Genomic DNA, 144179 nt, shown 5'->3' with positions numbered 1-144179 from the left:
CTTTCACTTCTTGCTCTCCCTGTGCCCGGGTCGGGGCCAGAACCGCCCAGTTTCTCACTCCCCCCACCCCCGCGCCCGGAGTGGTACCGCCCAGCTTCTTGTTCCCCCCCTGCCCAGACTGGGGTCAGTGGCAGCTCCCTCCCTCCCCTCTCAGCTCCTGCCGGCTGCGGCCCCCCACTCCTGCCCCCACCTCGCGACTCGGCGCTGCAGCGGCACCGCCCCCCCATTGCGGCTCGCACTTCCAGGTTGCCAAATTTCACAACTTCGTCCATCATATAAGATGCACCGGACTATAAGGCACACTTCTGGGTTCAGGAGAAAAATTTAGTCAAAAGGGTGCGCCGTATAGTCGTGAAATTACTGTATGTCAAAGTCTCAATTTCATGTTTCTTCCCCAGAGAAAGAAGACATGAGAAATAAACTTCAGAGCGTAGTATGAAAAACTGTTTTCTGAATTAGCACAAAATCATTTAGAATGCTGAATTTGAAAGCCTGCATGGAGCCAAGTGTATTCCCTCTGGTTTGGTCACAACAATGTAAAAGGGTTGAGATAGTTTGTTTGCAAAATATCTTCTAAAAATATGGATGAAAGAAACTACCAGATAAATGAACTAGACTTTCACATTGAAGTCCTATATTCCAATCCTATTAAATTTGTAAATGAGTGATTTTGGTGGTCTCTGTCTCATTCTCTGTGAACATCTGTCTGTTTCACTAAACTGTTCACATGGTTTAGCATGATTGGCAGCTCTGTCCAGAAGGGACTCAGTGTATGACAGCTTGAGCACTGCAGATCAGGCTGAAGGTGCATTGAAGGTGCATGGAACTCACGAGTGATTTATCAGTACTTTGATGTGCTGCATAAAATCAGAAACATGGAACCTCCAGGAAGATACCTTTTGCTATAGGTGACCACACACTTTTTTTTTTGCAAGGACAAATATTTTAGGAAAAATATATGCAGGAATGTTGATGTTAGAATGTTAACTAATCCTCCAATCAATTTCTGCATATTTTATAAATACCTAGTTTTGTTTGAAGCAATTTGTCTGTGTGGATTATTTTTTGTCAACCATACAACTCAAGTCTCCTGTTCTGAATGCTCTGATGCAAAGGAATCATTCTATTTTAATTCTTAAATAATAATGATAAAAGTACTGCAAAGGAGAAAAGAAGCAAGTAAATGCAAACTTTGGTTTAAAAGTTATTAGCTGTCTAAAGTAAATGAACTTGTACAGAATTGTCAAGTGAAGACCTTATATTTTCTTTTGCTCATTCTCTTTTCCAGGGGAAGAAAGCAAAGGGATCTTTGGGGATTTCGCTCTTTTTTTTGGCCTTCACAAAGATGGATGTTACCCTATATAACTAACCAAGTAACTTGGCAAAAGCAGTATAACAATAAAGCTATATTTAAACAACTCAATTTTCAAGTACAGATACCATTACCACTTTCCTCTTCATACTTTACCCTCCCTGCAAGAGACAGTTTTTTGACCTAAATGCTACACTTTAAAGTAACTTCATAACAATGGGAATTCTGCGTTGTTTACACTCTGCCATCCTTGCAAGAATTTGTTTCCTAGTGCTGATAAGGCTTGAGTGATTTATATTACGGACCTCTGTAAATCTGTCATTTTTTACTATACAAACAATTTAATTTTATTTTAAATAACATTTGCAAACTGTTTTGTTTATTTTTGTGTCAGTTAAATAACAAAATATAAGAGTCTATTTTTTTAGTATCCTCATGGAGCTAGGGAGCATATAGTCACTGTTTTTACAAAAGCACTTAACTGAATTAAGAGGTTAACTCCTGCTGACCTTCAAAATACCACACATATTTATGATGCATTACATTCTAACATGTTGTAGCACATAGATTTCATTTATTTATTTTAAAATAAAAACATTCTTCACAACTGCTTTTCTGAACTAGGATTTTACATCGGTTTATTCCTACAACCCCTTGTAGACAGACAGAACAACAAATATTCTGCAATTTTATCTACAAAAAATATTTTAATTATTTAAATTATTTCTAGAAATCTTTAAAACCCACAAAACTGAGAATATTTCAAAATCAACATAAAATCTTTAATTTTACTGAAAGAGTTTCCACTTCATCAATTTTTACTCCTTTTACTATCCCATTAAAGGAATGTTTTGTTTTCTGTTATGTTTATTCAATTTTCTATGATTTTTATACAACTGCTAGGGACTAGAAATTCAGCTGTCCCCACTTTCCAGCAAACTAGATTTAGCTTTTTTTATATTCAAAATGTAAAATGTAATAACTTGATGCTCATTAAGAAAAGATACTCATCTATTTATGCTATTTATCCTCTTGTTCTAAGGACTCCTAAAGCAGTTTTAATTCAAGGAGGTTTTCCACTTTTTTTAAAAGATTCCAAAGTAAAATTAGTTGCTACAGTGAGGTTTAAAAAAGGTCGTGACCCTTGGTATTTCGTACCTATTTATAAACTCTGGAGTCTTCTGGGTCCTGACATAAAATTTGAAAAATGCCTTATTATTTTACTGCACTGATCAATAATTTTAAAAAGTATTCTTATTACAAAATTCCTTAAAACTGTACAAAATATATCTTCTAACATTTGCTGTGTAACAGTAAGCCATCTCCAGTCTCTTATAATCTCTGATATGTGACTGAACTACTGAATACCACTATAAAAATATTAAATTGAAGTAGGGTGATCTTTGCCACTCTTTATTCAATGTTTGCCTCTTAAAAGAGCAGATTAAAACAGAATACCATACTTTCTGATTTTCCTTTATGGTAGAAGAATTAAGCATAGCAAGTGAAAGGGTTCGTATGACCATAATGTAAGACTAAAAGAAACACTTTTTTCTCTATATTAGTTTTCCCAGCCTCCCAGACGCACAGCTACCAGAAGATTAAAGATTAGAGCTTTTATAAAAAAGCTGCTAAAAAAAAGAGGAACTGTTTCTACTATGCACTTAGTTGCAAAATTTAATTCTTGTATATTTGTTATTAATTATTGAGTTTGGGTTTGCATTTTTTTCCCTTTCATTGGAAGAGACTAGGCTTATAAGAGAAGAAGTATCTAAAATTTCCATTATAGAACAACCTAAAGTGACAGGCAAAGGTTAACAGCTCTGAAAAAGGTCATGAAAGAGTTGAGTGTCAGGAAGAAAATGTAAGGAATAGGCAGTAGAGTGTTGAATAAGATGATGAAGCTAAAGGCTATGGAAGCACCCTTGGTGAGATGTTAAGGCTGACGTTCTTGAAGAGTATGGTAAAGCTTAAAAATTGATATGCACGTCTACAGGCAGCAACTGTAGAGAGTCACAGACCCTTTGACATATTCCAAATAATTTTTTGGGCAATGGCTAATACCGAGCTATCTGGCTGTTTTGGACTAATGAGGATAGGGAGCAGTTGTGTCTTTGTTTTCTTTAAATGTTGTGTATGTTCCCATGTGTTGAATTTTTAATTTTGCATAAATGAATTAATGAAACTCAGATCTGTAAAAGAAAAATGTTTAAAGAAACTACAGAAAACTCAAATCAAATTATTATCATGTAAATAAGAGCTTTGGTAATGTCAAAAATAAGGTATAGAGGCCTTCTTCCTGAGAGTTGTGCAAAGAAACTGGAAAGAGGATAATTAAAAGCATTTCTTTGTAATGTGAATAAAGCTCTCTAAAGTCAAGTTCTCAGTAAATTGATTATCTCTTGCTTTTTGTTAAATTTAATAACTACTTTTGAATTAATTAATTACTATTGTTTTTGAATCATCCTTTGTGTTTTAAATATTTTTTGTATATTTTTTATTCAATTGGATGTATTCCATTATTAAACCTTTTTTAAATTCATTTTGTTTTGTAACAGGTATTTTCCTTTATTCTTTTTGTCATCTGTGCAATTATTAGTGCTTTTCTCATTATTTTACTCCAGTATGCTTTTGTATTGTACACAAAACATATCATTGAAATTTAGTGAGGGAGAATGCAAAATGAGTTATTCATGAACTAAGCTGCCCTTCATCATATCTTTGGATACAAAAAAAGGGAGCATTAATGTAGCACAACAAAAGAAAGAAGTTATGATTTCTTAAATCTCAGTCCTGGAAAGCAGAGCTGTAGATGTAACAGAGGAAATTTTCCAAAACAGTTTTGAATTCTTTTGTTTTAAGACTGTGATTTTAAAAAGACATCTATGTTTTCATGTTATTCCAAAGTACTTTTCATTTTTTTTTTGGGGGGGGGGGGGTTAATACGAATGTTAATGCATTTCTTTGTTAGACCTACCATACTTTATTTCCTGAAAATTCAAATCCTTATCACTTTTGCATAGCTGGGGAATGGATGGCACATATAACATTTGCATAAATAGAACTGGTGTCCTCTCACACAAAATAATTTGCATATTCACGCTTATTTTTAAAATAACATTCTTTGAAATCTTTTATGAAAATATATCCCTGAAAATAAAGTTATTTTGCCATAAAAATTAAAAAATACTGGGTTTTAATTAGACTCAGGCTGCAATAGACTTCAGATTCCTACAGAACCTCCCTGCTATTATTCTGTATGCAGGCAAATTAACGAGAACCAAATAATTTAAATTTGAACTTTATACTGTTACTGCTGAACACAGATACTTGATTTCTTAGATTACTGAAGCATAACCAGAAGCTTTAAACACAAGTTCTGTATAACTCTTTACCTGGTTTAAACATTCCCAGAAACCTGTAAACTTAGCAGACAAAAATAGTACTGAGTAATCAGAAAAGGTCAATATCTTCTTGAGTACGTGACACTAAGACGATATTCTACAGTGTTACCTTTTGTATCCAGGTGTATTTATATTAGAGATCATAAGGGCATTAGAGTACATTTGAGGTCCTATAAATCCCTATGCAGCCATGGTAAACACAGTAAACTTTCCAGAACATTGAAATTACACTGTTAATTTTACTTATTTACACAAGTAGAAACATATTACTGTGTGATTTCTTTATCTGTGCTTCATCCCCGATAATCCCATGACTGTACTCCTCTATGCCACATCCTTTGTCTCCCTTCTCAAGGCTTCTGTTACTGTACCAGGTCTGTATTTCTCTACTGCATTGTGTTAGAGTTTAAATATTTCATTTTATACAGAACAACTGCTTGTTAGCCTCTTATAAAACCATGTTTGCACCACATAAAAATAAACAAAAGTAAAATTATTTAACCTTAAATACCTGGCCAAATAAAGAAATCGTTTTCACAGTGAAACAAATTTGTAAGTTCAAGTAAAGTTCAGACAGACCAAGTCTGACAAACCTGATGTTTAGCAATTTCTGTACAAAGCTTATGGCCTGTTAATGGCCATGGCAACACTTATTATTGGGCTACATGCTCACAGTTTGTTGTGTTTGCAAACAGCTAGTCATATACTGCACATCCTCATTGTTATTCAAACCACACTAGCAAAAGCTGATGTGCTAGTTTTACTCGGAAGCACTTCATTTTTATTCAGGTCTATTATTTTCATGAAGTGCTGCATAAGCCAAATTTTCTTAATCTATAAATACGTAATTATTATTATTATTACTACTATTATTATTATCAGTATCATAATACCTATATAGTCTCTACAGAGACTTCTAACAGGGAGTAATCTGTGACATTTTAGCAATGGTAGTAAAATCTTTAGAAAATGATGTCGAAGTTCATGCATCACAGAACACCAGATCTGAGATACTAAACTTTAGCTTATTTTGCAACAATAAAGAAGTAATTCAGGACTAAACCACACCTTCACTCGTTCACTAAACTCTTAAGGTATATAAAAGTCAATAGAAATAAAATACTTTGAAAAAACCTCACTGAGCTCTGCAGCAGAGGGATGCTGCAGGAGAGATTTATTTGCTGAGTATCTGGTGATCACAGCTAAAAAAAAAAATGGACTTTTTCAGCCAGTGTAAAAGGATTTGCTTGCTAGAATTCCTATCTCTTGAGAGCAACTCAAGGCAGCTCAATATTCTTTGGCTGCCAGTTGTTGCTGATGGCTATTTTCTCTGTCACAGTGAATGTCAGAAGGTGCCTTTAAGAAAGATTTATTTGTGAAAGAGGGCAGTGTTTTTTTCCAATACACAGGTATGTGGGATCCGCTTCCTATTTCTTTCCCTCTTTCTTAGCTGAGACTTTTATCTCTGAATGCAGTTTGAAATAATATAACTGATAGATGCATGCTATTCAGCTGTATTTGTTAACTCATTTAATGTTAAACTCTTTTAAACAAATGCCTATAAAGAGGTGCAAGTTGGGATATTGACAGTAGAGTTTATATTTGATTTGTATTTGTTTTAACTGTTAAATATTAAATTGTCTTTTCTTTTGTTAAATAATGTAATTTTAGTAAATTAATACCTATCCTCCCTTCCACAAAAAACCCTATTTCAGACTACATCTATAAACTGGGCAGTGAAAATTGCTTCTTACATGAGACTCAGTAGCAAATATAATTTTACTAAGATCATTCAAGCCTTCAGATCTCTGTGCTCTTTCAAAAAAGAATATTTGCTCAAGGTTTGTCACTTTGTGCAAAGATGTACTCACTACAAGGCTCCTGAGTGATGTTGCAGGCCTTTTCTACTCATTCTTGGTGAAGCTTCACAATTTATTTAAGGGCAAAGTAGTCAGAAAACCAGAAACTGATTATGACAGTGTAACCTCATTAGACGCTTGGCAATGCAAATCAAAAGTTTCTGTTTCAAGAAATCTTATTTATTATAAATAAAGTCTCAGAAAAAATAAAAGAGAGAAAAAAAAGAAAAAAGTCAGAGCATTCGACAGTTGAAAAGGAAGAAGATAATGAAGATGTCTTCTTTAGGGTTCTGTGAGGGAAGCCTGTGGAACAGTGTCATGGAAGACAGTGCTGGGGACAGGCACTTTGCAACACCCATGGGCCACAGATTGCTCTCCTGGATCTGCAAGGAGAAGGTAACAGGCCTGTGTTTCTGCTTCTCCTCTCCAGAGTGCCCTGCTGCCTGTTGTTGACACTTTTGTTTGCCATTTACGCCTGTAAGACTGAGCACAATAAAGCAACAACTGTTCTATGGGGCTGTGTAAGATGATAAAATATACAGAAGGCATTCGATACCCCTGTGTTAGAAGGAGGTATTTGAAGATCTCAGTGTTAAACTGTTAGATGTAGAGATCTAAAGTGGTACCTCAGGGCTTTATTTTCTTTGATAAAACAGAAAACACCACACTTTCCATTCTAGGAAGAGAAAGATCTAAATCCTTTCTATGGATTTCTATGGTTTCTATGTATGTGAATAATTGCGACAGAAAATGTTCAGCACCATTGCTATCTGTTGTTTTGCATTTAATTTAATGTAGAAAAGACAAAGAAACCCCAGTAGAATTACTTGAAATCAGAATCTGGAACTTCTCACATATGTAGTCTCCAGAAATCCTTATCCTAAGTAAGTTAGCTGCCAGAATCCTGAAAATTAATTCCACTGATGTAGGAAAGCTACTTATCAGAATACAGATAAACAGGGTTGCTTTTGTGAAATTGTATGTGTGAATGAATTTTCCATCTTTCTGTGATAATGGGCACAAATCCTAGATGTTTTTCAGTAAAGTGATCCTACGCCTTTCTCTGTGCATTTTATTTGTTAATCTGGCAATATCTATAGTCCGTGTGATTTTTCTTTGCTCCATTTATTTTGAAATAGATCCTACCCCTTGTACACCTCCAATTTCTACAGAAGTTTACATCTTTCAATTCAGATCCAGATGGCAAGCAGAGTATTAAGAAAAATTTATAAAATCAAATAACATTATTTCATTAAGTCAATGGCTTATCATTGTTTGCAGAATTTTTCCAGAGGAGCAGATGGGAATTTACAATTAATGAAAGTATGAAAAAAACCTTGTGAATTAATATTTTTTAATAATTAAAGATGTAGAATAGATTGTTTCTTCCTGTTATATCAAGAAAAAACATATATGTATAAGAAAAAATAGAAAAGGTCACCAGAAAAGGATCGTGCTGTTGCTAGCATGCTGCATCTAATCACAAACTGGGAGTGATTCTGAAATTAGGAAATTTCTATGTAATAGCACCATGAAAAATAAAGAATCAGCTTGGAATAGTTAGAGTTCCAAGGATGCCTCAGTATTTATTTTCAGCATTTTTTCTTTAGAAGTGTATGTTTTTGTGGCCAAAATAATGATTACCAATTTTATTACTATTATTATTAGTATTAATAGTATTATATTAAAGTGGGAGACTAAACAACAATCTCAATAATATCAGGAAGTGTTTCGAAAATAAATATGTCATTTTATTTTGAAAATTGATATCATTTTGCTCTACTTTTTCTACTACAAAAGAGATTAATTAAGCTAGTTTAGTTCCATCTATGTTCCCCCTCAAATACTCGAAACTGTCCAAAGGACCAGCAGATATTTTGTAATTAGTTCTTGCTATTTTTCTTACTCATTTGCCTTGATACCACTCAAACTACAATCGCAAGTCCATGAGAGTTTTACCATTTACAGTAATTTCACGAATACAAGCCGCAGCAATTTGACCAAAATTTTGGTGGAAACCCAGAAGTGCGGTTAATACTCGGGGGCGGCTAATATGTGAATAATTTTCTGGCATTTACAACCCCAGACGTGCCAGTCACAGCGCCGAGCCAAGCACCTGCCAGTAAAAGCCGGCATTTCGCGATTGTTACAAAGTGTTACTCTGTTGCCCTGGCTCCCTGCAGGCAGCACGAGGGGCGGGGAGAGAGCCGGGAGAACTCTCTTCTTCCCTCCTCTGCCGCAGCCCGGGGGAGAGACGGGGGGGCCTCGAGCCACCATTGCCGCAGTCCGGGGAGGAGGGGGGGAGCCCGCGCCACCATTGCTGTGGCTCGGGGAGGAGCGGGGGGCTCTACCCCTGCCCTCTGCCGCCGTGGTAAGAGCAGGGGATGCTCTGTGCCCAGCCGGCGCCGCGGTGGGAGCGGGGTCGGGGCGAGCGAACCCAGAGGAGGTGACCAGCCCTGAGCGGCACCACCGAGCTGGACCACCTGGCCCCGTCAGCAGCCCCTAGCGGGCCGAGCCTGCACAGCCTTAGTTGAGCCAGCAAACCCCCCCACCATGCCACCGTTCTGTTACTATTTGGCAACTTTGTTGCACGCGGGTCCTCGCTGCAAATGACAGAGTGGCTTATATGCAGGTGTGGTTTATTTATGGACAAAGAACGAAATATTTGCCAACACCCAGAGATGCGGCTTATACTCAGTGCGGCTTGTATTCGTGAATTTACTGTATTTCACCTAGTGTCTCATAATAAAATCCAGTCATTTACAGTGAGTCTCCAAGTCATTAATGTGAATTAGTGGGACTCTATTGCATAGCAACAAAAGTAATGAGTTTATGCCTCAGAGTATTTACAGTTTACTAAACAATTCTTCCTTATTGTACCTTGCATATTAAACATTTCTGTCTCTGAATGGTCTTTATTTTATCCATTTTACATAACAATGAAAAACATATAATTACATCTAGGCATCTGAATTACTGGATAAGAGTTGAATTTTAATTAATTAGAATAAGCATGGTCAATTCCCTTTCCTCGTGATGGTGGGAAAAAGGATCATTCTGAAACTAAGAGACTGTTCCATGACTACATTCTAGCATAACCTTACTATCTTGACAAAATTTCCATTTTAATGTCACTACTATCTGCATAAATACTTCTCTTTCTTGCCATAGAATCCTAGAATGGCTTGCCTTTGAAGAGACCAGGAAGAATTTCTTCACTAAAGAGTTATTCAGCATTGGGATGGGCTACCCAGGGAGGTGGAATCCCTCTGGAGATGTTCAAGAAACAACTGGACATGGCACTAAGTGTTATGGTCTAGTTGACAAGGCAGTGATTGATTAAACATTGGATGTGATGATTATAAAGTTTTTTTCTAACTGAAATGATTATGTGACTCTGAAATCTTAAAGACCATCTAGCTCCAATGCCCTGTCATGAGCATGCACAGCTTTCACAAGACTTAGCTGCATCTAACCTGGTCCTGAATAATTCCAGGGATGGGGCATCCACAACTTCTCTGGTAACCTGTTCCAGACAGTTCCTAGCTCCCCATCTCACAGTAAAGAATTTCTTCCTAATATTTAATCTAAAACTTAGCGTCTTCAGTTTAAAACCATTCCTCGTTATTCCATCACTACACAATTTTATAAAAACTCTCTTTAGCTTTCTTCTACATCCCCCTTTAGGTACTGGAAGGCTGTTATGAGGTTTCCTCTGAAACACTCTCTTCTCCAGGCTGAGCAATCCAAATTCTGTCAGCCTTTCTTCATAAGGAGAGGTGCTTCATCCCTTTGATTATGGGGGTTTCATTCTGCTCTCCAATTCTGTCTTTCAGCTTGTGGGCTGGATACCCCTAGGATGACTGACCTTACTATTAAAGACTGAGGCATAGAAGGAATTATCTCATCCTTTTCTGTATCCTCTGTCATTATATTTTGCCTTGTATGCAATAAAGGATGGATGGAAATTTTCCTTAGCCCTCCTTTTGTTGATGATACATTTCTAAAAACATTTTTGCTGTCTTTTACGAAAGTAACCATTTTTGTATGAGTTTACTAGATGAGCATCACTGATTACTAGGTCAACCTTAAAATTATTATCACGCTAGAAAAAAATAGAAATCAGAGGGATTTTTGTTTATAAAGCAGCTCAAGCATAGCAGAGAAGAAAGCAACATATAGGGATTCATAAAGGTCTCCTAAACTGTTTCAAATCATAAGAATTTGTTATTTCAAATACAGTAATGGGCTACATTTCCTTCCAGAAAAGGGCTGCAGAGTTGTACTCAGAACATACAGATTCCTTCATTTCCATGCACTCCCTAGCTGTCTAGTAACACTCCTACTCTCGGCATAAACTAGCACAATGCAAAATAAAGAATAAAATGAAAGCCAGTGCTAAAACGAAAGTAAATTCAAGGTCCATTTATTGCATTTGAATTACTAGTCATTCAATGATGCAGGAATTAATTTTACTATACCTTTCCTTTTGTTGTCTAATTTTAGCAAGAATTTTTAATAAATATGCTTAATAGGGACCTAAAATATTTATTCACAGATAAATCCTCAACCACTTGCATCAATCCAGTTTATGTCAGTGGTAGATGGAAGCCAGAAGGAAAAACATTTTCTCTTCTGGCTCTGTTCTGCTCTGATGTTTCTATTTCCATCTCTGCAATGTTATCATGACCTTTAATAACCATATTTCTGTTCAATCATATCACCTCTTTGACATCTGGTGTTGCAGGAGTGTTCAATGAGGTGACCAACAACAGAGTCCAGAGCACAGAAAGAATCTCTTGACAAATACCTAATTTCTTTTTTTTTTGCATGTCTCTTGATCACGTTATACCATTCACCTTACTAGGTTCTACTCTTTTGAGAGCATCACTTAATTTATTTATCTTACTCATATTTGCAAGCCAATGAGATTTCTTATATTATCCATACAGTATTTTTAACCTGTCAGAATTTTCATAAAGCAAAAAACTAAATACTGCAGTGACTTATGACATAGAAAAATTCAATAATTTAATCAGGGTAGCAATTTTTTCCTGCAAGTTTTTAAGTTGAATGCAAACAGGCATCTAAACATGAAATTATTTTTAGCAATTTCTATTTATACATGCACTCACAGACAAACAAAGCAGAAAAACACCACCAAACCAAAAACCAAGCAAATCTGCCTTCCATAAGTTTCAGATAGCACAAGTTCACTGTCTAAAAAACCTGGAGATAAGAAACCCATAATCTTAGGTATAGCAGACTTACTATAAAATACTTTGTTTTTATAAGACATTAATCTAATTTAATTGAACAAACATTTAATTTATAGAGAACATGTTAAAAATTAAATTAAGTATTTCTAAGCGGTTCTGCCTTGTCCCTCAGCTTGTTATAAAATTTACCTGTTATATGTGAATTTTCCAAACACATTCTCACCCAGAATTGTTTTTTTGGAAACAAATAATACTACAGAATCAACCAGAGTTACATTAAAAGAAACATAGAAGTGGAACATTCATAAAGGCATAAAGAGTCATTGAGGAACTACACCTTGAAAAAAATGGTATAGAAAGCTCAATTGATTTACTTTTGTTCAGGGACTCATTTTTGTTCAATAAAAGGGATTGCCAGGAAGTTTGACACTCCTAAAAAAGGATGTGCTAGTATTGAAGTTATATACAGACACCATAATGGTTCTTTCTGAGAGATTAAATTCTGCAAACCTTCCAACTGAATGTAATGACGAGTCCATTGACAAGATGACATTCATTTGAGAAGCAGGCAGTACTAGATGGAGAGATAAGTCAGATACTTTCAGCTGACGCAGGCTAAATATGCAGTCATAATCAGTGTTTCAGAACAGTATCTCTAATTTGACGCTGATGCAGAGAAGTTTCTATGCAGCTTTCTAAAAATGGACTTTGTTGTCACATTGGCATGCATGTGTGTAAAACATGCTGTCACCCTCACAACCTCCGGTCCTGACTCTTGATGAAGCTCCACTTATTTTCAAGGCATTTATGAAAAGAAGAGAGAATCACACTTGCAGGTTTGTCCTGAAGTAAAGTGTCAAATTCAATGTGTGTTGTACTGTCTTTTTCAGGAGCATGAACAAGACAAAGCAACCAGCAGAAGAAACTCCAGCTTTTCTGATATTGGCTATGAAACGAACGAATCTTTTGCTGCAGGGGTTTTGTTATCATTCTCTGAAGTTCAGATGAAGGTTTAGGGGTTAAGGGTAGAAAGAAATTTTACTCTTGTCAGTCTAAGGAACCTATGACCATTTATAATGGTTGTATATTCCATGTTTTTCTTTATGGAACAACAGCTACATGAGGCATTTTTTTTTTTTTTTGCATTGGTAGGCAATATTTTGATGAATTCCAGTACCGGATAATTAGAAGGAGAACAACTGTTTAAATGTGAAACATAAATATTACTTGAAAAAACAAGGAGTAGTAAAATTAGATTACTATATTAGAAATTAAGAGCAGCAGATAAACTTCTTTTTAAAATATTTATTTTTATGGTATTTTCAATTATTTAGTTTCTTATTAATGTACTAACAAGTACATTAATCTTCAGCGTATAGTTTAGCAAATAATTGGATGCAAGTGTTGCTAGACAGTCATGGAAAAATTGTGGAAGCTATGACCTCAACAGTTGCATCAAAAACTGATTTTAGCAGTGTACTACATAAAAATGTATCCTACAATTCTTATGTTCAATTAAAAAAATATTAATTTAGAAAATTAAATGCTTACCACTTTTCAAAAACAATGCTAGTTTCGGTTCTCAGAATTAGATCTTTCAAATACTGAATATCATAGCAGAAAATAGCATTTTTTATGCACAGAAATTCCTCAATCTCAGCTCATCTGAAACTTTGGGATTCAATAAAGAATTGTAGCTAAAAGGCAGACCATTTAAGAATTTCAGTAGTTTTCTTGTGATCATCCTGTGACAAATGATGACAACATAAGAAAAGACAGTAAGAAAAAAAAATAAGAATTTTTGGTGAGAGAAAGTGTTGAAACAAATTGTGTTTGCAAATGTGCTTGATTTAATGAAAGATTTTTATTTTTAAAATAAAAATAAATTAAAAAATACATGAGATAATTTTTATTTCTAAAGTCATGACAAAGAACAAACATAAAACAGAAAGCAATCTACTGTGGCTGTAGATTTTTAGTAAATGTGAAGGTATCATTAAAGAAAGGCCAGACTTGACACTTTCAAATGAGTTATTTTTTATTGGAGAAAAATTCCAGAGAACAATCTGTTTCTACACTGATAACATAAACACTCTTCCGGTCGTCTCGTTGCTAGAGAACAAAGCAGACAAATTTACATCACCTTTTTACATCTGTATTTCTCTGTTCCAGACACATGCTACAATTTATAGACTTTCATGTGTATTCTTAATAGGTTAACACTAAGTAGTAGTCTGTCAGATATAGTGTGATAATATGATGATTAACAGTTTTATGTACAAAGGTGTTAGGACTTTCTAAAGGCTAAATATGTTGGCAGGTGCAGTGAAACTATCATTAAAACAAAGATGTGACTTTCTGCCCAACCAGAATTTTGGGGTTGTTCGATTTTCTTAAAGTGAGGACACCAAAACCAGTCAAATTACTTTAAGCTGTAAACAATTAAGCAAAAATTGTAATCCAAAAGTTTCAAACTGAGAAACACAGAATGCTCGGAAATTTTGGTGAAATAAGTAAACTAATTTTAAAGAAATGTGTGCATAGATCTGCCCTCTGGATGCTGAGTCTATTCACTGAGTCCTATTTACTGGTACTGTCCTCAGTTCTACAATATTTTGTCTCCTCTGAGCTGGGCATTCCTAAAAAAAAAATGGTTTCTGTTACTCTGAGAATATGTGCACATGTATACCTTCTTGCTGTGTTTGTCTCCTTTCCTACCTGCCTGGACATACTGAAGATACTCTCAATTAAGCATTCCAATTTGATTTTTCTAAGAAATCATATTCTCTGTATTCCTTAGTATCCAAGAAAAGCAATTACATATGTTCATATATATATATATAAATATAAAACATATGAAATAATTTTAAAAGGAGGAAATAGGAAATATGTTAATCCAGTTGGTAGAAATGGGATAGAAACCCCTTAGAGAAGATGGTTTATACATTCAGGAAAACAAAGGCACAACTACTGATGCTCTAAGTCACTGTATTTGAGAGAATGGTGTTATATTCCCTTTGCTTCAGGATCATGAACTGAAAATGGAAATATTAATTTACAGTGAAACTTATAAGTATATAAAAATATTAATGAAGCCTTAAATACCAATGCATCTTTAAATATTTTTAAATAGAATTGGTATTTGATCTTGCGCAATCGAAATATGACATTTGGGCCAAATTAATTAGTAAGCTCTACTGCTTTTGCTTTCTTTGTTTTCGCAAAGGGTATTTAGTTTGTCAGTGACTCAGAATTTTATCAGAGTTCCTTCTCCTATGATTCCTGACACAAAATTACTGCCCCTTCAGTTTTCATGATGTGAACTAAATTTTATAGACCAAAACCTTTCAACCCAGTTTTGGAGTCTGAATTCAATACAATTTGTGTTCTCAAGGCAGAATCTCAGGTGAAGTAATAGAATGCCACTTCATCCACTCCCTCAGTGGTTCCAACTCGCCGCTGAGAATCTGAAGTTGCAGCTGAAAGAGGCTCAGAAGTATTTATAAAAATAGTCTCAGTGTTAACAGTGATGAATTGCTGTAGCAATTGTAGCATGCTTGCAGATAACAATGTAGTTGCTTTAGCAATTTTTAAGGTACTGCAAACTTTATCAACTCCATACTTTCGGGGTTTGTTTGCAAGAAATATTTACGGGGTTACAAAAAAAGAAGTAACAATCTTCTTTATGGAGTTTGTAACCTAAAAGTGCCTTCGGTACTTATCTGAGGATTTCAACAATGAAAAGAAAAACATGAATGTTGTGCAATAATGTTAGTGTGCAAAGACAGGAGAACATAAGAAGTAGCTTTATCTTGATACCATTTTATCTGAAGAAAAAACTCGTTCCTTTATTATGGAATAGCAAATACTTGAAACAGAAATTAAAAGGCTAGTACTCTTAAATTGGGGCAGAATTTTAATTATCTGAGCGAACACCTCTGTATCTTCTCCTGCAATTGGTGTAGTTAAAATTGGAAGATTAGAATACAATTGGTCAGATCACAAAAATTTCCTATCTGCTACTGATTGCTACCAAAGCAATTTGTATTTCTGAATAGCTCTCTTAGTGTCTTAAAAAGACAGGAAAAAGTGAAGACAAACATTAACTTGAGTATTTTTCTCAAATTTAGGGCAACCTTGTAGGTCTGACCTAATAGATGCAATCAGTTTGATCAAACTCAGTGGCAAATTTTAAGCTGCACCTGTCAAAATCCTATATGATTATGATTAATAATTGACTAATTTAGTTTATGTGTGAAAGTATTCATTAATAGTAGATTTTTTCTGTACAACGCATTCAGAAAAGCATACATTTTCTACAGAGAAAGTGCATATTTTCACAGATGAAGTTAACCTTTTTCAGATAACAGATAAGAAAATAAATCCTTGCTTTCATTGCTTCTGAGGATCACAATTTTATGTGACATGCAGTACCTTTTTTAAAACCAAATTGATTTTCATTAATGATATTTTTAGTGTGTAATTCTTTAGAAATTAAGTCCTGAATTTGGATTCTAGTACTTTTTTCAACAATTAATACCTAGTCTGTCATTTCTGGATCACACTTCTAAAATTTCAGAAATTAGAAACTGTTGGGCTATATTTTGAATAAAAATAAATTGTTAAAAATCAAAATTAAATTAAAAAATTAAAAAAAAATTAAAATAAAAAACATAAACTAGGTTTTCAGCTCTTCCTTCCTATGCTCAGTTTACTTCAGTATACATACCTAGTAACCTAGACCACTTTCATTTAGAAGAGACTTATTCTGCAACTCTTTATATTCATAGTAAGCATTTTAAATTCTTAATGTAACATTTTCATTAGTCCAATCTTAGACAAATTGACATTTTTTCTCTATTAAATATAGGTATTCTCTTCTGGTTCTGCTATTTCCAAAGTCTTTCTGTTTTAGTTCATTTGCCTTCTTAACTTTTTGATTTATCAGACCTTTTTCAGTCTTATCTGTCATCCATGTACTTTTTTTTTAATTCTAATTTTTTGGGACTTGTCTTTCATCAGTACATCGCCAAGAGTCAACAGGTTTTAGTCTGTATAATTAAAGCAGTTCTGTTATCATGTCTTCTGAAGTGGCTTTAAAAACCACTGTACTCATGCTGAAACTTTAGGAAGATTTTCTCTTCATCACTTGCATGGAAAATGTGCGCAAGGATCTCAAAATAAAAAACCGGTTAATCAACAGATCTCAAAACACTGGTACTAATTAACCTTATTTATCAGAGTACTCAAGGTATTCCAAAGATTAATTTTCAAACTGGTTTAAATATTTAAAATATCAAAATCCAAGTCTAATTTAAAATTTAACAAAGTTTAGTGGGATTCTAAATAATGAGTTTGAGAGGTTATTGTTACAAAACATCTCCATTGGCTAGTAAGGTTGCAGGCAACCCAACAAATCCAAAATCCACTGCTAAAATAAACCAAAATCAAAGTTTATGTCTGTATTTCACAGACTCATTTGACAGACCATTACAGAAAAGAATAAGAATTTAGGAATGACAAGAAAATCTCTACAATGGGTAATGTCAGTATTAAAACTTATGAAAAAGATAGATGAAGATGTTGAGGAAGGAGAGAGAAGGTTGTGTATGTAATAGTTTCAGGAGATCCCAGACATCCAACAACCTTATTCATATTTGGAAGAGATGAAAACATAATTTCTGGCAAAAACCAGCACTTAATCATCTTAAGTATTTTAGTCTTAGCTGGGGCTAGAGGAGAGCAAATAAACCATCTTATTGAAGAGAAAGTTGGGAAACAATTTGATCCATGTCTATAGGTACAAACACTTAGAAAATTGTAATGGGAGAGTTTTCAGTCCTTCTGTCTGAAGAATGAGAGGATGCAAGGATCAAAAATCTGTTCCTGGCACTAAGGGTAGTCTGCCACTACAATAATATGTCAGATGAAAAAATTAACAGCATTGTAAGTCTTTTAAAAAGAATTAGTGAACCTTTCAAAATATGTTCTCTAACAGTTGTGTAAAAATTTCATCAGTATTTTTGCACAACAATCATTTCTGGCATTGGAGATTGAGAGCTCTGGAATTAGCATCTTAATTCTTTTTTTTCATGCTTCAATGAACAGAATTGAATGTGTGTGCTACATGCTTATGGCAGTTGTGGTTCATAGTTGAAACAAAAAATCATATTTCAGCAGATCTGCTGCTATCCTCTGAGTCATATATCATTTGTGTGTATGATGCACAATCAGGTTGTTGTCATCTATTCTCCCATTAGATACCGGCCACGATAAAGTCAAGAAAAGAGATCAGTAATCCCATACTGCTCAGAGAATGCTTTTTACATTAATAACTGAGTGATGTGTCTTGCTACCCTCTTCAGAGACATACTGACAGCTAAATTTCAATCTGAGCAGTTTCTTCCCACCACTTCTAAGAAATTTTGAATAAATTCTCTTCTGAACTTGTTCTCTCTGTATTCGTCATCCCTTTTTTCCTCTTCACAGTGCATACATGATTCAGGTCCTAGAATTACCCGCGTCTGTTCTATCCAAAAGATCCTCTGCTATTACAAAAGCTTTAGATCTTTCATCCTTACATATTTTTTGGAATATTGCACAGGGATAAGTTTTAAAGAATCATCATTCATTGCTTTTCAGGTTTATACTTGGTAGAAAATAATTCAATTCTCAAAAGAAAGACAATTAAAAAATATTTATTGGGTCAGTAAATACATTCTGATAACATATTCTACCTCATGATTGGAGATCGTATAAGAAGGAAACAAGCTCTGATGCCACATAGAAACGTACAACGGCATATATGTGGCATTCATAAGAATGACCTTTTACAGAGAAAATATAATTGATTTCCAATATACTGGAACATTTTGTACACAGAAATGACCTACTTCCTATTGGCTTAATTCTTATGAAGTAAAATGATAGCCAGGTAGACCTTCTGGACTTCCAGGCAAAGCAAAACTCACATTGTGCATTGTGAAGTGAAGAATTTTCTTCAAATCAGTTTTGAGCCTTCAAGAAAGAGACATCATGCAGAGTCTTGAAATAAAGATATGAAACCAAAACTATGAGGATAAATTAAAAAAAAATATATACAGCAGGAGAGATCCTGTATAATAATGTTAAACTGTCAGCTTTGTGGAGTACTAAGTCTATAATACACTCAGTTATATTTGCAGTGAAATCCTTTTCTACATATATGACATATTTCAAATAAGCAGAGAGCTATTACACTCCCTTTACCTCTGTGTATGTAGAATATTAGAACATTAATGGAATTTTCAATAAACATATAAGACATTCAAGTCATTCTACACTTATGGTAAGAAAATAACAAGAGAAAGGGAATAATTTATTTACAAAAAGTAGAATAATGATATTTTTTATTATTATTATTATTTCTAAGGACATTTTTTTATTTTTAAAGTTTGGTGAATGCAATTAAAAACCTAGATGCTGAATTGAAAATGAGAGCTGGTTGATAGAATCACATCAAAGTAGTCTTTCTGAACAAAAAAGTTGTATGGTCTACTAGAAATGGAGCTGTTCTATGTAGCAACTCAAAATTGGAAGGTCAGAAAAGAAGCTGACCTAATGCGGAGAACAACAGTGACTTTTGCAAAGTTGATAATGCTCTATGACTGATCTGTAAGAGGCAATTGCTAGTTTGCTGACTACAAGATATAATTAGGAAAATGTAACAGAAGTGATTAAGTAAAACAGTGAGATAAAGCTGCAGTCACCATTGAGACTAGCAGATATGCAGTGTATCCCAGAAAAGAAAATGTTACATTCTAACATTAAAAAAAAAAAAAAAGAAGACTTAGAAATAAACAGCAGAAATAACTAATACTGCAAATCTCTTTTTTTTTTTTTTTTCCCACTTCATATTAGCTGGTGTTCCTTCTCCTCTGGTGCTGTCTTGTCAAAGATTTAAAATCTTTGTTATGAATATCTTTGGATACTTCAGTCTTTCTTACTGCTCATTCTCTTGGAAGATGGAGATATAGAGATGAGGAAATGTGTTTCTCTAAGCAAAATGCTATCCCACAAAAATGGTTTTGTTTCAAATGTTTTAAAATCTAGTAACTTGTTTTGAGTTTCATTGTTTTTTCCTCAATCTGTTAACAACTTCCAGAAAAGTCTTCTAATCTATGATGTTAAGTATTACATCAAAAGAGCAAATTCAGGATGTGTGTACTCATTAAGAACAAGTAATGCAAGTAGCTAAAAAAAGTTTCCTTACATTTTGTAAAGTGGAAAAAAATCCATACTCTCTCACACACAGAATTCATGAAACATACTAACGGACAAGGATATTGACAAAAAGCTTCACAAACACTGCATAGCTATCTCTTCAAATAATTTATAATTTGTCACTATTCCATTATTTTATCTGTTCGACCAAGCATTCTAAAAGTGTTTGATTTTGCAGAATGCAATAAGAATACTATAAAAAGATGATAATGCTGTAATAAAAACAGAAAGAATGTGCTAGAGTCTCTGCTAAATAAAAATGACAAAAGGGCTTTTTCTCACTAAACACACCTAATCAGTGGAGTTTATTAATACAACTACAGCTATCAATTTACTCTTACGCATTTTTTTTCCTTTACTAGATCAAATTGGGAGATTTTTCAAGCTATATAATCAATATGTAAATTAAATTGTAAAGAAACATAAGAAAAAATATTTTATCAGATTTTTCTATATGATCTATCTACAACAGTCTTCGTTCAAAAAGGGAAGAGGAAAAACACACTGGATAATATATATTTTAATTGTATTTTTCCTTTGCAGAGCATTGCTATCATTAACATTATAATGGCAAGCCAGTAAATTGCTATTTTTATTTTGAGACAAGAGGCTAATACTTATTATGAGATACAAGTATTTTAATGGGAAAAGATGATTTGATGTGAATGATAAACAGATCATTTAGTACTGCTAATGCTTCACATTATGTGCTTCATTAATTGAATGTCCTATGTAGCTTACATTTAAGTATACACAATTATGTCAAGCCCATTTATTTGGCTATATGTGCTGGCACAGTATACAGCTATTATTTTTCTAATCTAAAACCCGAATACCATTTACCATACTCTTTGCCTTTCAATTTATACTCAATTAGAACAGTAACTGTATATGGGATTAATGCAGAAAAAATGAGCACGTGTATGACATTTTATCAAGGAAGTTCAAGAACAGTTCACTTAGAGTTTATTTCAAGAACTACTGAAGGTTACTGATGAACACAATATACAAACCATTGATCTAACAGACACACAAACTCATCAGGATGATTATGGGAAATTAATTTACTAACTAGTTTGCAGTCCTTTGGCTATGCAGTACGTTTTCCTAAGTACTCATATTCCTTTTAAGAAAACTATTGTAGTTTCCATTTAAAGCAGTAATTTAAAATAGTGTTATTCAATTATTCAGAATTTAATGTATGTTTCTTCCATGGACCATTTTGCAGACTTGATCTTGAAACCTTAGTTTCTTGTTTACATTATATACCTCTGATATTAAATTTTTACGTATTTTGCAGCTGTGAAACCTGGTACAGGAACAAAGAAGTTGAGTTTTTCAGAAACCAGCAGCTGCTGGTGGGCTTAAGTGGGCTTACAAATATTATAATTTTATGCACAGAATTCTATACCTAAGATTCTCCATAGTTCAGAAATACGTGTTCTTAAAAATACTCAAAGAATGGGAAAATATTTCTATCATGTGCAAGTGATTTTGATGGAAAGCTAACGAGAACCTCTGGTCTTTTCATTTTTTAGAGAAAAACTTGGATGACAAGTTTCTCTTTACATTTTCTTTAGGCTGTTTGGAGGCCCAGTAACTTCACCTTGTGCTCTTACAGGCCCAGTTATCAGCATTTTGATGATGATAGAAATCAGACAGGTATTTTAAATTCTGACAAGGATTCGGTGAACCATGAGGATTTTTTACTATCGGTTGAGGAGACTGAATATAATTAGTTAATGACCCTTTTCAATTTCTGTAAAATATTAAAATATAAACTATTTGGTTGCCAGAAATCTGATAGAATTTATTAATATGGAGAACAGATGAATGTGAAAAGTTTCTTTCCTTGAATTTTAGGGCAGGAAATAGCAGGAGGGAATAAGGAGCCAAACATTTCCATTCTGAACATAGTATTTTGAATGCAGTCACAGATGGCTTGTCTAAAGAGCCCAAGCCTATACAACAGACTTGGGAACAGAACTATGACTTGTCTTACAGTTCACTTCTTATCAAGCTAATTTTCTCTATTTCCAGGATATCACTTTAAGAATTAGAGCCTCTTAGAATTTTAGGGAGGGGTTGTTTTTTTCCTACTTACATTCATTTGCAGAGTTTCTACATGGTTCTGTTGAGTATTCAAAATAGATGCAAGAATAGGTTGGTAGCATAAAACATTTTTTTTTTTTAAAGCCTAAAATCAGGTTACAGTTACCTTTATCTAAACTATACCAATTTTCTCTTTGGTCTCAAACTCAAATTCAAATAATATATTCAAGCATTCAAAGAGAGTCACTATTTCTGAAAATGCACTCAGAATCTAAAAGGGTATTTTCTCTATGATCTTCTGAAATATACAATACAGTGTATTTTCTTATTGACACTGTGGAGACTCTGTTTTTTACTCATGCAATAACTATGTATTTGCTTCTGATTTTTCTCATGCCATATTTTTTTCTCCTGTGATCTTTTCACTGTTCGATTTCTCTTTTTTTTTTTCTCCAAATTACAGTAAAAAACATTCAGACAAGCTTGAAATTAAGCCAGAGAAGCATACCCATTCAAACGAAGACACTAATGCGTTAAATTTTTTAAAAAGTAATGTTGTAGGTAATTAACTGAGACAGATATCAAACCAGGAATACTGCAGGTAATTACTCACTGACCATGCCAGAGGAGGAGTAAGGAATTTCTCTGACTGAAAATGGACATTCTTATGCCATATTAGTCTTCTCTGCCATGAGTGGTTTTCACAAAAAAAATTGTACTATTTTTTTCATCCTCCATCTGTTTCTGCCTCATAATACTAGAGACAGTACCAAAATTATATAAGTTTAACCAGTTTATATTATATCAACTAGGATTGTTTCTTTCTTCTAAAAATGTGATCAAACATTTCAAGTGCTTGGTATCTGAGTTAAACAATTTCCTGGATATGAAGAGGTATCAACATTTTCTTAAAGAGCACTGCATGACTTTGTAATAATGATAGTTTATATATTTCAGATTAATCTCAAGTAAGTTGTCCCAAACTATGTAAAGCAGTTGATCAAAAATACATGTTATAGAAATTATATGTCTTTCTGTATGCTTTAACAAGTAATGAAAATGAATGGATGTAATTCAGTACACAGCAAAGGAAAAAAAACAAAATCACAAACTATTTTGATATTTTATATCATTAGGAATGACAAATTCCTTTCAGTTTGTTTATTATTAGTCTTTATTAATATTCATTGCTTTTGAAATGTCTGGAAAACACTGGAAAAATATCTTTATTCAAAATCACTTTTAATTGAGTAAATCTGTGTATGCTTTGGCAGATGCAGAGAGCATGTATTTATGCAGCATAGCCCTAAGGATCCTTCAGGTTTTTCAGTTAACTGTTAGGCTATCAATAAAAGTAATTTAATTTCAAAGAAATGATACTGCAACATATATTTAAGTAAGTTGAAAAATATGACATGAACAATTAAAAAAATCTATTATATAAGCAAAGAAACATTGCTTAACAAAATAAGTTATTTTTAAAATTAAAATGCTAAGTTCAAACAGCATGAATTATTAATGAAACCTAGTTTCACACTATTTCAAATATTTACTTATTTTTGAAATTATTTTTACCACATAGATGAAATTCTGAATGCTGGTTTTTGTATTTAAACTCAAAGTGCATGTAAGTGAATAAAAAACATTTTTCCTCCTTGTCTCGATATGTATTTGTGTGGTGGATTCATTGAAATATTTTTACAGCTAACATACCATGTCCTTCTCCTTTTTTTGTCAACCTTTTTCAACTCCCTGGCTGGCACTGAGCTTCTCTACATTATGTTCTAAGAATGGACCATATAATTGTTTTCTTCACACATTTTCTTTCACCATTGCTAGTCTGCAGAACTAGTAATTCTATTAATTTTCTTTTTTAATATACTGACTAATATATTGACCAGGATTTTCTGACAGGTAAACTCTTATTCATTTAATACTTTGGCTTTTCTTTTAAACTGGTCTATCTTGGTGACTTGCAAGACTTATCGCAGTGCAGCAAATTCATCAACATCCTTTAAACATTTTGTTTAAACTCAGATTTCCAATTTTGGATGGTATTGACCTCTACTTCACTTCCCAGAAGAATACACCTTGTAAACATGTCTTTATCTGCAAAGATTTCAAAATCAAGGCTGAGAAAAAAGGAGAGACAGTAACTGCTTGCAGAATACCTGTTTTTCAGCCTCATGCATCTTCAATCCCTTCTGCAATTGATTATACCATCTTACCCCACTCATTTATTAGATCAGTAATACCCAAACAATACCAGTTAATTAATTAAAATCAATAAGCCCAACATTCCTAACACTCAGATAAGTCTGTTGGTTATCAGAGCTGAAAGCTATTTTATGGAGTCTTGATATATGTTGATAGCAGTTTAACCATAAAGAGCTAAAGAAAGTATGATACTGGAACACTGTTTACCTGCTATTTGTTTGCTTGTGAAGACTAAGCCCAGAAGTCGAATCATAGATCTGTTCGGAATCAATTATTCAAATTGCTGTCATTGAGGTGACATGTCATTTTGTGTTAAGAGAGGGCAAAATATCATCACAGTTAGATCTTGCCCTATTTTAAATGCAACTCAAGCACTAGTTTTGCACTAAACAGCTCAAACCCCTGAAATGGGACAGGTGGTAGAATGTCTTTTTCTTTTCCCAAGAGTGTTTGCATGGTGAATTACTGATCGTTTTTCAAATTGAAGTAGAAAATTAGTGAATGTAGGTCCCTGTGAAACTTAATGACCTCTGGCGTTTAGTGCTTGCCGAATAAGAGTTTTAAAGGTTTATATTTTGAATATTTTGCTTAAATAGAACTGTCTTCCTAAACACCTCTTTGTGTGCAGCTCCATTGCTTTCTGAAAATGAATGCAATTCCCAGAGCTGGAGAAAATATATTAGCAATTAATAGACTCTCATGTACTACAGAGATGGAGCCTAATATAGATAATTACAGTTTATGTGAGGATTGCACCATTAATCAGCCCCTGTCCTTTTCCTCTTCCATTGATAAAGCATTTTATTTCTAGGGAAAATAAAAATAGATTTTATTGACTATAGACAATGACAATGACAGGCTTTGTTATTTTGGTCTGGTTTGCTGGATGGGTTTTTTTTTTACCGTAATATGTTTCTTGAACTACCACAAATTACACAAACTGTAATAAATTTAGGCTTTCTTGCACATATCCTGCTCTTCTTCTCAGAAATTTAGGTCAGATAAGTACTGATATCTTCCTATAAATATACTCAGGTTACCTGGCCTAAGTACAGGTTACTTGGAACAACCCGAAACCAGAGCACATCCCTAATACTGCTGTACATGTCTTCTTTATGTCAGGGAATTGGGCACTGCATGAACAATTGCTCTAAGAATGAAATTATGTCCAAATCTTTCAGGAAACATTGAGGAGGGGATTCACCAGGAAAAAAATCCCCAAAAAACCCCAACCAAAAAAAAAAAAAAAAAAAAAGCAAACCCCAAAGCCTCCAAAAAACCAAACAACAAACAAAATTAAAAAAAAATCCACAAAAAGAAACATAAAAATCCAAACAAAAAGAAAAAAAAACCCACAAAATAGCAAAATTTGGAAATTCTTAGGTATTAATGTCATTTTTTCCCAAGGATAGCTATTAAAAATATAGAAAAATATGCACATATTAGTTAAAATATTTGTTTAATTTTATCATCAGAAAAAAAGTATATATTATTCTTATTATCTTTATTGGTCAGTCCTTTACTAGTTCTTTATTAGTTTTAGAATCAAATAAATTGCTTTCTGTAATTGATGCATATACTTTTCTTTCTATTTTCTTTCCTATTTTATCTCAACTTTTCAGAATAAGCTAGTGCATACATTTTTCTCTTCTGTTGTTTTGCACAGTGACTTAGCTTTAAAATTCTTTGCAAGTTCCATGAATGGGAATGTGATAAAGAGTTTTATGGAAATGTGGTTTAGTATTTTGAAAATGATGTGGCTTTATTCAAGTCACACAACTTCTATGAAAGTACAAGAAAAGGGATCTGAATAGGATTTGTTTCTCTCCATGTAACAAAATCTACAAGACAATACAAGGATATTTGAAAGGTGAAAAAATCTATCCAAAATTTTCAAAAGTTAGATAAAAGGAGAAAAGCTTTAATGTCTCAATATGAATGAAGTATTACATAGTTATTTTATGGACACTTCCTTTAAGAGCATACCTTAATTATTAAAAAGTAGAAATACTTGGATTTTAATTATATAAAGTTACACAGAAAATTCAGTCTGGGAAACATAAGTTTTGAAAACCAGAGGAAATGAAATAATGAAGAAATAAACTCCTAAAACTCTATGCCACTGTATCAATTTAAATGAAATAATGAAGAAATAAACTCCTAAAACTCCATGCCACTGTATCAATTTATATACTGCTTTGCTTACTGCAGATACAATAACACAGAATACTAAGGGCTTTTACTTTTCGTTTCTCTTTTCTTTATGTAGACAATTTTCACCATAAGCAGTATTGTCATCCATATAGGTAATTTTCAATTCATGCCAAATTATTTCTAATTAGGTTATATAATTTCCCCTAGTAAATGAGACATTAGCAATTCTTTTTATACTCTTTTTTGCCAGTCGTAAAAATGACAATACATACACAGATTTTAACCCAGAATTAAAATAAATATCTTATTAATTCCTTAGAAAAAATGTAGGAATAACCTGTCTGCAGAATGTGGAATTTAACAAAAGATTTAGTTTCACATCAGAATTTTTTCTAGATTCAACTGATATATGCCCACATCAGCTGAAAAGATATAATTACACTCATATATAAATAGTATATGTATGCCTCTATATATTTATCATACAGATCCAGATACAGACCTACATGACCGTGTATATCTGCAAGAGTTTATTTCTTTAACTCATTTCAGTAATAGCACAATTTAAAGAGAAAAAGTTACCTTAACAAGATTTTTTCCCAAATCTTGCATTTGGTTCTTCAATATTGCATTAAAAGTGGGCAGGCTTTCTCAGTACCCTTTTTAAAAATCTTTTCAGGTAGTCAAAGTTAATTTTAAATAACTTTAAATAAGTTCCAGACATTTATTTAACAAGTTTTTACATGCTTAGCTTAGGTACAAGGGAGAGGAAATAAATCAACTTATAACAAAATACTTCGGTCTTTATTCAACACCCCCAGGTCAGTGAAGGGCTCAATTAGGAGTATAGCTAGATTAATTACAGTCAAAAACTTGTTACTGATCATCTCCATTGCCTCCATTTTTTTCATCTTTGATATATGCAGTCTTTGTCAAGAGATGCTGGAAGAAATAAATTCTACTGTGCATGCTCTTCTTTCCTGATATGAAGGTTGAACACCGTAGTTGTGCTTCCTGGCAAAGAGGAATCTCTTTGCTACAGTAAGTAAGCCTGGGAGGCATCATCAGGTCCAATAGCACCCCACTTGTGGGCTGTTTGCAAACAGAAAAATGAATTCTTAAGGATTTACAACACTTCAGGAAAAGCCGAGTCAGAGATACTCCTGTGCTTAGGGCGCTGCTTTGTAAGACATCCCTGATAAAACTGAGCTTGATCTGTTGGTGTTCTGAGCAGAAAGGATACAAGTTTCTTCCTAGTCAAATAGTAGTAGTAGTACAATGTCAAACACAGACTCTAATCCTCTGAAATACCACTGAGGTGATGATTCTGGTTTGCATCAGACTTAAATGTCCTAACGGCTTTGGTTGTCTCAGAGCACAGGCTGAGAAACCCTCTATCTCATAGCAATGCAAAATGTCAGCTAAAAATGGTCACATTCTAAAATGCTTGATAGTGAGGCCGCAGTACATGATAAATGATATGAGATGATAAGGTTCTTCATCAGAGGTCACTGAGGAAGTATTAAGTAACACTGCCTTCCTGTTAAGATTATATTTAATATAGATGTGTCGTGAAAATACCCAACTGTTCTGCTGCTGATGAGATTTTGTCTCAGTGTACACTGAACATGCCAAATAATCATTAGTTGTATTATTTTATATACTTATTTCTAACGAGTAAGCCTACAGTTAGGATTAATAGAATTCCTTTCATGAAGTTCAGAGTTTAGTATACACACATTAGGGTGCCTAGGCACTTATGGAACAGCAATCACATTCCACAAGTAATGAGAACACCTCTTAATTCAGCTGAAGTCAAAGCCACAAGTGAGTAATAAATGTATTTGTTCTCCAGTTAAATCGATTCCATGCAATGCTGCAAGTGCTTATTATGCATTCTGTTTATTCCACAAGGAGGAAAATAATAGTTCTTTTCCTATTCTGCTAAAATACCACAGTACAAGGCATCTTATTTGGTTTCATTTTAACTATACCAATTTCACTTCTAATCAGCTTCTGTGTAAAGCTTACAGTGATCTCAAAGCTGCTGCTGGATTATTGATTTCTATTAGGAAAAACGAAAGAAGCATTAGTTTGCATGTCACGAACACTATTTTGCTACGTAGAACAGCTGTTCTGTTGGGGTTTTTTGTTTTGTTTCTTTTCCAAAAGGGATCAGGATATGCATTTCTTACAAGCATATATATTACTTACTTTGTGATGTGTCTCACTGAGACAAGATTCAGGATCTTACATAATTTTTTTTTTGTCAGTGAAGTTCTTAGCTGATAACGTCCAAAGATAGCATATGCTTCTACCAGAAAGGATATTAATAGGCTTTAGGATTGCTTAGGGAGTCTATATTGCAGTTTCCTTAGACACTAGAATAACTTATCCAAAAAATCCCCGCATTTGTATGCTGTTTCCTCAGAAGCAGATGACAGAAGTAGAACTGATGATAAATTTACTGTGCTGTAAAATCCTGATTCACAGAAACTTTATGGCAATATATGGCAAATGGACTATTGGTTGCAAAGATGCATATGCTGGTTATAATGCAAAATTAAACAAAAGCAAGTAGTGTAGTGGTACTTATTTCTCCTTTACTTCACATTCTACAAATCCTTATCAACAAATTAATGACTTGAATAAATGTGGTGAGAGGAAAGAAAAGAAAGAAACTATAAATTTTAATTTAAAAATAAAGATCCTTGAGTGGATCTGAATAGGCTTAGGGTTATCAAAAATCTTCGACAGAAACACAGAAAAATATTGAAACAAAACTTCAAGAATCGAGTTATAGATACTAAAAAAAATTACATTTTAAAAATCAAGTGCAGACCATTCTACCTAGACATCCTTCCTGCCATTATTTCCTATTTAAAACACTTATCTTGAAATATTATAAACAAGTTTCTACCCTTTCAAAATATTTTGGAAATTGAAATAATCAATAGTTTTCAATATTGTTCTTTTTGCCAAAGCATACTTTATCACCTGCCATGTCTGATACTTGCCATACCAGTGAGAAATTAGTTCTTTGCTCTCCTGCTTTTCAGAAAATAAAAGAAATTATGCAACCAGGTTTACAAGATGATGTGACTTTTGACACTGCTTGAATTAATTCCATTAACATTGTTATGTTAACATGTAGACTTTTATATAACTTTTCCCATTAGAATTTACGTTCAGCAATATTCTTAATATAGTTATTCTTTTGTCAGCTTATATGAACTCCAAATAATTATTGGGAAATTCTTCATTCACTAAACATACTTTTCATTGAAATTCTGTATAAAAAATATTAATTAAAGGTAAGTTAGTCACCTAATTATAAGTTTGCCAACCCTTTTGTATGTATTAGCATGGGTACCTTTGTACAGTCATATTCTCAGATGTTTTAAAGCTGTGCGATTTAATGGAATATATTTAAAATCAGGCCAATTTGCAATGGACAGAGACTTGGTCCGTGAGACGTAATCAAACAAAAGTACTATACCGTTTACATTGGCAGCTCTTGGACAGCAATAATCATTCTTGAGCATATACCCTCCTTTGAACCTCACTCTTTCCCAGAGTGTTATGTATTGCCATAATTTTACTATCTAATGTGGTTTATTATGATAAAAAAAAAAGTAGCACAAAAATAATTTTGGCAATTCAATTGGACTTTAGAAACTAAGGAAGAAAGAAGAAATAAAGAAGAAATAAAGATGAAGATCAAATGTTTAAAAGGAGAAAACAAGAAAAAACCCCCACAGAAATAAAAAGGGATTTATACAAGCTTGATATTCATTCCAAAATTTCTATTAGTTTTCTGCTTATTTTCCCTGCAGATATTCTCAGTGTTTTTCTGTTTACAATCTGTAAGGGAGGAGATTGGCTCAGTCTACTTTTGGTGCTTCTCTTCTTGCCTTTCAAGATTGTTTTGCCTCCTTTCTTTAGCAATTTTCATGTCTTTCTTTACTTTTAGTATAATGTCTTTCAATAAAAAGACCATTCAGGATTTCATTTGTATGGATCACTATTTTGAGTATAAAATCAAAAGAAAACAAACTCAATGATTCACTGGAAGGTAGAAATAAAGACAGGAGAAAGAGGAAGCAAGTGATAGAGAAAAAGGGAGGTGAAGTGAGAGATTTCACATGTGAATGTGCCTGTAACTCAATGTCTAAAACATTTGCTTGGATAATATGAGGAAAGTTGTATTACAGATCCTGCTCATGTTAGTACAAATTAGTTAGATATTGATTGGAATAATAACAGTATTTCCCTGCTATAAGTTTTCTTGCCATACTTGGTTTTTCTTCATTTAGGAGGGAGCATAAATAAAGGGAAAAATCAACCCTGAACCATTTCTTAAAAATTATTATTATTACTATTATTATTCTTACTCTGACTTGTATCTACTGAATTCAATAATGCTCTTCAGCATCTCCATCACTTCATAGGTATGTGTGAAGTAATTGCTATAGTCTTTCTCCATGGGCATTAAGAGATAATTTCTCATTCCTGTCGGTTAAACAAAGTAAGTTAAATAGTATGAAGAGTATCATGAGAAAAATTAATTCTCAGCTTTATGCTTATACCTTCATAAATCTTGTCTCTTTGTTTATGTCTTGTTACTGAGCAAAAGACATAATATTATATCTCTTTGGGAGGTTTTAAGAGCATTTCTACACTAGTCCACCTGATTTCAATGGGCAATGTGCAAGCAAATCTCTTCTGTCAAACTATACACTGTAAACTGTGGTACATAATCAAAACAGTAAAATTATCAGGTCACCATTTGAAGAGTCAGCAATCGCTGGAGTGTTTGAAAGACTTCTGTTTCATTTTAAACAAGAAATAACCCTGTCAGCTACGTGGTAGCCAATGATATTTTAATGACCACTGCAACTAAACCACTGACCACTAAAATACTTTAAACAAAATCTTCAAAAAAGACTACTGACTCCACAGGTCCTTTTAATGAATGCTATAATCATCCTGTAAGTTGCAACTCTTATTATGCAGAGTATTTTATGATGTCATATTCATGAAATAGAAATTTGATGGCGCCATGAAATGCAAACATTTCTCTGACTCATGAAACCCATATTCATTAAATTCTTGCCTTACTCCAGACAACTGATAAGAGATATTAGGAATCAAGATACTTTCAACACAGATGGAGTCAGTGTCTCCGTATACATTAGCAAGTAGTGTACATGACTGGAAATAAGCAAAAGACCTGAAATGCACTATGTATATATTGTAGGAACTTCTGACTTTGATTTATCTATAGGTGGATCCCATAGACATAATCTGTCTTTAAACCTAGAATGCACTAGTTTTGCTCTTTTACTTTGATCTGAAAGGGATCCAGCTCATACACCCTGAAACTGCACCACAGTACAAAGGTAAGTATTGATAGCTTCTGGGAGATTTCCATTAAAGTGTGTGGCTGGTTTTCATTGAATTATCTATGTAGAATCATCCATGCCAGCTGCTACCATGCTTCTGAGCAATATTTATATACTTTTAAGTGTTACTTGATGTAAAGATCTGATTGTGCCTCTCAACTATTTGACCATTGTAACAATAGATTTGTTCCTTTATTTTTTGTCTCTCATGACATGTTTACATCTGAACAGACTCAATCTAAACAAAAAATGGTGAATGCTGAAATGTGTGGTCACAATGAAGGCAATCTATTTTTTTTGCAGCTACTTTGCCTTAGTTTTGTATTCCTAAAAGCATTGGTAGTGAAAACTCCAAACCATGTCTGTTAGTAAAGACTTTGTTTCCTCCATAACTGAGAACCTTAGAAAAAAACTGCCCTTAGCAGGGCAGTCTCCTTAAGAGACTAAAAGAATATGTCAAAGTTGCAAGATGGAATTTTTCATCTTAAGTATGTATCCGTTTTGTTGACTGTTCAAAGTACATTCACCAAATCTTCAAAAGTTACTTTTCTAATGCATTTAATAATCTATGAGGACAGGGTGACTCATACATTGCAAAAACTGACTCTCATAATTTCTTTTTCTTAAGCAGATGTGATGTTACGTAAAGGGTGACAAGTTCATTTGATCCCATGAGAGTATTAAAATTTTCCAAAGCTCACCAAAAAAAAGTCTCTAAGTATTTAATTTCTATTTCCCAGAATCTGTCAGTTACAGTTCAAGTTTCCTTTTTTTTTTTTTTAATAATTTTCAATATAGACTACACTTCTATATGTTGTTGTGAATTTTATTTAATCCTTATCATTTGCAGGAAATACACCAACAGACAACTTTGGAGCTGTATGTCCCAATAAAAGCATTACATAGTGTATGTTTTATTGATGATTGAGTGTGAAAGATAAGAATAGTCAAAAATGTAATGCATAAGGTGCTAATGAACAGACGCGTAACAGAAAGAAGATTTTTATCTCAAAGTCTATGTACAAATCACAGTTATAAACCATAACAGGTATTATATATATAGCATATAACAGATATATAACATAAAACATACAACACCTAATGACAAACATAAACCTGTAAAATTATGTGAAGCAAGAACTATCCAGAAATTATAGATGTCATTAAGGTTAAAAAAATGTAAACAAACCAAAAACAAATTATAGCTCTGAAAATCCTTAACAAAAAAACCAGATTTTTTTCTTTATGATTTCTATAGCCATCCACATGTTTAAAGGAAAATACATTAAAAATCAACTTTGTTTATTACAGTAATTTCACGAATACAAGTCGCACCAATTTGACCAAAAGTTTGGTGGAAACCCGGAAGTGCGGCTAATATTCGAGGGCGGCTAATACATGAACAATATTCTAAAAGCTGCCAACACGGAAGTGAGAGCCCGCGGCAGCCCCAAGCCAAGCTGGAGCCCGGCCGGCCCCGGCAGAGGTGGGAAAGCCTGGCAGAGGCGGGGCCTGCAGTGTGGGGGGCGGGCGGCTGAGCCTGAGCCAGCAGGGCGGGGCACGGGGGGCGGCAGAGCCCGGGCCAGCAGGGCGGGGGAGCCCGGGAGAACTGGGGCTAGCAGTGCAGGGGAGCATGGCAGAAGCAGGAAGCCGGGCGAGTGGGGCTGCCTGGCAGCGGGGGAAGCCCAGCAGAATCGGGGCCAGCAGCGTGGGGGAGCCCGGCGGTGCGGGGGCCGGCAGTGCCGGCCAGGGCGAGGAAACGCGGTGGCGGTGCAGACGGGAGGGGGCGGCCGGCGAGCTTGGCGGCGGCCGCCCCGCTGGCAGAGCCTGGCAGCGGCGGCAGCCCTGCCGGCCAGGCGAGCTAACATGGCGCGGGGCGGCCGGCGTGCCTCGCAGCGGCGGCGGCGGCTGGCCCGCCGGCAGGGCGACTAAACGCAGCAGCGGGGCGGTGCTGACGGGAGAGGGGGGTCAGTGAGTGCGGCAGCGGCTGCAGCACCACCCGGCCGGCCCCGTCGGCAACCATGAGCGGGCCGAGCCTTCCTGGCCCCGCCCCGAGCCAGTAAACCCCGCTATGCCGCGATCCTGTTACTAATTGGCCAATTTGTGAAAGCTGCGCACGGATTCTCGCTACGAACGAAAGTGCGGCTAATATTCGGGGTGCGGCTTATCTATTGACAAAGACAGCAACATTGTCGAGGCACCAGAAGTGCGGCTTATAATCCGTGCGGCTTGTATTCATGAAACTACTGTACTACTCAGAGAGAAAAAACAGAAGACTTGAACTCAGCACCAAATTGTCTTACTCTTGATATCCTGCTTGAAAGAATTTGCAGGGTTTTGCAGTCATTCTGCAAAATTAATTAATCTCTTTTTAAATTATGATCAATTTTATTTGAGAGGAAGATGATGTATAAGAAATACAGTGGTAAGAAAAATATTTTTGGAGGGCTTTTTTCAGAGCATCACCATGTTTTAAAACAATCATATGACATCACTATGACATTAGAATGCATGGTCAAATTTTATATAGGACAAATGTGCATATATGTGGATAATGAATAGATATGCATAATTTGCCCTGTATTACCATTATTCTTGATTAAACTATGATAACCAACAAAATTCAAAGTTATTTCTGTTTCTATAGTATAGATAAATGTATTAAAATTATTAATTATTAGTGGGATAATTTGGATATCATTCATATCAGCTTATCTCCAACTCCAATACATGTACTAAAATACTGTAGTCAAAAACAGTCTTTCCTGTGTTTTCTAATACTGTATTTGCTTAGCCATCAACATTACATAGGACTGTGAGCAATATGGTCAAGAGAGGCAAAGATATGCTTAGTTGTGTGTAGGAATCATATGAGTACCATAACTTGAAAGAATATATGCATACATACATATATACATCTGTGCACACGACACATGTACAAACAAGCATATTAACCAGACAATATTTATAACTGCTGTTTAATATCAATGGCTTCCCACCCTCTCTTGGAGTCCTTAATAGTTAGAGCGGTAGAGAAAGATTGTGATGTCTACCTTAGCTTGCTACTTCTTTATTCCTGGCATTTTCATTCTGTGTTGTCTGTTCCAAAATATGAGGCATCCAGTCTAATATCCATCTGTGAAACAGAAGGTTGTTGTGACTTCGACAGGAAAAGTCTCCTCTGCTCATATCATCACAATTATGGTCCTCCTTCTCTGCATGATATGTTGAGTAGAATCATACAGCTTGGGAGTCTGACTATTCATTGAAGGAGTGGAAATAACAAATTTAAAATATAGATAACATTAGTTGTCATCCTCATATTTTTTGTGTTTTCTCCTACACCATTAACTCTTAATAAATAAAGGTAAAGTAAAAGCATGACTACTGCAAGAGATGAAATAAACACATTGATACAAGTCATAATTCAACATTTCTAAAAAAATTCTGAAAATGAATCTACAAAGAAAATGTAGAAATTGAAATTCAAATGTGATGCAACATAAGCAAAGTCAATTTTTTCCCCTGAAAAAATTATGAGCCTAGTAATCCTTGGAATTTTTGTTCTTAAAATATCTGCAGTGGGGTTTTAATTTGCATAATAGCAGTGTCTCAGCCAAATCTGAATCAGGATCTTGATTTTCATGCATTGTACATAATAATAAGCAACCTTTGTACTGAAAATCTGATAATCTAAAGAGACAAACTGGTAGGAGGAATAAAATTACTTCCATTTTTCTGGTGGGGGTTTTGGCCACCAAGGCATCAAGTAGCTTCACCAAAATCACATGAATAAGTTGGAAAAAGTCTCAGAATCTGAAGTCTCCTCCTTCTGACTCACACCTCCATCCATAAAAAACATTATTTTTTTCTCCAAATATCCATAATTTATATTTTGCATTATGCCTTAAATGTTTCAGTTCCAGCTTCATATGTTAGTGAGTCTCTTTGATATTACTGTTGTAATTCATTCGTGCATGGAGGATAACTGCTATGCATGTCTTTCATAAGTATTTAAAACATATACATCAGAGATAAAGAAAGCAAGGATGCAAAGAAAAAAGAAATAAAACCATCAAATCATTTTTCTGTAACTTCTGGTATAAGCTACAGCACAAATTATTAACTGTGGAAAAGATTTTAGTACAGACAAACACAAAATTGATTTTAATTTCTAAGCATGGATATATCTCTCATAGAAAAATCCTACTATTGAGGTGAAACAAAAACAAAGGAAATTTATCTGTACACCTGGAAGGTGGAAGTTTTCAGGATAATCTCTTTAAATTAAGATCCAGAATTTTAAAATATTTCCTATATTATTTTAAAATATAATATTCTTAGCCAGCCAGAATTGACATAAAAGAAGGACATACATTTTATTTTGCTTGGTAGGCATTGTATTAGTTTCACTGATTATTGTTTTGAAGGTTGTTTATAACTACATATTTATTTAAAACAGAGTTTAAATTGAGAATAAATCAATTAAGCTATGTGCAACAGAAACTATTCCATGAATATAAACTAATATTCTGATTTAACAGAAAACTCAAATCAAGAGATAATCTTAATCCTGGATACCTTGAAAAGGTACACCTGGTGTGAACAGGTTCAGAATAATATTCTTTTGTAAAAAAGTTGTAATTTTTTCAGTCAAATTGTACCATTAAGAAAGTACAACAGCATGTACAGCATTAATAAAGGACAATTTGGTGTGAATTTGTCATGAGAAAATGTTGTGGGCAGAATTAAAAAAAATATGTAAATTCAAACATTTTTGAGAAACAGAAATGTTATCTTTTGGTCAGCTATTATTAAATAAGTATCAAGGAGCTGGAACCTACCTGTTTACTTGGAAAAAAGTGGAAGCAAAGCAGGAAGAACTGAATGAATCCATATTCAGCCTTCAGACCCTCATCTGAGAAAGCTTCTGAACTCATGTGTGTTTATTCTAACTGAATTCTAGTGTGATCTTAAAATTAAGCTCCAATTTAATTCCCAATTCATTTTTAAATGGTAGCTTGACGCAATGAGACCCAAGCCTCATTGTACAGAAGGAAACCTTAACAAGTGAGTAGTGAAATAAAAGCCATATACATGGAAACTAAATGCTCAGAGGGTAGAAAATGAGGTGAATTTGCAGTATGAAAATGTGTGTGTACAGAAAAGGGATGGCTATTGTCATTAAATATAGTATAAATTCTTGCATCTGATTATTAATATATTATGTGATTATCCATGTCAAGTTTCTTTCAACTATGTTACAGTAAGTCAAAGCTAAAATATAAAGAACCTATGGGACAGCCTAAAATATCTATGACTATTGCACCTTTTAGGGATTAGGACCCACAAACCATGGTAACTAGGGAACATAAATTTTTGCATTGCCATCCCTAGCTTTCTTTTTTTTAGATTTCCCCCACTAGTAGTTTGGGATTTCATCACTCTTTAGGAATGACTTTTGTATTTTCAAAAATCTTGTCTGTGCTCCTAGCCTAAAGGATCTATGTGCACCACATTTCACAAAACATAATTAGATAGTAAACATGATCACTTCCACAGCGTGATTCAGAATGCTTTGGTTGTTCTGAAAAATGGCATGCTTCTTAATGAATGTCAATTGTATTTCCTCATGTGAGAGACCACTTAGAAATACAGTTGGGCTTTGCCTCTATAGAATTTCACTTATAGAATTTATATCCTGAAGAGATATAAATTCTCTTAATAAGTTCAATTATTTGTTAAGTTTATACAGCTTAACATATAATTGTGAACTTCTGTTGCTCACTGCTGGAGACAGTTGGAAAAAGAAAAATTTCACATTGTGATTTTTTTCTAAATTAAATTATGAATGCAATAAAGTTCATGTTGCATATATTTACTAAGTGAAAACAATTGCAATTCTCTCTTAATGTATTCTTCCTGTGTTTTGTAACAAACTCTGGTGCTTTGATTCTGCAGTCTGTCAGCCTATAAATGTATGATTTTATTAGAACAGGATATCGCCTCTTCTTTAAATGTATTTTTTGACTGTCTCCTTTTTACTTAATCTATTGTAAGTTAACAGATTTATTTAGCACAGCATTTAATAAAAAATTCACTTGACTTGTCACCTGTAAATATATGTACAAGAGGTTAAAAAAAATATTTCTTGCTTTTCACATAGAAGTAGGCCACAGCTAGGCATGTTTTAAAATGAATTAATTACCATTATGATCTGAAAAATTCTAACATGGCATGTCTACTTCTTTTTTGGCCTTCACTTGTCTTTTTCTCTATATGATTCAGCTGAAAAAAAATTTATTAACTCTTCGACTTTAATTTTATTTAAAATACACATAATGAAATTATAACAGAGCAATAATCATTGAAATCTTACTGGAAGTCATCTATTTAATTTCAGTAACCTCATGTCCTCTTTTTATTCTTTTTGCAGAAGAACAGAGCAACAGCTATATACTGGAACTTTAATTTGCATCTCCATTTTAAAGATTAGCAAAAGATCCTTCTTGGCTCCTCCATTCCTGTAACAGATTCATACTTTTTTAAAATGTACTTCATTCTTATTTTGATCACTGAAGCTAATGAATGTACAAGCTCACAGTCTGGGAGCCTTAGAGGGACTGAACTCTTTAGACAAAAAGCCATGTCTGGGCAGTCTCATTTACATTAATTATTATGTTTTTCCACCACAGTTCCAATTACTGTTTTTTATTGCTTCAGCTTGTTTCAGTGGATTGCTTATGCCCTTACTCTATTTGTTAATGGTCAAGGACATATGGAATAGAACTTCTGCCTGAATTCACCCTCTTCACCTAGCTAAGAAGGTAACTAGAATTATTTTGCTCACAAAATGCAGCTTTGCCACCACCACCAGCAAATCCTAGTTATTACTTAACAATCTTCCCAATATCTGGTGTAGATTCCAACAACACAGTATAGAATGGGACAGGTAACTTAATCGGAGCAAGACTCAGAGAAATTGTTACCGTTTGTGTCACAGATGAGCAAAATTTTACCTAAGTGGGTGTTTGCATGTAAAAACACATTCTCAACTCCACATGACAGGTGTTAGTAACTCATTGGCCAGTTATTTACAGTCCTAACATGAAATTAATACATTTTGTTTGCCTAATTGAAAGTTAATACCATTATACTATCTTTCTAAATTTTGTTGTTTTTTTTTTCTCCGAGAGAAGTTATATGTGATTTTGTATTTCCGAAGACAACATAATTTTTGAGTTTATTGATGGGAACCAGTAAAAATCCGGTTAAGGAAACCCGTGATTTTTTTTTTTTTAATGCTAAATCAATAATCAAGATGTAGTAGTAGTAGTACTACTACTACTACTAGTAGAAGTAGTATTAATCATCATCATCATCATCATGTTATTAGTACATGTTACTGTTGTTAATAATTATAAAAATGTGGAATTTCATTGTCCAGACCATTGTTCTCTACCTTCTGAACAATTTTGATAGACAGGACTTGCATGGCCAAGCATTGGTAACGGGGAGAAAAATTCCTCCATGTCCTGCAGAGCCAATCACTGGTAGGTCCAAAGACAGGTGTGGGTCAATGATTGGCCAATCAGAAATGCTGTTAAGGTCCCTGGAAAAAACATATTTAGGAACTAAAAAAAAAAAAAAAAAAATGTGCACAGTAATTTCACGACTATAAGGTGCACCTTAAAGCCTAAAATTTTGATCAAAACCTGGAAGTGCACCTTATAATCCAGTGCGCCTTCTAAATTGACAAAGTTTGGAAATTTGTCAACCTGGACGTGCGAACCGTGAACCGAGAAGTGAGCAGCGAGAGCTAAGCCACGCGGGGCCGCGCGGCTCTGCAGGGATGGGGCGGAGCTCGGCAGGACTAGCACAATTCCATTACTTATTGGTTACTTTGTTGCACACAGATCCTCACTGAAAAAAAAAAAAAGAGCACCTTATAATCTGGTGTGCCTTATATATGGAAAGATTTTGGATATTTGCCAACATCTGGAAGTGTGCCTTATAATCTGGTGCGCCTTATAGTCATGAAATTACTGTAGATATAATTGTGGCCAGAGAAGATGAGGGGTGAGAATATGTGAGAAGAACAACTCTGCAAACAGCCAGGTCAGTGGAGAAAGAGGGGCAGGAGCTGCTCCAGGCACCGGAGCTGAGATTCCCCTGCAGCCCCTGGTGCAGCCCATGGTGAGGCAGCTGTGCCCCCGCAGCTCAGGGATGAACAGGGGGATGTTGAGATCCACCTGCAGCCCAGGGAGGAGACCCACAGCAGAGCAGGTGGATGCCTGAGAGGAGGGTGTGACCCTGTGGGAGGGTCTGGAGCAGGGTCCTGGGAGGGAACTGCAGAGTCATGGAGAGAGGAGCTCGTGCCAGATCAGGTGTCCTGGTAGGACTTCTGTCCCCCTGGGGACCCATGCAGGCACAGCCTGTCCTGGAAGGACTGCACGCATGGAATGGTGACCCACATGGCAGCAGTTTTTTGCTCAAGAGATGGACTTGTACTGTAGAAGTTCATGGGGAATTGTGTCCTCTGTGGGGGCCCCCATGCTGGAGCAGAGGAAGGACTCCTTTTCCTCAGCAGTAGCTGGAAAATGTGTGATGAATTGATCACAATCCCCATGCCCTGTGTCCCTGCTCTGCTGGGAGAGGAAGGAGAGCTGGTTAGGAGGGAGGGGTGGGTAGAAGACCTTTTGAGTTTTGGATTTTTTTTCTCCTCATTATCCTGACCTGTTTTTGTTTGCAATAAATGCAGTTAATAACTCTAATTCTAGCTTGTTTTGCCCATCATGGTATTTAGTGAGTGATCTCTCTCTGTCCTTATATCAACTCCTTAACCCTCTGTTATTTTTTTTACTTCCCTCTCCAGCTGCAGAGAGGAGTAAGAGAGAGGCTTTGGTGGGTGCCTGGAATCGAGCCAGGGACAGTAAACAGCTTATTTCACCCAAGACAAAAGGCAAAAGCAAGGACATTGAAGAATAAGGATTTTGGCAAGATATTATTTTGGCATATTAGGATGCAAGAATAATGTAGAAGACCAGATGGCTCTTCTCTTTAAGGAGCCCAAATGCAGAGGCTGGCAGTCAGGTCAGGGATCTGATTCATAACTGGCATAATCAGAAGATCTTCAAGACATGAAAGAAGAAAAATGGAGAGATGTTTTGAGGGCAATGTTTAAAAATAAATAGATCATTTTTCACCCTAAGAAGGACAAAAGGACACAGGAGGTTTCCCTCTGAATCTTTTTTGCCATTAAATGCAAGCGATACGCTTTTTTGTTTGTTGAACTGAAAGTAAAACTCAATGTAAAAAAATACATGAGGACTTTTGGTACATTTGCTGTATGTGGCATCGGCCACAGCAGCATGCAAACTTGGGTAATGCAGGAGAAAGATCACAGGCTCAAGTAAACAGTTATATTTTTGAACCAAAGAGTTTGAATTAGCACTGTTTGGTACATTGCATTTGAAATATGGTTATTTTTTCCCAGTCGAAGGACCTGATACTGAGAAGTGAGAAATGAGTGACATTCTAGTGCATACAGGCACTTCAAGAAAATCAAGTTATTCACTTTATTGTCATCTTTTAGAATTGCATTTTTAAATGTTGTCTGTGTTTTATATTTGGAAGTCTTGAAATTATTAAGATCACTAAAACATTGAAAAGGTAGTAAATGTAGGTAAGTCAGCACAAAATCTTATGCACAAAGACACGTGGAATAACTTCTAAACTGCCCTGGGCAAACTCTTGAATCAAGAAAGAACACTTCTAATGTTTGTGTAATTAGTGTCAGACATGTTAAATTATGTAAAATTAAACATTTTGTATGAAATTAAATATAAGTTTAAGTTCTTATCTCATTCAAGTGCAAAAAGAGCAAGCGTTCTTGCCTGTCAGTGTTGATCTGGATTTCATGCAGCTCACTTTAGAGTGGCTGTTGATTTTGTCATATTTACATTATGACCTGTTCCACAATTTCTGCATAGCCATCAAAGCTTTATCTATTTCCTGGACAAACATATAATCTAGGAGAATGACATTTCTGTATTTTATTACTAACTTCCACACTTATCCTTGAAAAGACAGGTTAAATCATATTTGTCATTATATTTTCCACACTACTTACATGATAAAAGCTATTTAATAGATTTTATGAAGACAGAGAACAGTATGACAACTATTTAATTTGATCCTGAATAAGAAAAACTGCAGGATTTAGTGAGGTTATACACTTAAATAAGTAATCTTGTGCCACCACATTTTTTCCACAGGGCTTTCAGAAATTCAAGTGATAAAGGACAATAATAATTTTGTGTGTAGTTCCTATGACTAGTTCAATAATTTTAAAAAAACAACAAAAAATTTTGGAATTAAAAAAAAAAATATACAGCATGTAATCTGAATTTCTGTAGAATTTTATACCTTAGTCAACATATGTAATAAAATGAAAAACGTCTCTCCACTTAGATAATGGTCAAGTTCCTTCTAGTTTGATAAACAAATATATGTTTCTTTGTCTCAAATAATAAGGCAATGGCTATCAGGGAGCAGCAGTAGTAGGGCTGGTCCTGAGGGATGGGAGGGTGGCTCAGGGCAGGCAGGGCTGGGAGAGGAGCAGAGCAGAGCAGGACACCACAGCAGTGCGTCCTGCCAAGCACCACCAGCACCGGGAAGTGGGGGGTGATGAGCGAGGCTGAGGATCAGCTTGGGGAGCAGAGTCAGCACATCAGGATGGGCAACAGCAGGACTGAGCTGGGGGACACCCAGGGCAGGCCTCAGCATGTGACATTCAGATCTGAGCTTAACTCAAGTCTCTGAACACAGGGACTGGGGATGTGTATGGATGTGCACGTGTGTGTTTAGGGCACAGTTCAGGGGAAGCTAAATAGGGCTAATACCCTTCCCTGAATATTAAGGCCTCAGAATATTTTTGTAGGTGTCTTCTAAACTCAGATTTTCAGTATCTTTTACGAAGTGTGGACATTCGAACGGGATCCTGTATTCCAATATTATCCCATTGATTCCATATTAGTTATCCCTCTATCAATATTTTTCTAGCCTCAAAGCTACCATGAAAGGTGTTTCATAGTGTTTAGTACCTATGTATGAATTTGTAATATTTTTCTGATGCATAGAATTAAGGCTGCAGGATGCATCCTCTAGGCGTGAAATTTGTGTTCCTGATTGTATCATTCTTTAACAATTTTGCTAAAATACATATGACTCTTATTTATTTAAACCCCTTTCATCTAAAATAATGTTTCTTATTTACAAACATACTCTATGGTCTGTGGTTTATTTATCTGAGAATTTTAATATGCCTTGAGTTTTTTTCAGTGATTCATACTTTGAATTGTATTTATTTGGTACAAGAAATAAGACAAATTATGTTAGTTTTATGGCTTGCTGGTACCCTAAGATAAGGAGATGTTTTAGTACTTATCTGATCTGCAAACAGTTCTTTTTCTATTGGTAAAGGCAGTCTACCTGCTGGAAGATAAAGCTGATGGAGTTTGTGTCCTCAATTCAGCTCTAAGACTTAAAATCAATTCAGTTAGGGAAGAGTGATAAAGTCATTCTAGTAAAGGCAAGATACCATGGATTTCCACATATATTTGATCATGCCCCTAGCTGCTACTGCTTCACAGAGATCTACAACATGCACTATAAATATGTGCAAATATTGTTGGGTATTAGTCACCTCTTCTGTAAGAAAAGCATGTTTACAACCTGGAGATTTGTGCAATTTTTTTTTGCTTCTCGTAAATGCTTAACTATGAATTACCAAATCCCCCCCCACCCCCCCCCCCCACAAAACAGAAGTAAGAGTTAATACATTGATTTTCCAAATAAAATATCAGTACAGAAGAGGCACAGGTTATCTATGACCATGAAAAGCTGTATGAAAATGACAAAAAAATTACACATACTTTACAAAAGAAATGTTCATACTAACCTAATTTCAGTCTTTAAGTGCATCTCTGTATAAGTGCCATGAGCATCTGTTCTTCTTTCTTCCCTGAAATGAGCAGGGACATCAACTCAAACAGGCTGCTCCCAGCCCTGTCCAACATGGCCTTGGACACTTTTGGAGATGGGGTATGCACCATCCTTCTGGGCAACCTGTTTCAGAGTTTCACTGGAAGAAAGTTCTTCCTTATAACTCATCTCAACCTCTCCTCTTTTGAGGTATGACTAAAGTGATTCACTGCTAATAGAAACAATGTTGATCATAAATGTATGTGCATGGTGTGAACAGAGAGAATGAGGAAAAAAGAATGGGACCAACGAAAATAAAAGTGGATAGTAAAAGCAGTAGAAGAAACAATATAGGAGAAAAGAGGTGATGCAAGCTTGAAAACAGGAGAGAAAAGTCTAGAAGTGATTGCAAGAAGGAATGTCTCTTTACTTGATGCTTAGTAACCTTTTTTTGCCCTTTTAACCAAGGAAGATATAGAAGAAGTGAAAGCCAGAGAAAGAGACTTTTTCATGAGAAACAATTTTTTACTTGGTTTAGTGAAGTCAGAGTTAGGAAGCCTTACATCAACTGTTCTGCTTCTATTTAGAAACAATATTTCCCTCATCTTTGTCCCATGCAACAGTGCTTAGTTTTAGCAGTTTCTGTAAGACATCCTTTTAACTAAAGCCTAATTGGAATCAACTTTCCAAAAAATCAGGTGCATTTACAATCAGTACCTACAACACTTTTAGAATAATAAATAGTTATATGTTTCAGACCAATTATTCCAAGTGAGTACAACGTTACCTAATTATCAGACATCAAACATATATGCTTGCTACTTGATTTTTTTCAAGGGCACTCAAGCGTGACAACAGCAACACACACAGACAAGTTCAGTGGACTAATTAGCAATTAGTAATGGAAAGAAAATATCGTCAAGGACTCTTTTGTACACAAGCTCATTTGTTGGTGAGTGGAAGGATCCTCTGCTTCTATTACAATATTAGTTTTTCTCCAAGAGAAATAACTAAGAAGGCAGTTTAGAATGTCAACACATCCCTTACTAGATTTCCCAAATTTCTTAATGCAATAAACATGCACTGCTTCTGAATATTATAGCTTTTTCCAGATTGAAAACCAAAATAATAAGAAAGAATAATAATCCTACTGCTGTAATATGATAACTAGGGCTGGTGAAATATGTAAACAATGTTACGATTAGCAAAAAATGTGCTTTATTTTTAAAACAAAGATTATGAACTTATTTTATTCTTCTCTTCCATACCAATAGGATGCCTTGCACATAATATGAAATGAAGGTTGAGAAGGTTGAGATGTAATTTATTTTTATAAAATTTGATTTGTTGGTAATATGTTATTGCTGTATAATTTCTCGCACAATACCAATTTTCTGACAAATCTAACTCTAAAAATTCTTATTAATGTCTTGTGTGAATGTCTCTGCTGGAAAGTCTTCCTTCTATTTCCTTTCTCCTAAAGCGATGATACATTAGAACCAAGTTCACAAGTCAGTAGTCTTAGCTTCTACCTTTCACAAAACAGACTTCATTCAAAAATATTATCTCACTATCTTCAATACTCTGTACATTTGCAAACTGATATCTAATCAAGTTGCATTAATAATATTGATACAAATGATACAACTGGATTCTGCTTCATCAAAATTTTCTGAACAAACTGAAATTCTACTATCCATAAACTCTAAAGAAAAAGTATTTTTCATTTTTGTGTTGGTACATATTTTATCTCCATGTACATTTTAGAGATGTTTTGTTTTTATAAATTTATCTTTTACTAAACAAAAGAAAATACAAAAATGCTGTTGCCAACTGCACAGAACTGTAAAACGAACCTGAAAGTACATTGTATCTTTCCAACAAGACAAACTGTAGTTAATGTTTGTGAAGAACAAACCTGCAGCAGACAATACTTTGCGTCTCAAACTGTATGTATGAGGAATGTATAGCCACAGGCAAGTCAGTGTCAGCAATGACACCTGGGGACAACAATGTATCACAAAGGAAGGAATCTGAAAAGGGACTATGGCCCAAATTGTGAACTTGTGGCTTAGAGGCAGCAGTCAGCCAACAGGAGTGTTTAATTCCTTTTCACATGGGGCAGAAGAAGATGAAAGACTCCACAACCACTTTCACTTCCTGAATGAATCCCTGACAACAGAGGGAACAAGCAAGACCAAAGAAAAGAGATGTCTTTCTGCCTTGCTCTATAAATTTGTGTTATGCACAGTCACCAGGATACAGGTAGTCAGGTTTATAGAATGTAAATCTTGTAAAGAAAATGCAAGCAAATAGTCCCCCTTAAAAACAAAATTCTACAAAAGCACAATAGATGTGTTCTAAATTTCACTAGTAGCCAGCATGTTAACATCATTTTCTACATGCGCCTCTTCTAGTGGGCATCATAACATGTTCTGAAAAGAATATGTCAAAATCAAAAATTATCTGAGGTCATCCTTCATATAGTGATATATACATACTTGTATTTCTGTTCTCATGATAACCAAAGAGGTTGGGAGAAACCCCAGGTCTACATGTCCTGGATTATAGGAAAGCTATTTCTTCAGTCATTGTTTTAGTGGGTTTGTCTCACTGTTGATGAGAGCAGCTGTAGAGGTGGCTTGGTTAGAAGGTGAAATTTACTGAGCAAAAGAACATGACTGTTGAAAAGTACTGACAAGAAAGGACTGACAGAGAAAGGACTCCCAGGCTGAAACTGCCAGCCTGGGAACTAGGTCTAGGAATGATAAATGTCCTTGAAGTACGGCTTGATACACAGAGACTTGACACATCCTGAGATACCACTGACAAGCACAAAAACAAGGCACTGTAACAGCAACTTATTGTCTGAGAGGGTGGAAAACTGTCTGCAAAAATAAAATTACTCTGAAAGAACAGAAAATACCATCATCTACTGGCTGTTAAGGTTAAAAAAGTCAAAATTAAGTGCAACTACTGTCTGCTCTAAGTAGTATATTCTATGCCCTCTTATATCTCTATAAGAGGGTATTTATTTTTATCTAAAATGGAGCCTCTCACTCTCTCAGATCTCCCCACACTGTTGCAACATTTCCTTCCTTAAACAGATTGAATTCTCCACATTAATTTTTTATGAAATCTTGGACTTCCACTGAGAAGTCCTGTCTGACTTCAGACTCTGAAACACAGATCATCATTAAAGTGAGATTCTGTTACCTTGTTGTACCCCATTTTTGGGGTTCATTCAGTTTGCCCTCCTACATCTTGGATGGTTGGATCCCCATCTGGAATCAGTTTGTCCACCCCTCTGGGATTGTTTTTCCTCTTCTGAAATCTGTCTAATTCACTCGATAAAGATGAGATATTTATCTCCCAATTAGTACTCTATTGTACTTGTTAAATTGTTGATAATTTGCTTCAATAATAACAAGTTTATGCAAGATTATATCTCTACTTGACTACTGCTATTGCTTGTTGTGACATGATTGATTACTGTTATTATTGATTGCTGACACACATTTGATTGATCGTATATCAATGAATGCTGATAATAATTTGTAAAGTTTTGAGATATATATACTTGGTTTGTTAATCATAGGTATACTTGTCATTGATAAGTTTTGTGACAGTTTACATGGTAAAGGTGATTCATGTGTTATTTGTGATAACCTATAATACAGTAGAGAAATTTAAAGGATAAAGTCTTGATGTCCTTGTGTATTGCAAAATCCTACTAACCCTTTGTTGTGATCTTTATACATCTGAAGACCAGTAAGACTTTAGATTTTTACAATCATTAAACTCAATGGATACAAGCTTCTTTGTCAAAAGTACTGACTAATGTGATATGAATGATTGTTTAGACAGCATCACTTCAAAGTAATTAATGAAACAGGTGTCTTTTTCTTTAAGTTGTCAAAAGTTTGAGGGTGTATCAATAGTTTCATAATATCAATAAATATAAGTAATTTGAATACAATGTTTGGGTTCTCAAAGACAGCAAGAGGGAGGGGGATGTCAATCAAATAAATACTGGAAAGGATCCACTATTGATAGGATGGAGAGCAAATTAGCTATTACCCTATGTAGACATCTACATCTAATGAAGTAAAAAAAGACAGGATACATCAAGTCAGCATGGGAAAAGCATGTTTTTCCTCAGTCCTAAATTGAAATGTAAATCAAAATTTATTACAAGCTGTAGCTAAATAAATCACATATTACATAAACTCTCAAAAAAGAAGTCTCACAATATTTCTTACAATATAAAATTTCAGAAAACAAGGCTAATATAATTTTTAAAAGACATTTAAAACATTTTTGAGGTCAATTTTTATGGGTTATCTAGACTGTGATACAGTATGAAAAGAGCAAGTTTCATTTAGTCTTAATGATCTAAAAGAAGTAAAAGTGACAGGTTCAATTGTGCAGCAAAGAAGACATCATAGAATACCAGGTCTAAGACAATGCCCCTTTCAGTACAATAATGCAACCACAAATTATCTACATCATGAATTCAAAGGTAGGACAAAAAATTCTGATAGATATTTAGAGCAAACTTTAACTTATACATTTACATTTACATTTGATTATATTTCTGGTTAAATCTGTGAATTTTATGCTTTTGTTCTGGTTACAGTAACTACATAAGTGTAGCTTGACAACCCAGTACTCTCTAAAAGGACTCTAATTCTATGATGTTTACAAGAGGGTTCTATAGGACTTTTTGCATTTCTTTTCTTGAAAGTTTATGATATTATAGAGATCATACATTATTTATCTGACACTACATCTACTTAAACAAAACCAAATGTATGAGGCAAAAAAAAAAATTGCAGGAATCCATAAGGTTAACTATGAGTGTGTGAAGTGGTGGATTTTAGTAAAACTTTTAATACTTTCCCTCTGTACAGGTTTAGATTGGAATTTTTTTTTTTTTCACAACAACAACTATGAAGATGTATTTGGTATTTGTGCAGAAACACTGTTGATAACACAGGGATGTTACAGCAATTGTGGAGCAGCACTTGCATCAAGTCAACACGTTTTCTGTGTCTCATCCCATCCCACCAGACATAGGCACAAGGGCTTAGAAGGGGGCACAGCTGACCTCAGCTGACCCAAGGGGTATTCCAAGGGGTATGGAATGACACCGTGCTGAGCAATAAGTCTGGTAGAGAGGCTGGCAGGGTGGACACACTTCAGGGACTGGGTGTGCATTGATCTATTGGTGGTGAGCAATTTTTTTTCATTTATATAATGAAACACATGACAAATGGGCAAGCTACTGCATGGAATATTTTCCAACACTGTCTCAGCAGTGAGGGAAAGCAAGAGGGGAGAATTTCTCAGAGTTCACCATGATTTCACTTCATTTCAGTACTGCAACAGGCAATATGAATTAGTTGAATGTCATAAATCCATGGGGCCTTGTGGGTTTCATCCCAAAGTGCTGAATGAACTAATCAGTGTTACGGCAGATCTCTTGGTCATGTACCAGTGGTCTTAGGAGGCTGTGGACATCCCCGCTGGTTGAAAACTAGCCAGTGTTGTTCCAATTTACAAGAAAGGCACAAGGAAATATAAGAGAGATGGAATGGAATGGAATGGAATGGAATGGAATGGAATGGAATGGAATGGAATGGAATGGAATGGAATGGAATAGGATAGGATAGGATAGGATAGGATAGGATAGAATAGAATAGAATAGAATAGAATAGAATAGAATAGAATAGAATAGAATAGAATAGAATAGAAAAAAATCACAAGAATATTTCTTGATCTTGACTTTGTTAAGGCTTTGACACAGTCTCACACAAAATCATTGTTTCTATTGGTTTGATGGATGGACTCTTTAATGGATGGAACTGGCTGCATCCAATGTTGCAGTTCCTGGCTCTATATCCAAATGGAGATCAATAGCAAGTGGTGTCCCTCAGGGTTTTGTGCCAGGACTGGTACTTTTGAATATATTCATCAATGACATAAAGGGATTAAATACAGCCTAAGCAAGTTTTTGGATGACACTGAATGATGCTAGAAGGAGGGGATGCAATCCAGAGGGAACCTTGAAAGACTTGAGGACTGGTATAATGTGAACCTCACGAAGTTCAACAAGGCAAAGTGCAAGACCCTTCTTCTGGATTGGGCAATTCCCCAATATCACAACAGACTGGGGGATGGATGTATTAGGAGCAGCCATGCTGAGAAGGAGGTGGGGATATTGGTAGATGAAAAGTTATATGTCAACTGACAAGGTACACTTGCAGGAAAGAAAAACAGTCATATCCTTCACTCACAAAAAGAACTGCGGCAGCTGGCTGAGGGAGGAAATTCTTTCCCTATACTCTGCTCTGGGGAGATGCCACCTCGAGTGCTGCATCCAACTTTGGGGCACCCAAGACACAAAACCATGGATCTGTTAAAGTGGACCCATAGTAAGGACGTGAAAATAATGAGAAGGATGAAATAGCACTCTTGTGAGGAAAGGCTGAGAGGTTTGGGGTTGTTTAGCACAGAGCAGAGAAAGAGGAGGGGGAGACCTTATTTTGGCCTTTCAATATTTAAATGTGAATAATACAAAGATGATACTTTTTTTTCTTTTAATGATGACCACCTGTGAAAGGACAAAAGCTAACAAAGTAAAACTAAAAGGGTTGTAAGGCACTGGAACAGGTTGCCCAGAGATACTGTGAATTCCCCATCATTAGAAATGTTCTAGGCCATGCTGGACGGGGCTTTGAGAAATTTGATCTAGTGGAAGGTGTTCCTGCCCATGGAGGGAGTTTGGAGTTATATGGTTTTTAAAGGTCCTTTTCGACTCAAACCATTCTGTGATTCTATAATTCTATGACCTAAAAATGTGGAACTCATTCTTTTTGCCCTTTCCACTCTATAATAGATTTCAATTCCATTCTCTTTCTCTGTGTTGTAAAATGCAGTATAAAATACAAGGAAGAGTTACAGACTTCACTGGGCAAGCATTCTAAAACTATCTTCTGTGAATTTACTTTTGGTGTCAATGGTTCATGTTATCCCTTCATGTTATATTTCAAGTTAGTTTAAAAGATTACAGAAGAATACTCCAGAACTGCCATTTTGACTTGGTACTCGGAGCATTACTGTACTGCAATTTTCACAAATACTATTATTTACATTGGTACACTGGTACCTAAATTACCCATTCTTCTCATAATGTGTCGTAAGAATGTATAACAAAGCTTTGTTTCTGTCTAAGAAGAAATTTCAGTGTAAGATGCTAGGTGAAAACCACTGTATCAATCAAACCCTGAGAGGGAAAAAAAGAAAAATCAAGCCAAGATAATATGTAGAATCTCTTATTTTACTCTAGTGTATGCTACATCAAATTTCTAAACTTCTCTTGCATTAGTTGAACTATCCATTATAATTAATTTGCAGTTAAAAAATCACTCCAAAGATATGCATACAGAAATGTTCAAAATAATTCTAGTTTAATACATAGTTTAACTTTTCTGAACCATGTTTACTGCAGAAATACAATCCGGCTTCCCATTCTGCTATGAAGATCATACAAATAGCTATTATTCTTGAAGACATTAAGTCCTTAAAAGGAATTTCAACAACTTTATGCAATTAATTTTTACATGATATATCAAATACAAATCTAGCATTATTTTATAATCTATGTTAATGAATTATTTCGTATGTTATGGTATCAAAAATTCTACAGAAGGTAGAAGAAATTATTTTACCAGCTTGGGCTGGTAAATCATCACAGATTGTATGATGCTGTGTTTTTGATTTGTGAGCAAGACAGTGTTGATAACACACTGATGTTTTAGTTGTTGTTGAACAGTGCTTACTTTAAGTCAAGGACTTTTCATCCACTCATTCTGCCCAGCCAGTGAATAGTCTGGGGATGCATGAGAAGCTGAGAGGAGACATAGCTGGAACAGCTGACCTAAATTGACCTAAGGGATACCCCATGCCATATTATGTCATTCTCAGCAATAAAAGATGGGACAGAAAAGGAGGAAGGAGGTGATGTCCTGAATTGCAACATCTGATTGCCAAAATCTGTTTGCCCCTTCCACATGGGGTGAGCTCTACTTCCTTGAAATGGCAGATCATCTGCCTGGCTATGGTAAGCAGTGAATTAATTCCTTACTTTGGTTTGCTTTTATGCACAGTTTTTCCTTAATCCTTGAAATTGTCCTTATCTCAGCCTTCACCATTTGGATTCTTTTCCCCATTGCATTGTGAGGGAAGTGAGCAGTGGCTGTATGACGCTGAGCTGCCGACTGGGGTCAAACTACAACAGTTTTTTATGGAACCCAAAGTGAGTATTGAAGGGTTTGTGATAAGGACAGATTTCAGTGTGATAGACTAAATTTTTAGCAGCTGTAACTGTTCAGCTATTAACTGCCAGTCTCCTATGCTGCCATGGGGCTCACTTGCCCTTATTGTACATAAAAGTCTAGTGCTTGTTTAGTGGCTGCTTTCACTGTTTCCTGTATTGCTTGTCATCTTACTGTCCTATGCCTGGGAACATTTTGATAACAGCAACAATCTGCTTTGGTTAGCAGATGGACAGGGCATTTTTGATCTTCCTGTGCTGCTGTACTGGATAGGCTGGAATTTGAATGAGAACTCCAGTTAAAGGGACAATGACCTGTGGAGAAGTCCACATGGTAACAGGGATAACTTGTAGGCATTTGTCTCCATCAAAAAGACCATTTCAGATCATTCCAGGGTCCAGAGTTATAGTGTTTGTCTTCCCAAGTAGCTGCTAGGCATGTGGAAACCCTGCTTTTCCTTAAAAAAAAAAAAATCTGCCTGCAATAGGAAGTAGCAAATGAATTCCTTACATTGCTTTTCTTGTGCATGCAACTTTTGCTTTAATAAGCTTAAGTAACCAGGGACTGTTCAAGCAGCTCTGTGGTGCTTAGCTGCCTACTGGGGCTAACTTACAACAATTAACTGAGACTTTTAAGTTAGAATATTTCTCTATTTTCTGTTTTCCCATTATTGTTCAAATTTGTTGTTTTGCTGATAGATATGGGATTTCACTCTCTTCATATCCAACTTCTGATAAATTTGCAATGAAACAGTGATGCTGTGTTAAAGAGATGAGTATGTTACTACAGTAATGGTTGAATAATTACAAACTAGGAGTCTGACTTCATTGCTAAACTGAAATTATAAAGCATTCCACCAGTATTTAGATATCTCAAATAAACTTTTGGTCTTATCTTCTGTGAAAAACTGATTTGAAATGTTTACCACATATATCTTTAATCTGAACTTGTTTAACAGATGAGTAATGATGGGAGAAAAGAAAAATGCCAGCAACGGCAATTCATAAAACTTGCCTGGACATATTCAGGAAGTTCCTAGTAGAGCAGACATCTGAATTCCAAGACTTGGAATCTAGGGCCAACTCTATTATAGTGGAGTGATTTAGCCTCCTAATAATTTAATAAACAACAAATATCTGAGTTTTCAAACCTATCACCACTTTTCCTGTGGTATTTTTAAGGATTCTGAGAAAATAAAAAGGACATAGAGTTTCATTGTTACAGATGAAACAAATGTATAATTCTTTGTAAGTTATTTCAGGTGTCCATACTTTTAGTTTCATTTGTGTTTTGTTAATATATATATTTTAAAACAACAAATAAAGGTTGTCTACAATTTTAAAAATTCTGAGTGAACTCAGAGTAAGTAATTTTAAATTATTTCAGATCATATAAATAGAGAAAGAAAGTTTAAAAAAATTTGGGAAAGCTGTGTCCATCAAGTGCCAAAAAACTGAATGAATGAATATTACATGTAAAACCTCTTCATTTCTTTGTTATCATTACACTGTACTTAAACTGATCTGCATACCAGAGAGCATTAGATGAAATGCAATTTTCAGTATTATGAGACAATCAGGCTTAATAGAATGTAACAGGATACAAAACACTTTGTTCTTTTGTATCACCTGTGTTTTAACCTTATCAGAAAGTCAGATCAAAACCACTATTTAATAATTTGAAATGCACATAGCATAAAATAAAATACAAATGTCCCTTTGGGGACCTGGAATTAGTGTTTTCAAATAGAAGATTAAAGACAGTGAAATGATGCCTTTGAATTCAAAGGCTCAGAAGCAATAACACCGATTTCAGTTCTGATATTTCAAAGAACATAATTCATACTAACTTGAACAACTATGTTCGCATGTAAGAAAGTTTTTTTTAAACTGCTGTGGAATCTTCTTTCTTTTTCCATTAATATTGCAGGAAAATCAAATTTCTCAATCATCATATGTCAGATACTGAAAGAATACTAATATTTTTAACATTAGTATGTGGAAAACAGAAGCAATCTGAATTAAATAAGACAAAACTCAAGATGTACCAAGAAAGTGTATTTGTCATCTGTTATCTCCTCCATAACTGCAACAATCATTCGGCATATGTAAGGAGACAACATAATTTTTAAGACCATTGGTGATTTACTTACATACTCAGTATGTGAACAAAATTAAGAAAGGATATTATAATTCTTTATATTTAATTTCACGAATATAAGCTGCATAATTTTGACCAAAATTTTGGTCCCAAACCGGAAGTGCGGCTTATAATCAGATGCGGCCAATATATGAACAAAGTTCATAAATTTACCAACCCGGAAATTCGAACCCGCCGCCCTGGAGGGGGGCGTGGGGCGGCAGCAGGCATGCCCAGGGGAGGCGGCACGGAGCAGCGGCAGGCATGCCCCGGCCCCGGAGGGGCAGTGCAGGGCAGCGGCAGGCATAGCCCGGCCCCAGAGGGGCAGTCCTGAGCCGGGCCCGCCTGGCCCCGAGCTGGTAAACCCCATGATCCCGCGATTCTGTTACTAATTGACAACTTTGTGAAAGTTGCACGCAGATCCTCGCTGCGAACGAAAGTGCAGCTAATAATCCGGTGCGGCTTATATATAGACAAAGAACGAAATGTTGCCGACACCTAGAAGTGCTGCTTATAATCAGTGCGACTTATAATCGTGAAATTACTGAATATCTTTTTCACAAATAGGCTTTGATTTTCTTGATTTTTTCGCCTTACGATAAATCAATACAGCAATTGTCATAGGTGAATTTAAAAATTGTCATCTTCAAGTATTGTACCATGTTTATTTTTAAAAATCTACAAAACTCACCTTCCCTGTTGTGATTGCTACCCCAGTTATTCACAAATACTGAGGAAACCCAGTTTGGTTAGATCCTATTACAGTACATACTCTATAAATACAATTTTTAAAAGCAGTGTCTTCCTCAAGTAGGTAATAAACTTCTAGAACTGTTTTATAGAGGCAAATGTCTATGGGACACTTGCATGTCCAACTGATCTGTTTTGTTCAAAGTGCTTTGAAAACAGAGAACTTGAATGATGGTTGGGTTACTCAGGCTACTTTCCTACAGATGTGTATATTGTTTGTCTTAACACCTAATTTTCACTTTTGAGATAATACTGACTCAAATGCTCAATGTTATTTTGACATGGATTCCTGAAGACTAAATGTGCTTTCTGTGGTTTCTGATATGCTTCACCCTGGCAGAACACAAATCATTTAACTGCTGTTTTGAGCATCTTGTTCTAGGCTCTAGTTGCCAACATGACATTAACTTGGGATTTTTTTATTTAAAAGGTTCTCCTCTAATTTAGGCATCATGAAAGAAGCAAAAAGCTTGTCCTTATCGGAGTTTATTTCTTTTTATTGAAAACATTTTTTTTTCATTGATTATTTCCTTAATTTTTTATTTTACAGTAATTTCACGAATACAAGCCGCAGTAATTAGACAAAAATTTTGGTGGAAACCCGGAAGTGCGGCTAATATTTGGGTGCGGCTAATCTATGAACAAAAATGTGATATCTGCCCTTACCTAGTATCATACCAGTCCAGTCCCGAGCCGAAACAGTTTGAAATCCATGGTTTCCCATGGTTCCGACAATGAACCAATCAGAGAACAGCTTATTGCCTGCCTGTGGATGGCGGCGTTACTGAGGGGTGGGGGTTGTTATCGGGGTGAGTTACCTCAGCGAGTTACCTCGGCAGTTCGATAAAAGTGTGTGATATTTCTCTGTACTTTTTAAAGTGTTTTCAGTCTTGTGCAGCTACGGGGCTGGCTGGGCTCACAGGGAGAGGGCTGGGGGACCCTCTCTCCCCGCAGGGAGAGGGATGAAGTGGGCGATCGGCTCGCAGGGAGAGGGTTGGGGGAGCCGCTCAGCCCGCAGGGAGAGGGGTAGAACGGCCACTCGGCTCGCAGGGAGAGGGCTACAACAGCCGCTCGCCCCGCTGGGCTGCGAGGGCTACAACGGCCGCTTGCCCCGCGGGCCGCAAGGGCTAAAACGGCCGCTCCCCCCGCAGGCCACGAGGGCTACAACGGCCGCTCCCCCCGCGGGCCACGAGGGCTACAACGGCCGCTCCCCCCGCGGGGCTGCGAGGGCCAGAGCGGCCACTCCTGTGCCAGCACGGAGATGTGGCTCCGCTCGGAGCTCAGCTGCCTGCCCGCGTGGCTGAGCGGCTGTTTAAAGGCAACGCCGGATCCATTGGGAATGCTCGCAAAATGACCACACTATTGTTCCTGTCTTTTTCGGCTTGTAAATAAAGGGTGTGTCTTTTTTCACTTGGAAACAATGTTTCCGAGGTCGGCAGTAAGCCAGTAAGCCCCGGTGATCCCGCGATTGTGTTACTAAATGACGACTTTGTGAAAGTTCGTGGCGAACTAAGGTGCGGCTAATATTCCGGGTGCGGCTTATCTATTAACAAAGACATCAATGTTGCCAACACACCGGATATGCGGCTTATACTCCGTGTGGCTTGTATTCATGAATTTACTGTACTTGTATTTTCATAGTTTTCTTATTTATCTGTCTTTTCTTTCTACCATTCTTCTTGTTTATGACTTTGGCATTATTTTTTTTTTTTTTTTTTTTTTACATTTTAAATTAAAGTACTGAATGCAAGGAGGAAAACTTTATTATCTGAAAAACTACTACATTGTGTCATCTTACAATAAACATTTTTTTGAAGTCTTACAGATTAATTTTAAAAAATCAACGGAAAGAAAATAACTTTGACATTTCTAAATATCACAATATTTTTATTTGGTAATGAGGATATGCTTAATATATGATTCCTAAGATCTCTTTCGGTTATCCACATGTGTGTATTAGAAAGGATGATCCCATTAGGAGATACTGTCATTTCTTTGAATATTGTCTTCAGTTGAACATAAATACAAGCTACTAAAAGTTCAACTTCTACTTACTGAATATTTCTTAACTGTCCCAGAAATGAAACCATCACTGCATCTGTTCTATACTGAGCAACCTGGTCTTGTAAGAGGTGTCCCTGCCCATTGTAGGGGGCTTGGTACTCAATCCTCTTAAAGTCCCTTTCAACTCAAATTATTATATGATTCTATATCCTCTTGCTAACTCTTTCGTTTTTGCTTTGCACATTTTACTTTTTACTCCAGAAAGCCAAGCACAGTGCACAAAGAAAGTGAAGAGTAGTGACTGAAGTTCATTATAAATATCTGATGTGTCAACAAGGACTTAATAACCAATAAACATAAAACATTTGTTTTCCAAGATGTTATAATGTCATTAGAAACAGGAATCAATGGGGAGTTTGAGCAGGTATCACTGAAAGGTAATACTAAGATAAAAAAGGAGGCTGAAAATCATCATCATCATCGTCACCTCCTGAATTTGGTGAAACCCCACAGAGAAGGCTGTGTTCCCTCTTTCTTTTAGCTGCTTTTACCATTTCCTCTGCTAAGCTTAACTCCCACTTAACTCCTTTCTGTCTCCCTCTCTGTCTTTCATTCTCTCCTTTAGTTACTCCAAGGTAACCCTCATAATTATATTTCAGGTATGCCATCACCTACACATTCTGCTAATAAATGTTCATATATATGAACCTGTCTTAATATTCTTTCTGCAAAAAGCGTATACAGTAATTTCACGAACACAAGCCGCACCAATTTGACTAAGATTTTGCTCCTAAACCGGAAATGCGGCTAATACTCAGGAGCGGCTAATATGTGAATAATTTTCTGACATTTACAACCTCAGAAGTGCCAGCCAGAGTGCCGAGCCGAGCAGCTGCAAAGTCGGCATTTTGCGATTGTTACAAATTGCTACTCTGTTGCTCTGCGGGTGGAGCCTGGCTGCCTGCAGGCAGCACAGGGGGTGGGGAGAGAGGAGGGAGAGCTCTCTCCTTCCCTCCTCTCCCGCAGCCCGGGGGAGAGACGGGGGGGCCCCGCGCCGCCACTGCCACGACGTGGGGAGGAGGGGGGGGACCCGGACTGCCACTGCCGCGGCTCTGGGAGGCGGCGGGGGGCTCCATCCCTGCCTGCCACCACAGGGCAGTGCCGGGCCATGGTGATCAAGCCCAGTGGCAGCGGCGGCTGGCCCCCAGTGGCCCCGCCAAGCGGCAGCCCCGGGCTGGGCCACCTGGCCCCATCGGTAGCCCCTAGCGGGCCGAGCCTGCACAGCCCGAGCCGAGCCAGTAAACCCCGCCCTGCTGAGGTTCTGTTACTATTTGGCAATTTTGTTGCACGCGGGTCCTTGCTGCGAACAACAGAGCGACTTATACTCGGGTGCGGCTTATTTATGGACAAAAAACGAAATATTTGCCAACACCCAGAGATGTGGCTTATACTCAGTGTGGCTTGTATTCGTTAGAAAGTCACAATAATGTTGAGAACTAAAGCAGTAGACAGAAAGTTGTGGTATGTATTGTTTTATTTATTCCTCATCAACCACTTAATGCAGTTCAAAATGGGCAAGTATTGGTTCTAGCTGCCTCAAGTAACCAGGCATCTTTACTTCAGTTTCATGCTGTTAATTTTGTTAGAACAATTTTGTCTATTACATCCCTGAAGCAATAAATCATCCAGCTTCCCTAATTGCCCTTCCTGTCATTTAAGAATTTCAACAGAAATATAAGAAACACCCACCTCTTTTGATCAGATCAAAGCTTCCTTTAAAAGCTTGTATACCAATTTATCACCAGGTAAAGACATGTTTTCCCTCTTTATTTTATAAATTATTTGGTTATTTAGTTTTTATGCACTTTTCAGAAGACCTTTTCCCTCCTTTAATATCTAATAAGGTCATACCTTGTTAAAGTGGATAAAAAGTTCATAAAATAAAGCTCATATATCTAATCTATTGACTTGAAAGGAATTTTTACTGTAATTCATGCAGGTATACTTACATATTAGCTTAAAAATATAATTCCATATTTGAATTATATGATGAAAAAAGTTGAGTAAGATAATAAATTACCTCCTAATTCAGTTACAGAAAAATTCAATTCCATGATTATCAGTATTAATTAGTATAGGACATGTACCATACCTTCACTTTAGAACATGCATTGTTTTTCAATTTGTTTGTAATTGTTTTGAATATTTGTGGAATATGTTTTCTCTTTTTCTTGCCCTCTCCCCTGACTTTTTTACTTGCATTTCTGTATGAGACCTCTTGTTATGACAAAACACCATTCTAGAGATGCAAAAATAAAATGCAGCAGTGTTTCTAATTATTCTACCAAAATACATATAGAAAAGTTACTTTCTAATAAATTTTTATGGTACCTTAAAATATGTACTCTAAGATAATTCAGTTAAACAAAACAAAATACATTATGTAAAATTACCTGGACTCCTTTGGAAGCAAACTACTATATGTAGTAGTTTTAGTACTATATTTATGTATATGGTTACAAGATATTACAATGGTTAAAAATTGCTAAGGTGTATCTTTTTCTTGTTAGGTATCTACTAGAAAGATGTAAGGACAACTTATGAATCACAAGGACATAATATTGAAATTAAATTCTGCCAAAATGAGGGGAGTAAGACACTGCAATTTGTCTTGCACAGGTGAAATCCATCCTTATGGTATATCTCCAGTTAAAAACTGGAGAAAATGAAAGAATTCCCTCTACCACTCTCTGGAAGAACTTGGATCAGATGAGAAAGCAGAATAAAGGAATGTCTGGGTATGTCTTGGTGAAACATTATCAAGACTTTGATCAAAATTAGCTTGAACTTTCACTCTATGCATTTGAAAATACATTTTGAGTAGAAATGAATAAATAGTAAATACAGGAAATATCACACCAAGATGTATCAAGCTCGGGTTTCTACAATTCCATTCTATAATAGATCTACTGCCTGCAAACTTGGAGACCTCCCAGCTGCCTGTTTTCAAGACAACCACACTAGGCTTCCCACAAACTGACAGTGCAATTTAGCACCAATATGGATAGAATCTTCAGAAAAAGACTAAATTGTTTCATACTTATTTCAGGACATATTTCAGTCTGAATTGTTATATTTCTTTTCTTTTACCATTTTTTTCCTCCTGACTCAGTTTTTTATTTTATGATGTTTTTGTTTCCAGAGATTCAATGTTCAAAACCAAATAGAAATATAAAAGATAAAACACAAATCTATTCTCATTTATTTTTCTTTAAATGAATTACTGTCATTTAAAAAACAAACAATAATCAACAATGGCACTGAGTCATCAATAATAATTTTTTCTTTCACTTGCTCTTAAGGAGGATCCATTTCCCACTGAAGAAATATCTAGTCATAAATATAATCCAAAAAGTATACTGGACATTTACCTATCAAAAACAAGCAAAAACAAACAAACAAGAATTGAACACAAAAACCCCTCCAAACCCAAAAAAACCAAAACAAAACCACCCTCTATGATCATTCTTGTCCTGTCTTACTCTGATACAGTTTTTCCCATTTCCTTTGTTTCTACTGATTAATAAAGAGAAAGAGATTATAAAGCCTTGAAATTATTTTTAAGCCCCTAAGTATTTTGAATTATATAATATAAAAACTTATATTAAAATACACCAAGAATTAATAGGAAGTGGCACAGTTGCAACAAAACTCTCAGCTGTTTTATTTCTTCATATTTATAACTTTTTTTGCAAAAGAGATATCATAGCTATTGCATATCTGTGATATATCTATATTTATTAATATTTATGAAAAAATATAGTAATTTATATTATTATATATAAACTTATTTATTTTATAACTACTATTGAATATAGTGGTTCAAATTAAGTAACTAAGCTTGACAGGAGCATAGGCATAGTAAATATTTTGTTTCATCTGTCATTTGCTTGAATGAATATTCAGCATAACTTTTCTACTACACAGTTTTAGTATGCTTAATAAATAAACTGTTATAATAGATAAAAATTAATATGAATGTGCAAGAAATTACCTCTTTCATGTATTTCAGAAATGTTAATAGTTCATTTTGTGATTTTTTTTTATGTTGCTGAATATTTATAGCAAGAAAATATTTTAGCAAGCATCAGATCAAATAATTTACTTCTATTATTAGTCAGCGTACAGCACAAAAATATTAATATAAATGCAGTCAATATGTGCATATGTAATGTAATAAAATAACAGAAATGTTTCTTCTTTCAAATATTTACTTGATTAAAGAAAACAAAAGAAAATTACTTAATTTTCTTTCTAAACATCATTATATGATTAAAAAAAATATGAAAGGTGAATCCTTTCATTTAGAAAAAACAAGGCACACCTAGAAACTGAAGTGAAAGAATCCAAGATTGTTAGAAAGAATAAAAACAGAAGACGCATGTGAGAAATGAAGGATAGAGATGAGTTCTGGTAACACTCTCATAGTTGAATGCAATGGTGGTCATTTGCCCCACAGCATTTTCAGCATTTTAATCACGTACTCTTATTTATGAACAGCTCTAGCAATAGTGTTCTGCTGGGCAGATCTATTTTCCATTACTGCAGTCTCTCATGGACATTTTATGATCATCTGTGAAATCAGTTGTGTCTGAAGGAAAGCTGTCTTCAGCAAGTTTCTCTATTGAAGGGTCATGGCAAGACTTTCTTTAAAAAAAAAAAAGAATCAATTCAGAAAACAAAGCAAAACAAAAAAAGACAAAAAAAAAAAAAAAGCAAAAAAAAGCACCTCCCAAACCAGCAGCCACTGCCAGGCTTCTTGCTGCTTTTAGATGTAAAACTCAAATCCGCTTTCTTTCGACAAACAGGCTAACAAAAATAAAACTTGCAGGTTTTCCAGATATTGCCACTGACTTCTTTACCTGCCGTTTCCTTTAGTTATACAGAACAAAGAATACTTGTTATGTTTACTCTCAATTTAGAAGACCTAGGTTACTTCAGGATTATGTAAGGGGAAGTAAACAACCTGCATTTCCTATCTCAGCCCATTCCTGTGAGCAAAATTTACAGCACAACATATCAAAATACTTTGAAATACTGATTTTTATTTTTTTTTTCCTTCGTGTTATCGTTTCTCAAAGACAGTGAGCAGGACCAATCGGGTATTTCTTTATGCCTGCCCATGTGTTCCCCGCGAGGTGAGCAGTCGCTCCAGGGGCTGTCCCCGTGCTCCAGCCCTGTCCCCGGCGAGGCTTCGCCTGCACATCGCTGTGCCCGGCACAAAATGCCCAGGAAATCGGGCTGTGGAGGGGCTTTAGCGCATGGAAACAGTGAACTGCCCCAACACAACCAGGGCTGGTGTTATTTGGGTTTCTTGGAGGGAGCGGGGGCTCGCCCCGAGGCTCAGCTCGGTCCCCCCTCGCCTTTTCCTCCCTGCGCTCCTGCTTCTTCCCTGGCTGCCTTCCCTGTCCGGCCCGTCCTGCCCTGCTTCGCCCTTCCCCGAGGCAGCTCGACCCCACGGCACCGCAGGGCCCCGCTGTTTCCCCAGGGAGCCGCAGCTGCTCCGGCCGTGGCCGTGGCCAGACCAGCCTGTTCTGGGCCGGCACCGGGGACGCGCAGCGGCCGCTGCTCGGAAATGGCGCCTGACCTCCACGGCTCAGATGTACAGGACTACAGACTCGAATATGAAAATAAATGAATCTCAAATATCTCTATTAAAGTCAATCACTCCCTTACAGAATCATATAATAATTTAGGTCAAGATCGTAAGGTCCAACCTGTACCCTAGGACTTCAAAGTCTACTGCTACGCCTTGTCTCTGAACATGTCTTTTAAATACTTGTCGGGCTTGTGACTCAATCACTTCCCTGGGAAATCCTTCCAGTGCTGATTACCTTTTCAGAGAAGACATCTTCTCTAGTATCTAGTCTAAACCTACCTTTTCAGGGAAAACATTTTTCCCTAGTATCTATTCTAAACCCACCTTGGGGCAACTTGAGGCCATTTCCTCTCATCCTATAACTTTATACATGAGAGAGGAGATTGACCCCAACTCACTACCTCTTCCTTTGCAGCAGGTGCATATGCTTTTTATTTGGAGGGGGTTTTGACCTTTTTCCTTTAGATTTTCTCAAACATTTCAGACTATTATCAAGTTGTATTTTACCTTTGACCAAGTTATAACCCGTCAGCACTATCCCACTACAATCCATTTGTCTTTAAAATTTCTTTTTATTAAGAACTTGCATAGGACTGAGGACTTTGAACTGCCATAGAAAACTGTTCAAAGGATTATGTATGAAAGAGAGGCCAATACTGGTGTGCTAAGTTAGGAGAGAAGTGCTCATCTGTTAGAGACAGATTGTACCAGTGAGACTGAAATATGGATGACAAATTTCATATGCAGAAAAAAGATCCCTCACTGCTCCCCTTACATGTAACCAAAAATCCTAAAAAATATTTTTTTTTTTTCCTTTTGGTAGGCTCAGCCCTTTGTGTTTGAGAAATTAGTTTGACAAGGCATTTGAGTTTACATATGGCAGATGATGCTAAGTGGGCAACAAATGTTATTTCTGTCTTGGTTCATGTATTTTTAAAATATACTTTATTAAACACATCTACCTTTAAAATGGAAAATCCATAATTAATAAATGTATGTACTTATAACAGGAGAGTAGTAGAACAATCTTCAGCAAACAAGAAATATTTATTCTCTCTGCAATACAAAATTACGCTTCTCCTTGGAGCGCTCTTCTCTTTCAGGTGCATATCATTGGCTGTCAGGACCAGCACTTGGGCAGGATACACAGAATTCCTGTTATGGAGGCTCTGACTGACATTTGCATTTTCTGTACTGATATTGACCATGCACCTAATAGTAGATGCAGGCAACACCTCCTCAGTCAAGGGAGATAATGCCCTGCAAGCACTCCACCCACACACTTCTGGCTAATTGCTGAATTCAGCTTAGAAGGAAAAGACTGTATGATGACATATTATATCTCTTCATCGACAAAATATTTTGTTTTCTTAATTAATGTTTCATTAGTCCAATTTACATCACTAAGCAAAAAAAAATGTTATTTATTACTTTCTTTAAAATGCTATACTAAAAATCCTTCCTGTTGAAAGTGGAAACAGACTCAGAGGTCTCCATCAAAAGGATGTGGGGCAAAATGCTCAGTTCTAACAGAGTTTCCAATTAGACCTTAGATTAAAAATGCCTTGCACAATTAGAATTATAGAACACAGGCTGCCCAGCAATGCTGTGGAAGCCCTGGTCTTGGGGTGATAGACAACCTGACCTAAATTAGTCCCTTCTTTGAGTGGTGGATTGGACAAGATGACCTTTAGTATCTTTGACAACAGATCTCATTCGTTCTCTGAACATATTTATATTGTGGTCATTGACATAGCATCTGAATGCAAAAAGCATTAGCATGTCAGTGGTAACCTGTAAGTTTTATACATGTATACTTATATTTTACAACATGACATAGTCTAAAGAGGTGATAATAAGACAGAAGCCATATTCAAATAGATTTTTATAAAAGAATTTCTTTCAACCAGTAGAACTTAGGTTCTTGTTTCACAGTCCTGCTCTCTTGACAGAGATCTCAATTTTTCCTAAATGCATATTCTCAAAAAATAATTCAAATCAGCTTAAAACTAACTCCTTTAATAATATACATAATGCTAAGAAAATCTTGATCTCTGTTAAAATAATTATACATTTTATCACAGTATTGTTAACTGCCTGGGCTGATAAATTCATTTTATGACATTATCACCTCTGAAAGCCTTTAGATCCAGGTTTGTACTTCATGTAGTTTTTTGTGTCACACATACAGAAAACATATTTCTGAGTCCTGATAGCTTTGGAAAATCTTAGAATACAGGAAATAAGAAACACAGTCTTCTTCAAAGCAATTATTCCTGAGACTTTACGGTGACTATGCTGATAAATATTTGAGAATCATAAAAGACAAGGAAGGGAGTCACTGAATTCTAATCAACATATCATCTACTTCTTTCAATAATTACTCTTTGTGTATTTATAGGAAAGAAAAATACAGAGATTATGATACCAGAAGAAAATGTCTATTTGTTAAAATTCACTGTTTGAAATCTAATTTGTAGAGACATTATCACTACGGTTCACTTTCTGAATTTTTTTGTTAGAGACTGAAATTTCTAGTTGTGCAAATAGCATCTACTGTAGAATTAATTCTATTACCACATGAAGAAATTAAAATACAGTAATTTCACGACTATAAGGCACACCCTTTTGACTAAAATTTTCCCTCGAACCCGGAAGTGTGCCTTATAGTCCGGTGCACCTTATCTGATGGACAAAGTTGCGAAATTTGCCAAACCGGAAGTGTGAGTTGTAAACCGTGGGGGAAGCCGGAAGTGCCACGGCAACCGGTTGGAGGCAGGCCCAGGGGCCCAAGGCACCACCCCTGCCGGGTGAAGGTAGGACAGGGGGCCCATGGCTGCCGGGTGAAAGCAGGCCAGGGGGCCCGCGGCACCCCCCTTCCTGGGTCCAGGCAGTCCCGGGAGCCCATGGCTACTGGGTCCAGGGGGGCTCGGTGGCTCGCGGCACCACCCCTGCCAGGTACAGGTGGGCCCGTGGGCCAGTGGTTGCCGGGTTGAGGCGGGTCCTCGGCCAGCAACCGCGCGGGGTAAGGTGGGGGCGGAGCCTTGCTGCAAAAAAAAAAAGTGCCCCTTATATTCCGGTGCGCCTTATCTGATCTACAAAGTTGCGAATTTTACCGACTCCCGGGGGGTGCACCTTATAGTCGGGTGCGCCTTATGGTCGTGAAATTACTGTAATCTTTCCCTTAGGAGTGCCAGCATTCCATGGGGAAAATGTAATGCACTTCAAAAGGCTGAGAAGTGGACCCATGTGAACCTCATGAGGTTGAACAATGCTAAATGGAAGGTCCTTCGACTGGTTCATGGAAATCCCTGATATTAATACTGGTTGGAGGATAAAGGGATTGCTAGCAGCTCTGCTAAGAAGGAATTGGGGCTGCTGGTGGGGTGAAAGTCTGAGCATGAGCAGATAATGTGCAGTTGCAGCTCAGAAAGACAACTGCATCCTGGTCTGCATCTAAAGAAGCCTGGCCAGCAGGGTGGGAGAGGTGATTCCTCAACTCTGTTCTGCTGAGACCCCACCTGGAGTGCTGAGTCCAACTCTGGACTTCTTAGTACAGGAAAGGCATTGGCCTGTTAGGGAAGAGGTCTGCTGGATGAGACCATCAAAGCCTGGAGAAGAGAAGACTCTGCGGAGATGTTATTTATAATGTTACGATACTTGAAGTGGGCTAGTAATGGTTTAAGAGTGTAGATTAGATTAGATATAAGGAAGACTTTTTTTTTGCAGTGAGGGTTGTAAAACTCTGGAACAAGTTGCAGAGAGGTTACAGATGCCCTGTCACTGGAAATGTTCTTGATCAGGTTGGATGAGGCTTTGAGAAAGTAGTAGGTGCTCCAGAAATGAGATAATAGTGAAAGGAAGAAGTATATTTCAACTCCTCTGGCATCAGTCTTAAAAAAGGGACACAAGCCCTCCCTCCCCTTCAGGAGGAATTATAGAGCATGAAGATAAAGGGAAAAAAAAAAAACCAAAAAAACCAAAAAAACACCTCGAAGGCAATTAGGCCTCTCTGTTGGCAAGGGGAGATTTATTGAGCGGTGATGGTAACCCATACATTTTAATTAAAGATCATCACAAAAATATTTTAGGTTTCAATGTTTTAAATGGATGTACCTGCCAAATGCTGATTTGTTCATACACATGCTTAGGTTCAGACATCGATACCAACCTTGGTAGAAACTCAGAGTCTACAATGTATGTACTAATGGCTGTAGCCAATGCAGTCTCTCATTGAAAAATTAATAATGATTTCTGCTGTGGGACAAAATGGAATTTCTGAAATCATGACTGGGAAACAACAAATAATCTCCAGAACTCACTCCCCATATAACTCAGCTGTCTGGCAGCTGGGAAAGCAGACAGTAGGTTATATTTAACAATTGATTATTAGTATCTGACTGCTAATACAGCCATGCTAACAGCTGCTGTAGCAAACATTGCAAATTTAAGTGCTACTTTGAAAGCAGCTGCACACCCATTGATGGCCGTGCTAGATATAAAAAATATGTTTTTTATGGTTCCCTTGAAGGAGGAGGATAAAGAGAAGCTTCCTTTCACTTGAGAGGGAATACAATAGACCTTTAGCAGACTCGCACAGGGATATAAATTTTCACCTACAATTGTTCATGCCATGCTTGCTGAACTTTTTCAGAGACTCACTCCCCCAAGATGAGAAACTGTAACAAAATATATGGATAATATTGTGATTGGAGAAACTTCCCCTGAGAAGCTGGGGGAAGAGGCAACAGCAATATGGCAAGCAGTAAATAAAGCAGAAATTGAAACTCATCTGGAAAATATCTGGGACCATGTAAAGAAGGGGAAAAACTGAGGAAATTAGGCTTAGAGAGTCAGTAAAAACTTGAATTGAAGAATTAAAAAAAATATCAGTCATTGGTACCAGTATACTCATACCCCTATTGCAGTAGAATGGTGTTTCTATATTGTATTATAGCACATATATACAGTAGTTTCACGAATACAAGCCGCACGGATTATAAGCCGCACTTCCGGTGCCTCAACAATGTTACTGTCTTTGTCAATAGATAAGCCGCACCCCGAATATTAGCCGCACTTTCGTTCGTCGCGAGAATCTGTGCGCAGCTTTCACAAATTGGCCAATTAGTAACAGGATCGCGGCATAGAGGGCTTTACTGGCTCGGGGCGGGGCCAGGAAGGCTCGGCCCGCTCATGGTTGCTGACGGGGCCGGCCGGGTGGTGCTGCAGCCGCCGCCGGGCTCACTGGCCCCCCTCTCCCGTCAGCACCGCCTCGCCGCTGCGTTTACGTACTCGCCCTGCCGGCGGGCCAGCCACTGCCGCCGCTGGCAGGCATGCCGGCCGCCTCGCCGCTGCGCTGTTTACGTACTCGCCCAATCGGCGGGCCAGCCTCTGCCGCCGCTGGCAGGCATGCCGGCCGCCTCGCCGCTGCGTTGTTTACGTACTCGCCCTGCCAGCGGACCGGCCACTGCCGCCACTGGCAGGCATACCGGCCGCCTCGCCGCTGCGCTGTTTACGTACTCGCCCTATCGGCGGGCCAGCCTCTGCCGCCTCTGGCGGGCATGCCGGCCGCCTCGCCGCTGCGTTGTTTACGTACTCGCCCTGCCAGCGGACCAGCCACTGCCGCCGCTGGCAGGCATACCGGCCGCCTCGCCGCTGCGCTGTTTACGTACTCGCCCTATCGGCGGGCCAGCCTCTGCCGCCTCTGGCGGGCATGCCGGCCGCCTCGCCGCTGCGTTGTTTACGTACTCGCCCTGCCAGCGGACCGGCCACTGCCGCCGCTGGCAGGCATACCGGCCGCCTCGCCGCTGCGCTGTTTACGTACTCGCCCTGCCGGCGGGCCAGCCACTGCCGCCGCTGGCAGGCATGCCGGCCGCCTCGCCGCTGCGTTGTTTACGTACTCGCCCTGCCGGCGGGCCAGCCACTGCCGCCGCTGGCAGGCATGCCGGCCGCCTTGCCGCTGTGTTGTTTACGTACTCGCCCTGCCGGCGGGCCAGCCACTGCCGCCGCTGCCGGGCTCGCTGGCCCCCCTCTCCCGTCAGCACCGCCCCGCTGCCGCGTTCCCTAGCCCTGCCGGCGGGCTGCCGCCACCCGGCTCGCCGGCCGTGCCGCGCCGCGTTCCCTAGCCCTGCCCGCCGCCGCCCGGCTCGCCGGCCGCGCCGCGTTCCCTAGCCCTGCCGGCGGGCTGCCGCCGCCGGGCTCGCCGGCCGCCCCCTCCCGTCTGCACCGCCGCCGCGTTTCCTCGCCCTGGCCAGCACTGCAGGCCCCCGCACCGCCGGGCTCCCCCATGCTGCTGGCCCCGATTCTGCTGGGCTTCCCCCGCTGCCAGGCAGCCCCACCCGCCGGCCTTCCTGCTTCTGCCATGCTCCCCTGCACTGCTAGCCCCAGTTCTCCCAGGCTCCCCCGCCCTACTGACCTGGCTCTGCCGCCCCCCTGCCCCGCCCTGCTGGCTCAGGCTCTGCCGCCCGCCCCCCACACTGCTGGCCCCGCCTCTGCCAGGCTTTCCCACCTCTGCCGGGGCCGGCCGGGCTCCAGCTTGACTTGGGGCTGCCGCGGGCTCTCACTTCTGTGTTGGCAGCTTTTAGAATTTTGTTAATGTATTAGCCGCCCCGGAATATTAGCCGCACTTCCGGGTTTCCACCAAAATTTTGGTCAAATTGGTGCGGCTTGTATTCGTGAAATTACTGTAATTGAAATTACTGTTTTCTCTTGACATGTGTAGAAAACACCTTAATTTTTATGAGAATAAATATGACTCTAATGAAAAAAAATAAGGTTTTTCCTCTTAAATCAGATAAAATTTAATTTAACAGAAGTCTGACAAATGTTTGATTTCAAGTTAGTATGTGTAGAATTAATTGTTTCACCTCCCTCCTTCTCACCCTTTTATTTTCTTACAGCTGAACTCGCTGAGGGAAGGGTAAGATTTCCAAGTAGGTGAATATTTACAAGAATAGGACTGGATTTTCCTTCACTTAAGGAATTTGTACTTCTGCATTTCATATTTCTTTTCCTGGATTTTATTCTAGAATTATATTACATACATAAGAAGCAAATTATAATAATATACCGAGTAATGTATGGAAGGTCAACAGACAGCTTGTATTTTTACCATTTCCATTTTGCTAATTGATGTATTTGAATACAGTAGTTTCACGAATACAAGCCGCATGGACTATAAGCCGCACCCCCGGTGCCTCGACAATGTTGCTGTCTTTGTCAATAGATAAACCGCACCCCGAATATTAGCCGCACTTTTGTTCGTAGCGAGAATCCGTGCGCAGCTTTCACAAATTGGCCAATTAGTAACAGGATCGCGGCAGAGCGGGATTTACTTGCTCGGGGCGGGGCCAGGAAGGCTCGGCCCGCTCATGGTTGCCGACGGGGCCGGCCGGGTGGTGCTGCAGCCGCCGCCGGTTTCACTGGCCCCCCTCTCCCGTCAGCATCGCCTCGCTGCCGCGTTTGCTTGTCCTGCCGGCGGGCCAGCTGCCGCCGCTGCAAGGCACGCCGGCCGCCCTGCTGCTGCGTTTACTCGCCCTGCTGGCGGGCCGGCCCCCGCCGCCGCTGCGAGGCACGCCGGCCGCCCCGCCGCTGCATTTACTCGCCCTGCCAGCGGGCCGGCCGCCCTGCTGCTGCGTTTGCTCGCCCTGGCCGGCACTGTAGGCCCCCGCACCGCCGGGCACCCCCACGCTGCTGGCCCCGATTCTGCTGGGCTTCCCCCGCTGCCAGGCAGCCCCACTCGCCCGGCTTCCTGCTTCTGCCATGCTCCCCTGCACTGCTAGCCCCAGTTCTCCCGGGCTCCCCCGCCCTGCTGGCCCGGGCTCTGCCGCCCCCCTGCCCCGCCCTGCTGGCTCAGGCTCTGCCGCCCGCCCCCCACACTGCTGGCCCCGCCTCTGCCAGGCTTTCCCACCTCTGCCGGGGCCGGCCGGGCTCCAGCTTGACTTGGGGCTGCCGCGGGCTCTCACTTCCGTGTTGGCAGCTTTTAGAATATTGTCCATGTATTAGCCGCCCTCGAATATTAGCCGCACTTCCGGGTTTCCACCAAACTTTTGGTCAAATTGGTGCGGCTTGTATTCGTGAAATTACTGTAATATGTCCTTTTTTTCTTATATTAAATGTTTGGGGTTTTGCTCTTTTTAAATCTCAGATAATCAAACGGGAATGATAAGTAACAGTATACCTGGGTATTTCTGTATTGCCTATATTTTGATTCAGATTTTATCCAGAACTTTGTATTCAGTGCATAAGGCTTTTATGCCTGTTTAAAGTACCCATTGCTCTTCTTTTGGATTCATTTAACTTCTTAATGGACCAATGCTTAAACAGAGCATTCCAATTGAAATGACAGAAAGGCTTAGCTTTGGCACTTAAAAAGCTATAATTAAAGTGACACGATATAGTCCATGAACTTTGTTAAACCAATTAGTTAAGGGTACCCTTACGTTTTCTTCTCAAAATAGTGAAATAAATTCAAAAACCCATCAGCTTGTTGATCAAGAGTTCCAAACGATACCTAGTCCCAATGAAATAAATTACTAAATTCCCATTGATTTCTTTAATGTTATAGTATCCTACAAAATAAATGAGGAAAAATAGTCCATTAAGCTTAACATTTGGCATTAAACTTTTGATTTTGTTCTTCCTAAAGTTAGTGAATAACTCTTAACTTGCATTCGATTAGATTTGGAACTGAGAAAAATATGGAGGATACAAGCAGTATGATCTAATTAATACCTTACTGTCCTATCTGAAAAGAAAATAAAAAACCTCACAAAATGTTCTTACAGGATAAACCATAATATTCTATTCATAAATGTCTTCTGAAAATGTGCTTTACAGTAATTTAATGTCATGAGTCATAGTGTAGCCCCATTAATTATGCTATGAAGCAGTGAGTGGGTGAAAGACCTGTATTGGTCTGATGTGACAGAAATTGCATTTTTAGTAGTTACATAGAAGATAAAATTAGGTAGAAAAAGTTTTCACTGCTTTCTAGTGTCCTACAAGAGCCAGTGGTTTCAAAAAAAATCCAATCTATTAATTCAAGCAACCCACAGATATTATGAAGACTTCGTCCAATCATTGTATTTTCTATTAACTGTGTGTGAGAGTAATTTGGTAATCCAAGACATGCCAGCAGGCATGTACAAATCCCATCTGCAGGTAGAAATGCTTCTCTGCTTACAAATGGCAATATACACTAAATTGTGGCATAAACATGTAATTATGTTATTACAGTAAATTCACGAATACAAGCCGCACTGAGTATAAACCGCATCTCTGGGTGTTGGCAAATATTTCGGTTTTTTGTCCATAAATAAGCCGCACCTGAATATAGACCGCTCTGTCGTTCGCAGCGAGGACCCGCATGCAACAAAGTTGCCAAATACTAACAGAACCGCGGCATGGCGGGGGTTTACTGGCTCAACTAAGGCTGTGCAGGCTTGGCCCGCTAGGGGCTGCTGACGGGGCCAGGTGGCCCAGCCCAGCGCTGCCACTCGGGGCTGGCCACCGCCTCTGGGTTCGCTCGCCCTGGGCCCGCTCCCGCCGCGGCGCCGGCCAGGCACGGAGAGAGCGCTCTGCTCACGCCGCGGCGGCAGAGGGCGGGGGCAGAGCACCCCCCCTCCTCCCCAGACCGCTGCAATGGCGGGGCGGGCCGCCCCCGTCTCTCCCCTGGGCTGCGGCAGAGGAGGGAAGAGAGCTCTCCCACCTCTCTCCCCGCCCCCCGTGCTGCCTGCAGGGAGCCAGGGCAACACGGTAACACTGTAACAATCGCAGAATGCCGGCTTTTACTGGCAGGTGCTTGGCTCGGCGCCCTGGCTGGCATGTCTGGGGTTGTAAATGTCAGAAAATTATTTACAGATTAACCGCCCCTGACTATTAGCCGCACTTCCGGGTTTCCACCAAAATTTTTGTCAAATTGCTGCGGCTTGTATTCGTGAAATTACTGTAATTTTTTACCTTGTATGTGTGTGGGTACAAAGAATAAACTTCACCCAGTTTCTTATTCCTTTTCTGTAAAATCAGTTCTTAAATCCCAGAACACCAAGTAATGACACTTGAGAAAGGAATGGTATACTTTATTTTTACTCTATGTTCCATTTTCTTTGGTGTTTTCATTATCTTTTGAGAGTATTCAGTATTACCAAAACCCGGGTTAAATATTAAAAAAAAAAATCATAACAAAGTATGCATGAAACCCAGATTGCAAAAAATGGTCTGTCACCAAAAGATTTGGATAGGAATTGGATTTGCTGCATAGGAAAACCACCAGATTTAACCTATCATAAATATTTGTTTCTGCTCCTAAGAAAGCAGAGTATGTTATAATTAATGTTGAATAAGTTATAATCCATATTGACTATATGCAACATTTTTCATTTAAGGAGAGATCTTTAAGCTCTATACAATGATATGCAGTAAACACAGAACACACTCATCTCACTTAGGCTGTGAATCAAAACAAAAATTTGGTGGGAGTAAACCATGCCTCAAAATAATAAAACCATGATACAGCCTTAGATACATGATTATTGGCATGGTATTTCCCATTCTGTGAAGTGAATTCTATTGAATAAAACATAATGTAAAATTTTTTTCAGGCAACAAGAAATTTCAGAGCTTCTGGACTGCATATGAAGGAAGCCACTCTGCTTTCAAAGACAGAAATGAGTCAAAATACATTATGTTTGCACCCATAAAGGAAAAGGGAACATTCTCTCCTTGATATTGAACCTAATAGTTTGGCATCATGCTCTGATGTCATTTTCTATGTATACAGAAAAGTATTTAGTTTGCAAAAATTAAATTCTACAATCCTTCAGACCATACTACAAGATATGTAATACAGAATATAGTTTTAATGTACTTTTCTTTCTGTGTCTGCTTAGTCAGTCTTACACATCTTCATCTGGAAAACAAGCATATGCAGAATATTTTTTTGTCTCCAAGCAATTATATTCTTTGTGGATCATGATTGGAGTTCAACCAGAACACTATTTGTAGGCAGACAGGTCTATGGACGGCACTGGTGGTGTCACTTTTGAAATAAAAACACATATTTCAACCTCGTGGAGATGAAGAGCATCTGTTCAATATACTGCTGGACAATACCCACTTCCAAACTGTATTTTTACCTGTTTACAACAAGCAATTGCAGTAAGCTGGAGAAATACTAAGACATTCCTTTTCCTGTTCAAAAATTAGCTCTACACCTGGCATTTTCAGTCACCTTGTATTCTCTAGGTGCAGTTGACAATCAGTCCCTGTGCATGCATTCAGGATCAACTATAATTTTCTACCACTTAAATAAGAAGGTAAACCATTTTTTCTTGTCTGGCATACCATACCTCAGGAAAGAGAGATAAGGAGCTCAGTTCTATTTTCTTGTAATCAAAAACTTTGGCAGAAAACAAGCTGCAGCAGCATATTGGGCATAGACAACTGAGAGCCTCTATTGACTTTCGTTTGTTGCTAGTGAAAACAGTAGGCAAAAAAAAGGAACAATATGTATGTATTTCAGACCTCAGACAAAATTTCCAGAACTGCAAGTGAAGATTTCCTTATCTTTGTATTTATAACCATTATGTTTCATTTGGAAATAATTCTGAATTGATAAATATAGCCACATATTTATTATCTATTTTGCAATATAATTTTTGGAAGTGAAACTTCTTTGAAGAAGTCTCTCTGGGAAAAAATGATACTTGAAATAAATAGATTATTCAGTTTATTTACCTAATTTTTAAGCATTTATTTACAGTTCAATAATACTTGGAGACTGTGGGCAAATCTGTGTAAACACATGGGATATTAAGGAGGAACAAATTCAGTCTTATCCTGTGGGAACCCAAGACATCCCTCTGGCTTCCCTGGACGGTTTGAGACCCAGGCAGGGGGTTCAGGAACCTTGGCACAGTGCCCAGAACTCCTGTGCCTTTGATTTCTCTCCCTGGGAAAAATTACCACCCTTACATGAAGAATTACAAGTCACAAAAAGTAAGTAGAGTATAAGTTAGATTATTACAAGGTGAAAAACAAGGTTTTTAAGATTGTTTATAATAAGGGTCTGGGGTCAAGATGGGGGAATTTGGGTGTGTTCTGTCCTTCTTTCTTCTTCTTCCTAGCATCCACCTTTTAAGTGATGTTGGCATTTTTAGATTGGTTTAGAGTAGAACCATAGATTGGTTTAGAGTAGAACCAGACTGTACAATATAAGTGATAGGTATTGGAAGATAATTGTAAATAATGTTTACATAGTTTTAGTATAAAAGATAATGCCCGCCCAAGGGCACACGGAGTGTGCCTGGGGCTGACTAGCTGAACGGACCTCGGCTAGTCAGGGAAAGAACTTTTAGATTAGATAAAATAAACCACCTCTGGAAACAATAGAAGACGTCTCCTCACTCTCTCTCCGGTACTCGGGCTGTAGCACAGAGACTCTAAAAGGTACACAGGTGGTCAGCTCAGGCTCCAGAGACACCACTGACCACATCATCCTAAATTCTTGAAGTCAGATAGGGTTCATTGACATCCGACTCATAAATCAGAAATTGCTCCAGAGGTATGATGGTATCACTTTGGCCAGGAGCTGTGTTGAGGGCAAATGGGCTAAGTATGGTGAGCTAGGGTGAACAGGAAAATGCAAACAAAAACAGAGAGTAAGGTGCCCTTGTGTGAACCACAGGTCAAGAATTAACCGAAGAGGTGAAACAGAAACTGCTAGAAAGGAAGATCACAGAACTGTTATGAACCAACGTAGCTGATGGCTTGGGCTGACACCTGGTTTAAAAAACCTTCTGAGAGAGAGGCTGAAGGAACATGGTTATGTGGAGCATGGCACAAGGAAGGCAGAGCCATTGGGTGTCAGGGGCAGATGGCTGCCAGAGCCAGACATGGAACCTGCTCAGAGCACGCCCTGATGTTACGGGAAGGTATCAGCAGATGGTGCATGTCTGGGTGGGGCAGGAGTTGATGGGGGAAGCTTTTTACTGATACAGACCTATTGCCTACTCATCTGCTTAGTAACAGTCATACTATTTGATGTTCATATCTTCAATTCTAGCTCTGACAAAATTAATTCTAGTTCATATAAGTAATTTAAAATAGCCCAGCTAATTTTTTCCTGTATTCTTTGTGGGTTTTGGATTCCTGTGAAATGAGAAGCAGAAATCATGAAATGCTTTGGTATGCAGTATTTTTGTGGTGCTGATATTCTACAGCAATGAGATTCCTTCACAATCAGAAAATTACTTCCAGATTAAAAATACAATAGTTAGCAGTTCTCAACTGCTCTTTTTTAAAAAGGAGTTGAAAACTCCTTGAAGGTTTTAGAGAACTGTATCTTGCGTAAGTGAAGAACAACAAAATTTTATTATAAGCATTTCCGGAAACAGAATGAATTTTTATAGCCTCAAAGGAAGTAGCTTACTTTTGTTAAACTTACACTTGAATATTGGAATATCATACTAAGTTTAAACATCCTAATCACAGCATCAGGACATATTGAGCCTGATACAGTGCATTTTTCCTTGATTTTGAAAGGAAAATAACATCTGCTACATCCTCATAAGGGTTCTCTGGGAATTGCAATGTTAGCTTAAAGCTTTTTGGTTTCAATTAATTCATGTTTCCTAGTTTAAAACAAGAACAACAAAACTTTTTTTTTTATAACACATGACTGAATGCTGTGTAACTAAAATTTCAGATATGCACTTGTGTAAGTACTGTTTGAAAAAACAAGTCTTCTGGAAGAGACTGTTCTTACAGCATTAAAATTATCATAGGTTTCAGAAAAAAATGTTCAGATAATTTCACATCCATCACTCTGGCTGTGGCTGCTTTTTGCCTTTTTTCAGGGGATTAGTGTCTATCAGAGAAATCAGAGAAGGCTGAATTTGCATAGTAGAAGTAGGACATATTCTTTAGAAGAATACATGATTCTTGATATTTATATGAGGTCAATAGCACTTACACCTGTCTGACATTTGCAGTAGTTGAATTAGAAAACTACAGAGTGAATTCTACCAATTCCATTTGGGTTTTCATTTATAGACAATTTAGTTTACCTCAGTTTCAGTGATATTTGAACACACAGAATTTTTAGTTCTGAGTTATATTGTTTTCTAAAACTTACGTTAGAGACTTTCATTCATTTATTTTACACATACACAAATGTACTTGATCTGTGGTAGCATTTCTCATGTCTTTTTGAGTGACAACTTGCAGTACTCGGAATTTGTCTTCAGCTGTCAGCACTTCTATCTTCTCCCAATGTAAGATAGCAAAGAGAAACAACGTAATGTTTGTATGGAAACACAAAGTGGGGTCCATGAAAATACTTGGCTCTTGTCAAGGATTATTAGAGTATAGAATTACTGTTTATTGCATTGTTAGAAAGCCATTATACATTGTAGTCTTTACCTTATGAAGCCATATTTTGTATGTGGTTAGAATTGCCTTTGCAGCAGAAAACTGGTCTTTTCTTGTTTGCATGGACACAGCCCACCTGGCATACATTTGTGCCTTTTGCATTGGGCTGTTTTTCTTCTCTGATGAAGAGGTGTGAAGTCTTCCTTTTTATGCTGGATATCAATGTTTCATCCTTTGCATGCTGTTATTTTTTCTCACTCATCGTTTTCAGTTTCATTATGTTAGCAAGAGAAATATAGTTATATGACATTACTTTGAAAAGAAAGCTAAATCATATTTTAGTTGAGTTTGTTTATTTGACAAGGTGGGGAACTTTCTTTATTTTGTATATTTGTTTGTTTTTTCTTTCTACTGAATGAAATTGTGCTGGTTTCATCTGTGGTAGAGGTAATTTCCTTTACAATGGCTGGTATGATTCTGTGTTTTGGATTTGTGCTGAACACAGGGCTGATAATATGGAGATGATTTTTCTTATTGCTGAGCAGGGCTTACACAGAGTCAAGGACTTTTCTGCTTTTTGTACTGCCGTGCTGGTAAGGAATTGAGGGTGTCTGGGAGGAGACACAGCCAGGACAGGTGATCCAAACTGACCCAAGGGGTATTGCAGACCATGTGGGATGCTAAGTGTATAACCTGGGGAGATGAAGGGATAGTTAGAGCGATGCTGTTGGTCTTCCCAAGTCACAGCTACCTGTGACAGTGCCCTGCTCTTTGGGGATGGCTGAACTCCTGCCTGACCATGGGAAGAGGTGAATGAATTTTGTACTTTGCTTTGCTTGTGTGTGCAACTTTTGCTTTTCCTATTAAACTGTCCATATCTCATCCTACAAGTTCTTTATCTTTTACCCTTCTGATTATCTCCCTAACCCCACTGGTGGGGTAGCAAGCAAGCAGCTGAAGGTGACTTTTACATAAAAAATGAAATCTTTGTTTATAGATTTCTTTGTCTTTCTCTCAAAGAAAAACTGTCGATAATATAAATAACTGGTGATTTTAGAAGGGGTAAACTAAAATTCAATTATCTCATGGTCTATGGTAGGATCTTCCACAAAAAAAATAATATTTGGTAAGGAAATCAGCAATAAACCCCTTAAACAAACCTATGATTTTTTCCTGTAATTGTAAAAATTAAGAGAACACACAATAATGCACAGTTTTACAGAGATTTTTTTCCAAATCAGTGTGACTGTACAATTCCCTTGGAAAATACCCTAATGTTATAGAAATAATCTTAGTTAACATTTTGCATACATATTTTTATATATATACATACTTATATATATATATATATATACACACACACACATATAAACATATATGTAAATATACATAAGAAACTCTTTGTGATGCATAGGGTATATATGTCTTCAAATTGCATAGAATATATGTATATTCAGTATAAAACATAGTATAATATGCAAAATAGAATTTAAAATCAATGAAAAATTTTCACAATGGAGTAAAATACAGAGCTGCATCTAAGCCAAATTTCTGAACTTAAATTTTGAAGATGGTGTGTTTGCATGAGAAAGATTTGAAATTTATTTTTAAAAAATAGCTTTTAGATATGTGAAACAGTAAGATATATAGCAATGATTATGATTGAAATATGATCTTTTTCATATTTCACTGTCTGGATGCAAACAGTACCAAAACCTAACACTTTATCAATTGAAAATCATTGGTTGATGAGATTTTTTTAATGAATTCTCTCATAGTCCTTATTTACACTTTGTTTTTGCCCTACATGTGAACTAGGGGACTAGAATAGTAATTTTTAAGACCCTGTTTGAGCGTCTGAAATGTTTATATATTTACACGTTTAAACCAATTTTAGTGTTTGGATTCAAAGTTAAAATTATGTTTTCCAGAAATTTCCAGAGGAACTGTGAATGCTTGAGAAGCTGGAAAAATCTCTGCATAGTACATAACCTATGTTGGGTATAATTTTTTAGGAAAGTATAAACAAATATGCATATGTAAACACATTGCAATAAGGTGAAGCTCCTTTTTTAGGGTATTCTGTTTTTTCTGTTTACATAGAAATATTTGCACATAAAAGATTGTAACATACTAATTATTCTTAAAAATATTTATTTTAACCACAGAACATGCTTTTAGAACTATAGAACTTTTAATATAGACAGCATATAATATTGTATGTTAAAAGACATTTGAATTTTTTTGGTGACTTCATTAGTTATTTCAAAGACTGCTTTCAGGAATATGAGACTGCTTCAATGCTCTAGAGATTACCTTCTCCTCTTGCAATTTTTGCTACTAGATGGAGAATAGAAACCCCAAATAATCAAAAGTCAATGAAAGGAAAGAATATATAGGCAGACTGTGGTAAGAAAATTTGGGAAAATGTGAATAGATTCCAAGACTGAAAAGGTATAAAGTACCTACATCACCTTGCTCTAAGGAAGGGAGAAATTCTTGTTAGAGATGTCACAATTCTTCTGGAAAGATTTCAGGGTGGTGGAGCAAGACCTTCTCAAGCCTGCCCAACAAACAGTTTCAGGAGCTGCACATGGGCAATGTTTGCTTAACAGCAGCCAGCAGTGCAGCAGATACTAGGAAAGCCTTTGTGTAGTATTTTAAACTGGCTTATTGAGGCTCGTCTGTGTTGGTTCTGTGAATACACAGTATTGGTAGCTATACTAATGAGTCAGACTATAAAGCTGTTAAAACTTAATTGGACTAACAGTAAATTATTGGTTTCATATGAAGCACTTTCCTTGCAGCAGAACTTTTGAGATTAACATTTTGCATAAACAGAAGGACATAATTATTGTCTTCAAATTACAGAGTAAATATGTTCAACAGAGGTAAAAATTAGAGGTACGTTGTGGTAGTTGAATTGGCTGAGATGGTCTGGGGTTTAGCCCAGGTTCCCTACACAGAGGGCAGAAATCTAAGACCTTGGGAAGTGGGATGTTAAAAAGCAAGGTCTTAGACATGAGGTCAGGCCCCTGCCCTGCAGATGCAGAGGTTTTAGCCTAAAACCGTGGGACTTGTGGGGACATGTGAGGGCTTGCCCAGACATGTCCCTAGTTTGAGGTTGGACCTTTGCCCTCAGGTGCCTCTATGTATTGTTAACCCAACACCTCCCCCTGGTCTCTGGATGCTCCCTCCAGGGTCACAGATGGATTAAAGGATTTCTCAGGCACACCATGATTCCCATCCTGTTTATTTTTATAGCTACGCTGTAACCCGGTCAAGCTGGTGAAATTGTCTCAAGGGAAATTCCCCCACCCTGCAGCAACAGTACATTATAAATAAAAATTGTGTACTTTCTTCTGCTGTTGTTTTTCAAAGATATGTGTTGAATTTTAGCTACTCCCTGCCATTTGCAAGGATTGCTCCATAAAAATTACTAACTCTGTCTAGATGTGTTTGAGGCCTGGGTAAGTCTTTTAATGTTATTTGAGCACCTTCAGGGAATGCACCAGTGTATGAAAGCACAGAAGCAAAGAAATGTCATTTTATGAGTTTTGGAAAGATTAAATGCCAAGAGTTTCATTAAGCAGAGGAAGGATCCCAGAGGAACAGAAGCCCATTTGTTTAAACAAAACTAGAAGGTGGACTGCCAGATTTGCCAGCTAAGCATTTGCACCTGGCTGACAATATGTTGATACAGATGGTATCTAATGGAATATTTGGCCACATTCTACATTGGCTGGAATAAAACATTTTTCTTTGGGACATCAAGTTAGTGTTTTAGCTTCATTATATTTGGGATAAAACCCTCAATATTAAATAAATAAATTGACATTACAAATACCTCTATGCACATCTTGCTTTTACTGGGGAGCACAAAGAATCCATCCAGTCATGAAAATGCAGTTATTTCACTAAGGATATCTGGAATTAATACTTCACACATGAGGAAAGCCTTTGTTTTCCATTATATTTATTTATTAAATATTATAAAATAGAAAAAAAAACAGCAGACCTGTTTGTTTGGGTTTTTTTTTAAGTTTCTAGGTCTGTCTGGGATGGAGTTAATTTTCTTCATAGCAGCCTGGCGAGTGCTGTGTTTATGGCAAAATGATGATGACAAACCAGTGTTTTGTCTGTTGCTGAACTGTTTGCACAGCACCAAGGGTTTCTGCTTCTTACTGTATCTTGCCTTCTTCCCTTCAGTGGGTAGGCTGAGCGGACAAGAAACTGAGAGGGCCACAGCTATGAAAACTGACCACATTTGACCAAAGGGATAATTAACATCGTATGGCTCCACACTGAAGATACTGCTTTTCCTAGATAACCTTAGCTCTGACACTGGATGGGCATCAGTCTGCGGGTGGCACGTGGCAAGTGGTTGGCTTTGTGTCTGTTTTTTTAAATTATTTTTTTCTTATAAAACTGTCTTAATCTTGATCCATTTTTCTTTCTTAATTTTTGCCCTTTCGATTCTCATCCTCTGTCATGCTAGACTACAGGGTTCAACACACCACACCAACCAGATGTTTATATATTTGCTGTAGACAAATATAAGATTTTCATGCCATTTTTATTTTTTCTTTTTTTGTTTGTTTGTGTGTTTGTTTCAATAAATTTCAAGGGTTTCTTACTTTTATTTTAATTTTACTGAGATGTTATTATCTTTAAGTTTACCATACTTTAACATATCTTCCTGTCAGGTCAGCCCCAGGTTTGAAACTGTTCCATTTCTCAGAGGCCTTAAATTCAATACATAAAATTATCTACCATTTACTATACAATTATTAACACTGAATAAATTATTTTAAATTTCTGAATTGTCACCTACGTATGGCAACAACTTAGTGGTCCTATTTCAAAGGGACTTAGCTTTCTCTTCCTAATGCAGTTTTTCTCCTGAAGTAAACCCAGTGGATGCATAAGATACAGTTCTGATTGTTTGGCAACTGTTTAATATGTCAGATGTAAGATGAATCTTCTTTTGAATATTGATTCCCATGATAACAGGCAAGAATGTCAATTAATTACACATCAGTTTTTCAACATATATAAAAGTTACCTAATAACTACTCATTTTCTTTTCTAGAATTTATTCTGGTTTGACAAGTAAGATTGTGAGTATTCAATTATTTTAACAATAAATTCTTGGCTTGATATGTAAAGTTAGTTTTCACTTGCCCATAAACACAACACAATAGACTAGCTTAAAATACTGCTAAAGTGATTTGCCCCAGGGAAGTGTGCTTGTGTGTGACAAACATCTGAAAAACAGGCTAATAATATTTGCTCATTGTGTCTTTCTTGATATTTAATTTCTACTTGATTTTTCTTCTGATTTTCATCAAAATGGAAAGTTTAGATTAATTCACTGAGACAAAGAGGTTCTTTTGGAGTTAAAAAAGATTTTTTCTGTGGTTGAAAATGTTGATAAGTTCTACATACTGAGGTTTTACATGTACATGTCTGTGTAAATCACATCTCTTTTATATCACTCTCTTCTATACTGATGTTGTATTCCTGCTTTTTCCGTCTGCAAGACTATTTTTTAAGCCTATTGTATTTTAAAGCTATGAAGTGTACTATCACAATTAATCCAGATACTTCTCTGCATCATTCAGAAAGTTGGATAAGGAGTGAGAAGAGACATAAACTACCTCCTTTAGATGTATCAAGCGCTATCACTATGGAACAAATGAGCTAGCTTAATGCATTAGTCATTACAAATCTGAAGAAAAACCTTGAAGACATATTTAGTATTTATATCAGGATATTTCAGGAGCTGACAAACAGTTGCATTACAATTGGAAAGAAAATTGGCAGAAAGATGAGAGCACTTCAAAGAAGTTCTGCACCTAGAGATGCTGTAGAAGGAAGAAATAAAGTTTTGTTTTCAATTTCTTTACAAAATGGGTTTATACAAAAGGAAATATGCATGTAACAGAAGTATATCTCCTCTCTGAACACAGTCAGTACAGCAGTTGATTCAGGAATTTTCCTTCTATTTCAGTGCAGGCATTTTTTGAACAGCTGGGTTAACTACTACATTTGAAATAGACCAAGTATGGTTTTAACTACAGTAATTTTACGATTGTAAGCTGCACCATTTTGACTAAAATTTTGGTCCGAACCCAAAGTGCGGCTTATAATCAGGTGCGGCTTATATATGGACAAAGAACAAAAAGTTACTGTTTTAGTTTGGAGGACAGGTGTCTGCTGAGAAAGGCAGGAGCCTTTCTTTGAAATGGAGAATGTAAACCCCCTCCCTCCAAATTATTATAATTTCGAAATCAAGGGGCTTTCAGGCAAAGATATGGGAATTAGGAATAACAGTTCTTTACTAGGGAAATTAAAATAAAAGTACAGTAGTACAAAGAAGCAAACTCCAAACCCTGACAAAGTCAGAGTACAACCTGACACCCTATCAAGCAGGGTGTTGGTAGCAGTCGCATTAAATGGTGGTTGCAGTCCTCTTGCAGTGACAGATGTGATTCAGTTGGAGCAGTGCTCCTGTAGAAGGTGCAGTTTCCCTCCGGAGGTCCAGTGGTGATGTGGAGAAATCCGGTTTTCCTCTGGAGTCCAGTGGAGAAAGGGGCTCCCTTAGTGTCCCAAAACCTCTGTTTTTATCTTGATAAGAAATGTTGGGCTCTTCCCCCTGGCCAGAGCAATTGAAGTAATTTTATCAGTCCCACACTGGGACTCAATGGGCCATTAGCAGAAAATGACTCTCTGGAGGAAGGATGGGTTGTGAAAAGATAAAGAACATATCCCCACCTGGTTTCAATGGATGGCCCATTAGCAGAATATCTCCCATAGAGATAAGGATCACTGCCCCCACCCTCAACAAGTGGTGATAGAATAGATACCTTTTATCACACTCTGTATTGTAACCCAAGACAGTTGCCGACACCCAGACATGTGGCTTATAATAAGGTGCGGCTTATATTCATGAAATTACTGTATTTTGTTTCGGAGCGATTATCTTTTTTTATTTTCACTTTTCTTTTTTCCTTTTTTCTTAATTGAAAGAATGGACATGGCCAGACTCTCTACTCACCCCTCCCCAGTTAACAGTAGAAAACCATTTACCTTGGGTTTGTAAGTCTCTGCATATTCTAGTCTTTTTACACAAACTGCAGTTCCTCATGCTGTCAGGGGTAAAACATGTTTACTTGAAAAACAAACTGAATCTGTTAGATTTTATAAATTATATAAAATACTGTTACTTTTCAATAATTGTTTCAAAGGTTCCATGAGACCTGATAAAGGGGGACCAAGATGAGATTAATTGCAAAGGAAAAATTTCTGTGCTAATATAAACTGAACATGTACAAAGATTTGCACGGAGTCAAATTCTCCACTGAAATTTTACTTACACATGGAAAGACTCCACATAAGAGAAATTGATGTCTAAGCTAAAATCTGCACACAAGAGAATTTAAACAGCTCAGCAAAAGGAAAACCATTTAGTAGCATTTAATTCTCAACATGGCTCAGGCTAGAGACTGTTCCCAAGGCAGGTCAGTTGTGATAATCTTGTTTTGGAGGGTAAGAGAACTCAATAGATAAGGCCTATTCTTTATTATTCATTTTTCTAGACAGATTTTTTTTGTTAAGTTTGAGTAGAGTTTTTCTTGTTCACTCATAATTTAAATTGTCTAGCTTTATGGTTTGTTATGAGTTTTGCATGATCAGCTGGAATCCCAGTCTATACTATGATTTTGCTAAGATCTTTGGATCTCAAAGATTTCTTAACTGTGCCATTAATAGCTGACTTAGATTTTTTGTGGGATCAATAAAACATAGAATGGCTTGCTTTTTTTTTGTTAAGATGATAATTACAGAGGCCACTGCCTTGTTGTTCCTCTGATATAAAGTTTATCTCTTTAACACATCTAATATTAACTTTATTCTTTCCATGTTTAATATTGCCCATGTCTATTGGCATGGTGACAATCATTCTTACTCACACAGTACCAACAATAAAATATAAATTTTCATGCAAATTTTCTATACTTAAAAAGCCCTGACTAAAAGGGCTTATTAAGGATAAATCAGTTCTTGTTTATATTGTAACATGAAAAAACAAATAAAAGAGCAATAGAAAGCAACCTGACATGAACACCTGCTGAAAAATACTCTTTGTAAAGTTGAAAGACCATTTAACTTAGAGATCTGTTACAGGCACCCTACAGAAGCATTTGGCGCATAAACTTAATGTATAATGTTACTAGAACTCACCTAGACTTGTAGATATGAGAATATGTAATGGGAAACATTCCTAGTTTGAGAATTTTTCCCTATTTCTTGAATGGTAAATCAACAAGATTTGACAAGAAACTAACAAACTGTAATTTGGAAAAAAGAATTTTGAATAGGAAAAAGAAAGGCAAAAAGGGCCAACTGTGTCCTGGAGTGCATGAAGAAGAGCATTGCCCACTGGTGAAGGGAGGTGATTGTTCCACTCTACACTGCAGTAGTACTGCCCAAGTCGAGTTTTGTGTTCAGTTTGAGTATTTCACCATAAGAAGGACTTATTAGAAGCTATTGAAGTGTGTCCAGAGAAGGATGACTGAGGTGGTGAAAGGTCTCAAGGGCAAGACTTAGAAGAAGTGGCTGAGGTCACTTGACTTGCTGAGCATAGTGAAGAGAAGGCTAAGGGATGACCTCCTTGCAATCTATATCTTCTTTAGGGGCATCAGCAGAGGGTAGGCATTGATCTGCAACAAGCAACAGGACACAAGTAAATGGAATCCGGCTGCATCAAGGAAAGTTCACACTGGCCATTAGGAAAAGCTTCTTCACTGAGAGGGTAGTCAGTCACTGGAATATGTCCCTCAGTCATATTATCCAGCCTGTCAGAGTTTGGGAGTATCTGGACAATGCTTTCAGTCATGTGCTGTAATTTTAGGTAGTCCTGTCACCCAATTTCTGCATTTGATTTCATCAGAACTCAAGAACTAATAATTGCATGCAGGTTATGTAACCATATACATGATAGGGATATCTATGCTAACAAAGTTCTACTTATGAAATATTTTATTGAAAAGAAAAAAAAATGTTCGATTATAGCATACTTGGACTTCTGCCTCTTCCTTTGTTTGCTAAAACTATTTGAAGTATACTAGAAATACAGTACTTTCATATAAGTGCATTCAGGCATGAAATAGAATCATGCATTTTTTTAAGTAAATTGCTTTCTAACAAATCTATTTTAGAAGATGCACATAATTAGAGTCACAGTTCTACATCCTATTCAGTCAGTATTATATCACTATTTGCCAACCACCACTTTGTAAACAGGATGCACATTCCTTTTCAAAATTTTACTGTGCTAACTCAGAGATAAGAGGTATTTAAAACTGACACATTTTATTGACTAACCCGATATCAGACTTTGATCAAAGAATCATGCTGACAGTAGGAAGTTTATTTCCATGTAGCCTAGTTAAAATAATAGAATTTTAGAAACAATTGCAATTGTGTCATTGCATATCAGATAAGATGTTGCATTTGTCTTGTTATTGTGATGTGAACTTACCAAGACTTCAGTGTATTTTTTTTTCTGAAGCTCTGTTACACAGCAGATGGGATGTCTAACATCCTTTTCTATTTGAAACATGCAATCTCTAATAAACAAGAGGGTTTAGAATGTTAAACCAACCAGCCATACGAAATATGTCACACAGTTTGCTGTCAACCTAATTAATTAGATAGCATTATTTGTTGTCCCCAATGAACTCTGATGAGCTCAATGACTGATAATAGCCTCATTCTTTTGAGGAATTTTCTATTAATTTTATTCACTTTGATTGAAGAAAGAGTGTTTAAAGGGGATAAAAACATCCTACCACTATGAAGGGTTATTCAGAAATACATACTTATGACTTATTAATATGAACAAACATTTGGCCCCTTACTAAGGTCATTTTTAATTTTAAATCTTCCAGAGTAATATTTCTTGAATAACCACTATTTCTGTAATTATCTTGCACTTTCATGACATATTTCTGAACATGTTTTGTAATAGAGTTCTTGCCCTTCAGCCTGTAGAAAGACTCAATAAAATTATGTGATCACCACTTATAATACAGGACAAACAAAATCTTATGGTTGACATAACATACAGGTCTTCAAATCTATCTAAAATAGCGAAGGGTATTTTCAGTAAGGAAAACATAATTACAGTAATTTCACGATTATAAGTCGCACCTGATTATAAGCCACACTTCCGGGTGTCGGCAACTTTTCGTTCTTTGTCCATATATAAGCGGCACCTGATTATAAACTGCATTTTGATTCATAGCAGGGATGCTCGCACAACAAAGTAACCAATTTGTAACAGTCGCACGATCACAGGTTTTACTGGCAGGTGCTCAATTTGCAAGCTCCGCTCCCTTCACGCTGCCAACAGGAGAGGGAGCCCAGCCTACTGCTGGTGGGAGGGGGAGCCCAGCCTGTTGCCAGCGGGAGCCCGCCTCCCCTGTCCGCGCAACAGAGTAACCAATTTGTAACAGTTGCGCAATCGCAGGTTTTACTGGCAGGTGCTCAATTCACGAGCTTGGCTCGGTCCGCGGCTTGCACTTCTGGGTTGGGAAATTTCAGTCCGTATATTGTTCGCTCTGGAGTATAAGCTGCACTTCCGGGTTGGGACCAAAATTTTAGTCAAAATGGTGCGGCTTATAATCCTGAAATTTGCTTTTCTTGTAATTATTCACGTTCAGATTTGCACTAGAACAAATAATTTTATGAACTTTTTAAAGTCCCACCTCCCTGCAGCATCTCCCTGCCCCACAGTTATGTTTTCAGCCATCCCCCTGGTTCTTAAAGAGACAATAACAACCTTGGGAACAGATAGCTGAGGAATGTGATAACATTTTGGGTTACCTAGGACACTGTGAAGAAAATTAAAAGCTGGTCAATAGAGAAATCTATAAATAGTGATTGTAATATTTACAAGTGCAAATAGGTGCAAATGGCAGTTTTGCTATGTTTCTGGTAAATATGTTTCACTGAAGTAATGTGTTGCTTTTCTCAGTGGAAGAGGAGACATAAAATTAAATTTGCTAATCCTGGAAAAGTATATATCCACAAATGAGGATGATTCCTGTGAAATACATAATCTATTTCTGAATTTTTATGTGCTTAGCCTTTATAGTTTGGATTTTGTTTTATTTTTGTCTGCACTGCCATATCACCATTTTATTAGCTTTTGTATTGATAGATTTGCTGGGGGGTTTTGTGGTTTTGGTTTATTTTTTTTGTGGTGTTTTTTTTTTTTGTTTGTTTAGGGTTTTTTTGGGTTTTTGGGGTTTTTTTTACATGCAGCTAAATTAAATTTGCTAGTTTGCATGGCTTTTAACTAACTAATGTAATTCTGGTGCACTTCTGAATGTTGACATGCAAATAATATTGCGTAAGCAATCAAATACTCTCAAAAGGCTGAAACCAGCTGGTATCCTCTGGTGATATTGTTTACATTTGCAGCAGCACATACAAAGAAAGAGATTGCAAGGACACATACAGTAATTTCACGAATACAAGCCGCACTGTTTTGACCAAAATTTTGCTCCCATACCGGGAATGTGGCTAATATTCAGGTGCGGCCAATATGTGAATAATTTTCTGACATGTTCAACCCTGGGAGTGCAAACCAAGTCAGTGCAAACTGCAAAGTCGAGCTCCTGCCAGTAAAACCCTGCATTTACGTGGTTGTTACAAATTCATACTCTGTTGCACGGCAGGTGGAGCTACTCTGTGCAGGCAGCACAGGGGGTGGGGAAGGCGGGGCAACTCCCTCCTGCTGGCCCCGCGGCTCGGGGGAAGGCGGGTAGCTCTCTCCGCTTGGCCCCCACGGCTCGGGGGAAGGCGGGCAGCTCTCTCCTGCTGGCCCCGCGGCTCAGGGAAGGCAGGGCAGCTCTCTCCACTGGACCTCGCGGCTCGGGGGGTTCCCGTCCCCGCGTGCCACCGCCACAGGAGCAGGCAGGCTCCATCCCCGGCTCCCATGGCCGCCACAGGTGCCGGCGGGCTCTGTGCCCCCCCTGCCGCCGTGGGGCAGCACCGGGCCGGGGTGACCGAGCCCAGCGGTGGAGGCGGCTGGCCCCAAGCGGCCCCGCCGGGCGGCAGCGCCAGGCTGGACCACCCAGCCCTGTCGGCAGCCCCAAGCCCTCATGACCTGAGCCGAGCCAGTAAACCCCGCCCTGCCGCGGTTCTGTTACTAATTGGCAACTTTGTCGCACACGGGTCCTCGCTGCGAACACAGAGTGGGTTATACTCGGGTGCGGCTTATTTATGGACAAAAACAAAATGTTTGCCAACACCTGGCGATGCGGCTTATACTCAGTGCGGCTTGTATTCATGAATTTACTGTACCTTTCTGAGAGAGGCAGCATTTAGTATTTAGTTATACTTTATACGCTTTAATGAATCATTCTTCTGTACAGAGTTCAGCCTTACACATCACGCCATTACAACATGTTCTATTAAACATCTATGAAGAAAATTTTTCTCAAGTTTAACATGACTGATAGTTTCATTCTGCCATGCTGGTAAGAGAATTGCTTTTGTTCTGCAGGAATTATATACAGTAGTTTCACGAATACAAGCTGCACGGAGTATAAGCCGCACTTCCGGCGCCTCGACAATGTTGCTGTCTTTGTCAATAGATAAGTCGCACCCCGAATATTAGCCGCACTTTCGTTCGTAGCGAGAATCCGTGCGCAGCTTTCACAAATTGGCCAATTAGTAAACAGGATCGCAGCATAGCGGGTTTACTGGCTTGGGGCAGGGCCAGGAAGGCTCGGCCCGCTCATGGTTTGCGACGGGGCCGGCCGGGTGGTGCTGCAGCCACCACCAGGCTCACTGGCCCCCCTCTCCCGTCAGCACCGCCCCACTGCCGCGTTTGCTCGCCCTGCCGGCGGGCCAGCCGCCGCCGCCGCTGCAAGGCATTGCGGCCACCCCGCTGCTGCGTTTACTCGCCCTGCCAGCGGGCCAGCCGCCGCCGCCGCTGCCAGGCACGCCGGTTTCCCCGCTGCCGCGTTTGCTCGCCCTGCCGGCGGGCCAGCCGCCGCCGCCGCTGCCAGGCACGCCGGCCGCCCTGCGCCATGTTTGCTCACCCGACCGGCAGGGCTGCCGCCGCCGCCAGGCTCGCCGGCCGCCCTGCTGCTGCGTTTACTCGCCCTGCCGGCGGGCCAGCCGCCGCCGCCGCTGCCAGGCACGCCGGCCGCCCCGCGCCATGTTTGCTCACCCCGGCCGGCAGGGCTGCCGCCGCCGCCAGGCTCGCCGGCTGCCCCCTCCTGTCTGCACCGCCGCCGCGTTTCCTCGCCCTGGCCGGCACTGCAGGCCCCCGCACCGCCGGGTTCCCCCACGCTGCTGGCCCTGATTCTGCTGGGCTTCCCCCGCTGCCAGGCAGCCCCACCCGCCGGGCTTCCTGCTTCTGCCATGCTCCCCTGCAACTGCTAGCCCCAGTTCTCCCAGGCTCCCCCCGCCCTGCTGGCCCAGGCTCTGCCGCCCGCCCCCCCACACTGCTGGCCCCGCCTCTGCCAGGCTTTCCCACCTCAGCCGGGGCCGGCCAGGCTCCAGCTTGGCTTGGGGCTGCCACGGGCTCTCACTTCCGTGTTGGCAGCTTTTAGAATTTTTGTTCATGTATTAGCCGCCCTCGAATATTAGCCCCACTTCCGGGTTTCCACCATACTTTTGGTCAAATTGGTGTGGCTTTGTATTCGTGAAATTACTGTAACTGGTATTTCAGTTGTCTCTATTTTTTTCAGACTGAAAAAACACAGGGGTTTTTTTTACCTATTCTACAGGAGGCATTTCATTCCCTAGACACTTCTATGTGCACTTACTCATCTGTGTATATTTATGGGAACACCTAGCAAAAACTTTATAAAGGGTTAAATCTGTAGTTATATATACCTTTAATGAATTTCTCTTCACACTCTTTTCTTTTTGGAAAGCACTTTTTGAACGCTTATTTTTTTGCATTGCAATTAAGGACTAGATTATTTTCTTCTTTTTTTCTTTGTTTAGACTGTTTTCTGAAGAGTGATTTAAAGTTCACATCTTTTATTCTGTGTCCTTTTGGTCTCACTGATTTTTTTGGGAGAGTGGTGGTCTGTCACCATGTTCAGTAAAGTATAGCTCCCAAAGCACATGCTTCCCATCTGATAATATTTAAAAAGCTATAAAGATTCTAAAGTACTAACAATGTAATTAACTTTTTGATTCAATGTATTTTTAAAACTATTACACTATTTATCCATTGGTCTAATAAAATATGAATAAAATTTCAGTGGCAATTTGTGCACTTTATTATAGCCTTTTCCACAATATTTTCTATTAAATGTATGCCTGAAATACACATAATTCTAAATTATGCACTCTTCTTCACCTTCTGTCTTTTTCCCTTTTTCAGCTTATTTTTCTTAGTCTATTTGAGCAAATTTACTTCAGGTGCTACTTCTTCTTAAGTCTATAGCTGCTTGTTCAGAGAATAAATGCACCTGTGGCCTTTATTAAAGAACTTTAGTGAATGATTGCGCTATGTTTAACATCTATAGAATAAGATAAATGCATTTCACTCTGTATAATTCCTCCTTTGTATCAGACAGGAACACTAATGTTAATAATTTCTTATTTTGCAAAGAATCATGCACCTTTTCTGATCTTTAAGCATTGCAATCATGTTAGAATAAAATAATAAGAAATTAAATACGATTTTTTTTTCAAAGAATAATTGTAGAGCCAGGGTACAGTTTTAAATCTTGGCTTAAGAGTTATGAGATATACTTTAAAATAATAAACAGGTTTAAGCTTTGTGAAAATGTGTTTGATGGAGGAGTTCTTTCTAGCATAAAGTGTCATTAAATTTAAAACTTCTGCAAATATTTTTTATTATAATTCCCTAGGAAGCTCTCAAAAAAGTTTTTAAAATCCAAGAAAAATTTGTTCTTTCCCACAAAAAATTCACCAATGTAGGTTAAAATATTTTTTATATTATTTTTTATTGTTTTATTGTAATTATTATATTATTTTTTATACAATTTAATTGAAATACCTAGCTCATCCGCTAGCAACAACAGCAAAGGAATGGTAGTTATGTAGCACAGGCACATTTTCCAAGAGCTGTTGGTGCAGCTGTCTATGTCAGGGCAGAGGCTTCGACCCCAAACAAATATTCAGATAATAGATACAGCCAGCAAGCTGCAGTCTGAAGGGAGACCTCTCCCTCAGACTGGAGAGGTAAATGAAAAAAATGGTTACTGTTAAAATCTCAATGCAAACACACTCACAGTTAGGGAATACAGCCAGTGCTGGTACTCGGTGAGCCACTGCAGTGGGAGCTGCATGTGGGGCTCTGGATGCAGGGATCACAAAGGGAAGGGCCTTGAGGTGCTGACCCTTTACACAGCAAAGGCACGGGGACCTGTGGCCCAGCAGGTGACCAGACATTCATAGACACGACAGGAGCCAAGAATTTAGGAGGAAGAACCAAGTCTTTTGTGCGCTAGGACTGTGAGGGTATAAAAAACCTAGAGGTTCCTTTAGTGGGGATCACTCCTGGGAGTCACTAGCTCCAGCTGCTTCTGTGCCTTAGGAAAACCTGGGGTCAAACAAGTAAGAAAACCTGGTCTGACTGTGAGAGCAGGATGTGTAGGGAGTCAAGAGTGACACCACTCTGGTCACTGGAGACAGTGGATGTGAAAGGGCTTCGGCACCAGCAGTGAAAACTGTGGTGTGGAGTGCAACTGCCAGAGTGGCTCCTCAATGCTCACAGAAGGAAGTTCCTTAACACTCACTATAATATACAGAGTAAGTTTGGTTTTGTTTTTGGTTTTTTGTTTGGTTTTGTTTTTTGGGGTTTTTTTTTTGGTTTTGTGTTTTTTCTTTTTCTTTTGCTTTTGTTTTTTAAATTTGATTAAGATTTTATTTTTCATCTTTCCGTCCTTAATAAAGTGTTGTTTCAAAAATACTGTGAATGTTTTAGCTGTTCTAAAAATCAACTCCTGTACAATGTAAGGTTTTTATTTAATGTATTTTTTTTTTTATTTGAACATTTTTGGATTACAAACAAACTTTTGCTATGAGATAGAATGGAGAAAGATGTTAATATTTTTCTTCACAAATAAAAGACAGTCTACCTTGAAAATCTCTTGTGACATTCTCCATTGAACATTTTTGGAATGAAGCCAGGAATTTTGGATACAGGACTGAAGCTATTTATTCAGTTTCTTTGCATTTCTAATTTACCTAAGTCTTGAGTATGGACTTCTGTTTAAGTGGTGACCAGAGGCTAGGTAGTGGGATACAACAAAAAACACATGGCAGAGAGAGACAGGATCAGGGAGAAACACTTGAAGTGATTCTTCCAACTCTGGCTACCAGCAGTAACCTGGATGAAGAGTTATGGTCAGCCTAGTCAGACATCTCTGACCTCCACACATTGTATTTCAATTCTAATCACATCTTTACTTTAAACAGGGAAAAAACTGTTATAAAAATCACATAATATGGGTGTGTACATAAAAGAATACACCTCTTTTTCTGTAGTCTTATCTTAGGGTAAGTTAAAGATTATGTGTTTGACACCTCAATTATCTCTACCCTCCCATAAAATCCATTTGAGTTTATGAAAATAATAATGTATTTTGGTGGGGTTTTTTTTGTGGTTTTTTGTGGGGTTTTTTGGTTTGGGTTTTTTTTTTTTTGTTTTGTTTTGTTTGTTTTTTTTGGTTTTGTTTTGGTTTTGGTTTTTTGGTTTTTTTTTGCTAGGATTCCATGCATGAATATGTAAGATTTCATATGTTACATGACTTCGGTTGGTTTTTTTCCTCCTTTTCTTTAAATGGTAGAGCTCAGTCTTTCCAAGTAACAAGTGGTAAGTCAAGAGGATATGGTCTCAAGTAATGCCAGGGGACGTTTAGATTGGATATTAGGAAAAATGTCTTCCCTGAGAGAGTTGTTAAGGATGAGATGGATTTTCCAGGGAAGCAGTTGAGTCACTGTCCTTGGAAGCATTTAAAAGACAAGTAGCTGTGGCGCTTAGGTATGTTTAGTGGTGGATTTGGCAATGCCATGTTTATGATTTGACTTGCTGGTTTTGACGGTCTTTTCCAACATAAATGATTCCATGATTCTATTAACCTTGAGTTTCTTTGTAGCAATTCAGTAAGGACAGTGGTTTCCACTTATCTAATTGGCAGCAGTGAGGACATGTTAGCTTTACTTTCCATGCTTTGAGATTCTGAGGGAACTGGATGCTGCCTTCCTCAGCAGATACAAAAAAAATGCAAGATGTGAGAAGCTGAAAGTGACAGTGACTGCTATGTTTTAGGTGAGTTCAATAGGTTTTGTTTGATTGGCAGGCTTTATATACCAGTTACATCTTTAGAAACTAGAATAACAGGGGACCTAATTTTGTAACTTCTCTTTCACATAAATGCTGAATCTAAGTAGGAAAATTCTATGAATTAATGGATATAGGGTCTGATGTTCAGAATTACAGTAGTTTCACGAATACAAGCTGCACGGAGTATAAGCCGCACTTCCGGTGCGTCGACAATGTTGATGTCTTTGTCAATAAATAGGCCACACCCCGAATATTAGCCGCACTTTTCGTTCGTAGCGAGAATCCGTGCGCAGCTTTCACAAATTTGCCAATTAGTAACAGGGTCGCGGCATAGCGGGGTTTACTGGCTCGGGGCTAGGCCAGGCAGGCTCAGCCCGCTCATGGTTGCCGATGGGGCGGGTGGCCCAGCTTGGTTCGGCTGGCCGGCCAGGTGGTGCTGCCACCACCGCCAGGCTCGCTGGCCCCCGCTCCCGTCTGCACCGCCGCTGCCGCTTTTGCTCACCCTGCGGGTGGTGCTGCTGCCACCGCCGCTGGGCTCCCTGGCCCCTCACTCCCGTCTGCACCGCTGCTGCTGCGTTTGCTCACCCTGGCCGGCACTGCAGTCCCCCGCACTGCCGGGCTCCCCCACGCTGCTGGCCCTGGTTCTCCTGGGCTCCAGTGGATTGCTAGCTCCGCTTCTACTGGGCTTCTCCCCGCCGCCGGGCAGCCCTGCCTGCCGGGCTTCCTGCTTCTGCTATCCTCCCCTATGCAGTCGGTCTCCCGTGCCCTGCCAACCCCGCTTCTGCCAGGCTTCTCCCCACCGCTGGGCAGCCCCGCCCGCCGGGCTTCCTGCTTCTGCTATCCTCCCCTATGCAGTCGGGCTCCAGTGGACTGCCAGCCCCGCTTCTGCCGGGCTCCCCCGCCCTGCTGGCCCGGGCTCTGCCACCCCCCTGCCCCGCCCTGCTGGCCCGGGCTCTGCCACCTGCCCCCCACACTACTGGCCCCGCCTCTGCCAGGCTTTCCCACCTCTACCGGGGCCGGCCGAGCGTCAGCTTGGCTTGGGGCTGCCGCGGGCTCTCACTTCCCTGTTGGCAGCTTTTAGAATATTGTTCATATATTAGCCGCCCCCGAATATTGGCCGCATTTCCCAGTTTCCACCAAAATTTTCCTCATATTGCTGCAGCTTGTATTCTTGAAATTACTGTAAGTCAAGATGGAGGCAAATGACAAGCTTGAAAGTATTCTGCATGACAATTCCTGGAAAACATAGTTAAATTTTTTTCTAGTAGAAAGAAATTAAAAACCACCACATGTTAACCACCAACCCCTTCCCCCTCAACTAACTAAAACCAAAAGAAAACCAGAACAAAATTCCTAGCTTGCACTTCTCTCTCTCTTATTTTTTCCATTATTTTGTAACATATATATGTTTAGAAAATAAATCACTATGTCATACGTTTAATGAAACTTTTAAGGTGCTCTCCAGGAGTTTGAAATGCATTTTTCAGTCATTGCAGCAACATTTGAAATAGTACTTTATAAATGGCATTATTATGTTTTTCTTGTAAAGACTAGAAACACTTCAAAATCTCTTGATAAATCCAGGAAGAAAAAAAAAAGAACATAGTTTTTTCTCCTGCTGTCTTTGAAAATTCAGGTCAAACTTTCCTGACACATAGATTTCTTGAAAGATATACAGTTAAGATCAATACAGAGTCATTAAAATAATACATTTCTGCTGAGTCATCTGAAAGAAGCTTAGGAGTCTTTGTTTTTAGCAAACACAATTATAGAGTCTGGATATACTCAGTGATCTGTGAAGGTTAATATCTGTCCATAAAAGTGATGTGCTGGGTTTCTTTTGTCTATTCGCCTACGTGTTAAGAGGAATTTTCAAATACAATTGAATTCTTCACCTTATTATAAACTAATACTGACTATAACCTTTTACTTGTGGGTCAATGGGTGGATACCTAATGATTTTTATAAGCTGCTTCAGCTTTCTTTGGATGTCCTTGTGACGTAGATCTTCATAGTTGAATCCCTTCAGGGACAGTTTTCTAAAGGGTTTTATTTTTTTGACAGCTATGACAACATTTTTTTAAATGGCTACGTACTAGCTGTCTGTCTGGATATTCAGAGAATAGCACCTAACTAGAACAAAAATAATTTCAAAATATACATATATATATATATATATATATATATATATACACACACATATATATACACACACATATATAAACACACACACGTGTACATACATATGTGTATGTATATATGTATATGCAATAAAATAAATTTTGTGTCTCTATTTTATATAGATACATTGGGCAATAACAAAAGTACAATTATTCTTCTTTTCAGCGATCAATTCCTCTCCTGATTTGTCCACATGCTTCTACCTGTACAACCTAGAAATGAAATCCAGGGAAAAACCCATACAAACTGACACTACCACACCTGCCTCCCTACCCTAGGAAAAAAAAATAGAAAAAAGAAAAAAAATCTAAATAAAAAACTCTAAACTCTTCTCCTTGGAACTAATATGCACTACAGGAACAAATAATTATTATTTCAGATATCTGAAAACTTCCTAAAGTCAACTGGTACATTTTTCCCCTCTCCCTAAGGAGTGCATTATGATAAAAATCCATGTTTTTTTAGTAATCAGAAACTGTTGTTACTAGAATTTAGGTGATGTATAGAAAATGGTGTTCTAAAGAATTCTTGGAGGAACACTACCATTGCTATTGAAAAATACAGCAATTTCACGAATACAAGCTGCACTGTTTTGACCAAAATTTTGCTCTCATACCGTGAAAGCGGCTAATATTCAGGTGCGGCCAATATGTGAATAATTTTCTGACATTTTCAACCCTGGGAGTGCAAACCAAGTCAGTGCAAACTGCAAAGTCGAACTCCTGCCAGTAAAACCCTGCATTTATGCGGTTGTTACAAATTGATACTCTGTTGCGCGGCGGGTGGAGCTGCTCCGTGCAGGCAGCACAGAGGGTGGGGAAGGCGGGGCAGCTCCCTCCTGCTTGGCTCTGCAGCTCGGGGGAGGCAGGGACAGCTCTCTCCGCTTGGCCCCGCGGCTCGGGGGAAGGCGGGCAACTCTCTCCGCTTGGCCCTGCGGCTTGGGGGAAGGCGGGCAACTCTCTCCACTTGGCCCCGTGGCTCGGGGTGCTCCCATCCCCGTGTGCCGCCGCCGCAGGAGCAGGCAGGCTCCATCCCCGCCTCCCGTGGCCGCCGCAGGTGCCGGCGAGCTCTGTGCCCCCCCTGCCGCCGTGGGGCAGCACCGGGCCGGGGTGACCGAGCCCAGTGGTGGCGGCAGCCGGCCCCGAGCATCCCCGCCGAGCGGCAGCGGAGAAAGCTGGGCCACCCAGCCCTGTCGGCCGCTCTGAGCCCTCATGGCCCGAACCGAGCCAGTAAACCCCGCCCTGCCACGATTCTGTTACTATTTGGCAACTTTGTTGCACGCGGGTCCTCGCTGCGAACACAGAGCGGCTTATACTCGGGTGCGGCTTATTTATGGACAAAAAACGAAATATTTGCCAACACCCGGCCATGCGGCTTATACTCAGTGCGGCTTGTATTCGTGAATTTACTGTACATGACTTAGAATGTGTTATGAACAATTTATTAATATCCCTTTTCAGGGATATTAATGCTAACATACTAGTATTATCATAAAGACAAAAATATATTCCCTACACAAAACTGAAAAGTGTTATTAGAAAAATACTTCTTCAGCCTACAGGAAGTAATAGTGGCTTTACTACTATGAAAAAAAGAAATAACTCCTCAAAAATTCACAAACTTTGTGGAAAGAAAAAAAGATTCAAGATTCTTGCTACATGGCAGAAACTTGTAAAAAAATAAGGACAAAATCAGTGTGAAGAGAAGGTATAATGCGGGGGGAAATTGTAGTATATTTTATACATATACTAGTATATTTTATACATATACTACTCAAATTTAATTATTTAGCAAATTTTAGTACAATATAATAGAATTGTGTTTGTTCTTATACCACCATAAGGCTATTATAATTGATTGAAAGAAAAACAGATTTCTTTTGTCATTAAATATAATGCAAGTAAGATGCTATGATCTTATATTAGTATTGACTCTTTAGTTAGGCTGTAGAGTGACTGTCATATCCCAAATGACATTATTTGATGTGCAGTCCATTAATGTTTATTGAGTAGAAACCATCATCAGTCTTGGGTCATTTTGAGATGTTTGCATGAGAACATGTTGGTTAGGACAGGAGAGACTTATCCCCAGCACTCAGATATTTTTTTTTGGTGGGAGGACCTATTTACTATTCCAACAATCAAGAAAAGTCTTTTCTCTGAATGTGTGATTTGATGCAGTAAGAGGAAGTAGTCATTTAGCAGACTAAACTGACAGTGAATTCTTGGTCATTTTTATATCAAGGAGATTCTTGGCATCGATTTTAGCATTTCAGTCCTTCTCAAATCTCAAAGGAAAGGTGCAAGAGTCAGTCATAGTACCACTCAAGTAGGAGAAGAAAACATTTGAGTTCTATGTAAAATCTAACACTAACTCTAGGGAATAACTAAACTGAATAATTTTCTCTCAAGAGAAAGTGAAACATTCATGACCTGGATTTTTAAAATCCAGGCTTGATCAGTTATATTTATTGTACAGATAGTGACTCATATTGGCAAGTAGAGAGACAGATGACTTATATAGATTCTGTTCAGCTTTAATAGCTATTAAAGCAAGGATGCATTCCAGGAATGAACTAACTAGGTTCAGTGAAGTTCAATAGCTCCCAACATGGATGCACCTACCTGCCTTGCTGCCTCAATTCAAACTAATTTGCAAATCTGTTCTTCCCAAAGCTGTTGATTAAATGAGCTAAGTAACTTTTTTTTTTCTGAAAGAGTGAAAGAGGAAGTCTGAAAAAAAAAAAATAGGAAAAAATAGGTACAGAGGCATATAATGAAATTAAAGTATTAGGAGTAATGTAGTGTTAGTATATTTTCCATCTACAGTAATTTCACGAATACAAGCCGCACCAATTTGAGGAAAATTTTGGTGGAAACCCGGAAGTGCGGCTAATATTCCGGGGCGGCTAATCTATTAACAAAATTCTAAAAGCTGCCAACACGGAAGTGAGAGCCCGCGGCAGCCCCAAGCCAAGCTGGAGCCCGGCCGGCCCCGGCTGAGGTGGGAAAGCCTGGCAGAGGCGGGGCCAGCAGTGTGGGGGCGGGCGGCAGAGCCTGAGCCAGCAGGGCGGGGGAGCCCGGGAGAACTGGGGCTAGCAGTGCAGGGGAGCATGGCAGAAGCAGGAAGGCCGGCGGGTGGGGCTGCCTGGCAGCGCGGGAAGCCCAGCATAATCGGGGCCAGCAGCGTGGGGGAGCCCGGCGGTGCGGGGGCCTGCAGTGCCGGCCAGGGCGAGGAAACGCGGCGGCGGTGCAGACGGGAGGGGGCGGCCGGCGAGCCTGGTGGCGGCGGCGGCAGCCCTGCCGGCGGGGCGAGCGAAAGCGGCGCTCGCGAAAGCGGCGCTCGGCGAGCGAAAGCGCCGCCGCGAGCCGCGAGCCGCGAGCCGCGAAAGCGCCGCCGCGAGCCGCGAGCCGCGAAAGCGCCGCCGCGAGCCGCGAGCGCGCCGCCGCGAGCCGCGAGCCGTGAGCCGCGAAAGCGCCGCCGCGAGCCGCGAGCCGTGAGCCGCGAAAGCGCCGCCGCGAGCCGCGAGCCGCGAGCGCGCCGCCGCGAGCCGCGAAAGCGCCGCGGGACGGGCGCGGCGCTCGCGAGGCGCGGCGCGGGGCGAGCGAAAGCGGCAGCGGGGCGGACGGCGAGCCCCGCGGCGGCAGCCCTGCCAGCCGGGCGAGCGAACGCGGCAGCGGGGCGGTGCTGACGGGAGAGGGGTGCCAGCGAGCCCGGCGGCGGCGGCAGCACCACCCGGCCAGCCCCGCCGAACCGTGGCGCTGAGCTGGGCCACCCGGCCCCGTCGGCAACCATGAGCGGGCCGAGCCTTCCTGGCCCCGCCCCGAGCCAGTAAAGCCCGCTATGCCGCGATCCTCTTACTAATTGGCCAATTTGTGAAAGCTGCGCACGGATTCTCGCGACGAAGTGCGGCTAATATTCGGGGTGCGGCTTATCTATTGACAAAGACAGCAACATTGTCGAGGCACCGGGGGTGCGGCTTATAATCCGTGCGGCTTGTATTCGTGAAACTACTGTACTCCTCATATGCATGTGCAGCTTTTTGCTAATACAGTCGCTAGAAGGGAGACCTTGTATATTAAAATAGAACCTTGTTTTGTCAAACAAATTGTTAATGAGATTTACAACCAGGTTTTTTAAGGCTTGTATGTTTTCATTTGTTAAAAGCAGTTCTGGAACAGGCATGCTAGTGTTAGTGGATATTAGTCTCCAATATTTAGTAAAATGGGCTGGGTTAAAATGAATGAACAAGTCTTGGAGACTGTCCCAAAGACCTTTTAGCTTTAAAAGGCTAAATAAGCAGGAAAATTGGGCATCAAATTAATTCTAGGTGTGCAAAATGTCGGTAAATTTACAGGGTGGTCTACTTTTAGATAGTGGTAAAAGAGATTATAGAAGGGTATTAATGAAAATAGTCTGATATGTTTAAGTAAACTCTGGCACTGTTTTTCCTTCTATAAGAAATTAAATAGGAGATGATTCCTGTGATTCCCCCTCTACTCAGCTTTCATGAGACCCCACCTGGAATACTGCATGCAGTTCTGGTGCTCCAACATAAAAAGGGCACAGAACTCTTGGCGCAAGTCCAGATGGGAACCATGAAATTGAGAAGGCAATTAGAGCACCTCCCCTATGAAGGCAGGCTTAGGGACTGTTCAACCTAGATAAGAGCAGTGGATACCTCATAAGAGCATTCCAGTATCTGAAGGGAGCCTACAGGGAAGCTGGATAGCAGCTCTTCATCAGGAACTGTAGTGATAGGTCAAGGAGTAATGGGCTCAAACTGAAAGAGGGAAAATTCAGTTTTAATTTATGGGAGAAATTATTCACTCTGAGAGTGGTGAGACACTGGCATAGGTTACCCAGAGAAGTTATGAATACCTCATCCCTGGTAGTGTTCAAGGCCAGGTTAGATGGGGCTTTGAGCAACTTGGTGTAGTGGGAGGTGCCCTGCCCATGGTAAAGTGGTTGGAGATAAATGATTTTCAAGGTCCTTTCCAGCCCAAACCATTGTATGATTCTGTGATTTTATACTGTAAGTGTATTAGGAAAAGCTCCTTGTAAAAGCGTTCCAAAATTTAAACTTGTAATTTTTGTAAAGACATGCATTTCCATTTGCTTTTTAATATTTGGGCCTTCTTCAAACAGTAGGATACATATTTTTTAAAACCATATTTTTTAAACAAGAAAACCAGTATATTATTTCTTTGGTCTTCCTCCATGAAAGAGCTCAATGCTCCATTTAATGAATACTTTTCTTTCTTTTAAATGTACTTCTTATTAAAACAGATTGAAAAGTACTAATTATATGAATTGCTTCAAAAAGTAGGATAATACTTGAGTAAAAATCACAGTGACTGATATATTTTAAATGGTAATCATCTGCGTGCATAGTTAGATCATAAGCTGTCAAAAGGAAGGTCGCACCAGTTGACAAGAATAACACAAAGAATGGGAAATATCACTGTTCTACAATCATAAACATGGGTGATATTCAGAGTTTTAAATTATAAATACTTGAATTCAAAGTTAAATCAGACACTGCCAGGGGAAAATATCAAAACACCTATAAATACTGTCCAGAGCACTCCTTAGAATGGAGTACAGAACTTTGGATACAGTTTTGAATCTCAGCCACCATTCTACCAAACCAGTTGAAAATGGTCACCTTCATCTTTCAGTAATCCCCCCTTCAGTTATCAATGTGAATTCTAGTGTATGTACTGCTCCAGGACTTCTACAAAATCATGCCACCTGTTTTTGATCAATTACAGCATCCAACCATACTTATATTTATGTATATTTTATATATAACTGATGAAGAATAACAATTACCTGTTGTACTTATTGATGTCACTTTTATTCTAGTCTATCAAAAGTGATTTTTACTGATGACTTGAGTGAAGCCAAATGATTTGATTTCTCTTTTAACCAGCTGCCAGGCTAGAGCAGAGCAATGTTACCTGATTACATTTGTGCTGTTTTCTCTATTTTACTTTACAATAGCTGTGCTCATTTACATTCACATACAGCTAAGGAAGATTGTTTCCTATGTTTCTTCAAAGGAATAACACTGTAAAAAATTGACCATACTGTGGGTGGTATGGGAAAGAATAGACAGTCTGCTTGCTTTAGGATCACCATAGAAAAGAAAAAGTTTTGTTTCTGATACAATATATTTTTATAGACACAGTAAAGTATAGGTCTGACAGTGAAATGAAAAGGAAAGATGCATTTAGATTTTTCATCTGATTAAAGTGTTACCAGAAGTGAGAAAGCTGAGGCTTCTGAATCTGCAAACAGGTTTCTACTTGCCTGCATGTTTGCAGCATCATATTGAGGTGTGTTTCTTGAAGAGCCAAGAGAAAAGGTACAGTAATTTCACGACTATAAGGTGCACCCTTTTGACAAAAATTTTGGTCCGAACCCAGAAGTGCACCTTATAGTCCGGTGCGCCTTATATAATGGACAAAGCTGCGAAATTTGCAAACCCAGAAGTGCGAGCTGCTAACCGAGTCGGGAACCATGGAACTGCAGTTGCCAGGTGGAGGGATGCCAGGACACAGCATGGCCGCCAGCTGGGGAGAAGCAGGGGGAAGCGGCGCAGCCAACGACCACGGGTAAGCGGCGACAAGTTGCGCCACCGCAGGGAAACAGTGACAAGCGGCACAGCTGCTGACCACAGGGAAGCTGTGACAAGTGGCACAGCCGCCGACGGCGGGAAAGTGGCGAGAAGCGCCGCCGTGACCACGGGAAAACCGGGACGCAGTGCGGCCGTGCAGTGGGAGCCAGGAGCCGTGAGTTGTGCCAGCCGGCGCCGGGGGCGAGTGGGAATGCTGGAGCCCGCTGCACAGGGACGGCGCCTGGGGCTGTGTTTAAAGGCACACCGATCTTTGGAAAATGTTTGCAAATTGAGTACCTGCCAGTAATTCGTTACTTTGTTGCAAGCCACGTGGCTCCTTGCTGCAAAAAAAAGGTGCGCCTTATAGTCCGGTGCACCTTATATGATCTACAAAGTTGCGAAATTTGCCGACTCCAGGGAGATGCGTCTTATAGTCCAGTGTGCCTTATAGTCGTGAAATTACTGTAGTCTTGACTCCCTTAAGTCCTGAAAAGTTCAGCACTGAGGATAAGCTCATCAGAGAGTCAATCAAAAAGCCTGGACTCAAACAAAAATAGAGGAGGAACCAAACAGCTGAACTTTCATGATTTTGTTTTTCTTTGATTCCTGTAATGGCTATCAGCTTTTGGCTTCACCATCTGTGAGTTTTCTTGCTGGCTGCTGTCACACAGTTTTTGAGAAAGTAATTTTTTTAATGGGGTGAAAAAAATAAAACAGTTAGCTCTGGGTTTCTTTTTCAGGAAAAGGCAGAGAAAACTTAGTTATCTAAAGTTTGTGTAGGGGTCAGTAACTTCCAGCAGCATGACCAGAGAACAAAGCAGCAATTAATAATTTGGACAGTAAGATATCTTCCCTTTCATGACTCTTTATGAAGGAAAGATGGCAGACTTTAAATCTGAGTTTTTCTGTTTACATTGATATTGGTAAAATTAACAGCAGGTTTTCTGAAGGAGGTATTAAAGTAATTGAGGTAAACACAACCAAAAATGGGCAAAATCCCATTTTAGACATTCTTAAACTTCATAAATTAGTAGTGACTCTGTTATGATAGGTTCCAAACATGAAAATCAAATTATGAATGAAAACATAAGTTATGCCATTGCACAAATATAAACCTATAGTTAAAGTTGTAGACCATAATAAGTAGCAAGAGTATAATTGCTATCAATGCAAGAAAAAAAATCAGAATCATAGCAGGCACAGTAAAAAGTACTTTAAACAATTATCAGACACAGCCTTAGTGTACCTCTAGTTACTGGAGCTGAATTCATTGTTTGGTTCTTTTTTCCACTATATTACAAAAGTTCTGCTTGGAACATACTTTCTTTGTTGCACTTTTCACCTCTAGATAACCTCCCCAACCCCTTACTTTAGCAGTATCTTTCTTCAAAGATTCTGCACACTTCTTATGCCACTCTCAGAATTTTAATGTGAATTTCTGAGTATATGGAGTGTTATGAAGCATTAACACTTAAACCCACTGCTAATCCCCACATGGCTTTATTCTTTTAGATCAGTATACTGTATGAGCTACAGAGAACAATAAAACTGAATAAGTACCTTGGAGAGAGAACCTGTGTGTGAAACAGGCTAAGTAATTTCAGTGGTACTATTTGAAGAATGATAGTCAGGGCTGTTTTAAATAGAGAATAATTTCAATCAGATGATTAACTGCAGTTAAAAAGTAGTTTGTAGTCAAAGTTTGTCTTGAGGCTTTCTGTTACCAGGGGTTAATTTTGATACAAAGTGAATATGAAGTTTGTTTAACGAAGCAAAAATACGTAGGTTTTCAACACATTCATGTGCAATTTTGAATTACTAACACAGTAAAAGGGATTTAATAACAAATGCTGTTTACCAATCTTGTAACTCCAATCTAGCCTCATGTGGTAGAATAAGTTTACTCAATGCAGTAGAAAAAAAAATAGTTTAAAATCTTTTCATTCATAATACACAGAGAAACTTAATATTGCTTTTTGAAAATGAAAAATAAATACATTAATAATTCAAATCTAACATGGGAAATCAAAGTGCAGTCTGTTGAGATTATTCACACAGTAATAGCATATCTCTCTTTTTTATTTTTCTTTTCTTTCTGTTCTGACATGTAAATCTTCAGATTTTGTGATACAACCGGAAAATGTCATAACATACACCCTTTTTCTTAATGTCATCATTTTTTTTAATGTTGGGGATACAGATCACATCACTAAGAAGAAATAAACAGCTGCATGACATATAAATGCATTAAGAACAAAACACAGAATCCTTTATTATATCTCCTTATTGTCTGATTCTGAGTTTATATTATAATTCAGATAAATCCAAATCCAGTGCTACAAATGTAGCTGAAATTCTTCAGAGTAAAGTGTGAAAAATGTTGATGTATATAACTTCTGGAACCAATGTGTAAAGTATCACACATTGTGCATATGAATCTATAGTCCTGACATGTATAGAATAATGCACTTTTAATATTTTCAACTCTGTTGAATGATGGAGGGTTTCGCTTGCTCAAATGAGAAAGCACAATTGATTTGGCTTTATGCAAAAAATGTACCTGCATAAATATATAAAAATACTATACAAACAAATAGGCACTACTTTCAATAAACAATAAATAGTGGACATCTGTCTTATAATCTTTATTTTAACTTGACCTTGAAAAGAAAGGAAATAATGTACATAAGTCTTGTAATTTCTGGTAGAAGGTGCTCCTTGGTTTAATAATGGTAAGCATAATTTGAATAAAACACAAAGTAAACAACGACGAAGCAACAAAAAATTAGTCAGAAAAGTAAAATGGTCATTTATAGAAAAGCAGCAATAGGAAGGAAATTTGAAATTAAAAGGAAATTTTAAAGAAAATACATGACCTAGAAAAGCTGGCTTTATTCCAGTCTATTAGATATTTTTCCTTCTGCATTTCCTAGTGCTTGATAAGTAATAAAGTCAAACTAGTTCTATTTAAAATGGTTTTGTTGCAGAGAAAAGCAAATACTTTTTAATATGTACGTGTATACTTCAGAGCAGAAATTTAAAGACGAACATAAATGGCAAAAGAAACACACATCCCAAAAAATAATGCAGAGAAAGGATGAGACCAAGAAAAACAAATTTCTATGCCTAGAACTTCTTTATAGAGCAGTACTGAGCATGCAGGTTTACAGTGAACACTCTCATTTGAGTATAAAGTGTAACAGATAAATGAAGAAAAAAACTCTAAGCAAATTATATATAAATAATTTACATGAGCTGTTTAACTGAGCTTTTGACAAGGAACAAAAACAAAGGAGGATGAAGTTAACTTACAGGAAGGTCATAGAATCCCAGACAAGTTAGATAACGTAAGATATTCCCCTGCTATCAATGAGAGATATGTATAACTTGTAGTAAGTATTTTTAAAGGATGTCAAAGCATAAAAGGTTAGTTAAGTTAAAGCTAAAGCCAGAAATTAAGAAGCAGAAATTCTATTTGAAAAGGATATTTTATTTGTATCTTAAACTCTTACATTTGAGGTTTTGTTACTGCCTGTTATACATGGAATAATACAAGATCTTGTTTATTTAATATTTCTAAGAAAAAAGTCCTTGTGCAGACTACAGAAAAAAAAATAAACTTCCAGCCTGAAGAACGGGTTATTTTAAAATGTGAAATGTTGAAGTAAAGATGGAAAAACAGTCAAGTCATATTTGAGTTAAAAAAAAAAAAAAGTACAGTAATTTCATGACCATAAGGCGCACTGGACTATAAGGTGCACCCCCCCAGGAGTCGGCATCTTTCGCAACTTTGTTGATCATATAAGGTGCACCAGACTATAAGGTGCACTATTTTTTTGCAGTGAGGAGCCGCGCGGTGCGCAACAAAGTAACGAATTACTGGCAGGTGCTCGATTTGCAAACATTTTTCAAAGATCGATGTAGCATATAAACACAGCCCCAGGCGCCCTCCCCGTGCAGCGGGCCCTGGCACTCTCTCCCGCCTCCGGTGCTGGCTGGCACAGCTCACAGCTCCTGGTTCCCACTGCGCCGGCCACGCTGTGTCCTGGCTTCCCGCAGCTGGCGGCAGTGCCACTTCTCAGCACTTTCCCACGGCGCTTTTTCGCCGCTTTTCACCGCTTTCCCCGCGGCGCTTTTTCGCTGCTTTTCGGTGCTTTCCCGCAGCACTTTTCACCACTTTTCCGCGCTTTCCCGCGGCACCTTTTTACTGCTTTTCTGCAGCACTTTTTTGTCGCTTTTCCGCACTTTCCCACAGCGCTTCTTGGCGCTTCCCCACGGCCGCGCCGCTTCCCCCGCTTCTTCCGGCCCAGCGGCCACACCGGTTCCCTGTTTCCCCCGCCCTGCAGCCGCGGCTCCCGCGATTCCCTACTCCCCCCGCACGGCCGCAGCTCCCGCGGGCCCCGGGTCCCGGCTCAGCTCACAGATCGCACTTCTGGGTTCACAAATTTCTGAACTTTGCACATCAGATAAGGCGCACCAGACTATAAGGCGCACTTCTGGGTTTGAGGGAAAATTTTAGTCAAAAGGGTGTGCCTTATAGTCATGAAATTACTGTACAATACCATGATCTCTTGTATATAAACTAGTTTATTTTTTACTAGGTCATTTAAAAAGATATTTTAAGCTTGATTTCATAAACTTCACAGAGTCTGTGAAAAAATTTCAGAGGTCCTAGATAATTTGGCTTTTTCCACAGATCTCTTACTTGAATTTTAAATACCAAGTCAAAATTTTGTTAGAATTCCTTTGTGTTATAAGTTCCTACAAACATGTTTTTCCAAGGAAAAGTAAAGAGAGCTCCCATCTCCCTGTAGTGCCTTTTATTTGTCAGGAAAGTATTTGCTATGAGCCAACATCTGCAGTCCACGTCCACACTTTTTAGTACTAACATGTCTTATAAATTCTATTGGATTAGATCCTGCATATCTATGCAAAGACAAATACATATGCTGTGTTTCATAGATTACTTCTGCAACAACTCATAGATATTTTTTCTTTTATGACATTCCCTTTTTTGCTATTGCAAATACTTACAGCAACTCAATGCCACTACAATGCCACCTTTCCTTCTCTAACTGGACTCCCTTATGCACAGTTGAATATACAGAACTGCAATAAGCAGTTACTCAGTTGTTGTTTCAAGACTAATATGCCTTCCTTTTCATACTCCTCCTTCCAGGACACAACCTCCAACATCACCAAATTCACCACTGGTTTATGTCAAGGAAGTGTGAGGACTCTGTAAGTTTTCACCTGGGATCTCACTGGGATCCAGGGGGTGAAGCTCTTTAACTTTGCAGGCAACACATTACTGCTGATTGCAGTGTTTTCAGTGGTTCAATGTAGAATTACAAAAACAATTACTAAAAAGCTTATCTTTAACTTCTCTGCTGCTGTGATATGCTATCCTTTTCCTACAGACTGCTATTTCCTATACAAAATCTTCGATTGGGCTGTTGAAGTGCAGACAACTCAAGCCTCAAGCCACTATTTGTTTCATAATTTTGGCATCTCTTGCAGAGATATTGGGCTGCAAAGAATGTTAAAGGACAACCTGACAGGATCTATCTATCGTTCATTCACTCAATCACAGTTATCTTCTCTTTTATAACTGTAATCACTTTTGCTCATTAAATAATATTTTTTTAAGCAGATGAAATTTTGTAAGCTTGAAATGAGATACTACTTGTGCACTGGAATTTGGGTCCATGTTCTCCATCTAAAAGTCATAAAGTGTACAATGAAAATGACACAATATACAAGAAAAAAAACCGAAGAATTTTCCAGCTTTCCTACTGTCTAAACATATGAGGATAGTAAAACACCTACTTGTGAAGGGAGAGTTCTATGATAACTCACATATTTAATCACTCTTGCTTTATAGCTGACTATAATCTTTCTAGAAATACTAGATTTCTATAAAATTGGATGATTAATTAAAAAATAATATCGTTTCTGAAGTTATTAAATGTTTGCTAGATCAAGATCTGACTTGTCGTCCTTAACTGAAGCATGCTTATTCTAACTGATTGATGTATCTCTTCAAACTTGAAAGTTCCTGGTACTTTGCTGTCATGTTATCCAAGTGAATCTAGAGGTAATGGCAGAAATTCCAACTGGAGGAGGAGGAAAAAATTGCCAATAACACATGCATTCTTTTTAGGCTATGCATGTTTTCTGGAATGTCTTTCTGAAAATATGTGCTGACAATCATGTTTTAGCAGTCAAAAAATTCCCACTTATTCTTAAATGTGTTCCAAAGAGGAGGTGAAGCTCTGATTATTGCCCAGAAAGTGTAAAATAAGAAAGTTATTTGTTCGTGGTTTTTTCCAGCTAGTGGTGGTCTTTTTAAAATAAAATGTTATTATATTTTCATTTTCTCCCTGGTAGTATCTGATAAACTTAGATGACTTTAGATGTTCACCTTCTAAATTACTACTTATAAAAGTTCTCCTGAGTATGTGCCACATCCTGAATATCTTACAATATGCTTCTTTTGTTGGACTGAAAGGTCACAGTACTTCTGGATTGTTCTAGCTTATCCTAAGCAACAAGATATCTGGCTCCCAAATTCCATAGGTGTACAAAAGACTGAGAAATGCTTAACCACTAACACTTCTTAGAGAAACTGTCAAATCACAGAATTAATTTATAAGGAAGGTCTGCAGCACTAAAAAAAAAAAAAGGAAAAAAAAAAGAAAAAAAAAGAAAAAAAAAAGAAAAAAAAAAGAATAGCTGATTACAGCCAGCATTACTTCTTAGCCTTTGTTCTCTAATTACAATTAACAGTGCACCCATGTAGTTTAAGGAGTAAGATTTCCAGTTCTCAAATTCATACTAATGTTAGCTATTATGTTTTAGTTTGATATCATTCCTTTTGTCTTTCTGTCAAAATGGACAAAAAACTCTTCAACACTTGTGAAAGTATTGAAACAGTATCCGCCATAAATAGCTTGTGCCTTAGTTTTCAGGAAATGTATGTGAAACTTGAGGATAGTAAATTCTTTACTCTAGAAATTGAATATTTTTTCTCTTTTCCATGTTCAAGTGAATGCAACATTAATGGTAGTCAGTAAGCAACCTTAGTAAGTGTGGTGTATTCCTGAAACTGTGCATGGAGTTGTTTTTCTTTGGCCCTAATTCCATGTACCATATATACAGCAAAACTCAGATCCATATGCTTAGTGTTTTCTGACCTATTTTATGCAAATTTGTTGTATTTTATAGATCAAATTTCGAAGACGTTCTGTGCGCTGCTCCTGAAATCCATATACTATCTGACATTTTCAGAACTTTCTTGGTAGCAAGATACTTGGGATATAAGTAGGTGTTTCACTGACTATATCTTTAATTTGATTTAGCTTTTAGTTTATTTTCATTTTTACCAGTTAGTTCACTTATAATCTGTAGTTCTTTAATTTTTGCCTTTGTGCATCCCCAAGGCAACATAGGACTCGATACAGCTATTTGTTGCTATAGGCAACAGAATTGTTCTTCAATATATTGTCAGACTAATTATATCATTTGAATTTTGATGCTTTGCTGCAATACTATCTTTATGATTGTTGTCATGGAGGGGGATAAAAATATTTTGATTGGTTGGCACATTGTACATGTTAGCTATCACTATTTCTTGTAATGCTTTTTACAATGAAAATGATAAATAAAGGACTAGTCCCATCTGAGTTGATCCCTGGGGAGAGATAGTCCTTCAATTTGATAAAGAATGTCCCTGTTTGGAACAATTTCCTGGGATTTTAAAAAAGTCAATATATTAGCAGTCACACTGTATTTTATAACATAAGTGCATTCAAACACTATCATATTTCACTGATTTAATATTGAGAATACAGGGTAAAATCCTAGGATTTATTTTTTAAATTATTTTATGCAGAGTTATCACCAGAAATGTCATTCTGAGTATTATTAATAAATGTTTGGGTTACTGGAGAGAATAAATATGTGAAAATATGTCATAAAATTAAAAGGGGTATTACTGATGTGAATTTTTTTACTGATTTCAGCCTTCAAATATTTGTTTTCCTCAAATTGCAGCATCAATGACAAGTATGATCACTGAGAAAAACCTATCCCCTCCATGAAAATCCTTTTCCTGTTGAATAGGTCTCATCTATACTAGTAGAATTGCTTGTTTGCTCTTCTTTGCATGCATTTTATCTTTTTTTTTTTTTCATTTTTCCCCTGAGATGTAAATTAATGTTACCCAAAGTATGGCTGTTGCTAATTGTAAAATAGCAAGTGATCATAGTACAGAAAGTTAAATTGAATGTTAAATAAGTATCTCTCCTGTTACATCAATTTAGTGAATTGCAGAACATTAGTAGAACCTCTAAAACTAGTATGTTGGGAAAGGCAAAGTCAGAGAATTGTTAAGGATGGAAAGGACTGTAAGATTGGGTACACCTGATAGTCTAGTACTGACATGTTCACCACTAAACCATGTCCCCAAGTACCAGTGGTAATTCTACCGCTTCCCTGGGTAGCCTGTTTCAATGCCTTCCTTTTCAGTGAAGACCTTTTTCCTTATGTCCAATCTCAACCTTCTCTGGGCAAACTTGAGGCCGTGTCCTCTTGTTCTGTCACTTCTTGCTTGTGGGAAGAGAGTGATCCCCACCTGGCTACAATCTTGTGTCCCCTGAGCCTCCTCTTGTCTGGGCTGAAAAATTCCAGCTCTGTCAGTTGTTCCTCATCAGACTTGTGCTCCAGACCCTTCACCAGCTTTGTTGATTTTCTCTGGACATGCTCCAATGCAGGTGAAGAAGAACTAGTGGGATGCCACAGGAACCTTGTGGTGGTGATATCTTTCTACTTAAACTCTCTCTCTCTTTCTCTATCTCTCACACTTCCCTCCCCTCCTTCTATTTCTTTCTCTGTACGTCACATTTGCTGTTTAATAAAATCCATAGCATTGACTTTGGCATATGTTTCATTCACAACTCAGTCAGGCAGAGGAGCTCCATTAGGAGGCTCAAATATTGTCTCCGTTTTGTATCAGGAATTTTGTCCTCAGATAACAAGGATTTGTTGATTAGATTTTTGCCATTGCTGTTTATTGAAACCAAAACACATTCCATGTTTATGGTATCTAATGCCAGAATGTGGAAAGAAGGTAAGAGATAGAACTGAATTTACTAAACACATCCATCTTAAGCATAATGACAAGACTGGGTGATTTTACTCTTATTTTAAGCCTTGTAAATGTCTTAATTGGTAAATGTGAATGATTTGCTGGCTACAGTAAAACTGGGCCACCAAAAGCCTGAAGAAATCAAAGCCTTCACTAAAAAATAAAACAGACAACAGAAAACTCTTTCTTTTTTCTTGCAGATATAAATGATAATTATTAAAAATTGCTCATTAAAAGGACGCCTGCAAATGATAAATAAATCAGTCAAACAAAACTGAAGCCACCAAAATATTCCTTTTGTAAACTACACTATGTTAAGCAAGAAGGGAATAGAAGAGGGTCCAAACAACTTATTTTTAAATGCTCTTTTTCTCTAGTTTGACCAAACAAAGAAGGAGAGAATTATAATTTTAGGAATTTCTCAGTGGATTGTGATAACTAGGCTGAAAAAGCATGGTGGTTTGCAGGTGTTACAATCAGGGAATGGAAAGACTAAAACAAAATATGTCAGTGTGGTCTCCTAAAGTTAAAGATCTTAATCCAGGATCTCCCACTAAAAAGACTGTGTTTGTAATGAGTTTTGCTATAGATTGCTGCATATAGAAAGCATGAATTATCCTTATATACTATTTTAAGTTTGGGATGAGAAGATAGCTGTAGTTTCTAGGAAGTCAGACTTTTCCCCTGAACTACCCACCTGCACTCAAAAGTGTCAGAGAATTATAAACTACTCTGAATAATAAACATTGCTTCTATGCATGACCAGCATAAGAAGGCAATAGAATATCTTTTTTCACCTCTTTATATCATCTGTGGAAAGTCACAAAGAGTAGATAATGCTCAACTGCAAGAATAGTAATTGTGTTTGTTCACAAAATAAAAATAGTCTCTATGTATTCTCCTTGAGCATCTGTTCAAGAAAGGCCAGAAGCAATTCTTTCATTAATCACTGAATGTCATGTGCAATAAATCTACCTCACCTCAGCGTGATATAGTTTTTCCAAGTACTCAGTTCATTTGTAAATGTTATGGGTATGTCAGTCCAACGTGGGTTAATCCTTTCCTTCATCGTGATGCTTGAGTTTATTCAGCTCTGACAGAGTTGCCAGAACACTATCAAGACATTGTTACCAAGTTAATTAGTGGTGACTATGCTCTGCTTACATACCAGCAACTGTTTTGTAGATATACAAGATGCAATATAGATATACAAAATATAATCTGCCATCTACAACTTGGCATCTGTAAGAAAAAGTTGTCATTTGCATTTTTTCTTCCTTTTTTTTTCTTTTTCCTTTTTTTTTTTTTTTTCTAGATACAATTAGAAAGGATATGGAACAGTTAATGGAACAATTGATAGTGATTGTCATCACACAGCACCTGCAGGATGGCCAGGGTATCAGACCCAGCCAATATGTGTTTAGGAGGGGCAGGTCATGTTTGACCAACCTGGTCTCCTTTTATGACCACGTGTCTGCCTTATGGATGCAGGAAAGGCTGTGGATGTTGTGTACCTGGACTTCAGCAAGGCCTTTGGCACTGTCTCCTACAGCACACTCCTGAAAAGCTGGCAGCCTGTGGCTTGGGCAGGAGCACTCTTTGCTGCATTAAGAACTGCCTGGATGGCCAGGCCTAGAGATAGTAGTGAACAGTGCTGTATCCAGCCGGGGATCAGTCACCAGTGGTGTTCCTCAGGGGTCTGTGCTGGGGCCAGTCCTGTTCAATATTTTTATTGACAACATGGATGAGGGTATTGAGTCCTTCATGAATAAATTTGCAGATGACACTAAGCAGGGAGCATGTGGAAGGAAGCATATGTTGGAAGGCAGGAGGGTGCTGCAGAGAGACCTAGAAAGGTTGCATGGATGGGCAGAGTCCAATAGGATGAAGTTTAATAAGTCTGAGTGCCAAGTCCTGCATTTTGGCCACAAAAATTGCTTGCAGTGTTATAGGCTGGGGACGGTGTGGCTGGAGAGTGCCCAGGCAGAAAGGGATCTGGGTGTGCTGGTCAACAGCTGGTTGAACATGAGCCAGCAGTGCCCAGGTGGCCAAGAGGGCCAATGGAATCCTGGTCTGGATCAGGAATAGTGTGGCCAGCAGGAGGAGGGAGGTCATTCTTCCCCTGGACTCAGCACTGGTGAGGCCACACTTCAAGTGCTGTGTTCAGTTCTGGTCCCTCAGTTTGGGAAAGACCTTGAGACTTTTGAGCACCTCCAGAGGAGGCAACAAGTCTGGGGAGGGGCTTGGAACACAAACCCTGTATGGAACGGCTGAGGGAGCTGGAGTAGTTTATCCTGGAGAAAGGGAGACTCAGGGGTGACCTTATCACTCTCTACAACTCACTCAAAGGTGGTTGTGGTCAGGTGGGGGTTGGGCTCTTTCACCAGGCAGCAACCGACAGAACCAGAGGATGCAGTCTTAAGCTGAATTAAGGGAAATATAGGCTGGATATTAGTAAAAAGTTTTTTATGGAAAGAGTGATAAAGTAATGGAATTGTCTGCCTGAGGAGGTGGTGGAGTCACCATCCCTGGTAGTGTTTAAAAAAAGGCTGGATGTGACCCTCAATGCCATGGTCTAGTTGAGGTTTTAGGGCATGGGTTGGACTCAATCTTGAAGGTCTATTCCAACCCACTGTATCTGTGATTCTGTAAAGTGGAAAGTACAAAAGAATCGTGGTACAGATTGGTACATGCAACAGACGAATAACTGAAACGAGCAAAGTAACATAAGACAAGAATTTCTCTTTTGTTCCTGATTTTCAATTTCCCTGTGCTGAATTCAGTGAGTAATTAGCAAGTGTTGAACTTCATGGCACCAAACTGCAACAAAAAGGAATTAATAAAGCAGTCTGGGAGTTACAATACTTATTAAAGGACAGACCTTCAATTACAGACTTCAGATTTTAAATGTAGACCTTTATTAACCCAGTCACAGCACATACAGAAAACAATTTGATGAAGTTATAGGGTATCATATAACTGCCTTACAATATTCAAACAGAGGAAAAAGCAATGATCAGTAGGTTAATATCTTATTCTTCTCCACAACTAAAGAGGGGGGCCTTTTACTGCTAAATCTCTAAATTTGAACATGAGGTTTTTCTGACCAGAAAGTAAAGATTCCCAGGGGGCAGCTTTGACCCCTGGAAAATCTGCACTGTAATACAGCTGAGGTGAGGAAGTTAACCCTAACTGTCACAGGTTACCTAATCAACTGGATTTAGAAATTTTATGATAAAACGATAAATTAGTAATTTTGAACACAATTGGTCTAATGCAGATCTTGTTTACTGATTAAAAAAAAAAGTATAATGATTTTTTTAAAATTCTTCTAAGGGTTTTCTGAGACATGTATAATAATGGGAATAAATGAAGTACAGATCCTCACCAAGCAAGTAATAATAGAACTGGGATTAACTGTTCTGAGTTTCACAGATGTCCATACAATGATAGTCTGTGAGGTGTACTGAGAAATTTTGATCTTCTTCTTCAGTCTTCAATAATTTCTTAGTTTTTAAGGAGGCAGGAAATCTTAAAAATCAGGGTGACAGGTGAATAGTTTGATAAGGAACTCTGTCGCTTATCTTGCTAAGTTCAACTTCTTTCATGAGAAAATTTCAAGAAATTTTAGTAGTCATTTAATGACTTGCACATATTCTATTTAAGTGGAAGCACACGGGCAAAACAAAAGAAATCTGGAGGTAAGAAAAAAAGCACACAAAGTTCTTGTAGGAAAAATAATTTTAGTAGTCTTTGCCAAGTGTAAGGAATCTACATATATTTGTCAAAAAGATACTGCATTACATAGTTTTATAATCTGATATCTACATTGAATATAATGGGTGCTGACTGAAAACTTTGTGGCAATAACTTCTAATGTGTACTTCTGTGCAATTAGAATTTCCTTCAACTTGGTACAACAGAGTTTATTTTGTAGATGTCAAGTATGTTGCAGTAATCCCTAAGAAAATTAATTAGAATATATTTAGTAATTGGTAAAGAAAATCAAGAGTCAATATTGTCGGAATAGTTTGAGTTCAATTTTGTATTCAAATATTGAAATATTGTTTAAAATGCTGGCTTATGTTTGCTTATCATTGCATACAAAAAAAATATGAGATACTTCAGCTGTCTACAACTGTTTTGAAATTTAAAACAATATCTAGACTTCCCACTACTATGAAAAGGAGCTGTAAAAAGAGATTTTTTTAAAGCATGGAATAAAAAAGACAGGATAGCACTTAATATTATGGATATTTTAGAATCTTGAACTATTACAACTGTTAGTAACTTGATATTCCAGCACCATTATTACGTTTTATTTATAAGAGCTGTTGATGGTCAAGAAAATATAATGACAAAATTTATTTGGAGTTGGCTTGGCTTTAACTTACAGTAATTTCACGAATACAAGCCGCACCAATTTGACCAAAATTTTGGTGGAAACCCGGAAGTGCGGCTAATATTCCGGGGCGGCTAATCTATTAACAAAATTCTAAAAGCTGCCAACACGGAAGTGAGAGCCCGCGGCAGCCCCAAGCCAAGCTGGAGCCCAGCCGGCCCCGGCAGAGGTGGGAAAGCCTGGCAGAGGCGGGGCCAGCAGTGTGGGGGCGGGCGGCAGAGCCTGAGCCAGCAGGGCGGGGCAGGGAGGGCGGCAGAGCCTGAGCCAGCATGGCGGGGGAGCCCGGGAGAACTGGGGCTAGCAGTGCAGGGGAGCATGGCAGAAGCAGGAAGGCCGGCGGGTGGGGCTGCCTGGCAGCGGGGGAAGCCCAGCATAATCGGGGCCAGCAGCGTGGGGGAGCCCGGCGGTGCGGGGGCCTGCAGTGCCGGCCAGGGCGAGGAAACGCGGCGGCGGTGCAGACGGGAGGGGGCGGCTCTGCCGGCGGGGCGAGCGAAAGCGGCGCTCGCGAAGCGCCGCCGCCGCTCGCGGAAGCGCCGCCGCCGCGAGCGAAGCGCCGCCGCCGCTCGCGGAAGCGCCGCCGCCGCTCGCGAAGCGCCGCCGCCGCGAGCGAAGCGCCGGCGCCGCGGGGCGGGCGCGGCGCTCGCGAGGCGCGGCGCTCGCGAGGCGCGGCGCAGGGCGAGCGAAAGCGGCAGCGGGGCGGGCGGCGAGCCCGGCGGCGGCAGCCCTGCCAGCCGGGCGAGCGAACGCGGCAGCGGGGCGGTGCTGACGGGAGAGGGGGGCCAGCGAGCCCGGCGGCGGCGGCAGCACCAGCCGGCCAGCCCCGCCGAGCCGTGGCGCTGAGCTGGGCCACCCGGCCCCGTCGGCAACCATGAGCGGACCGAGCCTTCCTGGCCCCGCCCCGAGCCAGTAAAGCCCGCTATGCCGCGATCCTGTTACTAATTGGCCAATTTGTGAAAGCTGCGCACGGATTCTCGCGACGAACGAAAGTGCGGCTAATATTCGGGGTGCGGCTTATCTATTGACAAAGACAGCAACATTGTCGAGGCACCGGGGGTGCGACTTATAATCCGTGCGGCTTGTATTCGTGAAACTACTGTAAGTAACTGTTTCCATTATCTGAAAGTTCCTCTCTTTTTTTTTTTCTGTTTGTTTGTTTGTTTGTTTTTGGTTGTTGTTTTTTTGTTCTTGTTTTTTTGTTTTGTTTTTGATTCACAGGCTATTAGAGAATTAGGTAGGGTATAATATCATAAAACATTAGGGTAATGACTAAAATATATCAATTATTTCAATGTTTTCATAATTTTACTTTTTGTTTCAACGTTTACAGAAAGAAAGGGTTCCTACATAATTTAATCCTTGGTTACTCCTTGGGAAGAGAAAGAAATTTGAATTTCAAAAGGCATTTTCATTTTTCTATTAAATGTTGTAATCTCCTGAGTTATTAGAATTCTCCCACTTGCCTAGAGTTATAGATATTTTTACTGTCCTTGTCCTTTTTAACTTTAGTAAGCATTAACTGGAGTCAAACACAAATTATACTATGTTCTGTGTTCAGTAAAATCTTACAGGAAACCTCTCTTTTTCTTAGCTATCCTTAAGTCCAGCATAGTTATCCTCTATTTAGCATTCTGCTATTTTTGATATTCCAAAAAATATATGCATTGTTTTTGTTTGTTTAAGCAATTACAACTCAGCTACTACATTTTTATTGAAATGTAAGTTTAAAAGTCACAAAAGCATTTTCTGAGAAAAATGCTTGGTGTGTTAGGACAGTTTTGTAAAAATCTGTCTTTAGCTCATATCTTGATTTGTAGTCAAACACTTCAAACCTTGCCAGTGAGTTAAATCTGTTCAGATATTAAAAAAATAATGTTGCTCTACAAACAGGAGAAGGAGTGCATCTACTTTCTACCCACAATAAATCACAGTGGGAGAAGATATCTTTAGAAAATTAACAGTCTCACTATGCATAATAATAACTACTGCGATTTGTGCTGCTCATACTTACAACAGTCTTATTATTCATATTCTCTGCTAACACTAAAATGTTAAGCATTACACAGGTACTGGAATTTACCCATTTTTTTAAATGATAAAGAAAAATAACATGTGCATAGAACATAAATTAGAAGTGAAGAAATATGCTTTCCTCTTTGAGAAATGTAAGCCCACACATCTTGCCTACATTCCCAGTATATTGTTATCACTATTAACATTACAGAAAGAATAACTTAACCAGATTTTACTATCTATAATTAACAATAATGATTAAAAAGTATGTTTGTTTTTATTTTATTTAACTGAACCAATGCAACATTCAGCAATAATTTTATTTCATTGAAACTTCTGTCAGTAAGCAAACCAAAAGACCTTCAGTTTAGGAGCAATGAATAATAAATACTAATTATCAAATGCAATTTTAGGGTATTTTTTTTTAATTTATCCTGATAAGTCTGAAATTTAAGGGTATTATTTGAGAGAGAAAATTACAGGATAAGAAGGACGAATTCGAATGCAATTTAAGTGATATAATGACATATTTCTTATCACTGTCCAACTAGACTTATACAATAAAAAATTTATCCTCCTATTCTTCAAAAGCTCCATTCCCAAATTACAAGGTTATGGGTTTTTTTCCTTGAAAAAGGGTAATCAAATGAATGAACTAAAAATTTTAGTTGTGAGTTGGAATTGTATGTGTCTAAATTTTTCTCTACTGCTGTCAGTCTTGTTGACAGGTTAGATTTCAAAACAGTGGATATCATACTTGTGTTGTGGCAATAGGCATGGATACAACTCTATGTGTACAGTATTCCTTAACAAAACCTCCCCACAAACAAAAAAACTTGATACATTTTGAATTGTGAAAGTCCTTAAGTTTTGAATAATGTGCACTATATAAAAGGTTATACTTCTAATAAAATACACATTATATTTTGGTGATTAATGATTAGGACTTTTTGAAATCTATCTCTTCATAACTGTGCCTAAGGCTTGATCATCTTTTAATGTATATATATGTGTTTTGCATTATGTCTACTCAAATATGACATGATTGCAAATAATTTATAATCTGATATCTGAATCTGTATTTAATCCATGATTTATGACTTAAATTGTAACATCTATGCTTCTGAAAACAACTTTCACATAGTTTTTAGCAAACCAACTGAAACAGAAATTTTCAGCCTCTTGTGGCTATTGAAAAATAAAAACAAAAAAATTGAAATAGAGAAAAATTGCTTACTCGGTTTATTGACCTCATTCCCTTTCAGAATGTCTCATGGAGATGGTATGCATAGCTATGCATGGTTATCTGGTTTTGCCCAATTAAATTTCTTGATGGTAGGCAATAATATTTTTCTTGAACATATGTCCAAATGGGAAGATATTTTCTGAATAATCTCAGAACTCCATTGAAGGCAAGAATGAAACACTGAAATGGCATAGTTTTATGGCAGGAAGACTTAGGCAAAAGAACAGGCTGGTGATGGGAAAGGTGGCACAGACTGGAAATATTCTCTTACCAATAGCTTTCAATTCATACATCTTGATCTCATTTTTTTAGTATTATAAAAACAAAAGTCCTATCTTTTAAATGCTTCAAACTCCACAAAAAGTAAGAAATAAATGATGATACAACATTACTGGTACCTCTAGAAACTAAATCTTAAATATTTATTTTCTAAGAAGGCATTTATTGGAAGTTGTCTTAGGTTGCAATGCAAGATGTAACCAGCAGTATGTATTCTATCACCATCTGTTAAAACCAGATGAAGCATTGTTCCTTATCTCTTCTATGATCCGTCCCACATAACTCTGGGGCGGGGGGGATATCCTCTGTTAAAACCAAGTGGGGCAGTGTTCATCTGTTTCTGACCTGTCCTTTGTCCAGGGAGATATCTTCTATTGATGGGCCATTGAGTCCCACTGCACAACTAATAAAATTACATCATCCCACTGGGAGATGCCCCAGCCAAGAGGAGGAGCCAAGAATTTCCTACCTAGACAAAAACTGAGATATGGAACATCAGAGCAGCCTTTTTCCACTGGATTCCCAGAAGAAGACTAGGCCCATCTTCATCACCCCTGGACCTTCATAGGAAACCTGCACCCTTCTACAGGACCACTGCTTCAACAGACCCCATCTGGACTGCTACCAACTCCCTGACTGACGAGGTGTCAAGTTGTATTCTGACTCTGTCAGTGTTTTGTTTTTTTTTAATTATTGTATTTTTATTTTAATTTTCCTACTAAAAAACTGTTATCCCTATTCCCATATCTTTGCTTGAGAGCTCCTTAATTTCAAAATTATAATAATTTGGAGGGAGGGGGTTTACATTTTCCATTTCAAGAGAGGCTCCTGCCTTCCCTAGCAGACACCTGTAATTCAAACTAAGATAGAAGGAAAAAAATGAGATAATGAAAAGGTATAGAGATAAAAGGTTAATATAATGAGAATATGACTTTATCCAAGTATTTAAGTCCTCTTTTTAAACTTTTCTATTACCTTTTGTCTTTTGAAATAGTTAGCAGTACCATTGTCTATATTACATTTTTTTTAAATTATCTATCATTCATACCGTGCCGTGACACTGTTTATAAATTTGAAGGGCAGAACTATTTTATTTGTATGATTATTTATTTTTTATTTTCCTTCTGGCCCCTGAATCATTCTTCTTCGCTTTCTTTGTGTCTTCAAGCTCTTTATGAGAACTAGAAATGCACTTTTGTGAAAGCTGAGATTCTGATACTGTTGGTTTTCTTCAAGCACTGGACTATGTGACAAATATCCAGTATTACTCTATTTGTGGAGAATGGCTGGAGTCAGGAACACTGAGAGCAGAATCTTGTGAGTGGGTTTTCTTTTTCTGTTGTGTCAGAAAAATGGATGAATTGAAGAAAAGAGGGAATATAATATCTTAGTTCTGGCTGGCACACCCTTCCTAAAACTTAACAAGATAGATGAAATATTTCAGAAACATGAGATGAAAATTTCTCTAGACTTGAAAATATTTTGAAGAAGACCCTGACAAGTGCCAGAGTGCTGCTGCACAGATGTAGTTAGCATGGACTCCAAAGACATTCAGAGTTATGCAGGCTATTTAATTTTTATAGAAGCAAAGTAAAGGAACATGCAGGATGTGGTGCACTGCAGCAGTTATGCTGAATGTTATACTAAAGCACATTTAAACTACCCCATGATTTGTTACATTAGATTATAACTGGAGGTGAACTTCCACTGTATTTCCTATTCCACATGAGGGAAAACAAATAAAATGGTATAAAGACAATATTTTGGGAGTGCCTCAAATAGCACTCAGAGATGCACTAGAGATTCAGAGCATTTAAATGGGAAGCTGTTATGAGACATAGTGAATATAATAGAATACAGGAAAATGAAGTGACAGAGTTTGCATCTTTCTTAAATAGGGTGGGGGGAAATTAAAATTTTTAACATTTTAAAAATTAATGTTTCAATTAAAGTGGATTAACTTTTTTCTTTCATATTTTGATAGAGTTCCCAAGACCTTTGACCTTCCATCAACATCTTACAGATATTATTTTATGTCAATCTGCTGGACTGTTTCTGAAGACTAGGCACAGTCTAAGTATGTGTGAAGGGGAATGTGAATGGATGCATGCTTGTCTTCATAGTTTGGAAATTATTCCCAGACACAGTTTTTCTTGCCTCAGAATCCTTTCTGGTGCCTGCAGGTGAATCCAGATTATTCTGTTTCAGAAAATCCTACTGATATCCAGTCTGAATTTTTTGTGTTTCTGTTCCAAACTGTTAAGTGCACATAAAAATTGCAAAATAGCTGGATAGATGTTACCTGTGTTAAAAATTCATGATTCATTCCTCAGAGACCTTGAAAAAAATTTAATAAGACTACTACACTTTTCATTCTTTTCATTCATGTTTTCATTTTTAAACCTTAAGTTGATACACTCATATATGAGTTATCTCTTCTTGATATTCTGTAACGCATACAATACATTTCTTATCTACGTAGTTCTACAATACTACAATATTTACAACATTCTATACAATATGTAGTTGGTTTGATTTCATTGCTTGGTATAATGTGAGTTTAAAAAAATATTATGTCTGAATGTGTCCCAAGTTATCTGGTAACTAATATGTCCTTATTGATTAAAATGTGCTAATGGTTCCCACTTTGTTTTCTTGGTTCACATTGCTATTGTCATTTAGGTTGACATTTACAATATACCTTATATATGGCTTGTACCTTAATAAAATTGTTTAATAGGTTTCATTTTGCTAGATTCAATTATTATAAACTCACTAGAATTTTAATACCTTTTTTTTTTTTTTAATTAGTTCAGGGCAATTGTATAGAAAGTAGAAGCCAGTAAATATAATGAAGAAAATCTTCATTTAGAACTGCCCAATGTTATTTTCCATTGCTTGTTATTTCCTAATTTTTAATATTAATTAACCTTTAAACAGCATAAAAATAACATCACACAATAGGCAACTAATTTCTTTCTCTGTTCATTGCTAAACAATTTGGTATTTTTCTTCAGCTTTAATTTTACAGGTTAACTCAAACTTCCTTTGAATGGTCACTAGGCAAGAAACATTGATAATAAAAAATGATATCTCCCCACATTTTTATGTATGTGTTTTATACCAGCATAAATTGGATTACTAGAGTGAATTTTGGTGCAAACAAGAATATTTGTTTGATTTGAGTTTGTTTTGATAGGGTGAAAATGCAATTACAAAATGAACCTATTAAAATGAAGATAGACCTTAAATATTGCATTAAAAAAGTGTGTAATGGGTGAGATCTTTCAGAGTAGTGAACCCACAAACCAAGACATTATCTGCAAAATTGCTTCAGTCTCTCCATTTCTTTTTAATTTGAATCTTATCTCCTAGACAACACTGGATTGTTCCTTCAGGCAATAGCCACAGGAAATCACAATTGCATTTTCAACACAGGAATACCAAAAGAGTTTCATTTGAAAATCTGTTTTAAATGTCTGCATTTGTTTTTAAACATAAAATGTTGGCCTTAGACCTGTGGTGTGAACTATTACTTATTACCCAGATGAAATGATTCTATATTCTCCAGAGACTCCAGATCATGAATTTGTGATCATGTTTAATAACTAGATCCAACCAAACATGAATGAAAGGAGGAAGAGCATGAGTTCAAGCAAGTCACTGGTCCGGACAGATCTGTTTGTCAAATGCTTAAGAAAGTGTAGATGCAGTAATCAGGGGATGCAATATCAGTGTTTGAACATACTGTGTTTTAAATCAATATACCAGTAATTATCCAGACTCCATAAATTAGTCAGGGTTGAGATTAAAAAATTCAATATTGTTACTGAAAAATCACATGACTTTCTCTTTTTTTTGCCTTGTAAAAAGGTTCTGAACTTTAGCTTTTCCAAACCTCATATATGAGAGGAAACATTCTCTGCTCACATATGTCCAGGGCATTACCCTATCCCTAGTCAGCCTCCCCAGGGCTTTCCCCAGCCCAACCCTATCTAAAATCCCATTGCATCCCCCGCCAAGTCCAACAGTCCCCAGTCATGCAATAGGATTCCTAAACTGTTATCTTGGTTTTCTCAACCTGTTGTCTTGCTTTTACCTGATGAGCACTGGGCTCTTAACAGGAGCTGTTTCTCTTCTCACCAGCTCTGTGCCGTCCTGTTTTGTGCCCCGCTCTCTTCCCATGTCCCCAGGGAGTAGTCCAGCTCACTGTTCCCTGACACTGTCTGTATAAACACAGATTTACCTACAAATCCCAGGTGCATTCCTACTCCTCTCTGCTGCCAGCTCTCCTTTAAATGTGGGTTTGTTTTCTTTTAGTTCAGTTCTCTGAAACGGTGCAATGGAGGTCAAGCTAATGGCATGGCTAACAGTGAATAGAAAGAGCGTTCTTTGGAAATCTGAGAAAGAAGAAGAACCAGAACTCCTAGTGGTAGCTAACTCACTCCTAAGACTGGTTTATGAAAGTTTTATTCTCATCATTGTTTTCTTACTCAGAAAATTAGAGATAGTGACTCATCTAGTGAATACTATGACTGACAGTTATGTGCGCATCTTAAAAACAAACAAAAAAGAATGACAAAAAAATCTCCCTACCCTTCTGCCCCAAAACTGAAATGATGAACATACAGTTAATAGTAGATGGCTTGATTTTCCTTCTACAGATTAATTTTACCAGCCTAGGAAGACAACTTTTAGATCACTTTAAAAGCATCTTCATTCCACAGAAAACATAGTTTATCATAGCTAGCTCCAGGAGAAGCAATGCTAACAATATGAGTATACTGCAGATTACACTTTAAATGATACATAAATCTCATACATGCCTTAAAAATATACACAGTCCATTAATATGGATTAATATACTTTATTCTCTACATTGTCCTTGTTCATAGATATTTCCAAGTTTTAGAGACTTGGTATCCCTTCTGAAAGCTGAAGAGCACTGCCCTCTGTAAAGCCCCAGTACCCACTTGGTGAGTTTATTTTAAAGGAGCTTAAGGTACTATTTTTCCCTAAGGTAGGGGCATAGAATAAATGTGACATTTTTCTCAGGAGATTAAAAAACAAACTTGTAAACTTTAGAAGAACAGGGCATTGGCATAGAATTTTCTCATAGCAGCCCTCACAGTGCTGTGCAGTGCACTGGTAGCTGAAGGGTGTTGCCAACACAGCAGTGGTTTGGCACTGCTGGGCAGGACTGGCACAGCATCAGCACTGTTTCACATTTCCCCTCTATCACAGGGCTGGGAGTGGACAAGATCATGGGAGGAGACACAACCAGGCTGACCTAAACTGGCCAAAGGGGTATTCCATACCATGTGACACCAGTTCAGATATAAATCTAAGAGAAGGAAAAGCAATGGAGGAGGGGCATTCACTATTTACAGTGCTTGCCTTCCAAAGCAACTGTGACACATTAGCAGTGTTGAAGCTCTGCTTCCTGAGAAGTGGCTGAACGTCACTCAAGAATGGGAAGTAGAGAAAAAACTTTTTTTTCTCTTTGCTTATACATGCACAAACTTTAGTTTTTCCTTCAGAAAACTACCTTATCTCAATATAAGAGCTTGTTTCCATCTTATTTTCTGTCCATCCAGGAAGGGGAGTTGTAGAGCAGCTTAGTGGGCAGGCACCTGGTGTCCCACAAAGGTCAACCCATCACAGACATGTCATAGGCAAAATTTAAAGCAATCATTCAATAAAAATAAAACATTTCATAAAGCATTAGCTTAGTAAACCCAACTCATCCAACTATAAATTGCCCAGATTTAAAGTAGGGGAAGTTAGGCATAGAAGGGAGAATAAGAGAGAGAGCAAAATAGAGCAATCACCTCTTGGAACCAGTGTGGTCTCACCTGTCTTGAAATTCAAGGACAATAGGGATATAACAAGGTGGGTCTCTGTGCAATGGTTTTCATCTGCTGTGGCCTCCTGTGGGCACCCCCTCCTAGGTCAGATTTCTCATTTTATCAGCACTCTATGGCTAGATTGGGACTGAAGGGGCAGGTTTGGGCTATTGCTTCAGGTCTGCCAGTGACTGACACCGTTCTGGGCTGGGCTAGAGGCTCCAGTGGTATGGGGTGTGGAGAAAAGCACCTCTCACTTTCCACAGAACTTGTCCCCCTACCTCCCTCCACCCCACTTCAAATGGTTTTACGGTGCAGTAATTTCCTCCTGTCTCTCTCTCCCTCTTTCATAGTTGATCTTCTGCTTTAGATCATGAGATTTGGTCAGTGTAGTTCCGGGTCCATTTCAATTCTTCTGTGATGGTAGATAGCATATAAGCAAACAAACACATTTCAGACCAATGGTGCAGAGCTCTTGAGCCTGCACACTTAAAAAACAGAGTAGGGGCTGAGCATCATGGCACCTCCTGCTTACTTAACTTTCTAATTGTTGCCAGATATGTGGGAAATCACTGAAGACCCCATTTTTTGTGAAGACCTTTTTCTTACTCGAAACTTTATTTTTACCCTTCTGGTTGATTTGGGAAAAAAAAAAAAAAGTTAATAATGTGACAAAACCAGGCATTTCCAAGGATTTTTTTTCTGTTTGTATTCACATTTCCTCAGATCACTGTGACTTTGCTGTGAAATGACAAGGTGCATTCTAAAGCTGAAAACTAGCAGAAAGATAAAACAGGGCACACAGATGGGCATGGGGACTAGCTGAGATAGTACATACTGTTATATTTGAACTTTACATTTGGCTTCTGCTTCTTTTTCTCTGAACTACAATGTTGAGCTGAAATGTTCTTTGGCACCAAGACAGTCCTTTTTGTCCATTGTTTGTGTTGCCTAGCACAGTGGGGTGTTGGCTTGTGACACTGCCTGTTAGGCAGCCCATAACACAATAGAAATGATAAAGCTAATTTAGCATTGCTTCTAACTCAGTATGTAGACAGAAATGGCACAATCTTTGGGTTTAATTATGAATGTTAGGAAGCAAGAATCGTTGCTTCTTTAAATAAAATATGTTGCTCTCAATACTTTTATTATAAAATCCTGAGGAAAAATTCAATTTCTAAGGACAAACAAGAACTGTCACCTATCCCTCCCCTCTCTCTCTACATTTGTTGAGCACTGCCAAAGTAGAAGTATTTTTCATTTCCTGTTAAAATCTGTGGTGTTAACACAAGCATAGGAGAACAGCAGGTAGAGTTAGAGCTGCCTCTGCCACTGGTCATGAGTCCAAATACCAAAGCCATCAACACTGGGAGTTTTAGGATGTTTCAAATTAGAAAGCATGGTTGATCATGGCTTCTTACCTTTAAGAGTCTAGTAGAATCCTGTCTAGAGACACACGTTTTTTATGGTTGTTTTTTCTAAGTAGAATAGTATTTTCCAGTGCTCTTATAGACAAGCATTTGTGCCAAACGTATGCAGAATATATAATAATAAATAATGTTATATAATATATAGTATTATATAATAATATATAATAGTTCTGTATTATGCTTAGTAATACGCACACCTTTGTACGGCACGAGTACAATGACAAGGCTGTTGCTTCCAAACAGCCACAATAGGATGTTGTTGATGCAGGCAGCAGAATCACATAAGCTAAGGAGAGCTCCAGCACTCAATTCTAATCATGCCTAAGGCCTCTGGTCTGCTGTGGGGGTTGCACACTGTAATTAATTGCAGAGCACTTTACTGTAGGGACATAGTATGAAGCCAAGGACTAACATCACTACTGAAGCATTTGGCTCAATTTTTCTATTGACTGTTTGGAAGTATTACTTCTAACAACTAGTTCATCAGAGGAAAAAGCTTTTCTGATTAAGAAATTGCAACACCAGATTTAAACAGTTTTCAGAGCTAATGTATTTTCATTTCAGAGACATGAAAACAAAAAGGGGCAAATTGATCTGTGCTTCTTCACCTCTTAAAAGTGCAGTGGCAGAGGCTGTAGAACAGAACTTGCCCCTAACAAAGTAGAAAGTGTACTTTAAAGATGAAATTGTTTCCAAAAAATCATTCTTTGACCTAACTGTTGCAGGTTTTTATTTATGTTTTTTGCTCTGTCTGTAATTTCAGTATCACAGTAGTGCCCAATAGTGTTCTACAAATAGTGTTCTACAAATACTTCCTAATCTGATGAATTACCTTTAGCTTCAGATTTATATTGACTTGCCCAATCCAGTTTTGGGTTTTGTTCTATCACTCAGTCCTCTGACCTAGCATAAGCTACTTCATGGCCTTGGCTCGTTTATCTTTCATACTACCTTTCTCAGTTCACTTTTTTTCATTTTTGCTAGAATGGTACACAATCTAAAAGTTCTGCAAAATGATATATTAATATCATCAAAATTCTACACAGTCTGGATTCAGTAATATCTGGAACACTAGATACTAAGGACCTGTCCCCCTGTATTTAGAAGAGAATTTTGTGATATGTACCCCTTAATATAATCTAAGAGTCCCTGGATGTGCGGTGAAGGAAGAAGAAATAAAAACTCCCCGTAATCACTGTCCCACTGCAGTAGGCTTTTGACACTTTGTAAAGGCATAAGTTCAGAACCATGGTGGTGTGGAGTGATTCTTAAAGGTTCCTCTTATAACTTAAAAGGGTATTTCAAGTCTTCAAGATCTTTCAGAACACAGTGGCACTTTTCAAGTTTTCAGCACTACACTTGTTTTAAACTGAAATAGTCTATCCCCAAATTTTAGCTCTTTGTTCATGGTTCAAAACAGCACATCTCCACTTTTGTATGTCTCACACAATTCCAATGTATTCATTCAGTATGACTATGTATCTGAGAAAGTGACTCCCATACATTTCAAAGTACTGTAAAACAATACCAGTCAAACAGCCACCAATAGCATGATCTGTTCTCCTCCTTCCCTGCTCTGTCACTTGTGTCTTTGCAAATTTTCATTAAGAGGACCTGAGGAAAAGCTGCAAATGAAGCTACCAAAAATAAAAAAAATTATTTCTGATCAGTTTCCTGCTCTGAGGAAAAAAAAAATCGGAAGAATATAGTGGAGCACAGGGAGTAAAAACCTGCATCACTCAGAGGGAGGGCTTTCTCTAAGTTTGTATGGAATTATGAACTCCTTTTGAAAGATCAGTTTAGTAAAGTGAGATAGAAAAGTAAGAAAAAACAGTTTTGCACCATGAACTTACGGTATTCAAGAAAACTTTCTCCTGTGTTTATCTCTAATATCTAAGATTTTATTTTTATTTTATGGTGTATTAAAGTAACAGTAACAAGTAAAGTAAAAGAGTGTGAATATTGGTTTATATCTGCTTTACTAAAACTTGGAAAGTATCTGCAATTATGTATTTCATCTGCTAAAATACTGCTGCAATTTGAAGTTGCAAAAGGACCTTTTGAAGAGCTAACTCTTTCCCATGTGATCAAATTAATCCACAGAAATATATTTTTAAAAATATTCTGCACAAGCAAACTTAGACATAGACCATTCTCAAGGTATTTAAAATCAGGAAACTTTCTGGTTTCAGCCCACAGTGTTAAAAATTACATGAGGCACAGACTTCATAGAAAAACTGAGTGAAGGATTTTGATGAAGTATTAGTCATGTTCTACTGAGAAACAGAATGAATGCTATGGTGAAAGAAAAGACTCTTTTGCCCCTTATCAAACACACCTGCAAATAAGGAAGACTGCCACTATTTTCCACTCATGCAATCTCTTCATCATCTTATTAAGTGGACAACATTGAGATAACACTGTGAGAACAAATCTTTTGCTATCTTCAATTAACTGATGCCATTGGATTAGTTTATTTCAGCATCCTGTCCCCCTCTGTTCAAAATGTTATTTCTGAAATTTTACTAACATCTATAGCTTCTTGGCTTTCAACAGACTACATTTCTTGGAGAATAGTAGCATTTTTTTGTTTGTAAAATATAGCTGAAACTGTTCCCTGAATGAAGCCATTTACTTTGAGCACACCTGCTATATTTCTTGTATTGAAATTCATATTTTCTGGTGTGATATAATTTAGAAAAAATATCATACCCCATCACAAGATTCTGCAGCATTTGGTCTGTTCTACTGTAACTTTGATGTGTATGGAGTTAGCTATTTTCTTTGGGGGTGGGGTTGCTTTTCCCTGTAATGAAAGATTGCCTTTTGTTTCCTTGCTTCTTCCACCCTCCACACAAAAGCCATGGAGATTTATACAGAGGAACTTGTATAAATGAGACCTGACTTCAGGTCAAATCCAGGGATTATTTACACCAAAACAGTAAAATGCATTGCATTTCAAAGTGGTTTAAGACTGGATCACAATATTGAAGTTATTATGAAAGTAAACCACGAGTCATCATTGTACTACTGGAGATCCAGCTTTCCACTGTATTAGTTGTACAGACAAATCCTCCTGCAATGTGCTGAATATTTCCTTTTAACATTTGTGTGATGTTCAGTAGACCATTTACTGGTTCATTTTATTTGAGCAAATGTACCATCATTTATCTTACCCTGTGCAAGTCCTGCATGTCCTATGACAGTTTTCATTTAGACAGTTATTATTCACTTATTTTTTGATTTCCCATTCTTTGCAGTCCTGTCTGGTGATGGAAATTCTCCCCTTAGTAATTCTTTTCCATTTTGTAGGGATTCCATTCCTCTGTGTGATTGAATTTATCCTGTTTATATACAAACTAATCTTGGCAGGTTAACTCTTTCACTACTTACATCTGCAGTCACCCAAAGCCTGCACACTTTTGCTTCTTGTCAGTTTCTAAAAATTGTGTTGGGTATGTGCAAAGAGCAATACTGCCTATTTTATTATGGACAAATGTAGCTCAAAGTCACAGAACAGATGAGCCTCTTTGTCAGTTATGGAAATATAATGACTGTTTGACATGGCTTTTCTTTTGAGATGCAACACTATCTCCTTTATATGTCTGTGGTGCATGTAAGTTATTGAACTTCACATAACTAACATTTCTTGCTTTTTCATGTATCTAGTCAGTAATGTAATTAAAATATGCACCTCTGAAATAAGAGACATCGTAGTCTTTTACATTTTGAGTCAAACTTTAAGCCTTAATTTGTGATTTTGATTTGTTTGTTTGCTTAAAGTTTCTAGCTAGGGTTTTTTAATGTTTTTTTTCGCTTTTTCACAGACACTATTAAAAACAGAGTAAGCCTTAATTTTCTCTGTGAATTTACTTGATGTTATACCAGTACCACTTTCAAAATACTGCTGGTATTATTTTTCTTCTGTGAATTCATCCATGTGGAAAGTGGTCAGAACGGGATCTCCATAAGGTTTGGATCACTTGTTTGACCTGCAAGGTAAACTGTGAGCAGATTGGTAAACAGAGGAAAGTGAATCAGCTTTGGCTCTGTAATGAGATTGAGTAAATCAATAAAGGGGTGCCATGGATATATAAAAGCAGGGGATAAGTTTCACCTCATGTTTTCCTCTTTTATCTCTATTTCACAAAATTATTTTTTCCTCATCTCACTCACATTTATCCTTGCAAAATAACCCATTAGTTGAATTCTCTTATGAATAGTTCTAATTTTTCTTATTGATCAAAACTACTGGTCTTCTTACCTAAGCTTCTTGTTCTCTTACTTAGCAGTTATGTAGTTTGCTACTTCTCCCATTGCTAAGGATGCTTGGCCTGGTTGCTTCATGTCAGAGGAGGATCAGGACCTCAATCTCCCCTTTGCTTTATTTTACTTCCCTTTTCTACTTCCTCATAGTTTTGGGATAAAAAAAGCAAACAGTTATTTAATAAAAAATCTCTTCTATTCTTCTGAGTACTTGTATTCCGTTCCTTACTTCTCTCATCTGGCATATAAATTTATTATCTGTTGCACATTTAGCACTTCCCAATTTGTTCCCAACTGTCCAGATGTTATTAATTAGATCTGGAAAATATGATGCAAAACCCTCTCTCTGAATATTAGCTGGAATTTAAATATGAATGAGGATCCCTACTTGACCTTGCTGTAGCAAAGAGTGTTAGTAATTCTGCTGGGGCATCTTACAGCTGAATTTAAGGACTCTTCTGCTAACTGAATTTGTGCTAATTTTTTGAAGGAAAACTTTCTAATTGATGCAATTCTTTAAAAAGGCAAAAAATAGTATTATTTCAGTGAAGAATTAAATAGGATAATATTAAAAATTAAAAAAAAAAAAAGGTAAAAGTGACTTTGGGAAAACTAGCATAAAGCTTTATGGAAGGTATAATTGTTCAGCTTTGCCCAAATTATCGCAATCATATTTTTAAAAGGAAAGTCTAAGAACAAGGACACAACTTTCATATTTGTTTGTTTTTTTGGGTTTCTTTTTGTTCTGTTTTGGATTTTTAAACAAGAAGTTTAATTGTGGGCAGCATTGGAAAGTATGGAACAATTCATCATGTTTAATGCTTTGCTGAAAACACATCAGTATAATATGCAGAGTACTTTTTTATAAATTATGTAATATATATATAAAATGGAAAATATAACATGTACATTAATGTACATGTCTATTGAGACATTGAGAGAAAGCTTTTTTCGTAATGTAGACTACATGAAGAAACTGATTTACTGCTTTCACTGGGTCAAAAACACGAAGGGGTCTTTCCCTGACCTTTTTTAAAACTGCAAAAGCCCCCAGGTCACAAAGATTTTTGCAATTCATTTTACAGCTATCAGTTTGGGTGTGATTTTGTAGACCTTATTGGATACATATGCATTTGAGATTTTTTTTTCCTTTCAGAATAATTCAGTGATATATTTTTAATTATCTTCATTTTATGGGAGATCTGGGATTGCTCAAATGCTCATGATTAATAAGAATGTAGAATTGTCATTATTAGTTCTGTTACTTATTTAGTACTGGGACATATTTCTTGTCACACCTTCTGGGTTTCACTTTGGGTATTTCAGATGGTGATGTTAGAGTAAGCAACTTTTTTGGCACATAGTTATTTTCAGGGTTTCCATTTTTTTAAGCTAGTATATTAGCAATGCAATACAAACAGTATTACTTCTTAAATCTTATTACTTTGATTAATGTGAAAAGATATTAATTTTAGGCTCAGAAATGTGTTAATCCAGAAATCATCAATAGACAAATGCCTTAAATCCAGAGAAGATGTGAAACTTGTATTTTTGTCATTCCATTCCATGATACATTATAATTTTAAATTTATTATGAGTCCGTTCAATGTTTCAGCTTAATGTTAGTGTCCTGCTTAAAAGCTAGTGTTATCTGTGTTTCAAGATGGCACATTTTTAATATCCTTCTTACACTATCAGTGTTAGAATCTTGCCCTGTTCTTTTCTTGATATTCTCCAATTGCTCCTTTTGCCTGTATGTGCATTAAGTCTTAATCACATAGTATTGAAGACTGCTGTGGCTATATATAGACTTACATATTTACAATACCAGTTGTGGTTATCTACATACATAAGGACTGAGGTTTCTCTTTTTTATTGTGTATTCACTTCTGTAAAATAATTAGTATGCATATATATATATGTAACTGTACATATACTGATGCTTCATGATGATTCTTTCCTCTCTTTTCAGGTTAATAAGTCATAACTCAGAATTACAACTACATTATGAATGTCACTTCAGATATGACACTGACTAAGATTTCTTAAGGGTAAACAGTTATGCGCTAAGTATAGTATGTTATGCATTATGATTTTTCTTTTATCCTCAGATTTTTTATGTCTTTAGATCAGATCGTAATTTTTTTCAAAGTAGTCAAATTAAAAATTATGTAGATCAAATCATACAACCATTATTTACAGTAATTTCACGAATACAAGCCGCACTGTTTTGACCAAAATTTTACTCCCATACCGGGAATGTGGCTAATATTCAGGTGCGGCCAATATGTGAATAATTTTCTGACATTTTCAACCCTGGGAGTGCAAACCAAGTCAGTGCAAACTGCAAAGTCAAGCTCCTGCCAGTAAAACCCTGCATTTATGTGGTTGTTACAAATTGATACTCTGTTGTGCGGCGGGTGGCGCTGCTCCATGCAGGTAGCACAGGGGGTGGGGAAGGCAGGGCAGCTCTCTCCTGCTTGTCCCCACGACTCAGAGGAAGCAGGGTCAGCTCCCTCCTGCTGACCCCGCGGCTCAGGGGAAGGCGGACAGCTCTCTCCGGCTGGCCCCGCGGCTCGGGGGAAGGCGGTCAGCTCTCTCCGCTTGACCCCGCGGCTCGGGGGAAGGCGGACAGCTCTCTCCTGCTGGCCCCGGGGCTCAGGGAGCTCCCGTCCCCGCGTACCGCCGCCACAGGAGCAGGGAGGCTACATCCCCGCCTCCCATGGCCGCCGCAGGTGCCAGCGGGCTCTGTGCCCCCCTTGCCGCCGCGGGGCAGCGCCGGGCCAGGGTGACCAAGTCCTGTTGGCAGCCCCGAGCCCTCATGACCCGAACCGAGCCAGGTAAACCCCGCCCTGCTGCGGTTCTGTTACTATTTGGCAACTTGTTGCACGCGGGTCCTCACTGCAAACACAGAACGGCTTATACTCGGGTGCGGCTTATTTATGGACAAAAACCAAAATGTTTGCCAACACCCAGCAATGCGGCTTATACTCAGTGCGGCTTGTATTCGTGGATTTACTGTAAGTTGTATCAGACCTGAGGAGGCTTTCCTCGTCCAGACCCCCTACACAGAGAAGTTTTTATTCAATTTGTTACTCAGTGTTTTGCCCAATGATAGAGATTTCAGAACTTCTTAAGTGTTCAACCAGCTTTCTAAATAAAAACAAACTAAACAAATAAAAAAAAAACCAAAAAAAACAAAAAAAGCAAAACCAAACTAAAGGAAAAACCCCAAAAATAAAAAAAACCCCAACTATCTTACTATTAGCAGTATCTTCAAGAAATTAATTATCTCAGGAAAAGGGAATTGTGCAGGGTGAGCATAGCCCCAACTTTGAGGGGAGTATAACCCCATTTTCTCTTTATTTTCTGATCTGGTCACAGTATGTATATAAATGCATACCTGATCTCCTGTGCTTTTTTGTCTTCAAGCTAAACAGACCCAGTTTTCTCAGCCTGTCCTTATATACTCTGTGCTCGAGAATTTGACTCTCTGGGTGGCCTCTGATGGACTTATTGTAGTATGCAAGTGCAAAAACTGGACACAGGATTCCAAATGGAGTCTTAGAAGTGCTGAATAGAGGGGGAAAATCACTTTCCTTATTCTATTGACTACACTCTTTATAATACCATCTGGGAATGCTTTTGACCTTCCTCACAGCAAGAGTGCGTTTCTGGGACATTTTCCATTTATTTTTCACCTGCATCCCAGACTTCCTTCTGCAGAACTGCTTTTTAGGCAATTCTTACCCAGTCTCTACTGCTTGTCTGGGTTATTCCTACCTGGATGAATAATGTTGCATGTGTTTTTACTTCCTTCAGAAGGTTCCTGTCAGATCATTGCTTCAGTGTGAACAGGTCCCTATGAAGAGCAGCCCTGCCTCCAGCAAATCGCTTGCTCTTCTCAATCTGGCATTGTGCACAAACTTGCTGAGAATGAACTTGATTCCACATACTGATCACTGAATCCCAGAGCAGGTGATTGCGGGATATAAAACAAGCATATTTCCTGGCATGGGTTTTCTGTCTTCAAAATGTAGCACAGATATTTCACCGGCCTTTGAGGAATAATACAAATTCAGCAAAGAAATGTGTCTGATTAAAAACACCAAGATGTTATTAGATATAAATTGGTGTAAATTTGACATTTCATTTCATTTTGTTGAACAAAAATATTTTAAGAAGTTCAGATTTGGTTGCAATTAGAAAATATTTTTAGGTTGTTCCTCTACAGCATGAAAATCCCTCAGGAATTCATACTCACTGAAACAGTCCTGGTGATACAGTTTATTACTTGAATTCATTAGTCGATCAAGTGTATTTAGTGATTTAGTGTATTAAATGGGATTAAATGAAAATATTTTAGGGTTTGGATTATTCTTGTGAGAGTTCAGTGTTCTTTTGAAGTTGGTTAATTGTTGTTGTTTTTTGTTTCATTCTATTAAACCCAAACAAGGTCCCCAAGACCTGCCTGTCCCCAGTCTCCTGGGGTGTACTGTGGCTTGGTTCCAGGCTTGTCTTTGGGTCTGTCTCTTGCTACTCCTGACTGGACCCCATGAACTGGACTTCAGATCTGCTTTATTCATTTTGCCTAGTCTGGAGTTGATGCTGGACCTTTTCCAGCAGCTGGCTTTGGTCAGAACCTGTGGAGCTCAGCCTCTGCTGGGGTCATGAGCTCATGGCTAAACTTCCCTTAGGGAACAACTTCAGTTCTCTTGTCTATGCCAGCAGGATAAAAGTCAATACCAAATTAACCCTGAAGAGATGTTGTCACCATCTTTTTTGCTAAATTTTAATTTATTTGGTCTTTTACACTTTTATTATCCAAAATAATTTTCCATTTAGCATAACTGATATTTCCCCTTCATCTCTAAGGACTTACTGGCAGATCACAAGCAGAACACAAATAACACTCCAATATAAAATAATGAGCTTGATTTCTCTGAAAGAAAACTGTCTTGCTACATAAAGTGTATTTTTCCATAAATCCTCATGACCAGTGTTTTAAAGAAAGAAAAAAAATGAAAACAAATCATCATTAAAAATAAAAAATTGCTTTTTTCCATATCTCCACATAGAAAACATAAAACAGAATGAGTGTACAGTAGGTATAAATGACCATGTCTGATTTTATTGCATTTTATATCCACTTACATTTTTATACTGGTAGGGAAAAACATAAAGCAAGAAAGCCAAGACTGAACTGGGATTCGTAGATCAAGATGAATTTAGCTGAAGCTTAGAGAAACTTCATCTATGGTTCTGGGAGTATTTTAAAAAACTTCAAATCCCTATTCCTCAATCTTTTATATACTTCACTTGAAAAACAGATTGCTTTGTATTATGAAGACTCTATGAAAGTAATATTGCAATTTCTTTTCTTTCTTGTCTGAAATAAGGGAATTCTAAGATTTTTTTTCCATGTGCATTGTAATGAACACAGCATAACAAGAAGTGTATCTCCCCATCTTATTGAATCTGTTCCTATTTTGCTTTGCACTGAGGGTTATGTGATAGGGTTAGAGAACAGACCTATTTTTGAGAAGTAAACTCTAACTAGGTCAACAGGAAAGAGTGATTTGTTCTCTGAAGCAGCCCCTCCTCCCTGGTTTACCTTGTAGTAATCTCAAAGGACTCGTTATCTTCTCACAAACTAACAGACAGCAGCAATGGAATTTGTAAAGATATTTCAAGTCCTGTTTCAAAGTAAATATTTACTGATCTTTCTAGACACTGCTTTTATGAAATGTTATAGAAGTATTTGTAGGAAGTTTCTTATTTTTGAGTATTTGTGATAACAATGTTTAAATCTATTACACATTTTTTATTTATCCTTTTAATGTTTTTAATAACTGAATCCAAGTGTTAGTAATTAATTTTCTCAACTTTCTATTAGACTTCTTGACAGTCTTTTTTATCTCTAACGCCTTTTTACCTGATAGCTATTTAGTAGTTATTCTCTTGTTATTTAATATAGCTGTTCTACAGTTTATTTGAGAGGCTTCTGAACTTTGTGTTACTGTAAGGTTGATAATAAAGCAGTAAAGCATTAAAATATTCATTCTGAAGGTCACAAGGAACACTTGAAGATAATAGATAAATAGAAATAAAAGTGTTTTTGCTGGGGGGGGAAGGGTTGTTGTTGGTTTTGGCAGTTGTGTTTTTGATTGATTGGGGGTTTTTTATTTATTTTGCTGGGGATGTGGTACAGGGTTTTGGGGTTTTTTGGGGGTTCGTTTTTTTTTTTGCTGTGACCTTTTTTTTTAGGACATATTATATCTTTATTTTTTTTTCCCTCAATGCAATTGCAACATTAGTTTTAAAATATGGCTCTCCCATCCATCCACTAGGCTAAGAAAGGGAAGACCAGGCTATTGTGTGTCTCAGCTAGTCAAAGTCACTTAGAAGCCTTGTTTTGCAAATACACATTTCAGAATGAAGGATATAGAAGGATACTGCCATATTCCTGATTATCTGTAGTTGATGACCAAGATGTTTGGGATGATGAATACTTTTTTTTCTACAGTGATACTTACCTCACTGAAACTAAGTGTAAAAGTAAGATATGGTTTCCTCAGCATCAGTTAGGTGATCTGAAATGTTATTTCAAGACAGGAAAAATGTCTGGGCTTATAAAAAGGCTTAATGCAGAAACAAATTATGTGCTCTCTGTTACTGTAGTTTTTCCTGTACTTGGCATACCAGAAAACTATGCAAGGTTTCCTGGCAACTCTATTGTGTTTTCATTTATAAAAGTTCATTATAAAAAAAAAAATACTCATCATATTGTTACTGAATACTTGCCTTTAAAAAACAAAGTGTCTTTTCCCCCTCTGTGTGAATACTTGCCCATCATTCCCCTTTGCATGTTCCTGTGAACACTGGTCAGGATACTACTGCAGGTGGTAATTGATGTCAGGTCAGAGAGAAATTCTGAGGAGGAATTGTTATTCATAAAAAAACAACCAAACAAAACAAAAAAAACTGAAACCATTTTGCTTATGTGACAATGAGAGCAATAGATTATTGAAAAGTATGTTGTCCTTGTTTGAAAATTGGTGAGACTTGCCTCTTGCCATGCTATTATCAGTCCTTCCTGACTGTGTTTGCTGCTTGTTCTCCTGTGCAATGTTCAGAAAAACTGAGTTTGTCTGGGAGTATGTCACCCTGAATACTGGCACTAACACTAACACAACCACAAGGGTGATACTCAGTCATTTTTCTGCGAACAGACTGAGCTTGAATGAGTACACTACCTGTTGTATATATCTGTTATTCAAAAGAGAAAAGAAACAATGCAACTTTGTCTTGGTTCCTGACTTCTGCTTTCACCCTGTTTCATCTATCCCAGCTCCATGTGCCTTGGCATCTAATGTTTTCAGACTCTACAGCCATTACAAGCCCAGCACAGAAGTCTTTTCTACTCTACTTTTCAACCTTGTCAGCCCAGGCCTTGCAGGCTTTTTATATCCCGGCTTTTCAAGCTGTGACAGTCTGAATTCTTTAGCCTTTTATTTATTGTAGACATACATGTCTTGGCAGCTAAATTTCCTGCACATTTAGAGATCACAGCTGCAGAAGTAAGTTTCAACTCGCACAGTATGCAAACAGGAAAGTGAAAAGAGTTAGTGAAAGTGGAGTACAGTGGGACAAAAAAAAGAAAACACGAGTAGAGGAGGGGGACTAGAGTAGCTGGCACGGTTGCCATGCGGGATTAGATCCCAACAGAAGTTGATAAACTGTTCCTACATCTTCCTGTAAGTTGTCCTCCCTGTCTAGCCAAGGGAGCAGGAGGGCTGGACAGTGTATTGCCCAGACCTTACACAGAAATACAAATAGGAAGCTGCTAGTGTGAAACAGTCAAAGAAATAATTGAAGGGTGCCTTTCCTGGGTCCTGCACCTTGGGTCAGGAAATGCTAGTTGGAGAGAAACTATCCTGAATTTCTGGGAAGCAAAGACTGTATGAGCTGCAGCAGGATTCAGGGATACACTAGGAGATGGAGAAGTCAGTGAAAGAACAGGACCCCGCGGGTGATGCATTTGATTCCTCCCAAGTATCTGCACCCCAGCTGAGACAGACTAGATCAGTAATATACAACTTTAGTCTCTAAATTAATCCTTATAATTTCAAGTGTGCATCAAGAGAGTGAAAATAAGGACTATTTAGTCCACTTCTAATGCATATATACTCATATAGTTCTCTATCAAGAAATATTTTTATTTTGTATCTCTTCAGCTTTCTAAGTTAATCAAAATTTTATGCAGACCAGAAAACATAGATGTATTCACAAAATGTTTTGTTACGGACAAAATGAGGTAGCTCAGAATATTAGCAGCCTGGTAATTTTTGTTTATTTAAATGAGTTTGAAATTTTTGTTATTTTATTTTTTGAGGAATAGTGCATGAAAATGCAGAAAGTCATTCAACAACATGAAAAAGAAAAATTATTTTTCCTGTGTGGGAATTTGCTGGTAAACCTTCTAAGTCACCAATTAATCAATCTTATATTTCAGATTTCATTTTTCTTTGTTTAGGACTGACTTTGATGGATACCATATATTTTCACAATCCTTTCCACAGACCAAGTGATTGTTCATCAGGACATCCTTTAAAAAATTCTAAAGCAGTTGTCCTAAGATCTCAAGTAACACATATGATTTGGCTATCAATTTGATTGAAGAAAAAATTTGTAAGCTATATCTAGAATAGAAAATCTCTTATTTTTTTTATTATTTAAAATTTTATTACTTTGAAATGTTACTTTATTTTGAGGAGTTTTGTTTGTAGTTTTGCTTTTTTTTTGTTGTTTTTCTTTCTGTGTATGTAGTTTGGTGGGGGGGTTCTGTTTTTTGTTGGGGCTTTTTGTTGTTTGTTGTTTTTAAATTATAGATGTCTGGAATTGAGCAAAGTAAAAAATTATTGCATTTATTTAAAAAATTTAAATTCATTTTCCTTCACATACTTAGAATGTTTCTTTAAAAGGAAGGATCCTTTTTAGTCAGTAACAATATATTATATTTTCTGTTCTTTTTGTTTGTTTGTTTATTTGCTCAAGTGAAAGGCATTTCACTTGAAACAAGGTTCATTACTTCAGATTCTTAAATTTAGTACATAGCAATCTAACACAGGTTTATTTTGGATGTGAACTGTCACTGAGATCTTAAAAATAAAACTCCCAAAACACTGTCCTTCCAGCGTCCTTCATTGAGTCTTGGAACATGCAGACTACCTAGATAATGTCCAGCTTCAGTTTTTGGTTCTCTAGTAAACTACTCTTGTGCTTGTGCACATAATCCAGACTTTCAAAGTCCAATTAGTGCAAAAAATCAGTCCAGACGTAAACTTTCTATGGATGCAGAAATTAGGCATTCTTTCTCCAAAACCGCTTGAAAGAGTAGAGCTCAGACACACGCTGTTCCTGAGCACATAGCTATTAGGTTTTATGTGTAAATTCTCTGCTCAACTGGAAAAGCTCATCAGTGGTGATCTAATTGAGAGAATTTTATATTAATATTTTGACAATGAACTCTTTTTACTAACTTTAAACATATGCATTCAGAATTACACTGCACATATTGAGAGTATGACAATTACAGAATCAAAATTTCAGTGAAATATTCTAAGTTTACAAAAGGAAAATTTTGTATCCTGCGCTATCCTCAAGGCTTTTTTACTAGCTAACTGTGCTTAGCAACTATGTTTCCTTGGTCTCATCCTGGGATAACATGCTGATTATGTTCATATAACTGGTCACTGGTACAGTTCTTGCTGACTTTTCTGAGAACAGAAATATATAAAACTTTCTGATATTAGTTACCTATTTACTCTATTTCCCATATCTTGGACATTCAAATAAGTAGAACATTAGGTATGACATAATTAAAAACTAAGAACAAAGCAAATATATTAATGTATTATTCATAAGAAAATGAAGATCCACTAGAACTCCCTTACAGTTATAATTCCTGTTTGTCTAAAGAAACACTTTTTTCTCTTTTTAAACAGTTCCTCATAAGATCTTAAAGGCATATCTTTTAAAAACTTAACTCATTTCAGAAGTTGTCTCAATTTAGCACCTTAAATTAAAAATAAACACTCTGGGTTGTATTTGCGTCAGAAAGAGATAAATAATAAAACTCCTACTACTGATAAAATCAATGAAAATGCAAATAATTTCTCTTGTTTGTTTCTGTCATAGATTCTTAATAGAAGCAACACAACCTTTTGCATATGAAAATAAACAGAAGTGAGGGAGGAGGGGTCTAGCATTTGGTGTTAAAAAAGAAATTTCACATGGTGTCTAAATTACATCTGAGTTCCTTTGAAGAACATTTTACAGTTCATGACTAAACTATTTTTCTAGAGACAACTATTAAGAAATATTAGGGATAAATATTTAAGTGGTATATACTCCCTTTAACCGTAGTGATCTGTGTGTTTGTCTCTTTGGGGTTTTGTCCTTGGTTTAAATATGATTTTTTGCCTTATAAAAGTTGTTGACACATGAAAGGTCTTTTCATTGCACAAATTTGTAAATGCACATACTCCTCTACCACCCACCAACAATTACATGTAATTCCCTTGTCTGATGGATCATGGTGAAGAGTAAAACTGTTAGTTCTTTAACTCTGCATCGCATCTATAACCTCAGTGCATAGGCTATCTTGCGTCAATAGACAATGAACAGATGTATAACAATAGGTACTTCATAGCATAGGACATTGAAATTTATGTTAAAATGAAAAGGGAAAAATTAAATATTTTTGTTCACTCTGTAATAGCAAATTTGTAACTTTAATTCAAGTATATCTTTATAGCCTTTTTTAACAGAAAACCATGTTAAAATCACGTTAGTTTTTATTCACGTGTTCCACAGAAGCCAAGTTTTGAGCTGACATAGCTCTTTTAAAGGACTTACTCCAAATTCAGATACAAGATTTCAGAGCTTAGTAAGCTCTGATCAATATCTTGTTCCAATCTCTCAAGACGACAAGAATGATAAATGTCAGTTGTAGATGGCACTGAAGCATCAATGCTCTACTTGTTTCACCTTCCTACTCACAAATATTTTTAGTTCTCCAGGATTCAGGTGTTTCAAATTGGTGTTCTTTTCATCACTCCTTCCCCTTTAGATATTCTGAGAAAGATTGTCAAATAACTGATAGAATGGTGTTTATTCTACACAGAAAAAATAGTGTAGAATATAGTAGAATATGCAAAATTATTTTTAATTTAGACTGAAAGCATAGAATAGTGAATACAAAAGGTAAATTATCTTGAGTTTTCTTTAAAAAAGAGGAAGTAGATGTAGTACTCATTCATTTTTCCAAACAAGTATGTCTCCAAAATATCTAAATATTTTTCTAGATGTGTAGAAAAGTCTGTAAAAGTTCTAGCTCTAACAGCACCAATCAGGTTTATGTAAAACTACATTTAAATTAAATTTATTTTTATTATCAAGTATCTTTAAACTATATTTTTATTTATCTTTATTTATTTCACTTTTCCAGGCAAAAACAAAATAACAAGGCATTATTTTATATTTTATGAGGCAGAATTCCAAAGTTGTGCAATTTTGTTTTGATGAAATTTGAATACATGTTTGAACTTTCTACTCCTATAACTGAATATAGTTATTGAAGGATATTCTAAAGTGAAGTTATGCTCTGCATCATATAGATTAAATTTTCGTTTCTAAATGAAAAATATAGTAAAGATACACAGTGTAACCTGAACCATATGAGAAGGCAACAAAGAATAAAAACTTTCAAGGTCAGAAGTAATGACAAATAGCAAATAAGGTAATATTAACATTGAACAATATTTGGAATTTGGACAGAATTTTCAAAGACCAAGATGAAAAGATCAGTTTTGAAATAAGATGTCAAAAGAATAGTGAGCATCATTGTGTACAAAGGGATGAGAAACATATTTAAACAAGTGAAAGAACTATGAAAAGTACAGCATTTGGCTGTATTTTACTATAAGTGACCCTGACTAGAGTAGTAGATCTTCACAAAGATATGCATGACTATCGTGCACTCGAATAGCAGTAAAATACCAAGTCCTTCCAACTTCAGAGAAGATTAAACATATGTCTAGATTATTGCAATACCTCAAGAGAGTTTAAGTTATGTATCTTACTATAACACTTACTGGTCCTTGTAATGTGGTAGCTCAGGTTAAGTAGCTAAAAAGCAATGGTATTTTGAGAATTTATTAAACAAATGAGGTTAAGGACCTTCAGAAATTAACTTTTTCAGA

This window comes from Catharus ustulatus, chromosome 5 (genome assembly GCF_009819885.2).
Source record: "Catharus ustulatus isolate bCatUst1 chromosome 5, bCatUst1.pri.v2, whole genome shotgun sequence".
NCBI classification, from domain to species: domain Eukaryota; kingdom Metazoa; phylum Chordata; class Aves; order Passeriformes; family Turdidae; genus Catharus; species Catharus ustulatus.
Note: the sequence above shows the minus strand (reverse complement) of the source record.